General features: G+C 41.4%; 3 protein-coding genes, 2 long non-coding RNA genes and 1 other non-coding gene across 8 annotated transcripts; 2 read left to right on the top strand and 4 right to left on the bottom strand.

The window, feature by feature from the left end:
* Nucleotides 1-14,940: 14,940 nt before the first annotated feature.
* On the bottom strand, nucleotides 14,941-19,812 carry NPSR1 (neuropeptide S receptor 1). The gene is made up of 4 exons (XM_090142127.1): nucleotides 19,794-19,812; nucleotides 18,629-18,718; nucleotides 16,484-16,664; nucleotides 14,941-16,364 (listed from the first exon to the last, which is right to left on the bottom strand). The coding sequence occupies exons 1-4, from the start codon at nucleotides 19,810-19,812 to the stop codon at nucleotides 16,271-16,273; spliced, it is 384 nt and encodes a 127-aa protein (XP_089998253.1). The 3' UTR covers nucleotides 14,941-16,270.
* A 33,548-nt stretch (nucleotides 19,813-53,360) lies between these two features.
* Nucleotides 53,361-58,627, top strand: LOC149917398 (uncharacterized). Its single transcript, XM_090142288.1, has 5 exons — nucleotides 53,361-53,457; nucleotides 53,549-57,194; nucleotides 57,591-57,685; nucleotides 58,017-58,093; nucleotides 58,181-58,627. Exons 1-5 carry the CDS (start codon nucleotides 53,361-53,363, stop codon nucleotides 58,286-58,288), a joined length of 4,023 nt encoding a protein of 1,340 aa, XP_089998414.1. The 3' UTR covers nucleotides 58,289-58,627.
* Nucleotides 58,628-65,298: 6,671 nt separating this feature from the next.
* LOC149917397 (uncharacterized) lies at nucleotides 65,299-71,756 on the top strand. The gene is given in 7 exon segments (XM_090142126.1): nucleotides 65,299-65,395; nucleotides 65,490-68,796; nucleotides 69,193-69,287; nucleotides 69,619-69,695; nucleotides 70,279-70,365; nucleotides 70,839-70,923; nucleotides 71,057-71,756. Coding segments are annotated over 7 exon segments (4,335 nt in total). The 3' UTR covers nucleotides 71,644-71,756.
* Nucleotides 71,757-77,722: 5,966 nt separating this feature from the next.
* LOC149917396 (uncharacterized) lies at nucleotides 77,723-104,090 on the bottom strand. 2 transcript variants are annotated; one of them, XR_016467429.1, is made up of 5 exons: nucleotides 103,551-104,090; nucleotides 103,024-103,092; nucleotides 93,908-94,026; nucleotides 91,846-92,133; nucleotides 77,723-78,367 (listed from the first exon to the last, which is right to left on the bottom strand). It is a non-coding gene; the product is annotated as an uncharacterized LOC149917396 (long non-coding RNA). The 2 variants fall into 2 exon arrangements; XR_016467430.1 differs by having other exon boundaries at nucleotides 103,705-104,090.
* TRNAM-CAU (transfer RNA methionine (anticodon CAU)) lies at nucleotides 84,974-85,045 on the bottom strand. Its single transcript has one exon. It is a non-coding gene; the product is annotated as a tRNA-Met (tRNA).
* Nucleotides 104,091-112,738: 8,648 nt separating the features above from the next.
* LOC149917395 (uncharacterized) lies at nucleotides 112,739-141,398 on the bottom strand. 2 transcript variants are annotated; one of them, XR_016467428.1, is made up of 3 exons: nucleotides 141,313-141,398; nucleotides 116,170-116,392; nucleotides 112,739-116,053 (listed from the first exon to the last, which is right to left on the bottom strand). It is a non-coding gene; the product is annotated as an uncharacterized LOC149917395 (long non-coding RNA). The 2 variants fall into 2 exon arrangements; XR_016467427.1 differs by having other exon boundaries at nucleotides 112,739-115,672.
* Between the last annotated feature and the right edge of the window lie 2,781 nt (nucleotides 141,399-144,179).

Raw genomic sequence — 144,179 nt, 5'->3', positions numbered from 1 at the left:
ATAAAAGTGCTTTCTTACGTCAAAGTACTGCCATTTGTATGCTGTATAACTAAATGAAATGCTAACATATGAACCTGAATTGAATTCTGACTCTAAGCAGAAAGGTAAAGATAATGGAATATTGCATTTCCAAAAATAGTCCATTTTTGTTTTTTCTTTGGATTTGGATTGATCTTAATTCTCCTTTCTCCCTGGTTTTTAAATGCTCAAAGTAAACTAACTGAAAACAACTTTCTGCTGTCTGTAGATGTGACTAAGCAGCTCTTCCTGTATTCACTCTGCTGCACATATTGTTGAGCTTGTGTACCAACAGTGAGTCACTGCCTCAGCTGGAGGAATGCTGGTGTATAAGCAAGACACCAAACAGGGGCTCTCCCTAGGAAAACAAACAAAGAAAACAAATAATTTCCACAGTGTTTTGAATGCAAAACTGGCATGCCTACAGTTTTTGCCCATAGTCTAGAAAAGCCACTCTTTTCTCCAGTGCTTCTAAGGACAACTGCAGCTGTGTGGTTCTCCTTGGTGTGATGCTGTTACCTGGGTACAAAGAAGGATGAGTTGGTTCGGGGTTAAGCACACACTGATTCTGCAGGCTGGGAGTTACAGATCATAGCTGACATAAAAGCAAAGGAGCAAAGCTTTAATCCCAGCTGCTCCAATGGCAAAAGCAGTAACTGCAGGTAACTGCAGCAGCATTGCTCCTGAATATTCATGCAGTTATGCCTCTGAGTGGTGGTGAGTTTGAGATCCTTCTCTGTCAGATGAAAAGACACCTTGCATGTGTGGGCACAGCCATGCCTGCACCCCTACTGCAAGCTGGGGATGTTATGAGAGAGTGTCAAGAAGCCATCTTGGAGCTTCCCAGTAAAATCAATGCAGTGTGAAGCCTTGAAGTGATGTAATTTAAGAGGAATTCAAAGTGTAGGCAAAGGTTACGCACTTCTCTTTCAGCAGTACAGTAAAGGAGAATTAAAAAGAAGCATATGAATAAAAAATGTGAGTGCCTGGATGAATAGAATGGCATTTTACAAAAGGACAAAGAATTGCTCTGAATAATATTTGAAGTTTAGTATTGCAAGTTGCTTGAATTAATAACAACGACATTTTTAAAAGGTCAGAAATTGGTTCAGAAAGGTATCTAGTATTTAAAGCTGACTGAAGGAATCCTTTTCCTTCTGCTGTGCCACCTGGGATCCGCTGCCAGTTGATGCTGGGGCAGTGGGACCTGCCCTCTTGCCCTGTGGGTTAAGGTGCACCAGCCTCGGTGATGGCTTTTTTGGGATGGCCATTAGCAGAAATGATTGTGTCGGCTGCTCAGCCAAGATCAGCAAGCATCTGGGAAAATCTGTCACTGCCACAAGAAAGGGTGAGGGATAATGTCTGCACATCTTGCATAGATTGTAGCCCAGGTGGTACAGCAAAAGACTCTGCCCTGGCTAGCAGAGGAATTCTACAGGATTTTCTGTAGATACCTAATTGGCACTTTTTTTCTTCTGCCCTGCATGAAGCCTCTTAGTGAGGTGCTTTGAGTCACCCCTTCGTTGATGCTGTTGCATACATCATAGCTAATTGCATGCTGTAGCTTCACTATATACCAGCTCTTCAACCACACTCTCCTGAAGCAAATTCCTAAGTGAGAGTGTGAGGATGGGGGCTGAGAGTTTGTCGTATAACCTTTAGTAGTGTAGACAGTCAGCAGGCCAAAGTTCTTTGAAGCAGAGCCCTGCTGGCAATGGAGATACAACTACAGTGGGGCAGCACTGGGCCTGCTTTGAAGAATGCAAGAATGCCAGTAAGAAGGAGCAAACCTTCTCCAGGATTATGATTCTTCCCCTTCTCTGTCCTTGTCTTGCTGCCAAAAAGAGCAAGCAAGCAAGCACAAAAAATACCCGATCACCATCATTTGTATCAAATGGAGCATAGAGTTCCCTCCCTGCCTGAGTGTGAGCTGAGTTCTTATGGTGTGGATCCCTCTCCTTTGGAGTTCAACTTCCTGGTGATGAAGTGGAATATGTGTCTGTTGCAACAACCCTGTGCTTCATATTGTCTTTTTATCAATTTGTGAAATTACGAGGCGCAGTTACCGTAAGGGCTGAATAACCATTTTGCTGCTTTTAGTGCCTATTAAGTATAGTTATAGAGACAATATCAACCTTTGCTTCTCTAAAACTATTATACTTTTAAGGCCATTTTTGTCACCGACATATTTTTTGTTGATATGTTTGAAAAGCAGAGCAGGCATCACCTGCATGCTTGTCCTTGGGTGGCAAGTCCTCAGAGGCTGCAGGTGATGTGCATGTGGTTAGCTCTAGAGCAGGAGGCTGAGCGAACAGGAAAGCTTTTCCTGGGCTAACAAGAAAATCAGATAAAATAGTGTTTATGCAAATTTTATGTAATTGCAATGGTTGTTGCATTGTTAATGAACTGATGAGTTCACTGCTTAGTTCACTGGAATCTCCCAATCAATTCATGAGCTCTTTTGAAGATGGCAATTTTTTTTCTAGTAACTTTGAATACCCTCCTTTGGCTGCTATTTCCAAATAAAACAAAGTCATGTTAAAAGGCAAAAAAGATATTATTTAGAAATCAGCTATGGGTCAGAATCAAATTTTACCAGAAAATGTGAAGATGGATGAAACCCATTGACCAGTTTGATCAGTTTTCCTCATCTTTTTCAGGTCATATGACTTGAGTGCTTCCCTGGATGCTAACCACACGTTATGGAGGTGACTCCACTCTTCCATGGTGAAGAGGAATAAGTTAGTTCAAGGTCACTGTGAAACCCGGTAAGACCAACATTTTGTCTTGTAACAGAGATGTCCTGCTCTTCTTCAACTACCGAAGAACGCGTAGTAGTGAGCATGCTTATAGCTGAACCTGAGAGCACAAATCTCTCAAAAACCCAAATTCTCCATCCTCAGAGGCAGTGAATTTGTTCTTCAGGATTGACAGTGGGATGTTCAGGTTAGGTCAATGCAGTGAACTCATCACCAAATTTGGATGTCATGTACTCTGGTCTAGTAACATGCCATTAAAAGTAAGATAGCTTACTTTGGGGGCAGTGTGAAGAGATATTGCATTTTTTGTGGAAAGAATGAAGCTGTTGAAACCAAAGAACAACAAATTGTGTGATTTTTTTTGTGTGTGTTTGTTTGTTTGTTTTCATAACCAAGAGTTCAGCTCATGATTTAGATGCCTTTGGTTTGTGCATGCTATGGCCCTAAGAGTTGTTAAGTAAGTTTACTGGAAACAGTTTGTTGTAATGGAGGATGAAAAAGAAATTAGATAAACTTTATCATTCAGAGTTGGATGACATTTGGGAAATGCTGAATTAACCTTCAAAATGTCTCCAAACATCTTGTTTGGAGAGGGAAGCATGGCCAGACAGGAAGACAAAGATGTTCAATCTGGTTAACATCGACAGCAAATAGATGCATGCAAAAAAAATCCCTTCAGCACTCATGAATGCATTTCCTTAGTCAGTGGTGTTTCATCAAGTAATGAATAATTTCTGCATCTGTCTTACTGAACAAAAAGTTCCAGGTAGCAGTTTATTTAGAGGGAGCAATATGGATTTAGCCTAGATGTAGGTTAATGCAGAGATGTTATAAAAACAAAAACACACAAAACAAACAAACAAACAAACAAAAGAAATCACCTTGAACTCTCATAGTATTACCTTCCTGCTTGTATGGGAACTGCTAAGTTCTGGCCTGAACCACTGATTGATCACCTGAAGCAAGCACTGAGTCAGCCATGCAGCACAGGTGAAGGCAATTCAGCTATGTGACCAAAGGGGTGGAGTCTGGCTGCACCTCTCCTAGACCCCATTTAGGGCTGACTGACCCAGGGGAAGGGTCTTTTGCTGGTGGTCTCTGCTCTGTGGAGTTTTTCTTGTGAACCTACATCTTGGGATACAGGTGAGCGTTCCTTACCTGTTTGGTTTTTTTTTTTTTCTCATTTTCACTGTGATAACCTGTCCAGCTGTAACGCTGTTTCAATAAGAGGAAAAGAAAACAAACCCAATTATCTGTGTTTGTTGATAGTACAACTTTGCCATTGATTCTCGGGTTCAAATTTCAGACTTTAAAATGATGATATGAAAGTGGAATGAAAAATATTTGTAGGTCAACTGTTGTGAAGACTGGTGCCAGCCTACCTTGTGCTCACAGGTGCCACGTTGGTAACCCCATATGTGAGATACTGGTGCATCTATTTTGTCTTTCAGGGAGATGCTCTCCCTTAGGCATAGCTCAAGCATACTGAGGTCCTAGCATTTCTGGCCAATTCATGGATGGGCTTTTCTCTTCTTGCTCGAGGCAGTTGTGTGCTGAGGTCCTTCCAAGAGATATCCTGACCCATTGCTGCTTGGCTGCAGGCGTTCTGGCATTTAGACAAAGGCAGTTGTCAACTTGTTTCTGAAGCAGAACATCTCAATAACCACAATGGAACATGGGAATCCACTGAATACAGTGCCTTCAGGAGGGATTAATGCTCACTAATCCTCCATTCAGGATAGAAAAGTCTCAGGTGTTTGCCAAGAACCTATGAACAAGTTTCTTTTTCTTTTTTCTCTCTCTCTTTTTTTTTTTTTTAAATAAATAAATCTTCCTGAAATTATGAAAGCAGACCCAAGCAATCACAGTGACTCAGCTGTAGAGCTATAAGCAGTTCACGTTACAGATTAAATTTGTGGTAGGTAATATCATTTTGCTGCACAGTGAAAATGAAAAATGACTCCTTCCATATTTGCTCTGTGCAATGTGCCATATGCAAAATTTTATACCAAGCAAGAGCAGTTTCTAGAAAAGGAAAGAGAGGAAGAGACATCCTCAAATAACTTAAGAGATCATTTTCACCTATGTTTTGCTCTAACAGTACAGTGGTCTGGGCTGGGTGTATCAGCAGAGAAAAAAGAAGATATACCCAAAACAAGTAAATGACAGGACATTCATTCACAGCTGGATGTTGCAGGGAATGGGATTTTATTTCTTATCCAAATTGTGATAATTTTTGCTGGGAATAAAACAAACTATTTTTTTTAACTAACCAGAGTGACCAGAACTGCAGCTGCTGCTCCTGTGCAGTAAAGTATTGGAGAGTTCACAAAAGGTTTAAACTGATTAAGTGTTAGCACAGAGTACTGAATTCCAAATACCAGTATGTTAATTAAAATATTACATTTACTGTGATTGCTTGCAGGTTTGATTGCCTTTGTAATTGAATCCAGTGATATTTCTTCTTTGGTTATGGGACAAAATAAATAGGAGAGTCTAAACTGCTCTGTCTCTCTGTTTTATGTACCTTATTGCTCTCCTTATAAGTCATCTGTCCCAGCAGTACTAAATGGTATCACTTTGTTGTCCAGGTTCTGACTCTTTTCCCGGGGATACAAAGCAATGTCTGTGTGAATTCCTGGTTCATTTTGAAATCAAAGGTAGAATTGACAGCAGGAAAGCTGGAGCTCTTTCATAGCCTCAAAGCTTCCCCTTGCTACCCAGCTGTTGCTTTGTTTGCCCCTTCTTTTAACATGCCCTGTTTTTACTGTGCTTTCCTGGGATGAGGTCAAGAATTGGCTTTATCCACACTGGAAGTACCATCTGCTGGTTTTTCTGTGTCACCACAACATGATCTAAAAGATACCTGGACGTTTTATTCATTTTCATCAGAAAAAAAATTAGTGCTTTGAGTTTGTTTCTACCCAAAAACAAGAATACAAAAATCAGGTTTGGGGGTTTTTAGAAATTAGTCAGCTGTTTTATCTTTGGTTCTTATGCTACTCAATGCAGTTAACTATTACTGCAAGAGTTCATGCAAAGCCATGCAGAAAAAGGTAACTTCGATGTTTAAAGATTTCAAAATGTGGGAGGGCATTAATTTCTGTTCATAAAATGTAAGCAACTCGGCTTTGATTAAAAGACATTGAAGATGAGCAATCCAGTATTTCTGATGGCGATTCCTTCCACTAGTTAAACATTTTCCCTATTAAAATGAGATCCTTATGTCTGGTTTGACTTGTAGGTTTCAGCTTTATATTACTGATACATCATGCCTTGCTCCACTAAATTTAATTGTTTGGCACTTTGTTTTTCTCTCTGTGAAAGTTCTTAGATGTTGCCACTGGTAATCTTTTTCTAAGCAAAATAGATTGATCCTGAAGATTCTTACTGCAGCTGATTTTCTTCCATCCTCAGACTTTTTTTTTTTTTATGTCTCTTTGCTGAGAGACCACATAAGTTTTGTAAATGTCTTTGAAAAAAGATATTATATCCATGTCTGTTCTTCCCATTGCATATGGAAGGGTATCAAACAGCTCCTTTCTTTTCCCTGATCTCATCTGAGCCTCTAATCAATCTGAGAGCTCATGCTATGTTGCTAATTCATTGTTATACTCTCTAGTTCCTTTCTAGACTTGGGTTTTCCAGCTGCAGAGTCACTATCCCTAGATAAAGGGGGCATATTTTCCCCTTGATGCATAGGTTGGTATTTGACTTTACTGAAATGCACTTTGTCAGTGTAAGACTAAGTTATGGAATACACATCCCTTGTGAAGATTCAGCCCTCTTCTGTATGTATTTGTTTGGTGTTAGCACAATTCAGCAGAAGATATTTCATTTGTATTTCCAAATGAGTGATAAGTCTACAGAATCATTTGACAGCCATGAAACATGAAAAGACAGTGAAATACAGCACTTCTATCTGCCCTTCTTGGCCTGTCTACAGGCTTCAGGCTACATAATGTTTGATGGCAAGGTGACTGCTGGTGAAGGGACTTTTTGCTGAGGAGCAACTGCCCAGAGCCTGTGTGTCCTCTCTTAGTCCCCTTGTTCCCTCATGAGATGTCTGTCTCCTTGTCTACTTAGCAAGTGCAACAGAGGACTGAGTGGAAAGGACTATCAGGGTTCTATGCTCCAGGTGAACAACATCTTACAAGGAGGTGCTGGGAAGTTTCCGATGTGTCCTAAGGGGTTCTAAAGTCTGTAATAGAGTGGCAGAAGAAAGGCCTATATGAGAGAGAAAAAGGGGCTTAATATGTCCAAATGTCATGCTAAGACCTGTTGGTATCTGAAGTGCGCTGTAAACAAACTTTCCTTGGGGTCACACTCCATGAGGAACATCATTTTCCTCCCCCCCCTCCTGTTCTGTAATGCATTAAATGAGTTAAAAGGCTCTTTAGAGCAGAAGTGCCACCTTTGCCTCTGCTTGCAGATATCCCACCTAGAATAGTATGAGCCATAGATCATTAATAGATAGCAGCAGAAGCTTCGCAAATCCACATGATTCAAACTTCAGAGGAAGCTAATGTAGCATTTCAGAGGAGGAGGATTGCAGTCATGCATTTTCTGATGGAAAAGATTATGAACTGAATTTGGCTGATCGCGTAAGGGATGTCAGTCAATAGAGCAATGGTAATATGTTTAAAGGGATTAATGACTCTGCTCATGAATGTCCTGTAGCTTGATAATTACTTGTGCTTGAGTTAATTATCTGAGCTACATTTGCTTTGTGAAGCAGTGTTGAGAGCTGAGTGGCTTTTGTATGCCTTAGAAATACTAAAATTAGATTGCTGTATCACTAATCTCAAAAAACAATGTCTTGGCAGGGGAAGTGCTTTTATTTTGCAGCTTGACTTTTGCTTGTGTCTCTTGGACAACCAGCAAGGCAATCAGGCGTGACAGGTCTTTTATCCAAAAGCCTTCACCTTCTTAATAAGATAGACATCATCCTTGGTTTGACTGTGGCCTGAGTATAAACGTGGCGCACATGCAGAGGAAGTGTCCAAGGATGCCGCAGGGTGTGGGAGCATGCAGAGCTGTTTAGACCAGCTCTAAATCCAAAGCAGAGTTGTCAGGATACTGTGGGCCCTGTCTTCCTGTCTGTTTCCACAACCCTGTATGTGCACAAGGCTGCTATATAGATGGCTTCACAATTGATAGGCTTGGATATGGATTTTTTTACTTGTGAGTAAATCTTTCCCAGACTTTTCCCAGCCTGCTTCCCTCTCTCCCTGGGTTGGGATGTAGGCTGCAGTTTCCTCACAGTGAATGCTGTTCCCCTTGGTGCAATGAGATAATATGAAATAAGATGCAACAGTGACTCCTTGAACTCCTCATCAAGGCACTGTGGAATACTCCAAAGTCAGTTGATTTTGATCATGGCCTGAAACCAAGGTAGTGATTTTACTCTAAGACTTCCTGTCTGTTAGGACCTTTGAAACAGATCCCATGGTGTTTGTGCTGCTCAGTCCCAGCTAAGAGTGAGAAGGAGCGAAATTCACTGGAAATCTTATCTTGACTAGGAAGGCTTCCACTGTCCTTCAGGTTGCTTATAGGAATCTATAGTCCCTGTAGATGTAATTCCAAGCATACTCAGTGAAATACATTATTTCACTGCTGAGACTATAATAATACCAGGAGCACTCAGGAAGTTGATGCAGTAGTCTTGGAGTACCCTATGTCCCCATAGTGTCTCTGACTACCCTGTTTCCAGGCTGCTAGTGTTTTATGATTTCCTGCTTGTAGTGTAACTTGAATCCTCCAAATGTTTTCTTGGTATCAGGACAATCTTTCAAGGAACAGGAATAACTTGTGCTTCTAGGAAACGTGTTACTTTTTTCACTTCTCTCAATATTTAAGTGATATCTCCCAACATATTCATTAGGTTTTCTTAAATGATTCCATGTCAGCGTGCACTATTTCCTCTGTGTTTTGCTTGGCTGACCTGAAAAATCTGTGAATGTTTTTTAAATGTCAGTTTGAACTGAGATGCCAGTTCAATTAGCTCAGTACTGAAATAGTAAGTGCAAATGTGTTAAGAGGTCTTGTATTCTTGAACAAAGCCCCATCAACTCCTACTAGAAGCAGAAAAAGAATCTTCCTGACCCATGCTAAGAATGGGTTAGCCTATCACTGATATTCACTTGTCACCCAACAGGCATCCTCAAGCATGTAAACTTTGCTTTATCTAAGCAAATTAAATTGATTAAATAACTTTTAAAATATAGCAACCAATTTGCCTACAGGCTTCTGCAAATATCCAACTGGGTAGGATAATGATCTTTTACAATTATTGTTATGAATTTACAATTAAACCTGGTTTTGTATGGTTGCTCGTAGCTCAGAATGATTCTCTTGTATATTCCTTGATGCATAGATGTGGATCTCATTTAAAAAAAAACAACAAACATAGCTTCAACTGGAAGTTATAAAATTGTGCAAAGAGACAATAACTGACTCCTGGGTCAAACAATTTCCATGAATACTTTGTCTCATTTATTTTATTTTTTAAGAATTCAGTTTTCCATTCTAAATGAAAAGCCCCAAGGCATGTGAAAATCTTGTGGAAAGGAAGGTAGGCTGAGAAAGAGAGGAGCAACCAAAAAAGGATGAGAAAGCAAAGGCAGCGCCAATAGTGGGTCCACTCCCTAGAATGTGGAGTCACAAGCTGAGCCTGGAGCTCTCACTACCTCAAGGGCCATGGATTTGCTGAGATGCCTCCCCTTCTGTTTGGTCCCAGAGATGTTCTCTGCAGGGAAAAAACTTCAAACTCAAAGTTATCTCAAAAATAGTGATTTCCTGCAGGAGTTTGTTTGACAACAAATGTTCCCAGATGACTCTACATCCTACCCCATAGGAATAACCACATTAGCAGCCCATTCTCTGGGGGACAGTCAGGGGAATTGCCAAGTATTCCCAAAAGAGTGATTGCATTTCTTTCCTCTACAAATTATCCTACATTCATGCCATTTTATAAGCACTACAAAACAAAGTCACCTTTAAACTATTATTTTGGTGCCATATGAATGTGTCATTCACCTACTTGATGTCAGTGCGTATCACTAATTCCCCTATCTAGATTTTCAAAAAGTCTTGGAGTAATCCTTCTTTCCCAAATAAGGAGATTAAGCTCCAAATGGGAGTTAGTGATATTTTCCCATTTGATCACTTTAAAGCCTTTTCTCACTCTATGATAGCTTCATAATGTACCTTTTAGCTTTTAGCGTGACCAAGGGAGCCTGACTTCACTTTAATTTTCTGTGTAATGCATTTAAGGGATCCAAATCCTTTAAATTGAGGACACTTTGTTAATTTACAGCTACATGAATTTTTCCCTTTGGAATTACTCTGTACTGCCCAGGAAGTAGAGTTTTCCAGTCATGTCATGCATAACTGCATGCCAGTTTGTATGCTCTTAATTGCTTCTTTGTAGGACCATGAACACATGTGAAGTCAGTGGAATGGCAACACAGCTGCTGGGTGCTATGGAGCCAAGTAGTGTGAAAGCCTCCAGCATGGCTGTGGGAAGTCAAATTGTGCAAATCTCGATGTCTTGGGCAAAGAGGAAAGGGATTAGGTTTCCAAATTAATGCTTGCATAAGTGTGCTATCGCCAATATGAGGCTCAACCTGAAAGCCTGAGCATCGGCTAAAAGGTCAGCTGCTGCCTTGCTCTTTTCTCAAACCTGTGACGTGAGCTGGGAGGGCACGTGTCTGGAAGTCTGTAGCTTTCCCAGTTACACCAGTTTGGTTACAGACGGTATGAGGTCTCCAAGTAAGTGTCACCCACAGATAGCATTCATATTAGATCTCTGTGCTGCACCACTGCAAAGGCAGGGCCATTAACTTGATGCAAAACTGGAGGAACCAGCCACTTCCTCCCTTTCCCTTCTCTGTAAAGCACAGAGAATTGTGCCATACCTTGTTGTTAAACCTCAATAAACAGCCATAACACAAAATGGGATACATTTCTTACTCCCAAAATCTTGTTGCTGATCTATGCAATATTGCCGGGCAAGCTGATTTGTGTCTCTAAAATGCATTCAAATTTATTCACAGTAAGATTATTCCAGGGGGTGGCATTTGTTGCACAATCATTACGCATTTTAAGTAGTTGTCTCCTCTCTGTCCTTTCCCTATTCAATGTTCCTGGTGTGCTAACAGTTGGTACAAATACCCCTTTTCAAGTTCTCATTTTACTAGCCCCAAAAAGCTATAACCTCAGACTTCTTTGTTCCAGGTCTCTTTTTCTTTATGTAGAATGTTCTCAATGAAGGCTTGCGATAATGCTAGCAGAGCCTTAGGTCTTCTAAAAAATGCATCAGCAGATACACATTGGATCATATTAGCCCCTGACCCTGTGCTGTTGTCAATGGCAATGGCTAGGCATCATCTGACCTCTGGATACTCTCAGTACTTTCTCTTCCTCAGACATTTCCAGCTGATGAGCTCCCAGTTTATAGTAGAATTTCTCATGATTGAAGTAACTGATTATTAGCACACAGTATTGTACATCATCATATTTCTGCTAATATAGTTCTAAAGATAATTCAGCTCTTTATATGAGAAACCTTAGACTGTCCTTTTTTTATTGAATTCATTAAAGCTGCTGAATTTTAGTCCATTTGCATTTGTCTCACTTGAGTCTAAATTAACAGGTAGGCTTCTAATTATGTACCGCTACAAGCAACTCAGTATAAGGAACCAGCAATGCCTATTTGTAAACCATGCCTGTGTTTGTATGTCTAACCCTCTACTCAATATTTTATGCGTACTCAGAATAAGATGCCATCAAACATGACAAAAGATTATCTGATGAACCATTCAGCTCTAATGCTTATCTAAATTGAATGCTGTGTAAAATAAATTGCAGTTTGCTAAAGAAAATGAAACGCACGTTACCTTACAGTAAAAATTGCATCTACTCCCCAAATCAATCATTTTTCTGAAGGTTGATGAATAAATGGAAAACTCTGTAAGCTCTGGGCTCTTGGTTGGAAGGTGGAGTCTGATAGATTCTACTGTAGCTTATTTTTATCATGGAATTATTTCTCACTGAGGGGAAAAAAGACATGCCAACGATACATATCCCTTTTTTTTACCTGTGCTTTCTGCAATTCCTGTTGTAGTTCATCTGTTTTCATCAAGTGCTCCTCAAGAGTACATGCAGTCCTTGTGTCGGGTAAGGTGAAGTGGCAGGTAGTGTTATGCCTTCTGGGTTATTGTGTGAAACAAATCTGTACAAACAGCACAGGTAGGAATTGCTGAAGGTACTCGTAACTTGAGGCATCTTGCCAGCAAGTGTCTTCCCTGTTCAGAGAATGCCAAGAGACTATTCTCAGGAATCTCTGGTTGGTGTTGCCCCAGAGCACTCCTCCTCAGAAATTCTCTGCTGAAGTTGTGTTAAGAATGATCTCTTATTGAGCCATTTGTTCCTATGCTTTAAATAGAGGCCTTAGGTTTGAGAAAGGATTTTGCTGTTTTTCTATGATGTCTTGAAGTGTGATGAAAACATGAGGTCCTAACAACCATAAGACCTTCTTGTATTTAAGTACCAGAGTTTGAACTAAAATTAAGTACTAGTTTCACGTGTACTTCTGCTTATGTGACCTTCTTAGGGACTCCAACCCGTATGGGTCAGATGCTTGCAATATCCAGGACTATAAAACCATATTTTGTAAGCCTGTTTCTATAGCAATGCGCCTGATTTCCATTAAACAATTCATATTTAGATGTCTAGGTGACTTGTAGAGTAGGGACCTTCACTCATTTATGCTTTCCATGTGAATCTTGTAAAATTCTTGTTCTGTGGGAGACAGATCATTTTGTGTCATAGGACAAGATCTTTTTTTTCTGTGAAATATAGCTGTAAAGGGAAAAAAAAAAAAAGACAAGCATATAGAAAATACATGAATCTCAGAGGCAGAGATTTGGAGTGGAATTTTATTCCAGGAAATCATCTCTTTCCTAAAGAAATGCACTGAGCAGCTGTAGTGCACGGTACCCTGTGTGCATCTACCCCTTCCCAAAGGTGATATGTTTCAGAAAAATTAAGATTGTCTGCAGGTACTACAGAATCCATTTGCCCATATAAAAATGGAGTGCTGTAGCATTATGTTTAAAAAAAAAAAACCAACAAAAAAGGCAGAAAAGAGAAATGTTAGCCCTCCTGGGAACCCTGCAAAGCAACCGCCACCAAATGTTCTGTGTCTCCTATCCTGAAAGCAGGTGGGAATAAGGATAGGAGGTGCCTGTACTCTTTTTTCCCAAGGACATAAATTGTGGCAGAGGTGAGCGTATGCCTTCTGGTCGTGTGGTGCATGGGTTGATTCAGTGAAAGGCATGTGGGAACCTTATGTGTTCAGATCCTTGAAATCTGCACAGAGTCTGGCTCCATCAGCCACGTTTTTCTTGATTAACCACTGCCCACCATTCTTCTTGGCTGGTAACATCTGTGCCTCTAAGATCTCAGCCAGAAGCATGCAGGAGGATGTGAAATGCTTCAGGGTAGGCTTTCACTTCGTTATTCTTCCATAATTTCAGTGTGGAATATTGTATTCCATTACTAGATTATACCTACCCAGTGGTTTGGATCTTAAATTTCCTAGCTTTTTTTTTTCAAATTAAAAATAAAAATGTGAATGGAGTTTTCAAGGACTAAAACAACAATATGGACAAAATACCACTTTACACTTTTTCACAACAGATGGAAATCTGGACTGAGAATTTAATTTTAAACTGCATCAGTAAATGAATGAAAGTTGAATATCTTTCTCATTCATATTTTCTTTGTGCCTGTCGTGGGAAACACGTATTTCTTATTTGCTTGGATTACTTATTAGTTTGAAAGCTATACTAGTTTTAGGCTGTTTGATGTGACCTGTCCGAGGGTTAAATATTTTCATGATTCCTAGCAATCTTTGATCACAAAGGACTTTATAAACATGGGGTATTCTATATCCCAACAGGCATGCCTGCTGACATTTATGGTCACTGTGGGCATGTCAGAAGGATCTCTCAAATGGATCTTCAAGTGTTAGAGAAAATGCAAAACACGACTCACAGACTGTCCCAGGCAACAACCCAACTGAGTGCCACATTCTTTTGTTCCAGGCTGTCTCTTAGCACTTGGACCTTGACGTTGCCTTTTGTTACCTCTCCTGGTTAGTCTGGGATCTTTCCTAACAATTGCATCACAATTAAATCAACAGGCAAAGATAGGGTAGTGGATGTGAAATGAGAAATCCTCCAGAGTTAAATGAAACCCCCCCCAAATTATTCACTCATGAGACAAAGGACCGTGAACATATTTTGTGGACTAATGGCAAAAATCAGTTATTTTTTCAGTTTTTAAATACAATGCACACTATCTTCCAACAACAAAAAAAGAGAGAACATAAAAGCTTAGCAAACTTGCCTGTGCTACAGGCAAGGAAGGAAGCAGGAAGAAAATCAGAAAAATAATCTCTGAATACATGCTTGGAAGGGATGCAGACACAAGTGATGTGAGGGTATTTAAAGAGAAATGTCTCAATGTGAAGGAGGGAATTGTAGTTGGGTCCACAGGCAAAATGACAGGAACAACATATAAATGGCACCTGACACAGTAATGGTTGAAAGATACCATCTCTTTGAAAATTGAGTGAGTCATGACTTCATTCCAGGCTGGATTCCTACATTTATTGATGAACATGTTTAATTTTGGTGGGCTAATTCATATGCTGACCAAATATATACATTCTGGAGGGGGCGACTGAGGCATGTAAGTTTGCAAACCAAAATACTAATAAAAAAATGTATCTGATTTCCAGGTATTAAGTCTACAAATTGCATTGAATGTTCAAAAGTAGGCGACCAGTGTAATTGTATCAGATGAAAAATAGTGGGAAAAAAAACCCCAACATCATTATGAAGATTAAACCAAGCAGTCTGCTTCTGGAAATGTTATGAGATGCCTACAAAAAAAAAATTATCTGGTTCTTATAGACAGTCTATCCAAGGTAGGGGCTGCAAAGGGTGGTGTGGATTCATGGTTTTAATTAAGCTGGTTTTAACACCAAAATTTATACGCGACAGAACTTCATAATAATAAAAAGAGAAACCCTACTCATTTTCCTGAGAACATAAAGCCACGTGATTTTATATATCCTCTGCTTAGGAAAAAAGATTTTTGTAACATAGGTAATTAAATACATTTTATTCAGTTCTTGTTTCACAGGGAATAAACTCAGTGTGAAGGATCATCATCATAAAAAAAAAAAACAAAACTGTTTAAACAGACTCGTATAAGGATGCAAATTTTGCACAGGGAGAAGCGAAAACATGCCGTGCAGCTGGTTAGAGCACATTATCATGCAAACAATTTAAGCTGACTTAGGGTAAAATAAGCACTGACGTTCATATCCCTCACCCAGTTGCTAAAACAACATTGAGAACGTTTGTATTCAAACCCAAGGGTTTGAGGGAGGGAATGTCCAGCAGCTCAGGGTACTGTGCCACAAAGCTCTGCCTGGTAGCTGGTGCTCTGGCACTCTAGCTTTGAATGTCTCTAAAGATGTATATGGTTCCCTCTATGATTTAAGTGACATTAAAAAATTAGGCAGGGAGGGAAATACCTCTAGATATATCTCTTATGTAGACAGGGAGAAATACCTCTGTTATGGCAAGATTGATCTGCACTGCTGGAGTGTCCTGTATGGCAAGTGTACTTATGTGGCATGAGTGCAGAATCCCCCAAAGGCTGCTTGAGGCTTTTGTCACAGGGATGTGAGCAGCAGAGCAGTTGTGGAACGATGGGATTTGAGATGGGCTAGCTCACATCTTATTATACAGTAGCCCAGAAGAGAATTATCGCCTGTATTTGTCATGGCAAGTAAAGGTAGGGAAGCCGAGATAAAACAGCAGGGAAGTTCTGCAAGGGAATGGGAGGATGAACTACACAGATGGTGTGTATAGGGGGATGGCCATCCATCCCTACCATTCCCTCCTTTCTGTTAGGGCATTGTCAGTGGTTGCACGTGAAGCCAGGACACAAACTTAGAGTGGCAGTGGTGTATTCTCATTCGAAACGTTCCTGGGTTCATTTTAAGCAGGGCGCCCTCCTGTAACTACTTGTAAACACTTCACCAGCTCTATGAGCTGCATGGTACTGGATGGCTTCGAGAGACTCTTGAAGAACAGAGAGAAGGCTTTGACTAGATACTGTTTACATTGCTTTTTGCCATTTGGAGTACAGATATGTTACAGCTTGCTTGAAAACAGATGGCTAAAATGAGCCGTCACAAAAGTAGCATGCAAACCCTTTGTGGCTGGCTTGGTCCTGGCAGAGTGTGATAGCTGAAGGTGCAGTGCTGCTCTCAAGTGCTTGTGCTGTTCAACAGCAGCAAGGCACAGGTGTAGTCCAGTCAGTTCATGCTTGGTGTCTGTCTTGTACTTTGGGAAACCTCTGCTGTCCTCAGCATGGGTCCTGTTGTGGTTCTGAGGGGATTACCTGTGCTAGATGTATTCTGGTTTGGACAGGACCTGCATCTCCTGCCCTCCATCACTCCGGTCCCGGAAAGTCCCCTCCAACCTTCGTGTTCTTCTCTCCCTAAGGAAAATAAGCAATGGTCAGGATTAAAACAGGTGAAAATAGGGGATGAGTTCAGCACCTGTGCTTCTCTCTCCCCTCTTGTGGGGATAGTCAGGGTGAGAGTACAGGGACAGTACTCAAAGGGGGTGCAGAGGTGGTTGCTGAAGAGGCAGTAGATGAGGGGATTGATGGCACTGTTCAAGGCTGGCAGGTTCTGAATTATCACAGATGCATAGAAGCGCTCTTTGGTCTCGGGAAGGATGTTGAAGTTGTCCAGGATATCAAACAGAAAGTAGGGGCTCCAACAGAGAGCGAATGCTGCAGGAGAGACAGAAGAGTTTGACATTAGACAGTATAGTTATTTAGGGAGTTAATCACATACGCACAAATAGAGACTGTCATAACACATAAGTATTTGTTCATGCAAGAAAAATTGCTCCCTATGCAGGGTCTTATTTAAGAGGATAGTTATTAAATTGTGTTTTTATTTGTCTTCATTTTTATTTTAATGCCCATAAAATACATTGTGTGCTCCTTTAAGTGTTTAGAGTGCTCCCTCTAGATGTATTGAGGCACTTCTGTACGCTGCACACACATAAAGGGTAAATAGGTAGCCAGTTAGAGCATCATCACTTACAGAGAAGCGCTCTTTTAATGGTCCCCTGAGTGAGCAGCCAGTCTAAATGCAGACAGCACCAAAGTGCTGCTCTGTGACAGCCCTGCCTATCACAGCCACCTATTAAGAAAAGGCTCTTAGGCACCCAGAAGCAAGGAATGACACTTTCACTCTAAATTACAGCAGGCTGACATTCCACTTTGCATGCTGGTTGGAGGTGCCATGTAGTATAAGGGAATGTAGGGAGACTCTATGACTGCCCTACTGCTATTGGAGAAACAGGTCTGAGAGGGCTGCGTCATTCGTAGCTTTTGTTCAGAGGTGGTGAAAAAAACAGGCCATGGGTTTTGCTTTATTTCCAGGCATACAGGAATAATTTGTCTCACAAATGCCGATGTCAACTGCTCTCACAAAGAGTGTTGAGCATGCTGAGGCAGGCAGTTCCCTCAGCTGCATTAGAGGCACCTGGATTGCCAATATGCTGGGCACTGAGCTGGGTGCTCAGCGAATGTGCAAGGAAGAAGTAAGCTCTCCTGTTTTCTGGAGTAACCAACCCAGTAGTGTCCACACACAGGGCCCATAGTAACAACAGTGTGCCCTGTCAGGGTGTGGGTCATAGCACTGGCTGCAGATCCCCCACTATAGGTGGATTCAGGGAAATCCATGAGCATTATGTGCCTTCACTTTCTCGCACAGTGAGAGATGCTGGGAGCCTGATAGCATCAAGGTCCTCTGAAATACTGAACACCTAGGTGAGCTCTTGCCATCTGGAGGCATCGTGGTAGTGACTGTTTCTGTGTTTCTTGCACAGTCTTTCTCTGATGGCCATACAGATAAGTTCAGATGCAGAGAAGGTGTTCTTGGATTTCTGATAGCCATGAATCACAGCAGCATCTCTCATGTCCAAGGACACTACAGCTAACCAGTGAACTAAGCACCTCGAGTAGTAGCTATTATCACAGTATCAATCAATCTGAGTTTTGTGTAGGACTAGGAATAGGAGTGATCTCTCTTATAGGAGTGATCTCTCTTACAGTGCCCTGGGGAGTAAATAGCTTCTGATACCTCCCTGTCTGTCTCCGTCAGCTAATCACAAGTGCTGTGTGTGATGCTGCCTTTATTTATCGAGATTAAATGTCAGCCTCCTAATTCCATCAGGATAATGTCATCTCCCTGGGAGACGGAGGACACCTGCACTGAGTCATCTGCATCCTGGCTGGGAGAGGAGAGCTTGTCCTCCCCACCTCTGCAGGCAACGTGCTTCTGACATCAAATTCAATTGCTCTGCCTTCCTTTCCTCTCCTTCCTGTTCCTGTCCTGATGAAGCAGCTTGTATTCTCTAAACCTAAAAGACAACTCATTTGCCAGGTCTTTCAGCAGCCTGGATTAGGAGGTAGTGAGCTCCTCCTTGGTTTCTTTTAGGCAGTGTCCTCCTTTACTTCCTTTCTGTGCAGGAGGGCTGTGTATATCACTGCATACATCAGGTGCCTAAAATAGGATCCTGTCAGTCATAGGAGGGCAGAGACAAGGTCAGAAGGCAAGTCAGATGTCTGAGTAAAACTCCTCCGCTGGACCACCTCATGCATTTTATTTGCTGGTGATGAAGGGAGATCCCTAACTTCAGCATCTGCCCCAGCTGCAGGCTTTTTTTTTTTTCCATACTTACCAAGAACAATTACAATGCTGTACTTGATGGCTTTCACTTTAGCTCTGGATATGAACCCACGACTGGTGTAGCCAGCAGAGGTTCTGCCATCTGGGGACAGAAGAGTAGAAGCAGTGAAAGAGCAGGGCTGGTGTATGCATTTCCTGAAATTCACATACTAGCATTAGTATGTGAATTAGGCACTCAAAACCTGAGCCTTCTAAAATCAAAAGTGGAAATATATGCATAGGAGATCTTTCTGAAGCACTGTAGCAGCTGCATATCCCTGATTCTCCACACTTGGGATTGTAGGCAGGAGAAACATTGCAGATATGCCCAACAATATCAGCTTAGCAAAACCTGTTGACCATCACAGCTTCAAAAACACAACTGGAGTGGTGTTAGAAGAGATGTTTTCCAAAAGGATCTGGCAGCTGTAATTAAAAAAAACCAAACAACGCAGGATATAACCTGCCAAAACAGACTACCTGTTCAGTTTTTATCTGCATTTCAATTAGATGGGTTTTGAAAGCTACATATTCCATTCCTTTAACCTCTTACTCTTTTTGATTCTTTAGATACAGCTGTGCATTTTGCTCTTTGGTTGGACTCAGTAATAAAAGAAGAAATGCAGTTACAGTAGCTTTTCAGAAATGAAATGTGGCTTGAATTGAGAAGCAAAGTCTATTCAGTTTCACACTAAGGCTGGTTGATCTCATTTCCTCTGAAGTCGCACTAATGTCTCTGAGAACCGATCTCCATATTTCAATGGCAGTACCAGCATGATTGTAATAATATGCTTGATTTCATTATTCATGACAATTTGCTGTTCATGTTGCCCTGTGAGAATAATTAGGTTCATCATAGTGAACATACAAGAAGGTCATTTTTTATCAAAACATCTTTCAACTCTTGAAATCCGAGCTGAGAAATTGAATTTTAATGAATGTCATTGGAAATAACTATGTGTACATGACTTTTTGCACCTCTTAGAAAAACAACATATCCAGGCTATGTGATCTGTGAGGAAAAAATATAAATAAAATTAATGAGAGCTTGTTATCAGTGAAATATTCCATAGAGAAGCTTGAAAATAATCCATACCTAATAGTACTGAGAATTACTTGGTTTTTAGTGCAGAATCTACTTCTTGAGTGAGAAGAATGACGTTTGTTTTGAATTTTACCAAAATTCAAACTTCCCATGGGCACTGGAAAGCACTGAAATTTTTATCTAAGTGACTGCTAGAAAACAAACCATTCTAGATGTGAACAAAATTCTTGAATTAAAGATTCTGAGTTCTAGAGTAAGGATTTTTACTTTCTAATTCTTTTCCTGTAGATGTTTTCTATTCGTTTCTCAAAAGGGTACTTAATATCAAAGGAAAGAAGGAAAACAGTGTGGAACAGTTATGAAGGAGCAGTGGCAGATAACCCATTCCCACCACAGTGATGGGGTCCCAACTCAACACCACATACGTGGGCATTCCCAGATTTGATGTGGCTCCCCAGATCTGAATCCTGTGTCTGGAGACACGTGTGTGCCGACACTCACCAGTGCAGCTGGATATAATGACAGCCTGAGCTTTGCTCTTCATCCAGATGGTTCGAATCACGATTGAGTAAATGACACTGCAGAAGGGAAAGAGTCATTGATACTGTGAGGCATAGTAAATGTAACTGACATCTCAGTCATTCGTTCTCTGTGAATATACTTGTCTGTGTGTAAGAAGCCCAGGGAGATGGCAGAACTTCATAAAAATGATAGTAGTAATAATAGAAATAGTAAATTACATATGACTCTACCAAAATATTTCCAGGAGCGCCCCAAAGAATTTTCACATTGAAGTTTGTTACCACTGTCCAGGCTTCTCAGATGTCAGCTTTGAAGTTAGAAGCAGTGACATGGTTTGGCCAACCTCTCCTAGGTAAGAGCTTGTTGGGGATTTTGAGCTGTCTGAGGCCAAAACTGTCTGATTACCAGATCCTGGCAGGAGGCGCATCATCCTGCACTGGGATGTGCTTGTGAGTGCTTAATGTGGGAGCTGCAAGGAGGAAATTTGTTCTGAAATGAGGGAAGCAAGAAGAAGGAACAGTTTCAGCTGTATGTCTGGCTCTGTTTTGGTGTTACTTTGAGAATATAAAGCTGACAAATAAAATGGTAACCCAGGGAAGAGAATGGGGGCACAATCCATGAAAACATAATGTAACTCAGTGCTCACTCTCAGCTCTTGAGGTCCTGGGAATTTAATCAGAAGTGTTAGGTAGATTGGAAGAATTAGGTGACTCAAAAGCAGATTTGTTGCAGTTTGCATATTTAGAAAGGAATATGCCTATATCTTTGATGGCAAAGATGAATAGTGCACAGTAACCTTGGGTAGTTACGGCTTTTGCCTAGGTGATAACAACTGTGGGATTCTATTTATTTGACACAGAATGAGTGAAAATAATTCCTCTCAGCTGAAGAGATGTCTGAACACACATCTTGGATGAAGATGTTATCATAGAATCATAGAATGGCCTGCATTGAAAAGGACCACAGTGCTCATCCAGTTCCAACCCCCTGCTATGTGCAGGTCACCAACCAGCAGACCAGGCTGCTCAGAGCCACATCCAGCCTGGCCTTGAATGCCTGCAGGGATGGGGCATCCACAGCCTCCTTGGGCAACCTGTTCCAGTGCCTCACCACCTTCTGGGTGAAAAACTTCCTCCTAATATCCAACCTAAACCTCCCCTGTCTCAGTTTAAAACCATTCCCCCTTATCCTATCACTATCCACCCTCACAAACAGCTGTTCCCCCAGTCCCTCAACCTTTTTCATAGGAGATGTGCTCCAGCCCTCTGATCATCTTAGTGGCCCTCCTCTGATCTCATGTTTGCAGCAGCTGAAAAAAAACGAGACACAAGGCCTTGCTCTGGCTTCCTCTTCCTCCAGAGAGTGGATAACATACAGCTAAAATCAGCAAGCAACAGCATGCTTTGGACTGGTGACTTCCCCTTTTGTCTGCTGAGGGAGATAAAAATGATTTGAAAATATTTTAGCTAACGCATTTGAGCTGTTATGTTTTCCTAAAAATCAAGCATCACAGCAGGATTTGCTGTGTGCTATTTGCAAAACTACAGAGCTTTGATGATCCTGGGGCAGCTTGATCATTAGTAGTGAGCCTGTGAACATGTCTGTGAAAAAGCTGCAGCTATGAAAATTATTTCAGGGTGTGTTATGGAGACCAAAAAGGGGTCTTGTTATCATGCAGATTATTTTTGTTATCAGAAGAGACATTGTTATTACAAGAGCTTTCAGACTGATACACAAGCCTTTCCTATAGCACCTCAGCTCCTAGCCATCCTGCTTGCAAAGGCAGTATTTGTGCATCCTGTAGGTATCTTTTCTGTACAGGTTTGAGAGATTTGGTTCCCAGGATGAGAAGGTGAGAGCTGGGAATTCAACACACAGACCAGGTTGTGCAGCAGAGCAGCACTGTTCTCACCCAGCAAGGATTTTGCATGCCTCTTCTACAGATGCCAGCTTGCCCTCCTTAATCCCTTCAAAGGTCCAGCAAGGCTCCCAGCTGACTCAAACGTTTTCCTTTTATCTCCTGGCTTTTCAAGAGCCTGTTTATTTATCAGCTGGTTCATTTGAGAGTTTCTGTGTACTTTGCTCTGACAAAGGTTGAAAATTCATGCATCATTTCTCCTTTGATTGTTTCAGTGAATCAGAATGTATTATGATGATGACGTTTGTTATCATGAGAAAACTTCAGCCAGCTCCTGCAAGACCTGTCTCTATTTCATCTCCAGCCTGCTGTCTCTAGCCTGACCTTCTTTATTTGCCATTAGAACAGTACCCCCTTTGATGCAGATCTGTCTGTGTGCCCAGAAGAACACATGCAGAGTTGCTCAAGTATCACAGTGAAGGAGCTTCGAGTACTCAGTTTCCATCCTTCCATCCAAATGCCTCTGCTATTGAATTATGAACCCAGGCTCTTCACTTGCTTTCTAGTGAAGTCTTAAAGAATGGGAATAGATTCGCACTTGATGGTAAATGAAGTGGCAGATGAGCAAAGAGTTGAGAGGGACAAACAGGAGCTGGTGTACAGATGGATGGGAAGTCCAGATGCTGTTGGATTTCTTTGCCTGAATGTACTTAGTGTATTAGTCTTGCAACCCTGACTGTGACTTTTGGATGCCGTGTAAACGTGCTATAGTAGTAATGCATGCTATCATAATGAAATATTATATGAGTTGCCATGGCTCATTATTTACAAGGAGGGGACTTATTGAAAGGAAAGAAGAGATCAGATGTAGTGGAAAGTCTAGATGGAAAAAGAATAAAAACTTTTTTTCAGAAGGAGCCACTCAGGCTGTGATGAAGACCATAGGATAAAGTGGATATGCTGTTCATATGAAAATGCAATGATTCTTTTTTGTAGCCCCAAGGAGATGCATATGTGTAGAAGTGTCAGGAAATTGCAAGAACATAATTTAGTCTAGGGATGTAACTCAGCAAATTAAATTCACTGCACCTCCAAAAGCAATTTAGATTGATCCAGATTCTGAAGAACTAAGATGCACATTCATTGTACCATGTTATTAGTTAATGTGTTGGTTAATTTGACTTCATTGGTAATTTTGGCAGCCTTTGTCCTTGTGAATAACCAACTTAAGGTAGTTCCTACATCACTTTTGTTTTGGAAAATAAAATGTCTTTTGGTAAAGCTAGGTATTGGTAATAACATCCATAAGATGCCAGATCGTCAAGAATGGGAATTACTTTTTTGTTTTAAAATAAATGATTATGTTAGCATCTCACCTGGGCTCAGTATTTACTAACAAAATGACCTCCCTGTTAATTGCTTGTATTTATCCTCCAGCATTGCCTATTGTTTCTCATACTGTATTTGTGCAGAGGGGTGCAGCTGTACTATGTTTTGTGGTGGCTGATTTGCAGCATTGTTTAATCCAAAGACAAAAAGTGTATGTAACTTCATCCAGACGAATCACTGTAGGCATACATAATAAGTGAATAGACAGGCAGATAGTAGAACGTAATACAAGGTCTAGAATTTCTTCCTTTGAAATGGAAATCGCAGGCAAAAAAATGATTGTCCTGTTTGAATCAAACTCAAAATCAGATTTTTGAGATTTTTATTAATACCGTTTTTTTTTTTTTTTCATTTTATTTGGTTTAATTCTGATAATTCACCTACTCATCATTTCATTGCAGTGCTTTAATTCTAGTTCAATACATTTTCCTTTTAGCTGATTCTGGGTTGTTTTTCACTTCTGACCGTTTTTTTGTTGCTCAACAGCAAATGTTCTCTTTGGAATTCTGATTTTAAACAACAGATGGACTGTTTTTTTTCCTCTGTACCTCAAGAAGAACTTTTGCTTTTTTTTTTAACTTGTATTTGGAATTATATTAGATGAGTGTTTATGTGTTGTATTTATCAGGTTAAAACAGAGAAAATGCGTCTGACAGTCTTGAAGAACAGCTAAAAAGAACAAAACTTGATGAATTCCAAATTTCTGGATATCCAGCTGGTAGAACTCAATTATGGTGTGGCACAGAGTAACAATGCAGAACAGAAAACCAGTAGCTTTCATGTCTCCCCATCACAGGACCTGAGAGGTCAGGTGCAAATGCTTGCAGGAGGAACAGCTGTAATCTTGATCTGGCCCCTGTTTAGCCTGTGTTTGCAGTGCCCCAAAGTATCTTCACCTATCACAGGTATCATTCAGGGATTTACTTGGCTTTATTCAGTGTAGCTGAAATGGCTTTTGTTGTGGCTGTGGGCTCTTGTCCTGGAAGAATGAATCAGGCAGATTCCCTTTTCCTTTTTTCTGTGGTCTTTGGTGTTTGGTTAACAATATCAGCTGCAGAAAAAGTGGTAGTGCAGCCCAAATGAGAAGAAAGAACAGGCCAAAACCTTCAAGTGCTGCAAGGAAGAATGGGATGTGATGCAGGATACTTACATCTCCCTGACCAGCACAGGGAAAGAGGAGGGGGGAGCTTTAAAAAGAAAACAACAGATCTTCTTTCCCTTCCTCAGCTCTCAAAGATAACCAGCGCTTAGATTAAAGATCTAATCAGAGCTTTCATTCTCACTCTGATATTTTGGATTCATTTGTATTACAATTGGGTAAAAAATTCACCGTTTGTGCAAAGTGGCAGTGGAAACACACCTCATTAGTATTGAAATCTTTTGTGGTTTTGTTCATAGGTTGCCTTTTTATGTAGACGTTAACAAAATTGAAGAGTAGACTATATACATGTTTTGGCCTGGTTTCCAGAGAGTTTGCTCACCAAAGGAAGGGCTTCCCAGGCTGACTGTAAGGGTTATCAGCTGAATTACACATCATTTGTGCTGTGGTTCTATGGACGATGCATCTCGCTTGAGTTACTTGTAGGCTGTGTTGGGAACATGTGAAATCAGCTCTGAGTGCTGGAGGATGGATGACAGAAACGTAAAGACGATGGTACGTGGATTGTAGCAACTGAAAACTTTGCAGCCAGAGTGGCAGATCAGAGCAGAATTAAATTCTGCACCTGAAAAGTAAGATTTTATTCTTCGCATGAACTTTGGATGAACCGTGCCAGAAAAAGTGCTTTCCTAGGTGAAGTGCTTTGCTCTGGATGTGAGGCTTCCTGCAGATGCAGGTGGCAGAACAAATTAAGAGTTGATTCAGGCAGCATCCCACATTGCTTTGGGCACCCACCATGCAGTTAGGTTGGAGTGCTTCGGAGGAGAAAATAAAGAAGCTGCACGAGCAAAATGAGTTATTGCAGGAAAGGTCTTAGTCTTAATCTATGTGCTGCCTGCACTGTAAGGCTTGGCTTCCTTGGTGACCGTGGTATGCATCCCATCTGCTGCTTTATTCATATTAAATTTGTATTTCGTATAAGCATTCACTTCACATAAGAATTTAATACAAATAAATCTTCTTCATCGATACTACTACTTGAGTTTCCAGTTGCACATTTATGTATTGTCTCCCCATTGTGAAGTGATGGTCTTTTTTTGGAACACCTTCACCTAAAAGCCACTAAAATCAGAAACCACAGAATACCTTACCTCCTTGACTAAATAAAACCTCTCATTTTTATAATTAATCTTTCAACAGAATGTCACACACCAGTTACATCCAGACATTGCATCTCTCCTCACTCACCCTTCTGGAACAGTGTCTCACCAGTCCTACAGAATGCCCATAGGGACTTAGTGGGACATGTCTTTTGAAGGGAAATAGAATCCCTGCAGAAATTAATGGCCATTCCTGGTGCTCCTTAGCTGCAAACTGCCTATTTATATGCTGCAGCCACATGAGGTAGGTTAGATTCAACCTCCTGGACTGCCAAGAAGTGTTAAAGAAATAGGTGCTGCGCCTCGAGGCTGCGTTGACAGAGGTCTGGCAGCTGTGTCAGATGGGATGCTGCAACCTTCAGATGTGTACTTGAGAATCCAAAACTCGAAAACATGGTTCAAAAAAATAGTTGTTTTCAAAGCACGTGGTATTTGTTCAGTGTGTCTTCTGATTTTGCTCTAATGCTAATCTTTATCTGTGGCTATAGACATTCCTCTCTGCTATAAAGAAAATAGAATCATAGAGTGGCTCTGGTTGGAAGGGACCTTAAACATCACTGAGCTCCAACTCCCCTGCCATGGGTAGGGCTGCCAGCTGATAAATGGCCATAAACTAACAAATGGTCCTTACTCACCCTTCCACGATCCACCCACCTCCCTCCTCCATGTGCCTGCCACCACTTTGCACCTGTCCAAAATCTGTCTTCCTGCTGAAGAGGAGGTGGGAGCACTTGCACGAGGTACCCTGAGATGAGAAACTGGCCACGGTTTTAAGTTCCTGGCCTGGCATAAACTTTTCCTGTGAAAGTCACTTAAGGTTAAAGCCACGGAAATTTGAGGATGTTTTATTCATCTCTCAGCTGTCAGGGCAATCTCATGAAATGCTGCCTTCACCGCCTTTCCCTATTCCCTCCTGTTTTCACTGCCTTCTTGCTTCTGGGGATTTGCTGTAAGTCAAGTCACATAGTTTTGACAGGGAGGAGGGGAAACATAATGTCAGAAAACTGGAAAAGACTTTGTGTGTTTTTTTTTTCTGTTGTTTGTAAACCTATACATATTCCATGCGAAAAGGAGTGGCTGATCTGTCCTAGAAAGTGTGCAGATGTGTAAATTTGAGTGTGAAGGGGAGGTTTTACACACCTGTGTGATCGATAAGTTGACAGGATAAGGCCTCTCCCCAGTTAAGGTGCTGGATAGAATTTCCTAATTGCTAACTATTCAAAAAATTCAAAACAAATCTCCCCCAGAAACAGTAGCCAGGCTCAGTATTCTCTGAGATAATCTCTATTGCAAAGTGAATTATTTCTGACTATTTATGTTTATTCTTTCTGCTGAGCTCCATTTAATAGCAGATTTTATTGTGGACCAGCTTTGTGATCTCAAGCAAATCAACCTGAAATCCTTGCAGTACAAATTTTCCTTTGCAGTGTGGGTTTTTTTTTTTTTTTCTTCATATTTTGGAAGTGCTTGACAGCTTCAAACAATTGGGAATTTCTTTTTGACCCTGATGAAGAAGCACTCCTCAAATACTGTGAAGCTTGAGAGCACTTAAAATTAATTTTAGTTTAATTAGCGCTAAGTGTATTGTCTGTTCTTTTATTAAATTCACGTTTTATCATATAAGCTAAACATTCGTATTGCATTTATAAAGGTCTATTTAAAGCCTGAGGCTGCAGAGATAAGTGGACACACTTAGAGATGCACTCCTTGTTCAGAAATAATGTTCCTGCCTATTACTGCATGGAGAGCACTGCAAGGCAAGCACAGCGACCCGTGTGCTGTGCAATATGAATCAAAGCCACTGTGAGACAGGTGTGGAAATGAAACCATAATGAGTGACTGAAATTAAAGCATTGAGCTGATTGCAGGCTTGACAGCTTTCCCCATGCACTTCCAATGGCAGGCTTACCTGATAATGATCAGAGGAATGAAGTACACAAGGAAAGCAACCACCGTCATGTAGGGGATCCAGTAGGAATCATCCGGCCACAGAGCCCAGCACTGCACTTCCCCGTTGGAGAGCTGTCGTTTCCCAAAAATTATCAGAGTCGGTATGGAAAACAGGAAAGAGAGGCTCCAGGCCACTCCAATAAGAACTTTCGCCTGTCTTTCTGTTCAACAGATTCAAACAGACATTGTTAGCAAAGTGGGCAGTGGGATTGGCCCTTTGTAGAAGTACTGAGAGAGGGGTGAGGACGGTCTGTGAAGAGTAAGTGCTGAGAAGATTGCAGAAGAGTGTAGGAATTTCATCTCTTTCTCACAGTAAAAAGTCATATTGTCTTGTATTTTAAGTGTTATATTTAAAAATGAAAAGGGTCCATCAAATCTGAAATGCTGGGGGAAAGGCATAGGTCAGGGTCAGCAAGATAGAAACTTGAAATGTAAAGGATTCCTCTTGGGAACCAAGAGAATTTCATGAAAGAATGCAAGGGACAACAGATCTGTCCTGCTGCACATTCGTACCTGAGCACAGCAATAGATCAGCTGGTATGGGAACAGGTGGAAAAGAAGGAGCCCTTGTGCTTCAGATAGCAGAGAAAGGTTGAGACCAGGAAGGGTTACTTAAAACATAACTGGGTTGGAGGCGCTGAAAAGGAGAAACGACCTCCTTAGATGTTCAACATTTTGATGAGTTTTGTAGTGAGAAGACTTACAAAAGACTTAGGAAAAACTCATCAGCTCAGTGTTGAGTCAAAACTGCACATTCATCTGCCTTTAGCCCTGTCTGCACTCCTCAGCATCCCATGCAGCCCTTTGTGATCCCAGAACACTCAGACATCTCTGCCAATTCCCAATGATGCAGTGGGGACCAACCTCATCTCCAGCTGATGGGCACATGCCCGATGATGCTGGTGGTGAGCAGGAAACACTGTGGTGGGCTTGTGCTCAAGTGCTGAGCAGTTTTAATTGCTGCAGCAGCTAGGAGTTTCTGCCAGGCTGCATGGTGAAGAATGGCAGCTCAAGGATCAAGAATAGGAGCTCAAGCAAATTTGTGTTACTGCTTACACCTGGCTTATGGCCTCCTCGACAGATAAGGAGAGCTGGTAGATAACCAAATGATGCCATGTGGCACCTATGGGATTCTATAAAAATCAACTGGTTGGAGCAAACAGCCCTGAAGCTTTAGTTTTCGTATATATATATATCTTTTGATTAAAATCCATGTAGCTCTTGCTAAAAAGTGTGGGGAGAGCAGCTGATCTGTGTTATACTAGTGATCCTCAGCAATAGTTATTCCTCCGGAGTCAGATTGCTAGAGGAGCAGATGAGGACAGATTTTTGATCTGAGAAGATTGAGTGTTGAAACACTTTACTGTCCAGCCTGCCTACAAAATACCTGGAAATATGTGAATACCTGGAATATGTGAAATAGAAAATCACTTTAAATTATGGATATGAAAAAGTATGACTTTCTTCTTTGAAGCTCAAAGAGCAATATGAAAGCATGTGGGAGAAGCATTTTAAAAGTAATTTTATGCTTTATAAAACATCGGTTGCAAATATTCATTTATCCTGCTCATCTTTAAATGCTGCCCACATTCAGCAAAATATAGTCCTTCTAATCTTGGGCTTAGGAGAACTCTGATGACAACCACATAAGTGAGAGGGTTAGATTAAGTCTATAAATATTGCACTGGAAGAGGAGAACCATGAAGTTTCCCAAAGCATAACAGAATAAACTTAGCAAAAGGAATATTAAGAGTTTCACAAAATATTTCCTGACAGAAAGGGCTTTAGCTACCCAAATGGCATGCACACAAGCCTCAATGGGACCCACAAGTCTGTTTCTAAGGTGGAAAGGTCACAGTTGGATAACATATCTTACATTTTGTACACCCTTAATTTGACAAGAAGTAGGCAGCTTGGGTTTGGCAATAGAGTTGTTTTATTTTTGTGTTTTATAAAATATTATCTACAATGTTCCCTGATTTTTGTTTTTAAATGTTCCGTGTGTTTGATAAAACATGGCCTTGCTAGTCTTAAAAGCTTTGCAGAGTAATGGTAGCATCTGGGAAAATTTGTATTTTATTGGATTAATGTTAATTGGCTGCCTCATAAGCAGTTTATTTATTTATTGTAAATGCTCTAAATGCTGGCAAATGATATAACTAGACCATCTGAGTTATAAATGGAATCAAATAAGTAACACATTTCTAATACTCCGTATAACATTCTGTATAATGTTCTATTTGCCCTGTGTTTTCCTTTCAAAATGATATTGAACTTTAAATTGGGAGTTTTCCATACTCGAACGTTCAAAACCAACACCCAGCATTAGCAGGAATCTGCCATAAGCTCTGCTTACTGGCTCTCACAACTGTCCTTTTCACAGAACCATAAAATCACAGGATAGCTTGGGTTGGAGGGGACCTTAAAGCTCACCCAGGTCCAACTCCCTGCCATAGGCAGGGCTGCCACCCACCAGCTCAGGCTGCCCAGGACCCCATCCAACCTGGCCTTTAATGCCCCCAGGGATGGGGCACCACAGCTTTTCTGGGCAGACTGTGCCAGTGCTTCACTACCCTCTGCGTAAAGAATTTCTTCCTAACATCTAAGCTAGACTTCCCCTCTTTTAGTTCAGAATTTTCACCCTTGTCTTATCTCTAGCAGACCATGTGAAAAGTCAGCCCCTCTCCTTTTTATAAGCTCCCCTCGAGGTGCTGCTGTGCTACAATGGGATTTCCCAAGGGCCTTCTCCAGGCTGAACAAGCCCAGCTCTGTCTGCCCATCTTCCTAGGAGAAGAAAGGAGGGAGACAGCCACTTCCCTTGCCCTGCTGGCCATCCTCTTTGGATGCAGTCTCGGTCTCTTTTGTTTCTCTTCCTTCATCCACACTGGCTTTGTGTACCTCTGCCTGCCCCTAGCCACATCTGGTGGGGAGGCACCTCCTGGTCAGAGTTTTGCTCCCTGCTACTGTGAATGGCGATGCTGTGCAATCCTTCCTCCAAGAAAGTGCCTTTTTAAATCTGAAGAGAACTGTTCCAGGATCTCAGGGATCTAATGGACCTCAGTCTTTGCATCCCAACACCACAAATGGGACAGTTTCGATCTGCTTACATTTTGCCTTTTATTTAAGCAGTTCTGTTGACTGCTGTTGGTCAGTTGGCACACTGGTCATACACATCTTCTCAAAATGGTGAAATATTTTTGTAATGTGTTCTGATGTAACTTCTCAGTTTCTTCTCTTTGAGCCTGCAAACTTCACATTTTTTAATGATTTGGTTGGTTGGTGCCTCATAGAGCAGAATAGAGCAGTGCTGGGATTAAAAAGTATATATAGTATAGAAAGTTGTTCTCCATCTTGCAATTTCTGTGGTCAATTATGTATTTGCAAAGTGAGTATGAAATATTTAACTGTCCAAATCTATCTTTTTAGAAGCCTTTAAGAACTCAGCTTTTTTCAATGTTTTTTTTTTTTTTTTTTTTTTTAACATAACTCATGGTTAGGAATTAAACATATAATTAAAAAAATAAAGTACAAATTGTTTGACATTTTCTAAAGAAAATGTTTGACCTTATTTTTTTTCCCAAAATAATATTTTCAAGGCTATAGGTGAATGTAATATCTGAAACTTGAGACTCACCAGGGGAGATTTAGGCTGGACATTAGGAAATACTACTTTTCTGACAGAGTGGTCAGGTGCTGGAATGGGCTGCCCAGGGAGGTGGTGGAGTCACCAACCCTGGAGGTTTGGATTTTGTGTTGAGGGACATGTTTTAGTGAGAACTATTGGTGATGGGTGGATGGTTGGACTAGCTGATCCTGTGGGTCTTTTCCAACCTTGGTGATTGTGTGATTCTGTGAAAAGGGTAAACAACTCATTTGTTTCTTGACTGAAGGGTTTTGGAGGATGAGCATTTCACTCTGAAAAGAAACAACACGTGCTAGTGGCCACTGATTGACTCAGAGCTGTTTTGACAGCATCTGGGTCATCACCAGTGACAAAGTTTTGTAAATCATTTTGTTCTTCTACAAGACTCCTATGAGCTGCACACAGGAAAGCTCTGCCTGGAGCAGCTAAGTGCAAAAGGTTAATGTGTGCATGTATGTATTCCAGGAAGTTTCTGTGATGAACATGCCTTCTTAGGCATTCTTATGAATTTACCACTGCCTCCTTTTTCACACTGAACATACACAGCTGGTTACATGATTTTGGCTCCATGAAAGACATCTGTCCATGGCACCAGCCCTGCTGGAAGCAGGTGGTGTTCATCAGGGTGCTCATCAAGATGAGCATGCCAGTCTTAGAAAAGCATCCTGAACCACTTGGGCTTCAGTAAATGTGATGAGGGGAAACAGATGCACTCCTCCAGCCATCCCAGACCCGTTATCCCTGTGTTATATAATGAACTGCATCTCAGTCTCTGGCCATCCTGTGTTGAGTGGTGGAGGAATGCTGTGCTTCTGCATGCTGTAGGACAGATGAGGGGTAACATGCATTGTGGTGGAGAAGAATGAGTACTGAGATCTCTTAGGACTGAGATATTCTGCACCCCACCAAGTGTAGGAAGAGTTTAATGGAGCCTGCATCACATAAAAGAAAGCACTCTTCCCGTGAGAATAAAAAAAATATATTGCATGCAATTTGTTCTTAAACTAGCAAATTTTCCATGGCAACAAAAAAAGAAAAGCACTTATAGAGTTTTTGTTGTTGTTGTTACAACCTCTTTGCTAAGCCCAGGAGGTGCTGTAAAGAAGAAATGCCATTGGGCTGCTTGGCTCCAGGTGGTTTGGGAACCCTAGGCTGGGGGGAGCTACAGCATGCACTGCACACCCAAAAGCCTCTCATAAAGGCTTGCTAGCAATCCTCCCACTCTGAAAAAGCCAGCCTGGGGGCTGGGGGATGTTAAGCTGAACTTCACACAATCATTTGAAGCTTTCAGGCTTTAACATCTGCCAAAGGTGCAACACGCCTGGGTTGTGATGGATTTACAGCTTTGTAAGGCCAAAGATGACCACTATTCTGATCCCCCAAATAGAGCAGGCTGTCATAAGTCGTCATTTGTCCAAAGTAAGAATGGTATTTCTCCCTGACTGAAGTGCATTTTTCAGCCATCTCTTTTGTAACCGATCCCCTTCCCCCCTGCTGCTATTGCTATTTATTCCCCCTGTGCAACATACATAACTTCAGACTTTAAGCTGCGTAGGAAAGAAATCGTGTTCTTTAAATTGTGTCGCTAAGCATACAAGGTGTATTTGAGTGCTGCAAAAATGACAAATTGAAGAAATTTTAAGATAGAATCAATGTCCAAACTTAGTTGCTATCGTTTTTGAAGTTCACATCAAACTGTCATATCAATTCTCAATACTGCATTCTATCCAAATTATTTTTTCATGTGAATATACAGGTAATAAAGCCGTTGCTGCTCCTACAGTCAGTATGGCTGTAAGGGATACCTTTTGCCCATAATAATTTTCTCAAAATGCTGGAAGATAATGAAAACCTTGTGCTTCTAAAATGTCATTTCATTCTTTGCAAACACAATGCTTATAAAAACTGCTGAGGGCTAAGTGCAGTTTAATAAATCTGGAAATCACAGCTCCTTTGCCATTCAGAGAATGGTAACAGAGTCCAGCAGGAATTAATAATTCACGGGAACAGGGTTAATAATTTTGAAACTTTTCTCAGCAAAATGAAGCTAGTCAATACTATCCATGGCAGTAGCAAGGTATGCAGATGCTCCTACCTCCTTGCATGAACTTCATGGGGTAAACTATGGCATGATACCGGTCTATGCTCAGTGACACGAGGACATAGGTTGAAGCATAGAGGAGGACCACCTAGAGCAGAAGATACAGAAGAAAGTAGTTGAGGCATGTTTACTGTAGAAATCAGTGCCAGATAAAACACAGCTCTAGGAATATATGAAAACTTATACTACTTAAAATGGACAAAAAAAGACTTACAGTTAGACTTATATTTTCACCCAGACCTTTTTGTGGTCTGTAAGAGGTAAAGGACTTACTATGTTTGAAATAAAATGCGTTTAAACGTTAAATGACTACTGGTAGCATTTAGCAGTTCTGGTGGAAGCAAAGCATCTGTGCAGCATTTGGTTAGGCTGAGCTCAGGCATGCTGGAGAGCACGTGGTCCTGTACCTGTAAGTAGCGGACGACTCTGCAGACGATGTCAGGAGCCATGAAATCTCCTGTGTAGCGCCAGATGATGTCAGTCATTATGTTTATGAGTCCCGTGAATGAATCTGCAAAGGAATGCCACCGAAAATACATGAAAAGAAGTGCAGTTATGCTGCAGAAGCAGGCAGGGCCCTGGGGATGTACCGCTCCCATCACCTGCAAGGCAGCCTCTGTTGCTGGTAGCATAGGATGCTGAAGGAGCTGGGAAAGTCTCAGAGAGTGCTGGATAGCTGGACCTTTTTTGATCTTGTTTGTTTGGAGAGACAAGGTGAGACGAATACTTATTGTACACCTGTGTACACCTTCAGGCCTCCCCTTAGAGATGAGATCTGGTCCTTCAGCACTTCTGCACCTTCTCCTCCAACTCCTTGCCTCCTGTTAAGGCCTCCAGCTTTTCCACCAGGAGTGGATAAATGATAATCCTGGAGAAGAAGTAGGTGAGGGCCCAAGTGCATCTGCTTCAAAAACTGAGAAACCTAATGTCTAGTTTTTGTTGCCTTTTGTTTCACTGCAAAAAGAAATGCGTATCCTTTGAAAGCACCTGGGGTGAAATCCAGATGCTGCTGAAGTTAGCAGGAATTTTGTCAGGATTTTACTCACATACTTAATTATTTAATAAGCAAACTCACCCTGTCAGCTTGAAGTTAACCTACTTATGCCTGGTCAGTCCTGTACACCAAAGTGAACACACCTCGGGCCATCTTTTATTCTTTGAGGAGATGAGAGGAGATATTCCAGTCTCCATTCTGCTACTTATTGGACAAACGAGCACTCACAGCAATGCAGGTTCTAGAAAGAGACTGCAAAAGCTGTTATTGCTCCTGTGCATGTGGGCAATATTAATTCATGTACCTAAAATCAAAATATTAAGAAAGCTCTTCCCCGTAGGATAGGAGAATTATTTTGAGTGCTGATGTCCATCAGTGTTTTGCTGCTGAGAATAGCAGAGCACATTGCTCTTCTTGTACAGGTTACCACAAGGGAAGGGAGCATGCTGGGAAAATATTTTGTGCAATTTATGAGGACAAAAGCAAAATAACTTCAATTTAAAAAAAAAATAAAAATTTAGAGCAGTGAGATAAAATGCTTCATTCTGATACCACCACTTTACACATTTTAAATTTGTTTGTAATATTTTCTGCGATAAAGGCATTACAACTCCCGTATCAGAAAGTGTTGGTTTGAAAATGTGTGCTTTTGGAAAAAAGGCATTTGAACAATTTGAAAACTATTTTTTTTTTTTTTTTCAAGTAATAAATGATTGTAACCAGTGCTTTCATGCAAATAACTGTGATTTGGGCAGCATTCGTTTATTTTACTCTCTTTCACATTACAGACATTCCAGGTACTTCCAGATGGAATTTTATGCTTTGGAAGCATCAACCAGTTTTGTTTCATTAGAAAAATAGGCTTGTTTTTTTTCTGTATCACTAATCCTTTATCTCCTTTTTTCATCAAGGTTCAGTTAAAAATGAAATTAGAACAGGAATGTTATTCCTGCTACAAGTACACCCCATGCTTCCCTACTTGCGTCTTTATCTCATGGCAATTATTTCAATTATTTCAGTATCTTTTAATTATTGCCAGTTTGCACTTTCCTCTCCCAGTATTTCCTAACACAATTTTCTCTCTCTTCTCTCTTCCTCTGAGCAGCATTTTGGTGTTTTCTATTCTCACAGCCACTCAAGGCAACAGAAAATCCTGGTTTGAAGCCATATGTTAAATTTTGCTTGTTGATTAGATTAATGGGCACAAAGGATGGTTTTAATACTCTGATGAGTATTAGTGGCTTTAGGACTTCATTGAAGAGACTGTAGGTGCCTGTAATTAAGGTGGTTTTTGAAGAAACCACAGAGTTTAAGTGCTTTAAAGTGAAATGTATCCTCTAGCAGTGACTCAAACCCAGCTCTTTCCTTTTCCTTACTCCTGAATTATTGATTCAGATTCTCTCTCTCCAGTAATGAAATATTCATTGATTCAAAGTAATACACATCAATAGAGCTGCACTTCGGGATATCCTCCAGCTTTTGACAATCTTAGCATCCTCCAAGCAGGCAGTAAATGGGGGCTCATTCCCCCCTGGGGAAGAGGAGGATGCACAGTCTGCTCTTCCACCCACCCATCTCAGCGCACTCCAGGGAGAAGGGAGGCAGAAAGTAATGCCATCTTCTCATCTTCCTCTTCACACCAGCATTTTGTCATCCCTTCCTGATGCCCTTGGGAAATTCCTTGGACACATGTGAATGGTCAGTAGTCTCTGGGATGCTGACTGTGCACCCAAAACCTCCCTTCCAGCCTGTGCCCATCTCAGCATTTTTGGTTTGTGTTCCAAATGCGTTTTTAAACTGCAGTTGGTCTCCATTTCTCTGATTCATGCCACGAAGCCAAGTGAATGAGCCTTCATTTCAAATGATGCTCGTCCCAGAACTGCTCTCCACTTCATGTGCCTTGCAGCTGTCAGCCAGTGCTGAGACACCATGGGGCAGTCACTCATCTAATGCAGCCCCCTCAAATGCATGGTGTGAATGCCAGCTCCATTTCCCTTGCTCTTCACTCCACTCTGCTCCAGCTGCACTATGGCACCTGCCAAGATAGCCGTAGCTTTAGGTACTTTTAGTCGGCTCAAAGCTCTCCTTCCCTTTGAAGCCCTTCAGTGAAGTTTTTGGGTGAGTGCAGAGGCTTTTTATACAAGTTTTAAACTTTGCAGCTGCATTGTGCTGGCAGATGGAGCTCCTCGCTCCTGTCTGGCGGTGTATATTTGGGTTTCTGAGTCTCTGGAAGCACTGGGCAGACACTCAGCACAGTGTGTCCCTAGGCACAGCACAGCTCCGTGTGCCAAAGCAGATAAAGACAAATTAGATTCCTCAATTCCCTTTCATTATGGAAACACTCCTCCACACAACGATGTCACGTCCTCTGCACTATCATGTACTAGTCAGTTTTTTCCCTTTTCTTTTGCACACTGCACAGTTTCACTGCCACACATCTGAGACACATCACTGGAATATATCGTTGATGTCTCATATGATAAAAGTTGGTATTGAGGATCAGCTTAGCTGATATATTACCCTAAACCCCAGCATCCTGATTAATGCTAGTGTCTTCAGTTCTCCCCACTGAGCTGGCGGGTTGCATGTTAGGTACCAGTGTTCTTTCACTGGTGCTTTGTTTCCAGGCCAAATGACACCAACCTCTTTCCTGAAAACACCACTTATCAACCTTTGTTCATAACTACATGCTAGCTTGTCATTGCCATTGATTTTTTAATACTTTTTAAACCAGGATGTATTCTGTGTGCTGCGTTTCTTTGTCTGTATTGCTAGGCAACTGTGCGACTACAGGTTCATTTAGTTCTTCAGAAAGAATAGTAGAAAAATCAATTAATGACTTACATTCATTTTTGATAGAAAATTTTTAAAAATAAATACAATCCTGTGATAGCATGATCCAAAAGTGCGCTCAAAAAATGATACCAAAAATGATTCTTGGTTAAGGAGAAGACAGAAGCACTAATATGATAGGAGAAGTAACAGTTTGCTTTTGAGAGGAGGTGGAGTTTCTAAAAATGTAATTTAAAAGAAGAAATCCGCGAGACTTCAATAATAAGAAAAGGGAAGCAGGGAGCAAAGGTGGGTTTGCCTGGGATGCGGGGGGGAGAAAAAACAAGTGATGGAGTCTGCATGAGCCAGGCAGCTCCACAGCCCCTCTGCTCCCTTCTCCTCATCCCCATCATGGCAACAACAGGTCTTCCAGGGCACAGCAAGTTCCTGCCCTTATGAATCCGCCACTGTTTCAAAATCACACATGCAGCTTTTTTAAACCAGCAGTTATTGAAAAGAGTGAGAAAAGGACTGAGAACCAGCCTGCTCTGTAAGGAGTCTGAACCACACAGAATATAGCACTGCAACATCTGGGTAATTTGGCAGGTGCTGAAAGCAGCTGTGAAAATCTTAAAAAAAAAAAACACCCAGTGCTTACCCAAGTCTCCACTGTGCTCATTAAAATCCCCTTGGACTTTTCGGGGTATAAATGAGTGCAAGACTGATTCGTTTTGTTTGAGTACAGGATCCACTTGGTTCCAGGAGTGATTGCATGAGCTGGTGTGGTAGACACTGCCTCACAGGCCTGAGGGCTGGAAAAATGGGAAAAAGACAGCATTGCCCTTGGAGGGACAAATGTGAATGTGGGTTTGCAATTGCTGCAAGTGAGAAAAATGTTCGTGGCAAAAAAACCTCCACTGAGATTGAAGTCCATTATGGAAAACAAATGGAGGTAATTAGTGATCTAGCATGGGAATACAGACATGTTACAACTGTCCCAGTTAATCTTTTTATAGAAATTCATTGACTTGATGGCATTGCCCAAGGGATGTATCTTGTGCAGACTTCAGGATATTTCTTTCATTATGGCCAATGAGGTTAAAACAAAATTCTGTGCTAGTGATGCTGTGAAAAAAGCCCTTCATCATTTGATTATTAGTGCTGACACTGATGTTCCCTTAAGTCATTTCCCCTAAAGATGCTGAAGGTTTTTCCTGTCGGAAGCAAGGAGCAGATTGCTGATAAGCTGCCACGGGTTAAAAAGCTCCACATGTCATCTCAGCCCCAGGTTGATCTTTTTTCCCTTGATGAGAACAGCCCTATTAAGCTGGACGTAGTGATCCATGACTCTTAGACAAAGCTGGTAGCTGGGGCCTCTTACTGAAATTTCATGCCTCTGTTCATGTAATTTACTCAGCATTCTCACTGTAAAGTGGGATGCCTTGTCTTGTTTTGTTGACTGCACCAGACTACATGAGGCATTGTAAGGCAAGCTCTTCCTCAGGGCTGAGCACCAGCTCACATTCTGGGGACATCACCACGTGCTCCCAGGCCCTGGATGTGTGCAAAGAGCACCAGAAACAGCATCAAAGGCAAAACACCTGTGACGTACCTAACAATGCCATTTAAAGTGCCAACATTTTAGCTCTCGGAACAGTGTAGTGCCAAAGATGAGGGTGGGAGCTGGGCACAGCCCCTTCTCCCAGTGTTGTGGCTGCTCACAGCCCCTCTCACAGTCCCGCAGATCATCTGGGTGCAGGGCTGGAGTTGTTTTAGCAGGCAATCAGCTGCAGTTCTGCAAAGTGCACTGATGGCACACTGTGCCCTGCAGCTGTGTGTTTGCTGCTTAAGGCCTGGAGCAGAACGCAAAATGTAAGAGATGAAACAAAACCCACATTTAGAGGGAACCTGTTCAGTTCTCTGTTGCGGCTATCCAGATTTTTTTAAGACAGAAGCTATGCTTTTCCTTTTTTATTTTTCTTTTTTTTTCCCCCTCTTTCTTCTTCTGGTTAATATGAAGAGAGAGGTCTTGTTATGGTGGGTGAGCATTCTATATTTTTATTGAATTTCTTACAGTTCTGTGCTCAGGTCCCCCACCCCTGAGATGCTATCAGAATGGACTGAGTGAGGCTCCAGCTTCACCTCTAGCTTAAGTAATGAAGGGCTGAGACAACCTCATGCCACACAGCATCAACCTCTAAAGATGCAGCACTTACCAGGGAGCAAGAGATCAGATCCTTGACAGTTCAAATGCAACGTGTTGCAGCTGCAAGGGGTATTAGGCCTTTGTGTAACTTGCCTTTGTTAATAAATCTCTTCCTAAGCATTCTTCCCTACCCCCACACTACCCCATACTCACAGAGAGCTGGACTAAGGGCTGCAAGGGGTTTGTGTGGAGTGGGGCACCTGCTAAAACACTGGAGAGCATACAGGAAGGAGAACTTGGCTTATAGAATGTGCTCATCCATGTCAGCAGTGGTCTCAGGCTCCCAGAAAACCCTGTTCCTCCCACAAGGGCGAGGAGCTGAATGGAGAAGTGAGTGGAGGACAAATGCTGTGGAGAGATGAGTTGATGGCAGTTCTGGGTGTTCCTGCTTCCCTTCTTGTTTTACTTGCACACAGAAGAGAGCTATGCATTTTTTTGTTCAGTGGGAAGTTCTGCTCCAAGGAGAAATCTTTTGTGGCATGTAGCTCCACTCAGAGATTTGACACAGTGGACAATGTTTCAGCAGCTGTTTAAGCAACAGATAAAGGCAAACACTGCAAACACTGCCCATAAGTTGTATTGGATGCTTTGGAGGTGGCTGTGGGTTTTGAAATAGGAATCAAGCAAATCTAGGTATATGAACCTAAGTCTTACACATGCCTAAATATCTAAGTCAAAACTAAGAAAGAACAATAATCACTATTATTTGGCTGCTGGGAAAGTATATCTCAAATGCACCTCATTAATTAACTCCCCTTTTCTCCTTCAAGCAAAGCAGAACAGGTAGAAAGAATGAAAGCAGTAAGAGGGAAAATTCCAGCACATAGGAAATTGGCCTCATTTAGTGTAAATGCAGCTCCTATAAATCAACAAAGACATGCCTCCTCAAAGGACAAAGAAATTACTGTAATTCATTGTTTCTTGATTTATATAAAGTGATACCTATGTCTCTAATATTTTTTCAGAAGAAATATACTTTGTAGGATATCAACTACTAAGGAAGTCCACTGTAATTCTGTCCTTCCCCAGTGTTTTCTCCATAGATCCTTTTGTTATTTCCTTTGGGTCCCTCTTACTGATCCTTTTTGGCAACACTTTATCTCAAGTATTTTAAGGTATTCTTATCCATATATTGGTCACAACAGCAGCTGCATGAATTTTCTCATATAAAAATTGTGCACTATCCATGTCAAAAAGTTTCTATTGTAATTCAGACATTTTGGTCATTATTACTGTCACTGAGCACCAGCATTTATAATCGTTTCCTACTGTTTCAGATATTGTTGATGTAGCTACTTTACTCTAAGTTGATAGGCAAGAGTATAGTCTTTTTTTCTTCCTCACCTCAAACTGTAAAGAAAGCAGATTGCCATGGTGTTCAAGCCATGATATTGCAAGCTGCAGCTCAATTTTTGTCTAACTGTAGGCTGGCAATTACTTAGCAGTAGGACAACATCCATTCTCATTTTCATACCTGCTTTGTCTCCCCTGATATTTGCAGATGACACAAATAAAATATAGTGGTAAGAATCCCTGGAGGATTGCCTTGTAAAATCATCACGTGGGAAATACGGTATGTGAAAATACATGCTGAACTTCTTTCCATGAAGTACACAGCAATGCCAGAATGCACTGAACATTATTTAGCATCTGGACCTCGCCTAAAACTAGCCATAACAGATTTCTGAGCTATTGATCTTATCAGATCAACTAAGTCTCCATGATACCACATTGTATCATCCATAACAAGTTGTGCCTTTGGTTGGAAGGGACCCTAAAGCCTATCCAGTTCAAACACCACTGCATAAGATGCAGCTGCCCAGGGCCCCATCCAACCTGGCTTTGAAGGGATGGGGCACCCAAAGCTTCTCTGGGTAGCCTGTCCCAATGCCTCACCACCCTTCAAGTAAAAAATTGTCTCCTACCACCTAACCTGTAGTACTGCAGATGGGACCTCATGAACATATAGACACAGTCACGTTCATATCTTTCATGCGAAATCCAAAGTCCTTTAAAACCTTTGCAAACATTTGATAGGCAATGAATTTGAAGGAAGTAACTCTGCAGAAGAAAAACTTTAACACTTGTGATTGCGAGTAGCATGAATCAGCAGGTGAGGAAGCATGAAACATGAAAATGCTGGGTGCTTTGTGTGCAGCAAGATGGAGAAAAGTCTGTCTAAAGACAGATTCAGAATAATAAATGTCACTGCTTTAGTATGCAAGAGGGGAATGGTAAAAATCCCTACTTTCTTAATGTAGCTTTATGTGCTACGTGCTTTTTAGTGCATGCAAAGGTTCTTTCCATTATCATTTTTTTAGACTGCAGTTAGAAATGCTGCTGTGGAGATGTTGGACTAAAAGGTGTTAATAATATATTTGTACATCTAATGGCAAAAGTTGAAAGTCATGTCTTTTAACAAGAGCTAATGAGAACCTAAATGACGATTCTTAGGAAAGCATACTCATTAGAGCCACACTGCTGGCAGCACCATGAAATGCATCCTGTGCTCTGCAGTCATCTCTCTTAATGTCTGCTGCTGGCATATAAAGAGGCCAGGTAGAGAAAATCTGCACACACATCTTCCTTTAGCAACAGAAGCCAAACCTTCACGTAGAGTAACTGCAAAATTAGCATCCCCTCTGTCAGGTGACAATCCTGCTTGTTATTTCTGCAGGGAATCAAACAGGAATCTGTATAATTTAGAGGCAACCTTTCCCAGGCAATTCAGAAAAAAATCCACTTTATTCCTTAATGCTGAAACGTAGGACCCAAAGGATTACACACCTTGGCTGCGAGCACCTTTATTGCAAACAAAAACAAATGCAGCACATCTGTCATTAGGATTTGAATGTCTAAAACAGGCTGAATGTAGGAAAACCATAATCAGTCCTTCTGGACCACAAAACAATTTTGTAGCTGTCAAAACCAGAATTAAGTCTTCCGATAAACCAACAGAAATTGACACAGCGAAAGCAGATTGCTGCCAATGTAAAAAATACATCGTTCAGTCTGCTGGCAGCTGAGTGTATCTATAAAGCATACTCAGAACTGCCAATGGGATATATGAAAGACTGTCAAAATATCAGCCATCCTAATGCCTGGTTTTGCTCTGGAGACCCAAAGAAAGCCCCAAGCCCACCTCTTGCCCTTCAGGTTTCCAAACTGCGTGCACTGCATGTGACAGGAATATAAAAACAGCCCTTCTCCTTGTACTCTGCCTTGTCCAAAAACTGGGCTGTTCTGGAGAATGTCATTTATGAAAAGATGTACTAAACAGGACCAACATTTTCCTATAGAGAATGACTGATGCTACTGGTCCCTTTTCCCAAACTTGTAACTAATTGAATGCCTCTGCGATGAGTTCAGAAATAAGCTGAAACAGAATCAAAATTTCCCACCAGCACTGCGATGCTTTGGATGAGATGTGATTTGTTGTTTGAGGGCTAGGCCCACCAGCAGCAAGATGAATTCAAAATCTCAGCCCAAAGAGACCCCCTAGCATCCTAAAAACATACAGGTAATAGTCTTTTCCAAATGTCCTGCTTCTCTTCCTGACCAAAGTGGTCTGAGTGTGATGGAGATGAATATCCAGAAAGTTGGGTTCTCCCTGAAGGTCATTCAATGAGACTGATGAGCACAAGGAGTGTAAACCAACAACACGATTAAAAAAGCAAAATCAGTTTACTTGTACTTCTTCCACATCTTCTTAGTGCCATCTTGGAAAAGTTCCACTGGAATTTGAATGATTTCTGAAGTAGTGAATATAATTTGAACTTTCATATTTAGCTACAATTCACAGAAGAAATGTAACAGTGGGAAAAGCTCGGTACAGATCAGAGTGGCTTTCTGTGGAGCAAAGACTGGTCAACCAAGGAGAGATGTGAACATTTTTAGGCGCCTACTAAGAGTAAAAAGACATAACATAAGCAACAGACCATATAAATTCAGCAAGCCAGTGAATTTATAAAGTCACTCTCTTTTTGAAAAACTTTTCTGCAAAGTATAAAAAGGGTTGTGGATGCATTGTCTGCTGAAAGTGACATTAACCTGAGAAAGTACTTATTTGAAAATGCAATGGTGTATTAATGAGTGAGTGTTTAAGAATTTGGAAATATGATTGAAAATACACAATGCTATCTTGCAAGAGCAGGCAGTCCATTTGTTTGTGACATTTCAGGATGATCAACTTAGTCCTGAGCAAGAGGAAAATAATTTGTTTTTAATGTTGCTCGCACATAATGAGGTCCAATAAAAGAACTCATAAACATTTCCTTTTGCAGATCCTTTCACATTTATGGTGACATTATAAACCAAATAAGAGTTATTTATTAGCATACCTTCAAGGGGTATTGTTTTGGAAGCATTGCTTTGGGGCGAGGCTTTTTTTGTTTTATTTGTGTTTTGATGGATCCTGTTGAATCGATTTTTTCCAGCCTATTTGTATTGGCTGTGCAGATTGTTCACAGAAATGCAATTGTGTATTGTAATTTCACTTTGATCACAGTCATTTTCTCCCTTGCGTTATCCAAGCAGTCTTCTAAGAAATACAGCAGTAATGATATGCAGCAGTGGATATTGAACTGCTTGCAAATCACTCAGGCAGCTCATAAAAACATTATTAAAAGGCAAATGCCCTTTGTGCTCCTAAACTACGCACACTGAGGTGCTCTCATACATCTGACGCACTGTAATATATTGAGACGTGCTCTGCTGGAGTCAGCATCACTGCTTTCCAGCTGACAGCTTGTCTGCACCTGTCAGTCACCAGCTTGATCTGATTCTCACTCCGGTTCACAGTCAGATGTCTGAGCATGGTTTGCTGGGGACTTTGGTGCCAGGCAGGTGGCACACAGAGTCTTACCCACCAACTGAGCACATCGCTTTAATACATGGATGTGTTGAAGAGCCGTTCTCCCACCTCCCACGGTTACTGTTTGTTCAGCAGTGCCCATAAACACGATGTTCAAACCTTGTGTGAGTTTAATCCTTTAGCTGAAGAACTGGGAGTAGGTCTGAGGACTCGCATTCTCCCCAGTCCAGACCCTGTGCAGGTGGCGTGTAGCTTTCCCCACGTAAAGGAGAGCAGCAATAATTTATTGCCGTAGCTTGTTGTCTGAATGAGCTTTGCCAGACATCATAGCATGCTGGAGACTCTTTCCATCTGCCATGGCTTCAGTGTAGTTGTTTCCTTTTTTGTGCTTGTAGGGAGTGAGGAAGCTTCTCCTTGTCAGAAGGACTTCATATTTCTTTCCCTAAAGATCCTGCTTGCTGGGCATATGGTGTTTCTTCAGAATATGAAGTTGACATCATTTTTCAGGCTGATGTTGATATCCAAGGGGGCTGTCAATACCTATGTGAAAGAGCTGAGCTCATTTCTTAAACCACACAGCTTTCCAAAGCAAGCAGCTTTTTATCTGGAAGGTCACAGCGTTGAAGGAAAGGATGCTGGAAATTTCAGTAACAACCCTAATTCCCAACCCTAATTTCATCTTTTTTCTATCTTGCCTACTTCTGTTCCAAGCTAAGAAAAAGATTTATACTGTCTATAGGGTGCAGGTTTTGTAGCCTAAGAAGTTTGCATTTGTAAAGGTTGCAGAAGACATCCTAGTTTAGGCTGGATATCAGGATAAGCTTCTTTACACAAAGGGTTGTTAAGCACTGGAATAGGCTCCCCAGGGAGGTGGTTGAGTCAGCATCCCTGGATGTGTTTACAAACCATTTGTGGTGCTCAGGGGCATGATTTAGCAGTGGGTTGTTAGAGTTAGGGTAGGATGGTTAGCTTATGGTTGGACTTGATGATCTTTTCCAATCTGAGCAATTCTATGACTCTTTGATTCAGATTATGGTGAAGATCTAAGACTGTAAGGACTAATCTAGCTAGTATCACATTGTCAACATTTTTTTTTTTTTCTTTTCATTTAGCCTCAAGAACTTCATCCAAATAATAATTTCTGGAATTACATATGATTTCTCCTTATTTTTTTTTCTTTTCCTTTTTTTTTTTTTTTTTTTTTAATGGAAAACACTTTCCCTTTTGTAATGAGTAAATTGTATGTGCCTTTAGATATGGTATATGCACTTACAGAAAACTAGTCCCTGAGAGCAATACGTGTTTGTAATGCTGGTGCTGGCAGAAAATCCATACTTGAAGTAGCACGCTCTTACACTGCACCCTAGACACAGTGCAGAACACTTTCATGTTGATTACTGTCAACCACCCGTGTATTCCAAGGCCTCAGAAGATGACTGGTGACACTGTCCCACCCACCCCACATCCAGATCCTTGGTACATAACGTGCTACGTACCCACACTACTCAAAACTTCTGTTCTAACAAGCGTTCACTGCAGAATAGATATTAAAAAAAAAAAAAAAGAAGAAAAGAAAAGCACTTTGGGAAATACCTGAGTGTAAAAGATGCCACTTTTTAAACAGAAATTTTCTGTTAATTTAGTGCCTTGAAAGAAAATGGGTATTTGGGAGGTACTTGATGAAAACCATGGGTGTGAGCAGATGCTATTCCAGTTAACTTCCAGTGGTGCAGGACTTACCATTGTTTCATTCGTTTTAGCAACTTTTGTGTTTGAGGGCTATGCTTGTGTAGCATAATATTAAGAGAGGACCCTTCAGGGTAACTAGTCTGATGTGCAACTGATGCAGTTGGTTCTTAAGTATTAATATTAGATTAGATATTTTGCTTTGCAAAGGTTTCGAGTGGGTAGCTTTCTTGGCCGTGTTGCCTGTGGTGCATTAACATTTCATGAGAATTTCTGACACAGAGCAATGAGATTTGTCACTAAAAACGCTTTGATAAAAAGAAACACATTTGATGTGTTGAGTTTTAGTACTGCAGAGCTGTAAAAATTCATCAGAAGATCAGCATGAAAATGCATGTGCTGCATACGAGTGGATCAGTGCTGCTGTACAGACTTGAGGGGTCTCACTCTTGATGCAGTCAGCACTGTGAGGCTTACTTCAAATGGGTGCCATCGTGCAAGCCCAGTATTTTTATGTGTCAGACTTGTTGTCTGCCTGTGTGTACTTCTGACAGGGAAATCCACATATTCAAATGTAAATTGATTGTGAAAATGAAAGATGGAAGAGGGGACATGCTATACTCCTTTTTGTAAGAGGAGCGAATCAGAACACCAGGGAAGTCTCATGCTTTCAAGGTTATGCACAAAGCTGGCCTCTGAATTGGTGATGCTCTTTAGATTCCAGGCTGGGGCTGAAAGAAAATGCTTCTTCTGCTTTTCATGTTTTGGGGGGGACCTGAAACTGATTTCCATGGGTAAAGTTCCATGGCCTTGCACTTCATTACATATTGAGCATTGTCATTTAAACAACAGAGAATGACTCCTTGATTTTTAAATGCTTTGAGTGTTTCACCAAACAAAAAAGACTGGGCAGGAACTGACATTTCTTTTTTTGGATTTGACTTAGTATACATCACCGGAGAGGTAAGTTCTTAAGGAGCAGTATGAAACAACAGCATTTAAGACACTGTAACCTGTTTTGTGGGCTTAGCAGTAACATAGCAGTAACTCCACAATGCTTTAGAAAAACAGGGTTTATTTGATCACTGTCCTCTGTAGCATGGGAAAGACATATTCTAGGATCTCCAGCTCACTCACACAGCACCAGTTCCTGTTTTTATTTCTGCAGCTGTGAGCTAAGTGTGGAAGTGGATAGAAATCAGCCCCTTCACTCAAGTCTAGAACATAACCTTTCATAGAACAACATCATCCTAAAATGTAGAGATGTGCTATTAGTCTCCTTAGTTAAGGTTTCATTAAAAATCCAGAGGATAATATGCTGTCCTAGCACATCCAGTGTGTGGCTTCTAATTTTTGCTTTTATTTCCTAATTCATTAATGGCAATTAATTCAAAAATGGCTTTGTAAAAGTACTTTCACACACTTGCAATATAATGATTTTAAATATATAAGTATATATTTATACTTCTGTCTTTGTCATGTTACTTCAGGTTCATAGAGCTACAAAGCAATTCCCATGTGTTGATCCCATTCTTGTCTACAGGCTTTGGTCATGTTTGGATAATAGTTTGTCCATTGTTCTCTTTTGCTAATTTCCAAAAATGTATAGTTATATTTGAAGGAAATCCTGTATCATTATCAGTAACCTCCTCAGCTAAGAAATCAGTATGATCAACCAATCACTTCTGCCTCTTAGTATTGTTAGCCTAGTTTCTTAAGAAGCAACAAAAGTTCTGTTGTGGAAGTGAAAACTTGGGGTTTGTCCAGGTGTAATTTCCATCCAGTTCTGAACATCCCTGTTCCTGTTAAGCAGATCTTCACCCTTTTCTCTCTCTAGCTACCACCTGCCTAGTTATGCCCTCATACTGAAGAAGTCAAGTAGATGTGGATAAATACACGACCTACTTGCAAGTTTCTTCTACATTTTGAATTTTGTACTGTGAACCTCAGTTTAACACTGTCAAGTTTGTTTGTTTGTTTTCCTCTTGGTGTGCATTAATGTGTGCAGAAATAGGGTGAGCTGCTAAAATATGTCCATATCCACATCACAGCCTTTAGTAATTTCATGCTGTTCTTGCTGCTTAGTGCACCAGAGCACAGCAGCTATTTTCTGCATCTATCTGTCTGCAGAGGTTCTACGCAGGTTAGTTGTGCAGCCACAACATCACTGCACAGGTTTGGAATAACATTTAACATTTAAGATACGCTATTTTTTTCCTGATTCTCCTTGAATAAATTGCTTTTTGGTAAGAGGCCAGAAAAGTCTGGAGAAATTCCAGGTGGCTATTTAGAAATATAGATCGGCAGAAAATGATGTGTTTTCCTTCAGGTAACATGTTGATATGCATTACTGTGCATTAAAAAAAAAAAAGGATGACAAAAATACTTTCTCATGAAAGCATTATATTTGCTGATGGGGTTTGATTCAGAGCCTTTGGAGGCCTTATTCTTGCAGTAGAGGATTAGGTTTTTAGTTGTCAGAGAGGAACATTAATCTTGACATATTTGATGATGTATGAATGTCAGAGGGATTTATATAGTCAACTTCAAGGGTCTAAATTAGGAACTGAATCCTTCTGTACAGCCAGAGAAACCTAAAGGCAGCTCAGAGAGCTTTCCTCTATTGGCTACGGATGGATCATAGGAAAAGCAACTTCCTCTCTTACGTACCTACAGTGAGGAGCCTAAAATAGATGGCATGAATAATCCCTAATATGAAAATCAGCATGAAAGAGTGCAGTAATGAAATTTAATCCAGCTATCTCTAGGATGGTTACAGCCCATTGTGTTTCTCAGGACTGAAGTTGAGCCTCGTGCTTTTCTTCGGTCCTAGTTTGCAATATGTGAAAAGAAGCTAAGAGATCATTTTATTTCCCTTCCTCCTCATGATAATGATGCCTAACAAAGCTGAAGATGTGATGTCCCCAGTAACAGTAACTCCCTCAGGTGAAAAAGGTCACAGACTAAACTCTCTTTGGCTCATAGACTTGCAAACATGTATTGTCACCAAAATATTACAATGCCCAATTATAAGAGAAAGAATGATATTACACTGCCCAATTATGAGAGAAAGATTGCATCTGGAGATACTTGCTTAAGTCACATTTCACTTGACTAAATAAAAAAGCTCCTATGATCAGAAATTCTTTGCTCTTCTTGCTATCCCTTTCAAATATGGTGTGGCTGCTCCAGCATAAACACCCAGCCCACTTTTTGCTCCGTAGCCCCCAGAAGTGCTGTAGTTGGCCAGGCAAACCTTTATGATCTCCCTGCAATCTTACTGTATCAGCAGAGCTGTGATGGCACAGCAATTTAGATGCATAGTGCAGGTCTCAGCACAAGGTGAGAGAAATCATGTTGATGGTGAAAGAGAAAAAAATGCCACCAGCAAAAGCTGGCTGGAAGGAGATGCTTTCATTTTAGTCACACAAGCACATGGCCAGGAACTGCATTTGTATGCAAGGTTCTGAATAAATGACAGCTCAGTTTAAATAATATAAATGGTAAACGTGGCTCTCCTGCATGGAAATCTGTAGGTGGGAAGTGGAATCAAGTTTCAGCTTTGTGTATCTGTCAAAATGAGAAGACAATGCCTTTGAATAAAGATAGGGCATCTGAGGTTCATTCCTCATTTTTTAATCCTTTCTGAAATGACTTATTACTCAGGCAAAGCAAAGGAAGTGACCAGTTGCACCACAGATTAAACACGTATGATCTGAGGTGAATTTGGGGAAACTGGAACATCACCAGGTGTTCCAGTGATTTTATCTTTTCCATTGTGGCAGTGTCCAAGGGCCCAAGCCTTTGGGATGATATTTAAAGGCAATACTGGGCGACTTAGAAAGAGAAATCTGGTGCCTGCTATGATTTAAGCATACATATACAAAGGAACAGTCACTGTGTATGGCACTGAATATCTGCAGGCATACTGGTGTCTGTTTTTCTCTGTGCTTTAGAGGCAGGAGGATTTGTGGACTAAGGACTATTAAGCAGGAAAAGTTTATTTATGGAAAGGCTTAAATTCCCTATAAAGGAATCCCAGCCTAAACTGAAAATGTGCTATGGCTCCACTAAGTAGAAATTAAAAACGTTTTCTCTGACTTGAGAGTGTTACAGTGACTGATACACAGATGAGACAAAGACCCCTCCTTGTCACTGCCAAATTCTCAGGCTTCCAACTAGTCCTGTGTGATAGGAAAAAAACCACCTTGCCATACTTAATCCTGAACTGGATGCAGGCTATATCAGTGGGCACTATGAGAATACCACTCTGGGCACCTGTGGGTGACAGGAACTACCCCCTGCCAGAGCAGTTTAGCATAGGATGTAGATACATTGAGCAAATGGGGAAGAAGTGGCTTTGTTCATGGCTGATCCTCGTCTGCGGGGCACTATGCCTCATACAGGCTATGCTGCAGGGTGGTTTTTGCTACCTGTAATGGATCTGAGGATCACTGCTCAGGCACAATAACCTGAAAAATGCTGGTTTGAGGATGCCTGCTTAGTGGGCTGTGATTGCATTAATTACAAACCATGAATCACGGACATTTTGTTCCTGCATTTGTAAGATTAAAGTAGGCTATATAAATAACAATCATTACAGAGTTTTTAAGTGGATGACCATTCTTGCTTCTGGTAGCAAATTTGGAGAGCTCATTATCTTTATATTTCCACTAATGGGAGGAACATTTCTTTCTACTGCTAGAAATACAACACCTCAGTTATTTTTGCTTCTGTGCCAGTGTTACTTTTTCCTGCTGCAGTGGGCTACAACAGATGAAGCAATAGCAAATGGGCATATTGTTTCCAGACCTGAACTCTCCAGTGAGCCTTTAAGAAGGTATCTGAAAATGAGCATTAGCATTAGCAGTGAGCATTAGGCAAAATTTAAAGTCTAAAAGCCTGGGTCCAGGGTGGTTAAAAACACTTTGTATTTGGTTCAGGACTGGAAGCTGAAACTGAATGAATTTTCCCTATCTGTATCCATATCTATCTTTCCCTGCATAATTATTTCTTTTTTTTCTTTTTTCTTTTTCTTTTTTTTCTTTTTTCTTTTTTCTTTTTTTTTTTTTGTCCATTTTCTGTAGAAGGCAAATGCAATTCAACTGTTTTGCACAGCAGGATTACTGTCAGTTCTCCAAGACTACAGCCAGTCCACCAAGATTAACGCCAGCTCTCCAAAGCCACATTTTCTCCTACAGCCCCAGCCTTGTGGGAGCACAGCTTTACCTTTCCAGGGGGAAAAGTTTTCATTCTGCATCAAAGGCAGTTTCTTTACAGCTGCAAGGAAGCTGTGTAACGAGTCTGTTCATGTGCATTTCTCCATTTCATTGTTTTTCTGATACTAGATTAGTGCCACAAGTTTTCAGGATGCCAGGCTCTCTCCGTTACATCTCTAGTGGCACAATTTCACCTGTGAAACGTGAAATCATCTTGATTTTCCTTGACCATTTTCCTTTGGCTGTGTGACCAAGCACTGTGGAATGGAGGAGGTCCATATCCCCCCTGAGAGACAATGTTTCTCCTTCACACAAAGCTGCTTTCTGTCTCTCAGCATTGGTGTTAAAGATCACTCTTGGTTTCCTCTCCCAGCTTCTACGTGTATTCCACTTTTTACCTCATCTAAATCAGGTTTGGAGACATCAGAATAGATGCACCTCAGAAACGTTGCTGGCTGTCCACGCAAGATCTGATAGTATAGTAAAACTGGAATTATATCACATCAGTGCCTGAGTGATTTATGATGATCTCGGGTACTGTGACTCATCTTGGATGTGAGTAAGAGTTCAAAGGAGAATTTTGGTTTTTACAAGGTGGCATTAAATGGCCAGGAATGGCAATGGGTATCAAATCTGGCTTGCCATGTGCTACCATGAGGTAATGCAGATGGTGACATCACCACATTTATCTTCTCCTGACTTATGTCTCAGTCTGGGAGAGTTACTCTAAGTCAGTCTCTCGTAGCTTTCCACTTACTGAATTAGTCCTCTTGGCAGCATCAGGATGGAAAACGATTGCTTCTACTCCAGGCATCTACTGCAACCATGCAATGAATTTTCTTATTCACTCCCAGTCCAGAAAAGTCAACACGGTTCCACAGAATGCACTGAATAAATAATATTAATATTGCTGTTCTTATTCCCTGAGATCATTTTGCTCTTGGTTAATTGATTCTCATTTGCTCTGTGAATACAACACGAGCAGTTTTGTTAAACCTCGTAGTTGCTCTAATCTGCAGAGAAAAGGTTGGTGTAACCCATTTCTTTCCCTGTTTTTCGAGGCGCACACAGATGATTTGCAGAGTCACTGGACTTCAAACTAGGTGTCTGATAAACAATCTGCTTCTGAACTGGTGGAATTCAGCTGCTTTTGCATACTCCAGCAAATCTCAATGTCAGTGCCCGTGGCAATATTTACAGATGCTCTTCTTCCTTCCTGATTTTGACATACACTTTTCAGTAGTCACAGGAACTTGGAGTGTAGAGCACAGACACTGCTTTACCAGAAAGTGTTTCATTACCATATGTTAATTACAGAAGTTTTAGGAAATAATGAACATAAAAAATGTAGACACATTCCCTTCAATTTATCAGAGAACTGTGCAATACAACTGCAACTTCTCCCAAGTCTTTACTGCAGGAAGGATTCTTAAAAGAAAACAAGGAAAAAAAAAGCATTTCCCTTTTCCTTAGGTTTTTTTTTTTTTTTTTTTTTTTTTTTTTTTTTTTAATAAAAAGCAAATAGTAGTGTAAAAAGAAGAGAAAGTCAAGGATTTCTGGGGATTGCTGGAATAAACTCTACCTAAGTTCAGCATTCTACATTACGTTTCTGTGTCTTAGGAGTAGATCAGTGGCAAGTTCCAGGCAAGACCCAGCTGGCAAAGTGCAAGTTTTCAAGTATGGCTAGGAACTGCTTTGGCTCTTTGGCTGCCAACAGTCCACCTCCAGTAAGGTGACTTACTGAATTAGAAGGTAATTGACTATGCAATTAACTTCCAATGCTCATTATCACTTTGATATTTGAGGTACTTTTAAATCTGGTGAATTTGTACTTATGATTTCTCGGAAGTGAGAAAAGAAAACAACTTCAATTTTCCAGATGAGTAGCTGGATGATAATTATCTGTTAATATTGTTCTACGTGTTAATTTTGGTAATGGTTTTATTATATTAAGGACTAACAAGTCATCTTCAGTCCTTCAAGTCAAAGTGGCAAGGAAAAAAGCAGTGAAGGACATACACGACCCACTAAAGCAGCCAGTAACACAGTGCTTTGGGTGCAGTTCTGTTACCCAAAGCCTCCTGAGAAGATGAATCAGGAGATGAGGTGAGTGATGTCTGCGGAGCAAGATCCGCTCGGAAAAATTGACAAGTCCAGAAATACAAGGACCGAGCACTTTGCTCCCGCAGGCATTTGGAACACTGAGGGGATGATGTCACTGAGGGGGTTGACGTCACCTGGCGGCTGTCAGTTGCAGGTGGTGGTTGATGCCGGCAGGCAGTGCAGCCATGCCCGCTTCGCAGCCCGCCCTTCGGGGTCGCTGCCACTTCGCCGACAGGTGCCAGAACGTGCGTGCCAGCGGCCGCTGGGGGCGCCCCTACCCAAGTATGTTTTGTTCCCACTTCTTGCTGCCTCGGGCGGCGCTGTGCGAATCGCGTGCCGTCTGCAATGCTTAGCGTCCCTTCCTCTTCGTTAGCAGGTCCCATCAGAGGAGCCGCAGCACGACGGCGTGCCGCTACCCAGAGATACGCAAACGCTGCCCGGGCATCCGTGCTCCAGCGCTTGAGACGACATGGAGGAAGACAGGGTAACAGCACCCAGACAAACACAGTCAGTAGCCAGCCCCCCACGATCCAGCAGATGGGAGGAGCTGTAGGAGGATGGGTTGCTACTACCCAAACAACCACAATTGCTAGCCAGCCCCCCATGATCCAGCAAATGGGAGGAGCTGTAGGAGGATGGGTTGCTACTACCCAGACAACCACAATTGCTAGCCAGCCCCCCATGATCCAGCAAATGGGAGGAGCTGTAGGAAGATGGGTTGCCACTACCCAGACAACCACAATTGCTAGCCAGCCCCCCATGATCCAGCAGATGGGAGGAGCTGTAGGAGGATGGGTTGCTACTACCCAGACAACCACAATTGCTAGCCAGCCCCCCATGATCCAGCAGATGGGAGGAGCTGTAGGAAGATGGGTTGCCACTACCCAAACAACCACAATTGCTAGCCAGCCCCCCACGATCCAGCAGATGGGAGGAGCTGTAGGAAGATGGGTTGCCACTACCCAGACAACCACAATTGCAAGCCAGCCCCCCATGATCCAGCAGATGGGAGGAGCTGTAGGAAGATGGGTTGCCACTACCCAAACAACCACAATTGCTAGCCAGCCCCCCACGATCCAGCAGATGGGAGGAGCTGTAGGAAGATGGGTTGCCACTACCCAGACAACCACAATTGCAAGCCAGCCCCCCATGATCCAGCAGATGGGAGGAGCTGTAGGAAGATGGGTTGCCACTACCCAAACAACCACAATTGCTAGCCAGCCCCCCACGATCCAGCAGATGGGAGGAGCTGTAGCAGGATGGGTTCCCACTACCCAGAGAACCACATTCCCTAGCCAGTCCCCCATGATCCAGCAGATGGGAGGAGCTGTAGGAGGATGGGTTCCCACTACCCAGACAACCACAATTGCTAGCCAGCCCCCCATGATCCAGCAGATGGGAGGAGCTGTAGGAGGATGGGGTGCTGCTTCCGCGAGAAACACATACGTTATCCGGCGATCCTTGTTAAAAAACAAGAGAGGAACCATGTCCAACTACAAGAGCGGAGCTGTAGGGGGATGGGTTGCCCCTACTCAGACAACCACAATTGCTAACCAGCCCCCCATGATCCAGCAGATGGGAGGAGCTGTAGGAGGATGGGGTACCAGCACCCAGACAAACACAATCCCTAGCCAGCCCTCCATGATCCAGCACACAGGAGGAGCTGTAGGAGGATGGGGAAACACTACTCAGACAACCACAATCCCTAGCCAGCCCTCCATGATCCAGCAGATGGGAGGAGCTGTAGGAGGATGGGGTACCACTACTCAGACAACCACAAACCCTAGCCAACCCACCATGATCCAGCACACGGGAGGAGCTGTAGGAGGATCAGGAGACACTGCTCGGACAAACACATATCTTAGCCAGCCAGCTGTGCTTCAGCAGACGGGAGGAGCTGTAGGAGGATGGGTTGCTGCTACTTGGAGAAAGACACACATTATGCGGCCAGCCCTGTTAAAGTACAAGAGAAGAGCCATGTTCAAGTACAAGAGAGGGGCGATAGGAGGATGGGGAGACACTAATCGGACAAACACAATCGTTATTCATCCACCTGTGCTCCAGCACATGGGAGGAGCTTTAGCAGGATCAGGAGCCACAAGTCAGACAAATAAAAACCTTAGCTGGACACCCATGGTTCAGCAGACGGGAGGAGCTGTAGGACGAATGGATACCACTACCCAGACAAAGAAAATCCCAAGCCAGCTCCCGATGATCAAGCACATGGGAGGAGCTGTAGGAGGATCAGGAGACACTTCTCAGACAAATACAAATCTTAGCCAGCCCCCCATGATCATGCACATGGGAGGAGCTGTAGGAGGATGGGGAGACACCACTCAGAAAAACACAATCCCTAGCCAGCCGTCCATGATCCAACACACAGGAGGAGCTGTAGGAGGACAGGGAGACACTACCCAGACCAATACAAAAATTATCCATCCAGCTGTGCTCAAGCAGATGGGAGGAGCTGTAGGAGGATGGGGAGACACCACCCAGACAAACACAATCCCTAGCCAGCCCCCCATTATCCAGCACAGGGGAGGAGCTTTAGGAGGATCAGGAGACACTACTCAGACAAATACAGACCTTATCCATCCACCTGTGCTCCAGCACACAGGAGGAGCTGTAGCAGGATGGGGAGACATTATTCAGATAAGTACTAGACTTAGCCAGCTAGTGATCCATGACAAGACAGGAACTGCAGCAGAACTGGGTGCTGGTACCCCAAGGAACAGAAATCTTATCCAGCCAGCCGTGTTCCAGTACAAGGGAGGAGCTGTAGGAAGATCAAATGCTGCTACCCAGACAGACACAAATCTTAGCCAGCCTCCAGTGATCCAGCACACGGGAGGGGCTGTAGGAAGATCAGATGCTGCTACCCAGACAGACACAAATCTTGGCCAGCCTCCAGTGATCCAGCAGACAAAAGGAGCTGTGGAAAGATCAAATGCTGCTACCCAGACAGACACAGATCTTAGCCAGCCTCCGGTGATGCAGCACACGGAAGGGGCTGTAGAAGGATCAAATGCTCCTACACAGATAGACACAAATCTTGGCCAGCCTCTGATGATCCAGCACAAGGAAGGGGCTGTGGAAGGATCCAATGCTCCTACCCAGATAGACAGAAATCTTAGCCAGCCTCCAGTGATCAAGCACATGGAAGGGGCTGTAGAAGGATCAAATGCTGCTACCCAGATAGACACAAATCTTGGCCAGCTTCCGGTGATCCAGCACAAGGAAGAGGCTGTAGAAGGATCCAATGCTGCTACCCAGATAGACACAAATCTTAGCCAGCCTCCAGTGATCAAGCACATGGAAGGGGCTGTAGAAGGATCCAATGCTGCTACCCAGATAGACACAAATCTTAGCCAGCCTCCGGTGATCAAGCACATGGAAGGGGCTGTAGAAGGATCAAATGCTCCTACACAGATAGACACAAATCTTAGCCAGCCTTTGGTGATCAAGCACAAGGAAGGGGCTGTGGAAGGATCAAATGCTCCTACCCAGATAGACACAAATCTTGGCCAGTCTCTGATGATTCAGCACACGGAAGAGACTGTAGAAGGATTAAATGCTGCTACCCAGATAGACACAAATCTTAGCCAGCCTCTGGTGATCCAGCACACGGAAGAGGCTGTAGAGGGATCAAATGCTGCTACTCAGGGAAATGTAAACCTTAGCCAGCCACCTGTGATCCAGCACATGGGAGGAGATGGAGGAAGACGTCTTGCTCCTGCCCGGAGAAACATAAACCTTATCCTGCCAGCTGTACCCCAGTGCAAGGGAGAGGGTACAGAAGGACGGGGCACTCCCGCAGCCGTTATCCAGCCTCCTGTGCTTACAAAGAGCACATCAGGTGGCAGCCGTGATGGAGCAGGACCCTCTGGTGCCTCTGGTTTCGGAGCATCAGGCAAGAGAAGCGCGGTCTCTATGCAGAAACAGAAGGCGCGCTCTGCGTTAAGCAGTGCAGACCCGGGTGATGGCCACAGAGATGGACAGCGTGGACAGCAGAGAGTTTCGTAAGTGATGACCCTGCCCCTTGGGAAGTGCTCACAATGAGCAGATTAGGGGCTTACTGGCTTCCTCTGGATAATGGAGAGGACGCATTCCAGGGGATGGAAGCTGGGATGTGTGGGGGGAACCATAGAAAGCACTGGGGTTTTGTTTCTCTTACAGACCTGAAGTGATTTACTTGCGGTTCGATGATACGGTAAAACGCTTTGTCGGGATGTCTGTGTGTCCGGCAGAGTGACTGTTGTGTCTTTCACAGATAATTGTAGTATTCTTCAGTTGTTCCCTCTGAGCAGCGTCCTATGGATTTAATTGGGATGGCTTTGGCTATTTGAGTTTGACTTTGCTTTTTGCCGTTTGGCTTCTGACTGTGTAATTTCTTCTTTTGCTGTTCTGTTTTCTAGTGACTGTATAGTGAAAGACATGGCAACCTGGGAATCTTCTGGACAGTGGAGGTTTTCGTGTTACTCTATTGTGAAGGGCAAGCCTAACATTTCAGGTCGGTACTGTTTTTAGCCAGCCTTGCTGAGTGCAGTGCTGCTACTGTTTAGATTGCATTTTATACTTGTCCACACTGCTATGCCTCAGTGGAAGCACTTGCAAGGTGAAGACTTGCCTTGCAATGCAACAGGTTGGGATATTGGATTACAGTATTTCCTTGGTGGTTTTGCACCCCCGAAGTTGCACCAGGAGTCCTTTTTGTGTCTCCAAGTAGACCTGGCTTGTCCCAGATGGTGTAGCAAGGGCAGTTTCTTGTGTAACTCTAGAGGGCAATTTTGTATTTTTGTTGTATTTCTTTTGGAGCATGCTGATTGGTTGCCTCCCTGCAGGCTTTCCAGAGTTCTCCCCTGAGGAGGTGCGCCTGGGGTATTACAACTGCAGTGCACAGGACAACACTGGACACTATGTAAGTATTGTGGACGCTTCAGGGTAGGAGTGGGTACTGCTCTTCAGGTGGCCACATAAAAGCATGTTTGTGTCTTCCCACATTTAGATAAATGCTTTCAATCAGTACATGCAACAATGGAGAAGCAGGCTGCAGGAGCTGAAGGCTTCAAATGCCTCGAAAAAAGCGTCAAAGGTAAGCGTTAAGGAAAGGTAAAATATTTCTGTTCCTGATATTGCTTTTCTCTTATATCTTGAGAGAAGGTTTTTCTTAGGATTCACATTTAGACAGAGCTCAGGGTTCAGACTTCAGCACAGGCAATGATTGTTCCTCGCTCAGAGAGCAGACTGAGCCATAGCACTGATACAGATAGAGTCATGCAACAAACCAGAACAAGTGAGAGGAGAATGAGAGCTCCAAGAGGTTTTGGTGATTGCAATTACTTTTTGCCCATCAGTCAACAGATTTCTGCTTCTAGGGTGCTTGCAGACAGTAGCCTGGGAGCGTTTTGTTTAAAGCTGCAACTGCTTGTGGCCAGCATTTGATTAAGTTCCTCAGAGTTACGCTCAGCTGGGTGGCACACACAGGCTTTTGCTTTAAGCGTGGATTGAAAGATCCTTGCCTGTGTTGGGATGTAGTTCTCATGGATGTATTTGGAACTTTTTCAGCCGTCTCAGAACAAGAATGCGGTCACTCAGCCGTTGCCTTCTCTTGGATCGGGAGGACAGCAAGCCCCAAGCACTGGGTCCCCAAGTAAGTTTCCACATAAAGAACCAGCCATTAAACAGGCGTTGATAAGTGTTCTTCTGCAGTACTGAAATGCAGCAGTGTTTCAGTATGGCAGGTGTACCCATTCTGAGCGTTCTGACCCATTTCCTCACTGCAGGCTTTCCAGAGAGCAGCAGCAGCGGTGCTGCTGGTTTGTCCTCGAATGCAAATCCCAGCATCCCATCTGGAAGCGCTGCAGCTGTGGGGAGCTCTGCTGCTGCCTCCAGTCCTCCTGCATGCAGGATGACGTCCTCCCACAGCGTTCTCCATCCCGTTCGGACTCGTGCTTCTTCAGCTCCATCTGCAGCCCCCTTCTCACTTAACGCTTCTGCAACGACCAGTGGCTGTGGAACTTCTGGGCTTCCTGTCCCTGGAAGTTCTGCTGCTGCAAACTTTTCCAGCATTGCTCCGCTGACAGCTGCTGGAACTCCCCAGGCAGCGACAGGAACTTCTCACTTGGGTGCAAGCAGTGCTTCGGCTGTACAGACTGCCGGTGCCTCTGGACACAACATCACGTCCGCGCCTTCTGCATTCCCAAATGGTATCAGAGCAAGCCAGTTAAATACACCAAGGAGTGAATTAAGAGCCAAAGGGCTGAAGAAGATTAAAGTCAAAAAGTTCAAGCTATGAAGGGTCCCTCTGAAACCACCACCTGCAGGCCGTTTAAGGATTCAAGTTAATAAGTTAAGGATTCAAGTTAGTTAAGGATTCAAGTTAAGGATTCAAGTTAATAAGTTAAGGATTCAAGTTAGTTAAGGATTCAAGTTAGTTAAGGATTCAAGTTAAGGATTCAAGTTAATAAGTTAAGGATTCAAGTTAGTTAAGGATTCAAGTTAAGGATTCAAGTTCATAAGTTAAGGATTCAAGTTAGTTAAGGATTCAAGTTAGTTAAGGATTCAAGTTAAGGATTCAAGTTAATAAGTTAAGGATTCAAGTTAGTTAAGGATTCAAGTTAAGGATTCAAGTTAATAAGTTAAGGATTCAAGTTAGTTAAGGATTCAAGTTAGTTAAGGATTCAAGTTAAGGATTCAAGTTAATAAGTTAAGGATTCAAGTTCGTTAAGGATTCAAGTTAAGGATTCAAGTTAATAAGTTAAGGATTCAAGTTAGTTAAGGATTCAAGTTAAGGATTCAAGTTAATTCTGAAGTTATATGTCTTATTTGCTGTTCTGTGACTCTTCCAATAAACAAAGTTGTGATGGAGCAATGAGTTGGAATGCTTTCCTCTGACTTACGTTTTTGTTTAATCTCTTTAGTCTTCCCAATAAGATATCTTGTGGTATCAGCATTTCCACTACAATGATCTCGTTTCATAGATCCTGGAGTACTGGCCAACCAGATGGTTTCTGCCAAATGCTTCTCCCACTGCTTAAATATTCAGCCCCCCATTGCCTTCCACATAGTTTTCAACAACACACTGTACTGTTTGATTTTACCAGAAGCTGGTGCATGCAAGGGAATATGATAAGTCCACTCAATTGCAAGGGATTTTTCAAAATGTGTCCATCTGACACATCTGAGTCACCATCTGACTCAGTGCTTTCTGGAGTGCCATGTCGCCACAGGACTTGTTTCTCCAGACCCAATATGGTGTTTTGGGCGGTAGCATGGGGTACTGCTTATGTTTCAAGGCACCCAGTGGTTGCCTCCAGCATGGTGAGCACATAATGCTTACCATCGTGAGTTCGTGGCAAGGTGATTTAATCAACCTGTCACGCCTACCCATATTTGTACTTTCGCCATTGCCCATAGTTAAGTCCACTCCTCGTCTCTAGCCCACCTACATGTTGCATTTCTTCCTTCACGGCCCGAGGTTTCACTGAGACAGAAATAATTCACCCTTGTTTTGCCAGTCCAAGTCCATCTGAACCACCTCACTTGTGGCAGCTTGATGTCCTCAGTGGTTATTTTGTTGTTCTTCAGCAGCCCTACTCTTGGGCACATGAGCATCTACATCTTTACACCTTTACAACCCTTTGTCTGAGCAGCAATGTCTTTCCACAGCTCAGCAGCCCAAATAGGTTTACCCCTTCTTTGCCACCTACTTTGTTGCCACTGCTGTAACCAGCCTCAGAAGGCAGTTGCCACCATCCATGAGTCTGTTACTGTAGGCAGATGAACTACTTAGTAAAAGAAGCAGCAGAAAGAATGGGAGCTTCTAATGTGTTTGCTTGTGTTTAGCCATTGTAGTTGTTGAGTCAGATGCAGCAGTTTTACACAGGGAAACTCTCAGACTCTGCCTTTAGTCATTACGGCCAAATGCATCTCAGAAGTCTGAGGTGAAGTAGCACAGCAATGAAAGAATTCCTGCATCAGCACAGCCTGTCTCCACCTATTTGTTCACATAACACTCCTATGGCTTGCTCTTTGCCTGCTGCTATTTTACTAAGCACTAAACAAAATGAGCACACTTGCTTGTGGACCAAAGTCACTTTCCATGGTGCAGTTTCCTGGGGGCAAGTGAGAAAGCTGGAAGTGATGCACAGAAACACTTGAAAAAATACATCCTTGTCTTTCCAGTGTAAATTTCTCATCATTACTTAGATTTTGGTATTTCTTTCACAAGTTAGAGTGTAGCTGAATATTTTTTCACATCTTTCTCTTTTGCTTTTCTTTTTGTATGTATTCTACCATAGAAGTTGGCTGGCATTCTTGTTGTTTTTTTTCTTCACTACAACCTCAGCAATACCTAAATAAGCGTGTATTCCTTTCAAGTCTGTTGGCCTAAAGCTTATAATTAGGCATGTGGTGAAGTTGCCACTTTATATCTAACCCCAATATCAAACAGAATCCAACATTCTTCAGATTCTGATTTCTGCTTAATGTTAGGACAGAAAGAGAAATCTCAGAGTTTTCTGTGAGAAATATCTGCAGGCATACTGGTGTCTGTTTTTCTCTGTGCTTTAGAGGCAGGAGGATTTGTGGACTAAGGACTATTAAGCAGGAAAAGTTTATTTATGGAAAGACTTAAATTCCTTATAAAGGAATCCCAGCCTAAACTGAAAATGTGCTATGGCTCCACTAAGTAGAAATTAAAAACGTTTTCTCTGACTTGAGAGTGTTACAGCGACTGATACACAGATGAGACAAAGACCCCTCCTTGTCACTGCCAAATTCTCAGGCTTCCAACTAGTCCTGTGTGATAGGAAAAAAACCACCTTGCCATACTTAATCCTGAACTGGATGCAGGCTATATCAGTGGGCACTGTGAAAATACCACTCTGGGCACCTGTGGGTGACAGGAACTACCCCCTGCCAGAGCAGTTTAGCATAGGATGTAGATACATTGAGCAAATGGGGAAGAAGTGGCTTTGTTCATGGCTGATCCTCGTCTGCGGGGCACTATGCCTCATACAGGCTATGCTGCAGGGTGGTTTTTGCTACCTGTAATGGATCTGAGGATCACTGCTCAGGCACAATAACCTGAAAAATGCTGGTTTGAGGATGCCTGCTTAGTGGGCTGTGATTGCATTAATTACAAACCATGAATCACGGACATTTTGTTCCTGCATTTGTAAGATTAAAGTAGGCTATATAAATAACAATCATTACAGAGTTTTTAAGTGGATGACCATTCTTGCTTCTGGTAGCAAATTTGGAGAGCTCATTATCTTTATATTTCCACTAATGGGAGGAACATTTCTTTCTACTGCTAGAAATACAACACCTCAGTTATTTTTGCTTCTGTGCCAGTGTTACTTTTTCCTGCTGCAGTGGGCTACAACAGATGAAGCAATAGCAAATGGGCATATTGTTTCCAGACCTGAACTCTCCAGTGAGCCTTTAAGAAGGTATCTGAAAATGAGCATTAGCATTAGCAGTGAGCATTAGGCAAAATTTAAAGTCTAAAAGCCTGGGTCCAGGGTGGTTAAAAACACTTTGTATTTGGTTCAGGACTGGAAGCTGAAACTGAATGAATTTTCCCTATCTGTATCCATATCTATCTTTCCCTGCATAATTATTTCTTTTTTTTCTTTTTTCTTTTTCTTTTTTTTCTTTTTTCTTTTTTCTTTTTTTTTTTTTTGTCCATTTTCTGTAGAAGGCAAATGCAATTCAACTGTTTTGCACAGCAGGATTACTGTCAGTTCTCCAAGACTACAGCCAGTCCACCAAGATTAACGCCAGCTCTCCAAAGCCACATTTTCTCCTACAGCCCCAGCCTTGTGGGAGCACAGCTTTACCTTTCCAGGGGGAAAAGTTTTCATTCTGCATCAAAGGCAGTTTCTTTACAGCTGCAAGGAAGCTGTGTAACTAGCCTTTCATGTGCATTTCTCCATTTCATTGTTTTTCTGATACTAGATTAGTGCCACAAGTTTTCAGGATGCCAGGCTCTCTCCGTTACATCTCTAGTGGCACAATTTCACCTGTGAAACGTGAAATCATCTTGATTTTCCTTGACCATTTTCCTTTGGCTGTGTGACCAAGCACTGTGGAATGGAGGAGGTCCATATCCCCCCTAAGAGACAATGTTTCTCCTTCACACAAAGCTGCTTTCTGTCTCTCAGCATTGGTGTTAAAGATCACTCTTGGTTTCCTCTCCCAGCTTCTACGTGTATTCCACTTTTTACCTCATCTAAATCAGGTTTGGAGACATCAGAATAGATGCACCTCAGAAACGTTGCTGGCTGTCCACGCAAGATCTGATAGTATAGTAAAACTGGAATTATATCACATCAGTGCCTGAGTGATTTATGATGATCTCGGGTACTGTGACTCATCTTGGATGTGAGTAAGAGTTCAAAGGAGAATTTTGGTTTTTACAAGGTGGCATTAAATGGCCAGGAATGGCAATGGGTATCAAATCTGGCTTGCCATGTGCTACCATGAGGTAATGCAGATGGTGACATCACCACATTTATCTTCTCCTGACTTATGTCTCAGTCTGGGAGAGTTACTCTAAGTCAGTCTCTCGTAGCTTTCCACTTACTGAATTAGTCCTCTTGGCAGCATCAGGATGGAAAACAATTGCTTCTTCTCCAGGCATCTACTGCAACCATGCAATGAATTTTCTTATTCACTCCCAGTCCAGAAAAGTCAACACGGTTCCACAGAATGCACTGAATAAATAATATTAATATTGCTGTTCTTATTCCCTGAGATCATTTTGCTCTTGGTTAATTGATTCTCATTTGCTCTGTGAATACAACACGAGCAGTTTTGTTAAACCTCGTAGTTGCTCTAATCTGCAGAGAAAAGGTTGGTGTAACCCATTTCTTTCCCTGTTTTTCGAGGCGCACACAGATGATTTGCAGAGTCACTGGACTTCAAACTAGGTGTCTGATAAACAATCTGCTTCTGAACTGGTGGAATTCAGCTGCTTTTGCATACTCCAGCAAATCTCAATGTCAGTGCCCGTGGCAATATTTACAGATGCTCTTCTTCCTTCCTGATTTTGACATACACTTTTCAGTAGTCACAGGAACTTGGAGTGTAGAGCACAGACACTGCTTTACCAGAAAGTATTTCATTACCATATGTTAATTACAGAAGTTTTAGGAAATAATGAACATAAAAAATGTAGACACATTCCCTTCAATTTATTAGAGAACTGTGCAGTACAACTGCAACTTCTCCCAAGTCTTTACTGCAGGAAGGATTCTTAAAAGAAAACAAGGGAAAAAAAAGCATTTCCCTTTTCCTTAGGCTTTTTTTTTTTTTTTTTTTTTTTTTTTTTTTTTTTAATAAAAAGCAAATAGTAGTGTAAAAAGAAGAGAAAGTCAAGGATTTCTGGGGATTGCTGGAATAAACTCTACCTAAGTTCAGCATTCTACATTACGTTTCTGTGTCTTAGGAGTAAATCAGTGGCAAGTTCCAGGCAAGACCCAGCTGGCAAAGTGCAAGTTTTCAAGTATGGCTAGGAACTGCTTTGGCTCTTTGGCTGCCAACAGTCCACCTCCAGTAAGGTGACTTACTGAATTAGAAGGTAATTGACTATGCAATTAACTTCCAATGCTCATTATCACTTTGATATTTGAGGTACTTTTAAATCTGGTGAATTTGTACTTATGATTTCTCGGAAGTGAGAAAAGAAAACAAGTTCAATTTTCCAGATGAGTAGCTGGATGATAATTATCTGTTAATATTGTTCTACATGTTAATTTTGGTAATGGTTTTATTATATTAAGGACTAACAAGTCATCTTCAGTCCTTCAAGTCAAAGTGGCAAGGAAAAAAGCAGTGAAGGACATACACGACCCACTAAAGCAGCCAGTAACACAGTGCTTTGGGTGCAGTTCTGTTACCCAAAGCCTCCTGAGAAGATGAATCAGGAGATGAGGTGAGTGATGTCTGCGGAGCAAGATCCGCTCGGAAAAATTGACAAGTCCAGAAATACAAGGACCGAGCACTTTGCTCCCGCAGGCATTTGGAACACTGAGGGGATGATGTCACTGAGGGGGTTGACGTCACCTGGCGGCTGTCAGTTGCAGGTGGTGGTTGATGCCGGCAGGCAGTGCAGCCATGCCCGCTTCGCAGCCCGCCCTTCGGGGTCGCTGCCACTTCGCCGATAGGTGCCAGAACGTGCGTGCCAGCGGCCGCTGGGGGCGCCCCTACCCAAGTATGTTTTGTTCCCACTTCTTGCTGCCTCGGGCGGCGCTGTGCGAATCGCGTGCCGTCTGCAATGCTTAGCGTCCCTTCCTCTTCGTTAGCAGGTCCCATCAGAGGAGCCGCAGCACGACGGCGTGCCGCTACCCAGAGATACGCAAACGCTGCCCGGGCATCCGTGCTCCAGCGCTTGAGACGACATGGAGGAAGACAGGGTAACAGCACCCAGACAAACACAGTCAGTAGCCAGCCCCCCATGATCCAGCAGATGGGAGGAGCTGTAGGAGGATGGGTTGCTACTACCCAGACAACCACAATTGCAAGCCAGCCCCCCATGATCCAGCAAATGGGAGGAGCTGTAGGAGGATGGGTTGCTACTACCCAAACAACCACAATTGCTAGCCAGCCCCCCATGATCCAGCAAATGGGAGGAGCTGTAGGAGGATGGGTTGCCACTACCCAGACAACCACAATTGCTAGCCAGCCCCCCATGATCCAGCAGATGGGAGGAGCTGTAGGAGGATGGGTTGCCACTACCCAGACAACCACAATTGCTAGCCAGCCCCCCATGATCCAGCAGATGGGAGGAGCTGTAGGAGGATGGGTTGCTACTACCCAGACAACCACAATTGCTAGCCAGCCCCCCATGATCCAGCAGATGGGAGGAGCTGTAGGAAGATGGGTTGCCACTACCCAAACAACCACAATTGCTAGCCAGCCCCCCATGATCCAGCAGATGGGAGGAGCTGTAGGAAGATGGGTTGCCACTACCCAGACAACCACAATTGCTAGCCAGCCCCCCATGATCCAGCAGATGGGAGGAGCTGTAGGAAGATGGGTTGCCACTACCCAGACAACCACAATTGCTAGCCAGCCCCCCATGATCCAGCAGATGGGAGGAGCTGTAGGAAGATGGGTTGCCACTACCCAGACAACCACAATTGCTAGCCAGCCCCCCATGATCCAGCAGATGGGAGGAGCTGTAGGAAGATGGGTTGCCACTACCCAAACAACCACAATTGCTAGCCAGCCCCCCACGATCCAGCAGATGGGAGGAGCTGTAACAGGATGGGTTCCCACTACCCAGAGAACCACAAGTGCTAGCCAGCCCCCCATGATCCAGCAGATGGGAGGAGCTGTAGGAGGATGGGTTCCCACTACCCAGACAACCACAATTGCTAGCCAGCCCCCCATGATCCAGCAGATGGGAGGAGCTGTAGGAGGATGGGGTGCTGCTTCCACGAGAAACACATACGTTATCCGGCGATCCTTGTTAAAAAACAAGAGAGGAACCATGTCCAACTACAAGAGCGGAGCTGTAGGGGGATGGGTTGCCCCTACTCAGACAACCACAATTGCTAGCCAGCCCCCCATGATCAAGCAGATGGGAGGAGCTGTAGGAGGATGGGGTACCAGCACCCAGACAAACACAATCCCTAGCCAGCCCTCCATGATCCAGCACACAGGAGGAGCTGTAGGAGGATGGGGAAACACTACTCAGACAACCACAATCCCTAGCCAGCCCCCCATTATCCAGCACAGGGGAGGAGCTTTAGGAGGATCAGGAGACACTACTCAGACAAATACAGACCTTATCCATCCACCTGTGCTCCAGCACACAGGAGGAGCTGTAGCAGGATGGGGAGACATTATTCAGATAAGTACTAGACTTAGCCAGCTAGTGATCCATGACAAGACAGGAACTGCAGCAGAACTGGGTGCTGGTACCCCAAGGAACAGAAATCTTATCCAGCCAGCCGTGTTCCAGTACAAGGGAGGAGCTGTAGGAGGATCGAATGCTTCTACCCAGATAGACAGAAACCTTAGCCAGACACCCATGATCCAGCACAAGGGAGGAGCTGTAGGGAGATTGGGGTCAGCTACCCCGAGAAACACAAACCTTATCCAGCCAGCCGTGTTCCAGTACAAGGGAGGAGCTGTAGGAAGATCAAATGCTGCTACCCAGACAGACACAAATCTTAGCCAGCCTCCAGTGATCCAGCACACGGGAGGGGCTGTAGGAAGATCAGATGCTGCTACCCAGACAGACACAAATCTTGGCCAGCCTCCAGTGATCCAGCAGACAAAAGGAGCTGTGGAAAGATCAAATGCTGCTACCCAGACAGACACAGATCTTAGCCAGCCTCCGGTGATGCAGCACACGGAAGGGGCTGTAGAAGGATCAAATGCTCCTACACAGATAGACACAAATCTTGGCCAGCCTCTGATGATCCAGCACAAGGAAGGGGCTGTGGAAGGATCCAATGCTCCTACCCAGATAGACAGAAATCTTAGCCAGCCTCCAGTGATCAAGCACATGGAAGGGGCTGTAGAAGGATCAAATGCTGCTACCCAGATAGACACAAATCTTGGCCAGCTTCCGGTGATCCAGCACAAGGAAGAGGCTGTAGAAGGATCCAATGCTGCTACCCAGATAGACACAAATCTTGGCCAGCCTCCAGTGATCCAGCACACGGAAGAGGCTGTAGAAGGATCCAATGCTGCTACCCAGATAGACACAAATCTTAGCCAGCCTCCGGTGATCAAGCACATGGAAGGGGCTGTAGAAGGATCAAATGCTCCTACACAGATAGACACAAATCTTGGCCAGCCTCTGATGATCCAGCACAAGGAAGGGGCTGTGGAAGGATCCAATGCTCCTACCCAGATAGACACAAATCTTAGCCAGCCTCCAGTGATCAAGCACATGGAAGGGGCTGTAGAAGGATCAAATGCTGCTACCCAGATAGACACAAATCTTGGCCAGCTTCCGGTGATCCAGCACAAGGAAGAGGCTGTAGAAGGATCCAATGCTGCTACCCAGATAGACACAAATCTTGGCCAGCCTCCAGTGATCCAGCACACGGAAGGGGCTGTGGAAGGATCAAATGCTCCTATCCAGATAGACACAAATCTTGGCCAGTCTCTGATGATCCAGCACACGGAAGAGACTGTAGAAGGATTAAATGCTGCTACCCAGATAGACACAAATCTTAGCCAGCCTCTGGTGATCCAGCACACGGAAGAGGCTGTAGAGGGATCAAATGCTGCTACTCAGGGAAATGTAAACCTTAGCCAGCCACCTGTGATCCAGCACATGGGAGGAGATGGAGGAAGACGTCTTGCTCCTGCCCGGAGAAACATAAACCTTATCCTGCCAGCTGTACCCCAGTGCAAGGGAGAGGGTACAGAAGGACGGGGCACTCCCGCAGCCGTTATCCAGCCTCCTGTGCTTACAAAGAGCACATCAGGTGGCAGCCGTGATGGAGCAGGACCCTCTGGTGCCTCTGGTTTCGGAGCATCAGGCAAGAGAAGCGCGGTCTCTATGCAGAAACAGAAGGCGCGCTCTGCGTTAAGCAGTGCAGACCCGGGTGATGGCCACAGAGATGGACAGCGTGGACAGCAGAGAGTTTCGTAAGTGATGACCCTGCCCCTTGGGAAGTGCTCACAATGAGCAGATTAGGGGCTTACTGGCTTCCTCTGGATAATGGAGAGGACGCATTCCAGGGGATGGAAGCTGGGATGTGTGGGGGGAACCATAGAAAGCACTGGGGTTTTGTTTCTCTTACAGACCTGAAGTGATTTACTTGCGGTTCGATGATACGGTAAAACGCTTTGTCGGGATGTCTGTGTGTCCGGCAGAGTGACTGTTGTGTCTTTCACAGATAATTGTAGTATTCTTCAGTTGTTCCCTCTGAGCAGCGTCCTATGGATTTAATTGGGATGGCTTTGGGTATTTGAGTTTGACTTTGCTTTTTGCCGTTTGGCTTCTGACTGTGTAATTTCTTCTTTTGCTGTTCTGTTTTCTAGTGACTGTATAGTGAAAGACATGGCAACCTGGGAATCTTCTGGACAGTGGAGGTTTTCGTGTTACTCTATTGTGAAGGGCAAGCCTAACATTTCAGGTCGGTACTGTTTTTAGCCAGCCTTGCTGAGTGCAGTGCTGCTACTGTTTAGATTGCATTTTATACTTGTCCACACTGCTATGCCTCAGTGGAAGCACTTGCAAGGTGAAGACTTGCCTTGCAATGCAACAGGTTGGGATATTGGATTACAGTATTTCCTTGGTGGTTTTGCACCCCCGAAGTTGCACCAGGAGTCCTTTTTGTGTCTCCAAGTAGACCTGGCTTGTCCCAGATGGTGTAGCAAGGGCAGTTTCTTGTGTAACTCTAGAGGGCAATTTTGTATTTTTGTTGTATTTCTTTTGGAGCATGCTGATTGGTTGCCTCCCTGCAGGCTTTCCAGAGTTCTCCCCTGAGGAGGTGCGCCTGGGGTATTACAACGGCAGTGCACAGGACAACACTGGACACTATGTAAGTATTTAAACAGCTGACCTTTGGTGTGGACGCTTCAGGGTAGGAGTGGGTACTGCTCTTCAGGTGGCCACTCTTGACTCAGCGAATACCAAACTCGAGGGGAACGTAAGAATGCCCTCATACGTTCAGTTTTCTGTGCACTGAGTAGAAAACAACAGGAGCTGCTGGCCTGAAGGTTTTGCCGTAACTGAGCAACCTGACCTGGCTGTAGGTGTCCCTGTTCATTGCGGGGCAGTTGGGTCAGATGGCTTTACAGTGCCTTCTGACTCAAACAGGTCTATGATTCTTCCTTCTTCTTTCTGATAACTGCATGACACAGGCCTCACCAATTATGCAGGTACAAAGCATATTATCCAAAGCATGAGTTTCTGTTCATAAAGTGGGCAAAACCTGAATCGTCCGGTCTGAAATTTCTTTTCTGTAGGTCAGATCACTTTTGTTCCCTCTTTTAAACAAAACAAAATAAACAAAACAAAAACAAAAACAAAAACAAAAAAGAAAAGAAAGAAAAAAAAAAACCAAAAAGAAAAACCCAAAAGCCATGCCTCATAAAAGCATGTTTGTGTCTTCCCACATTTAGATAAATGCTTTCAATCAGTACATGCAACAATGGAGAAGCAGGCTGCAGGAGCTGAAGGCTTCAAATGCCTCGAAAAAAGCGTCAAAGGTAAGCGTTAAGGAAAGGTAAAATATTTCTGTTCCTGATATTGCTTTTCTCTTATATCTTGAGAGATGTTTTTTCTTAGGATTCACATTTAGACAGAGCTCAGGGTTCAGACTTCAGCACAGGCAATGATTGTTCCTCGCTCAGAGAGCAGACTGAGCCATAGCACTGATACAGATAGAGTCATGCAACAAACTAGAACAAGTGAGAGGAGAATGAGAGCTCCAAGAGGTTTTGGTGATTGCAATTACTTTTTGCCCGTCACTCAGCAGATTTCTGCTTCTAGGGTGCTTGCAGACAGTAGCCTGGGAGCGTTTTGTTTAAAGCTGCAACTGCTTGTGGCCAGCATTTGATTAAGTTCCTCAGTGTTACGTTCAGCTGGGTGGCACACACAGGCTTTTGCTTTAAGCGTGGATTGAAAGATCCTTGCCTGTGTTGGGATGTAGTTCTCATGGATGTATTTGGAACTTTTTCAGCCGTCTCAGAACAAGAATGCGGTCACTCAGCCGTTGCCTTCTCTTGGATCGGGAGGACAGCAAGCCCCAAGCACTGGGTCCCCAAGTAAGTTTCCGCATAAAGAACCAGCCATTAAACAGGCGTTGATAAGTGTTCTTCTGCAGTACTGAAATGCAGCAGTGTTTCAGTATGGCAGGTGTACCCATTCTGAGCGTTCTGACCCATTTCCTCACTGCAGGCTTTCCAGAGAGCAGCAGCAGCGGTGCTGCTGGTTTGTCCTCGAATGCAAATCCCAGCATCCCATCTGGAAGCGCTGCAGCTGTGGGGAGCTCTGCTGCTGCCTCCAGTCCTCCTGCACGCAGGATGACGTCCTCCCACAGCGTTCTCCATCCCGTTCGGACTCGTGCTTCTTCAGCTCCATCTGCAGCCCCCTTCTCACTTAACGCTTCTGCAACGACCAGTGGCTGTGGAACTTCTGGGCTTCCTGTCCCTGGAAGTTCTGCTGCTGCAAACTTTTCCAGCATTGCTCCGCTGACAGCTGCTGGAACTCCCCAGGCAGCGACAGGAACTTCTCACTTGGGTGCAAGCAGTGCTTCGGCTGTACAGACTGCCGGTGCCTCTGGACACAACATCACGTCCGCGCCTTCTGCATTCCCAAATGGTATCAGAGCAAGCCAGTTAAATACACCAAGGAGTGAATTAAGAGCCAAAGGGCTGAAGAAGATTAAAGTCAAAAAGTTCAAGCTATGAAGGGTCCCTCTGAAACCACCACCTGCAGGCCGTTTAAGGATTCAAGTTAATAAGTTAAGGATTCAAGTTAGTTAAGGATTCAAGTTAAGGATTCAAGTTAATAAGTTAAGGATTCAAGTTAGTTAAGGATTCAAGTTAGTTAAGGATTCAAGTTAAGGATTCAAGTTAATAAGTTAAGGATTCAAGTTAGTTAAGGATTCAAGTTAAGGATTCAAGTTCATAAGTTAAGGATTCAAGTTAGTTAAGGATTCAAGTTAGTTAAGGATTCAAGTTAATAAGTTAAGGATTCAAGTTAATAAGTTAAGGATTCAAGTTAGTTAAGGATTCAAGTTAAGGATTCAAGTTAATAAGTTAAGGATTCAAGTTAGTTAAGGATTCAAGTTAAGGATTCAAGTTAATAAGTTAAGGATTCAAGTTCGTTAAGGATTCAAGTTAAGGATTCAAGTTAATAAGTTAAGGATTCAAGTTAAGGATTCAAGTTAAGGATTCAAGTTAATAAGTTAAGGATTCAAGTTAGTTAAGGATTCAAGTTAGTTAAGGATTCAAGTTAAGGATTCAAGTTAATAAGTTAAGGATTCAAGTTAGTTAAGGATTCAAGTTAAGGATTCAAGTTAATAAGTTAAGGATTCAAGTTAGTTAAAGATTCAAGTTAAGGATTCAAGTTAATAAGTTAAGGATTCAAGTTAGTTAAGGATTCAAGTTAAGGATTCAAGTTAATTCTGAAGTTATATGTCTTATTTGCTGTTCTGTGACTCTTCCAATAAACAAAGTTGTGATGGAGCAATGAGTTGGAATGCTTTCCTCTGACTTACGTTTTTGTTTAATCTCTTTAGTCTTCCCAATAAGATATCTTGTGGTATCAGCATTTCCACTACAATGATCTCGTTTCATAGATCCTGGAGTACTGGCCAACCAGATGGTTTCTGCCAAATGCTTCTCCCACTGCTTAAATATTCAGCCCCCCATTGCCTTCCACATAGTTTTCAACAACACACTGTACTGTTTGATTTTACCAGAAGCTGGTGCATGCAAGGGAATATGATAAGTCCACTCAATTGCAAGGGATTTTTCAAAATGTGTCCATCTGACACATCTGAGTCACCATCTGACTCAGTGCTTTCTGGAGTGCCATGTCGCCACAGGACTTGTTTCTCCAGACCCAATATGGTGTTTTGGGTGGTAGCATGGGGTACTGCGTATGTTTCAAGGCACCCAGTGGTTGCCTCCAGCATGGTGAGCACATAATGCTTACCATCGTGAGTTCGTGGCAAGGTGATTTAATCAACCTGTCACGCCTACCCATATTTGTACTTTCGCCATTGCCCATAGTTAAGTCCACTCCTCGTCTCTAGCCCACCTACATGTTGCATTTCTTCCTTCACGGCCCGAGGTTTCACTGAGACAGAAATAATTCACCCTTGTTTTGCCAGTCCAAGTCCATCTGAACCACCTCACTTGTGGCAGCTTGATGTCCTCAGTGGTTATTTTGTTGTTCTTCAGCAGCCCTACTCTTGGGCACATGAGCATCTACATCTTTACACCTTTACAACCCTTTGTCTGAGCAGCAATGTCTTTCCACAGCTCAGCAGCCCAAATAGGTTTACCCCTTCTTTGCCACCTACTTTGTTGCCACTGCTGTAACCAGCCTCAGAAGGCAGTTGCCACCATCCATGAGACTGTTACTGTAGGCAGATGAACTACTTAGTAAAAGAAGCAGCAGAAAGAATGGGAGCTTCTAATGTGTTTGCTTGTGTTTAGCCATTGTAGTTGTTGAGTCAGATGCAGCAGTTTTACACAGGGAAACTCTCAGACTCTGCCTTTAGTCATTACGGCCAAATGCATCTCAGAAGTCTGAGGTGAAGTAGCACAGCAATGAAAGAATTCCTGCATCAGCACAGCCTGTCTCCACCTATTTGTTCACATAACACTCCTATGGCTTGCTCTTTGCCTGCTGCTATTTTACTAAGCACTAAACAAAATGAGCACACTTGCTTGTGGACCTTTCCATGGTGCAGTTTCCTGGGGGCAAGTGAGAAAGCTGGAAGTGATGCACAGAAACACTTGAAAAAATACATCCTTGTCTTTCCAGTGTAAATTTCTCATCATTACTTAGATTTTGGTATTTCTTTCACAAGTTAGAGTGTAGCTGAATATTTTTTCACATCTTTCTCTTTTGCTTTTCTTTTTGTATGTATTCTACCATAGAAGTTGGCTGGCATTCTTGTTGGTTTTTTTCTTCACTACAACCTCAGCAATACCTAAATAAGCGTGTATTCCTTTCAAGTCTGTTGGCCTAAAGCTTATAATTAGGCATGTGGTGAAGTTGCCACTTTATATCTAACCCCAATATCAAACAGAATCCAACATTCTTCAGATTCTGATTTCTGCTTAATGTTAGGACAGAAAGAGAAATCTCAGAGTTTTCTGTGAGAAATCATCTTAACATTTTCAAATCCCACTTTCTAGATATTTATTTGGGAAGGAAGCAGAAAGAAACAAACCAAAAATAACCTCAAACCAACAAATGTAGAACACAAAAACATTTATATACACACGTCTGTAGTCATTAAATCATAAAAAGGAACTTAAATATGTTCTCCAGACAGGCTTGAAGTTGAGTGAAGGATACGGTTTGCCAGAATTCAGCTTGTGTTGCTTGATCACTTTTGAATTGGTCAAATAACAATAATTTTTGTTGAATGGACTGTTTAGGCAATATACAACGCTTTTTATGCAATGATACTCAATGTCTGAGACTGGTAAGGAATATCTCAAATGAACACGAGGCAATCACCAACACTTTGTGGACACTTATGCAGTTGAAAGCATTTCTTTGGAATTGTTTGCCATCGAATGGAAGGGCCCAACAGTGTTTCCTGTCTGAAGACTTGCCCGAGAACAGGTGTTTCCAGCTTAATAAAGGAGACTGGGAAATGACACCACTGTATCCTGGGAAGGCATATACAAGCTGGAGTATCCCTGTGTCCTCCTACCTGCTGATTTAAATTCACAAGGCCTGGAAGATGGGAACAAAGGAGTTCCTGCTGAGAGCTCCAAAGTCAGAAACTGTCACTCCAAAAGAGCAGGCTTGACCCCTCTGGACTGTAAGAGTAAATACTGTCATTGTAAGCTGTCAACTGACCACCACAACACTGCATGACCCACCACTGTCAAAGGTCAGCACCTGACACCAAGACATTGCTAGGTCGAGGAGTGGTGAACCTCTTTGCTTTGCTGTGTCTGTATATCTGTATATCTGTATATCTGTATATCTGTATATCTGTATATCTGTATACCTATATATCTGTTTCTCCCCATCTTCTATATTTTCTCATTTTCTTCTTTTATTCTTTTACTCTCTGTAGTAGCCATTGCCTGATATTGTCTTACCAGTAATGCTTTTTAACCATAATTAGCCAATTAGCCAATTTTACCTTCAAGTAGAGCATTAATTGCTGTTAAGAAAGCTCTCAGTAAATTGATCTGTATTATTCCTCTGAGCCTTGGATGACTCCATCACTGCAGCAACCCCTGCTAACTGGGGGAGGTGGAGCTCAGGAGACAGGAAAAGATTCACCTCCCTTGAAACCCATGGAGTGGGATGAGACATTCAAATACCTGAGATATTAATAGAAAAAAATTATGCTCGTCAGCTGCTTTTACAAAGTAGGGTTAAGGAGGCCTTTCTTTGATAGAGCTGGGTAAAGTGTCTGAATAAATAGAAATATTTTCTGAGTGCAACCATATTTCACTTGAAGATTTCCAGCATGATCAGAGTGTCTGTGAACTTACCAGTCTGTCAGACCCCACTCTTTGTTCTTGAACCACTTGGGGAATTCAGACAGAGGCAAAAATGTTAAAGACTCTAAGGCTCTGCAAGGTATGTGAAATGGCATCAGATAGAGGGAGATGTGAGAGGTTTCCTGCCAGTAGAGATAGCTATGCCACAAGTATAAGTTGTGTTCAACTCAGAAGAAATCTATTTGGGAAAGAGTGTTTAGAAATACTCCCCCCACAGAGTAATCTTCAAAGCTTACACTTTCTGAGAAACTAAATTGCCTTGGAGATAGAAATCTGTAGGAAACCTAGCTTAAGTTTCAGTCTTCACAGAAGAGCTTGTTTCTTGTTGGGGTTGAAAAAAAAGCATATGCCCAAAAGCGAAGTGAGCACTAGACAAACTTAGCAATATTACTCTTTGTTAAATTAGCTGATGAGTGATTAGTACTATTGTTCAACTCAGCTGTTAACTCTTAGCTGATTTCCTAGTGCTTAATTCCTAGCTAATTTCAAAGCAATTTATGCATGAGCTGAGAGTTAAACATAGGCATAAATGCAGTACAGATACAGACATTCTATAGGCACATACTTAGTAAGAAATACTCTCTGAATTAGCAAGATCTTTACGTAACTACAGATTCTTGCATCCTCCAGCACCAAGACAAATTATGGTGTAGTGAAGGATACATATGAGCCTTATCTGTGAATCTGCCAAGTGAGTAATACCACTGAATTTTAGTCATGTTGAAAGAAGTTTCAACCAGTTTGTTACTTCTCTTCTCCATCTGGCTTGGCAGTGAGTCAAGGAGAATAACAGTGCTCATTTCCTATTCATGTATTATGCACAATTTGCTTTGAATGCCTTTTCTATTGTAACACAAAAACTAGACTTTCATTTTATATTAGTACTATGTTAGTAGGAGGATATGAGAATTGAGGATGCTACTCAACTGGTGAAACACATATCTATAAAGAAGAAATTTTAGAATGGCTTAGAAATGACTGCTTAGAAATGCCTGCATTGATGAAACTGTATTCATTATTCTTCTTTCTTGCTCCTTGGCAGAAATAATTAATATTTTAAGAATTCAAAAATAGATGGAAGTAGTAAGATTGAGTAAGCAGAAACTGATTGTCAGGAGATGAGGCTGTAGTTAGTAGGATTTAAATATGCCTGGCATGTCAAAGCAGTGTGACAAGCCAGTGTTTTCATAATGTTCTGTGTCTACCTCATAACTTGTTGTGAAAGACTGATGACTGTTGCCAGCTTGCTTTGTTCTTATTAATATTTTTGAAGATAAGGAAGTGAAATGGCTCCATTTCAGGAATTAAGTCATTTCTTTGTGCCAAAATGCTGACAGGAACTCTTGGTGAGGGAAGATAAATTAGAGGTCTGATTCCTGCATCACAGGAAAGAAATCCACACTGCTTGAAAGGAGCCTTGCTGTTCAAAGTGGTGTTAACTCTTCTAATATTGCAGATGTGGGTGCCAGGTGAGCTGTCTGTGTGAATTCATTTTAATATGAAATGGAACACACTGTTGAACTGAGGCACTTTCAAGGTCTGATTTTGAAAGTTGGGGATGATTTTAGGAAAGAGATCAGAAGAGCTAACAAGTTTAAGACATTGGCCTTAGTCAGTATGTTAATATCAGCTGCAGAACATTATGTGCTGCCCACATCTAAATGGGATCTCCTTGTTTTTGTCACTGACCATTGCAGCTTCTTCAAAACTGTGTTTGCACTCCCTTCTCTCATCATAAAGACTGTGTTCAAATCCCCAGCAAATAGCTCTCCATCCAACTCTATTTTAGTCCAGTAAAATAGCCTTTCCTATGGGTGCAAAAATGACAGAACTCCTACCCAGCACAACACCAACCAGTAGTTTCCTCCTGGTGTACCTCACATGGACCAGATGTCTCTCAACTAGTTCTGACCAATACTAGCCTGCTATTTCTTTTGATTTTCCAGCTTAAACAGATACAACAGACATCAAAGGAGGACTCAAAATTGCTGGGAAAACATGTATTAAATAGCTGTTCCATAGAAAATTCATGTAATTCCTACTGTTTCTTACAAAAAAAGGGGGAAAAAAAGCAACAGAAAAAGAATCAATGCATCCTATATACACAAGCAATACAACACGTATGTCTTGTAAGCAGGGATTAGTAGCAGGACATTGTTATAGAAACTGTACACTTCTTCCCTTGGGAAACTGTTAAAACTCCATAAATTCAGGCAATTCAAGGCCACAGAGAAACAAAGTACTGACTATGCTCTTGTTCCCATTCCTTGCCATCTTACAAGCCAAGTTTCTGTACATTCTCCCATATAATTCTTATCCCTCCCCCTCCCCCCCCAAAAAAACCACCCAAATATATTCCTCTCTACATTTACATCTTTATATCTCCCTTACTTGGTTAAACCAGACCACAGGAAGTTATTTTCACTCTTCAATGGAAGCATGTAATTGATGAAGCAACACTGTAATGAAGTACTTTAGAAAGGATTTTAGCAGAAAAACACTAGAGATTCATCTTGAACTATTTTAATCTAAACAGTTCTATGACAACAGCTGGGAACATAACTTTTGGGAAATGTGGATGCTAATTCAGACTGGGAGATAAGATTCAGTGAAAACAATGAGTTGCAGCTGCTGCAACTGACACAGACACTACTACATCTAGCAACATCTTTTGAGATCAAAGGCAGACTGAGCCCTAAGATAAGCACCCATCCATCTGTCTTATGACAAGCTGCAGCTGCAAGTTGGGTGGCAACTGAATTCTTCACCATTCAACTTGCATTTCCTTGTTTATGCAAAAAACTTCTTGTCATTTTCATACTGATTCCTGTAAGCTTAAATGCCCCTTTCCCTCCCAAACACTACCTGTGATTGCCAGCTGTGTAACAAAGAAGGTCATTCGAGATTTCCTCTTCCTTCTCCATGTAGAGAAGAGCACGATGGCATTTCCAGCAATAGTAACAATAAAGAGGATCCAAAGAGTCACCAGCTGCTCTGTCTGCATTGGAAAGACAAAAAAAAGAAGATGTAGGCAGGTGAATGGATAGTGACTGGGGTTAAGTCAGTCAGTTAACATAGGACAAACGAGATGAGAATGCAACAAGGAGTGGAATGTGAGTTTTGACAATTGATTTTTAATTATATAGACTAAAAGATATTCTTGTTCTTTCAGAAAATGCCTCACATGCATCATCACCAGTGATGTCCCTTACAGTTTGATTTGCAGTGCCTGTATATTACTGCTATATTCACAAAACTGCTATCAATGCCTGTGTTCAGCACTAGACACTAAAATGAGAGGCAGCCATCAGCTTTCTCTTGTTGCTCCAACAAGCTGTGAAATAACCAACTGCCACGCTTTGCAAGGAATACTGATAGACACGCTCCTTTGGAGAAATGGGGGAAATAAATACTTCTCTCCTTCCCAGGCCCATTGAGTATAGGTCATCCACAAGCCCTATGAAATTCAGACACCCACTCTAGATGCGTAGCAAGATTGAAAAGTAAGCGTGACCCACTGTAAGGAAAAGTAAAATTGTGCCTCATGCAATACGTGATGACAAAACGTCCCCTAGTGGTAGTGTGTACAAAGAAAAGAAAAATAAGAAAAGCACTCTGGAAGCATTATGATCCTCTGCTGCAAGAATAAGGGCATACCTACATGCATTTGTTTGCTTCCTGTGAGTGCACACACAATTTGTTCCCTCCTTTATGGCCTACCGAAACGTTGTTGGTCTTCTCTAAATGCAGGTTAGTTATTTTTCAGTGCTATTCTGTAGGTTTCCCCTAGCCACGTGGGACTGCAAAATTCAATTCCTCTACATCAGCCAACCAGCTATGATGCCTGAGAAGCACTGAGTCTGCAGAGCATGGGGTCAGCGTGGAGAAAATATTCAGCATTTCTGCAAACTTAGAAAACTTAGCTTGCATAACGCACGTATAGCAAGGAGGAAAAACAATTCTGCTGCTCTTCTGCAAAGACAAGCAGAACAGTCAGCATTTTTCACAGCAAGACGTTGAAGGGCATAGGACAGAGAAACACAGAAATGCAGAATTAAGAAGTGCGGAAGTATCCAGTAGTGATAATACACATGTTGTTATTACAGCATGTTATTACACATGTTATAACACACCTTGTTATTACAAGGGGAAAACAAAAATACACACGTGGCTCAGCAGAATCGACAGTCAGGATGCATAGTTTCTTTTCTACTGAAGAGTAGAACCAGCTTTGCTTCAGTCTGGTAGCAATGGGGCTTCATGACCTATGTGGCTGTGCAGAAGAGGCAGGAGCCACTCACTGTATGAGCAATTCCAGGCTGTGCTCCATGCCTGAGCCCAGGGATTAGTTTAAGCACACAATGAATGCTGTGTTTAGATGGTTTCATTTTTCCCAGCACGATAACTTCTGTTAGTTTAATCTGTCGTTTGGGTCACCGCATCTAACTTTAAAGCTCTAAAGAGAAACAGCTACTCTAAATGGTCTTTGTAGTCTAGATAATGGTAGTATCTCAGGCATGAGTCATCATTCATCTCACCCACCCTGGGATGGCTGTCTCCACTGATTATAGAATCACCTACACAACCAGTGTGGGCTGGGTGCTTAAATTTTAGGCAAAAAACAAGCAAACAAAAACAAAACAAAACAAGCAAAAAAACAACAAACAAATATGTTTTAAAATCTAAGAATCTCTTGGAAGCAAATTCCCTTCGCAACATTTGGCAGAATGTAAAACATGGTAAAACTGTGCTTATGGGGACACTTTTTTTGTACAGGGATTGGAAGGAGGCGTTTTTTTGGAAGATAAATGAAACAGGGGGGAAAAAAAGGTAAGATTTCATATCACGTTTGTCCTTGAAATCAATTGGTTCTCCTAAGGGATTTGCTTGTCTTTTCCATTTCAGAAAAGATCTTTCATATGTTAAAAAAATAAGGGACAAGACTTGCTCCCATTTTCTGATATAAAATTGGGAGAGCATTTTTTAAAAAGAAATTCTGCATTCCTGTATTGTAATGATAAGGCTAACAACAGAACAAGGCTCTGACACAAATCTTTTTGCAATTCCTCCATAAGAAAAACCTCAGTCACAGCCTGTGTTAGAGGGGTGCTTCCTCCCCACACAGGGGTAAGCACATATTGTCAGTCCTCTTGCCAACTTAAAATGAGTGCTTTAAGCTCTACAGAAATGTACAATTAAACCAATCGACAAAAATGACCAAAGAGGTGCAAAAGCTGAGTAAGGAGAGCTAAATTTGAAAGACTGTAGACAAAAGCATACAGACAAAGTTTCTATTCATCTATTTGTGGTAGCTGCTGTTCTGAGAGCAGAGAAAAAGATCTCATTCTTGGGGATTAAGGAACTACATTAATAGGCAGCTTAAATCACTGCAGCCTCTATCAGTCTGAATTAGCTTGCAGACTGAAAACTTCTGTAGGTATTAATGGGATGCTCATCATGATAAAGGCCTTCATAGAAGCTATGACTGGAATTCAAAACATTCTTGATGAACTGGAAACACACACTTTAAAAACAGGATTTCATTAAATAAAGGAGCAGCACACAACTTTACAGTGCAGTAGCTGTAATGACACCAGGCTGGGTGAGCCTTCAAAACATCACCCCCAACACACAGCAGGTGATGGTTCCCTCACCTCCAGCACTTGGCTTCACCTCCAGCACTGCGTGCATGTTTGGACTCTGCAATCTAAGGGGGCCTACAAAGATGGGGAAGGATATACAGGGCAAGAAGCACAGGGACAACACTCCCAGACATAAGGTTTGAATTTTGGGTGGTTCTCTGTGGAGTCAAGGGTTAGGCTTGATGATTCTTATGGATCCCTTCTAACTTGGGGTATTCTCTAGTTCTGCGTTGAAAACCACAACTGCCATGAGACCAACACATGTTGCATGTCTCTCCTCCATTGAACCCCGCTGCTATACTATGTCCACTTTGGGACACTGCACTTCAAGGCATAGGGTAAGGAGTTGGCAGCAGAGCAAAAAGAGTGAATTATTTAAATTGCTCAATCTAGCAAACAACAGGCTCCAGGAATAAATGAGAATATCTTTGAAGACATGATGAGGCTGTAGGAATAACAAAAAAAAAAAGGGGGAATAAAATATTCTTCTGATCCACTGCAGATTTGCCCAAAATCAGTGAACCAAAATTACAGCATAGAAATCAGGATGGTTATTTAAAAATTTTCATTTACAAAATACCTCTACAGATTGATTGAGTCAATGAAATCTCCATCTATGAAAATAAGTCTTAGATTTGAGATATAGCTGATTGATCCCTGAACTTCACTTCAGCTGCATTGTCCAGCATTCTGTTTTATACATCACAGTGAGGTTGTTTAAAAATGGATGTGTTTCATTTCATGTCATGTTCATCAGGTAGAAATCGTCTTTTTGTAGCAACCTTCAGCAAGGTGATTTACAAGAAGAAAAGAGAACCACTATTTGATAACATCTTACACAGACAACTGGATAAAAAGATAGTAACATCTCCTTGTGTAGAAGCTTTCTTCAAGGGCTGCTTTTGCAATGGGTATATTAACTACATTACAGAAGAACATCATGAGCGAGACTAGTGTCATACAGCAGTTCTTTTAGATTAGAAAAATTAAAAATGCTAGTGACCTAAATAAGGTTACAGGACAAATCAAAGTCAAGAGGATTTCCTTGGCTTGATGATTACCATTGCTTATGATTCTATTCCACAAGACTGCTGTTTGAAGCATGGAAGTGCTTGACATCTGGAGCACATATTCATGTTTTACTAATTTGCTTTAAGATTAAATCCAGCTTCAGCCAATGAAGCAAGTCTCTTCGTGGGTGAAATGTAAGTCAAGAAACCTGTCTGAAAAGTGCATACATTTTCCTTTGCTTGCATAAGTGGTTTGTTATTTTGTCTCTCTAACAAAATTTCTTAATTCACAGGCTGCAATATGTCTAGCATGAGGTGTACTGTGCTTTATATTTGAAACAAAGTGCATCCCTGTAAGCCTGGTGTACCACTCACTCACCATCAAATCAAAGGCAGAAGGGATCCTTATGGATTCTAGGCATTTGTGCTATTCCAGTGTGATTTGTATTTATCTTGTATCAATGACAAAATCCATCCCTGAGTTCTTCCAGGCTCTCAAGTTCTGTATCTATGAGTTACTGTAGTGTGGAGAATAGTAGTGGAAAAAGTTTAATATCTTTCCTAATGTTGCTGGCTGGTATCTTAACGTGACATTAGGAGGCTTATAGTGAATTCAAGTTGTCACTGACCTCGTGTTTTCCTGCTTCATGCCCTTGGTCTGTTGAGTGATGAAGACACTACTATCTATCCCTACAGGTTGGCAGTGATGTAAGTCTCTGAGCAGCTTCTTCTTACTAGGTGATTAAGTTCTGGGAATATGTGTTTTATCTGGAGATAATCTGACTGCTTGCGTTTTGTTCATTTTAAAAATGATGTTAGAATTTTAACCTATTGTAGTGACTGAGATGTACTCATGGAGTAAAGTAAGCAAATTCACGAGTAAGTTCCTCTTAACATGTAAAAAGAACATATAAATTTTCTTGCTAAATTGGGAAACTGACATATTGAAGATCATATTCACCACTAGTAAATTGTATTGCTCTATTCTAAAGGAAGTTTTAAAGAAAAAAAATAGAGAGTGAGAAAACTTTTTCTCATCTCCTGAAATAAACACTTCAGCTGCAGACTGTGCAAGCAAATGAAGGACCCCAGGTTTTGCGTTATTTTGACCCTGTTATAGAAGACATGGAGTCTTCAATTTTGACTACTGAAAATACATAAGAGAGATACATTATTTTAGCTGGCCCCATCTAGGGTGGAACAGAAGAGGAAAGGGAAAGGAAAGAGGGAAGAGAAAGACAAGGGTTAATTCTTCTAAGGCAGATGAGTGCCATGCAACTTCACTGATTCCAGCTGGGGATTTATACTCAGTTTGCTTCTACTGGACTACAATATTTAAAGAAATATTAAGAAGACACCAGTTGGAGCAATTTACTTAAGAAGCTGCATCAGAAGAGGATCAGGTTGAGTATTAGGAAAAGATTCTTCACCAGAGCGTGTTCAGGCACTGGAACAGGCTCCCCAAGGCAGTAGTCACAGCCCCAAGCTACCAGAGTTCAAGAAGCATTTGGAAAATGTTTTCAAACATAGGGTTTGGTGGTACTGCGTGGAGCCAGGAGTTGGACTCAATGATCTTTGTGTGTGCCTTCCAGTTTGGGATATTCTGTGATTCTATAATGCAGTTCAAAATGAAAGGATGAGAAGTACCAAATGGAAGTTGCAACACAGGTCATTTTGATTATATACTAGGAAAAAAAATCACTATGAGGATAGTCAAACACTGGAACTGGAGTGCAGAGAAGATGTGGGATCTCTGCCTCTGAAGACGTTCAGAACTTGGTTGGGCACTGCATTGACAACTCAGATCTTTCGGGGAATTACTATTTACATCATCCTGCAAATCAGGTGTAAATGCGGATGGGAATGACACAAAAAAGTCATAGATGGTGTTTAGCTAAAGCGTGTGCAGAAGTTTGGGATGAAGTATTTCTGCCAGGGTGTGACTAGGTTAAGCAACCAGCTATCAGAAGTAATGTGCAATGGATATGAAAGATTTATGTCTATTGTGATTACTTACATATGGTATAAAGTATCTCCATTCTTGGATGCATTTGAGGCCAGGTTGGATGGGGCCTTGGGCAGACCAATCTAGTGGGTGGCAACTTTGCCTATGGCGAGGGTTTGGAACTACATGATCTTCATAGTCCTTTCCAATCAAAGGCATTCTTTGATTCTCTGAGTTTGTGATGTAATGTATTAAAAAAACCAAACTTGGTTGAAGTGCCAATAGGAAACATCCATACATCTTCCACCACAATTTGGAGTGAGAAAAAAACCACCACAGAAATCTGTTTGATGATAAGCTATAGGTGCATTATACATATTTTAGTATTAGCTAGCAGGTCTCACTGTCAGAGGACAAAATAAAAGGTGCCAATAATTTTACCAAACGAGAGATAACGGTGGGAATTTTTAGGCTAGAAGTAAGCTTCACACATTAGATGTTAAGCATCTGAATGTGAAAGTTCAGGTGATTAATACAAACTACCTCCTGCTCCAAATGAATATGTGGGGAGAGGAAAAGCCACAGAAATATGGTTGGATCACTCTTGACTCGTTTGCAGATGAAGTATGTCTCAGAAGAAAGAAGCACATGAAAGAACTGAAAGATCACTGATATATTTTATGACCTAGTTGTCACAACTAGCAGAAATTATACTGGCCATTCATATAATAAAATTATGCCTTGGAATCATAGAATCATAGAATTGCTCAGGTTAGAAAAGACCTTGAAGATCATCAAGTCCAACCCTAACCTAACCATCCTACCCTAACTAACAACCCTCTGCTAAATCACGTCCCTGAGCACCACATCCAGAAGGTTTTTAAACACATCCAGGGATGGTGACTCAACCACCTCCCTGGGGAGACGATTCCAATGCTTAATAACACTTTCATGAAAGAAGTGTTTCCTGATACGCAGCCTAAGCCTCACATGCGAAAAAAGGCTACTAGCAGAGGATGGTTTCGATCCATCGACCTCTGGGTTATGGGCCCAGCACGCTTCCGCTGCGCCACTCTGCTTCTTAAAGGCTTTCCAACTAGCAAGGCAAAAATGAAAAGCTGTTATAATATGCAAGACATTCCTAAAAGTTTTTGGAATGCAATTTGATTGACATCAGAAAACTCTAAGAAAACTTGTGATGAGGTAGCAAGGACTGAGAAAAGAATTATTTCAAAGCTAAGTTTTATATTTTTTTTATTTAAAGCTTCTTCCATTGCAGTTGAATTTGAGAAGGCGGCAGCAAAGCCCTTTAGGAGTTGAATTTTTTGGTGGAATTGAGCCTGGAATTGAGCCCAATTCACACTGCATGAATACTAGCTCAGCCTCAGGTCTCTCTTGAACCACTGATTTCCCATTTAAGCCCTGGGGCTAAAACACAGCTCTGACTGCTATGGACCTTGACTATTAATTAAGTGGTTACTCTTCAAACACCAATATCCCCAAGCAAGTTTAACAAAGAAAGCATCTCACACCTCTCTGAGTCAAGCATGAGCTTTGAATTCAGCAGATGCATTTGTCATGCCCGATAGTTTTCCCATCTCCTGCACAGTGACTGCTTTACTGCAATGATTTCTCACAGGATGACTGTGTTAGCCCTCCAGCACATGGCTGTGGGATATTCTGGCATCAATTGTCACATGAGGCCTTCACCACACGTCAGAGATTCTGGCAACAGTCACATCTCCACGCATCTTCATTCCAGCATGGCTGGAAGGGGACGTAAGACAATTTATATTCTGCCAAACTTGGGAAGAAGTTTTGCATGAGTTTCTATCTGGATGGTATTGTACTTATAGTCTGTGAATGCTAATGTGTTCTACAGAGGAAAATCTAAAGTATTTTCTACATTTCTGGTGCAAGGAAAACTATTCACTAGATAGAAAGGAGTAATTATGTTACTAACATTATTTTCACTTCTTCTGAAAATATAGTCATGCTCTATTGACCATTTTTTTTTGTGAATCCTCAGTTTTTAAAAATATATGTCTTAGCTCTCACTTTACCATCATGGCTGAGGCAGGGTCACTTCAATGGGCAGCATTTAATGAATGTAGATGTGACTGGGGTAGATGGGGAAGATTTAAAGTTAATAACAAATGGTAAGAATTCAGTTTTACTAGCAGCTAGTTCACATTCACCGTTTTGTTGTCTTTTGGTAAATGGATTATAAAAAGGGACAGTTTTATTCAAATAGTGACCAACTGGGGCATATAGGACAGACAGTGATAGGACAAGGGCAAATGCTTTTAAATCAAAGGAGGAAAAGTTTAGATCAGATGTCATGGGGAAGCAATTCACAGAGAGAGTGGTGAGGTGCTGAAAAAGGGTTGCCCAGAAAAGTTGCGTATGCCCTGTTTCTGGAGGTGATCAAGACCAGGTTGGATGGGGCTGTGGGCAACCTGATCCAGTTTTTGACCTAGCAGTTGGCAACCCTGCCTGCAGCAGGAGGGCTGGAACCTGGTGATCCTTGAGGTCCCTTTCAACCCAAGCCATTCTATAATTCTGTGATTCTATTGAGTTATTTCAGGGTTTTTTTTTTTCAATAGATGTATCATAGAAGCTTCCAAGGAAGGAGTTAAACAGATTTCTCTAATTTTGATGTCATCAAGAATGATGTATTTTTCATTATGTATCTATTTTTCCTAGAATAATTTAAACAGGAAGAGATAATATTAGGTCACTCAATAGCCCATCCATAATTGTATGATTTTGAAAGGCCTATTAAAAACTGTGAAACTGTTCCTTCTTAATCACAGAAAAGGGTAAGATGATTAAATGTGCCTAATCTGTGAAATTAAAACAGTTCATAGACTAGAGACATTTTAAGCATATTTATACAGGAGATGCTTTCAGACACAAACCCTACCTATGGGTCACACGGACAACAGTCAGAGGTGTGAGGAACGCTGGTGTAAAACTGCCTGAATTGGTTGGCTCACAGCTTCCACATGCTGGGCTGTTACCAAGCCAGCTCCCTTCTGTGCTGTATTTAAGCTAGTAGATGAAGCCAGCCCACCCAAGAACACTGCATCTTCGTTTCACAAGGTGAGCAGCTATTGCCTCCTCAGCACAGCTGCTCAGCTCTAGCAGCACTCCTTACAGCATTCTGCAATGCCTGCGTTCAGGAGTTCATGACACTGTATTTGTGTAGACTTAATTTTCTTCCTCTCACTCCAATGAAAGATAGCGAAGTCACTTATGAATTATTTGGTTTGCTCATTTTCCTAAAACATATGATTGCATTTGCGGAGATTACTCCAGAAATTTGACAGCACCCATTAATATTTTTCTGTTATGTATTCAGGGATGGGATGCTCTGTGCGGTCTGCCTGAAAATCAGAATGAGCAATAGTAAAGGCAAATGCTTTTCATGAGATAAAGAGACTCCTGCATTTGGCTGAAATGATAGGGACACAGATACTGACTTAAACAGGCTTCGAGGACACCTGGAGGCAAATACTTGTTACCTAATAGTTCTGCAAAGCTCGCCTGTGGAAACCTGCTCTCCTTGCACTGATCTTCTCAGTACTCTGGTGGAAGTGATAGGCCCTGACCTTTGCAATGAAGGTTATACTCCATGGATAAGAAGCACGTGGTTTTGTATTTGTGCTTACACTAGCACTAGGCTCTACAGTCCTGTTTAATATCTGAACTAGCTAAGCTACAGCATGCAGGTACTGGCAATGCTATGGTGTTGGAGAACACCATAGCCACAAGCACACAGTCCTTCCTGGAAAAAAAAACCAAACACAACAAACTGGGGAATCTTAACTATTGATGAATTATCATTTGTAGTGGATTTAATGTTCACAGCTCTTATCCTTCACTACCACTGCTGGGGTGACACTGCACAGCACAGGACCAGGACTGGTGGAGCTGGAGTAAGGAAGACATCAACATACAATTGGTGTTTCCACCTTGCAGCATGGGACAGGGTGTTCCCAAAAACACTTGGGGGAGATCAACAAAATTCTGTGCTGCTGCACAGATGAAGGCTCAGAAAACAAAATGAGAAAGTGCAAGTAGATGGTGGAAGGGAGGTGGTTGAGTCACCATCCCTGGATGTGTTTAAAACCGTTTGGATGCGGTGCTCAGGGACATGATTTAGCAGAGGGTTGTTAGAGTTAGAGTAGTATGGTTAGGTTGTGTTTAGACTCAATGATCTTTAAGGTCTTTTCCAACCTGAGCAATTCTATGATTCCATGATTCTAAGGTGGGGAACACCACCTGTCATTCCTGCCAAAGAAGGAAGGATGGCTTGGACTTCTCAGTATTTGAGTGCTCTTACCTTTACACTACTGCATCAAAGTAGAGCATCCCACTGTCCAACAGCCATGTCGTATACAAGAATTGAGCCCTACTGGAGTCTTTCTAAGCTCTGGAGCTGCTGGGGCTGCACAAAGGGAGGTGCGTCTTCCAGCCTTCACAAAGATTCCAGCCTTGTTGACCACGGGGACTCCTTTCTCAGCTTGATGAACCTATTCTGAGATTTTGGCTTCTCCCCAGGCTCTCTAGGAAGGCTTCTGAATAGCACCTTATGTCTCAGGTCCCCATGAGTCAGATAGGCAGAGCTGAGGGACTCTGAAAGTAGAGGAAAGCCACAGGCACTCTGATAATCTCTGTCTTCTACAGCTCACTGTATTCAGCAAAGGGCATTTGACACACAGAGAGTCTTCTTACACAGAGACTAAGTGCATGTGGAGGAGATTGTAAAGGGATGTAATGAGCTTCCTGTTGGCCTGGGAGGTTGGAGCTGTGATTAATACCGATTTGGACATCTGTTATGAATTTGATGCCAGCACAGACAATAGAATTCCTTGCATTTGTGGTTCCAGGCGGTGAGCTACCAGCATGCCTCATGCAAAGACCTCAGGCAGAGACACGGGCTCAGCTTTCAGCAATACTTTGCCATGTAGAGGTTAGAACTAGAAGATCTTTAGCATGACCTTCAATGCAAGTCATTCTGTGATCACAGAACCTGCAGGTGGGGAAGAGCTACTGTCTTTACCACAGAAAGCTCTGGCTCATCTCATAAAGCTGCATGACACACCTGGTCCTACCAAAAAGATGCAACAACAGCTTTGAGCCCATTGCACATGGAAGCAGCTTTACAGCAGACCTGGGGGTAAAGGCTCACCTAGCAGCTGGCCAGGCAGCTATCAAAATGTCTAACAGAAGGGAAGAGCATGTTCCTCCAAGTGGATGAAATGCTCCTTTTCCCAGCCCCCCCCCCAAAAAAAAAAATAAAAGGAGGGGAAAAAAAATCTAACTGAACTGGCAAAATGCTTTTTAATCTGACTCAGCATGGGATTTAGTTATTATGTTCTGAAGAGGAATGGAAAGAAATTCAGATTGTTCTGAAAGGGGGAGCAGGGAAGCATTCACAACTCAACCCATAATAGGACCTTTTTTTGGGCACTGAAATGCTCTGAGTGGCATTATTTTACTTTCGTCGCATTGCCACCACAATATAACCCAGATATTACCTATGGGTGGGTACAGGTAGTACTTCTGAAGCATGGGAGGAAAAGAAGAATACAGTATTCTCCTTTCATCCCACAGTTTGAACAGTGTTTGAGACACTCTACAGAGCTGCCAGCGGATAAAACTGTTAGAAGTCATTTGTGTAGGAACTGTTCCATTTACTGCATGAGCATCACTCCCTGGCCCCCATTTATTGGTTTAGATCATGTTTTCCTATTATCTCTTAAGGTAGATAACACAACTCTGTATTTCCCAAAGAGAAATAGGAACACTTGCTTGTTTTGTGTTGGATGTACAACAAGGTGGCAATCCCCCCATGCCACAGCCACAGGCACAGCCCACATCCATCCTGAGACTTCTGCTTCGTGGCAACACAGGGGTCAACCTGCACCTGCATGGTGGCCATTTGTCGATCTTCTTTACAGCCAGCAACAGCTACAGCATGTTTGAAAATCCCAATTAATGGCCAAAGCCCATTTGTAGCTGTATTTTGAGCACCAATTTCAAATGACGTGGGTTTTTAATCCACTCAGCCTGTTCCAAGCTGCCCTTCTATTTCTCTAGCTGCCAAACCAGAGCCTTGTGTAAAGAAAAGAGATCCTGGGCACCTTGCTGGAACATGGGCATGGCCACCACACAGAGTGTGGATGGTGAAGTACAGGCTGCTTTGTCAGCACCTTCCACACATGAAGCTCTCATTGAGAGCTGAAACGGCTGGCAGAGAGCCCTTCCTTGCATAGTAGATGTCAGCAGGTGTGTTATTCCTCCTTCCCTACAGCAGCAACACCAGCTGTCACTTGTCTCCCGGGTCAAAATATTTCCATGCCTATCAGCAGCCAGTAATTGATGTGAAACCAGTGAACCTCCTTGCAAAGTTCATCTTATATTTGCCAAAGCTAGACATCAGGCAGCAGAGTGCAAGTCTAATGAGAAGCTCTCAGCTAATAGAATCAAGTTTCTTTCAGCAATGGACGAGCACGCATGACTATCCATAGTATCCTAATTATTGTAATTTACTCAATCTGCCCTATTAAGAAGCATTTTTCTGCCTGGGGACTTTCTAATCATGGAATTAATTTGTCACTTTTACCATTATAAAATATTGCTCCCATGACATTGTTCAGATTTACAGCCCTAAGTGTGGAGAGAAGAGAGGAGATAAGAAGAAAATTGTGAAAAAAGGTTTTGCTCCTCACTTCTCTGCTTTCTGAAGAGCCTTTTAAGAGTCTAACATGGAGAGAGAAAAAAAAAAGAAGAAGAAGAAGAAGAAGAAGAAAGGAGTATTGTGTTAAAAGAAACTCCAGTTAATGAATTGTAGGACTACAGATCAACTTTTCCCTAGAAGAGGTGAATCCCTGTTATAATTCCACTGATTCCAGGAGCAATGTATCAGAGTACTAGCAACCTCCTGGAAGTCAAAACTGCATCTGAATACATCCCCTGATTTCCAACAGATTGCCATACGATGCGAGTGCCTGCATCTTTCCATCTGGAAGTGATCTGCTTGGTTCTGAGCTCTGGAGGGAAGGCGGGGTACTTCTTGTAGTAACTCCTTTTAGTAACTTGAGCACAACTTGTACAACGTGCCACTACAGCACCATAACACATGGCATGCAGCATGAAACTGAGCAATAACAACAGACACGGAGAGCTGAAGCAAAGATGTAACTCAGCACCTCTTTCATCTGTTCTCTACAATCACATCTTGTGAGGGTGATGTTTGTTTCGGGGAGATGAATGAATACACTTCTCACATCATTCAGCAGCTTTCAATCCTGAATCGTTTGTCTGCTACATTCTAACAGTGATCATGCATCCTCCTCACAAGTTTAAAAGAAAACCAAGCCAATTAACCAATTAGAGCTAATCCCTGTTGTTGTTGTTGTTTAAGCACACACGCACACGCACACGCACACGCACGCACGCGCGCACACACACACAAAACCCTGTTGCTTGTGTGCAATGTTTGTTGCAGCTGGGAAATTGAAAAGAAATTCCTTGTGTCAAGGCAATGGCTAATAAGAAATCACACAAAAGATGTGTTAAACTACAACACACTTTTGATTAAAGATGCACATAAAACTACAATGCCACTTCAGAAAAAACATTACCATCCTCTCTTGTAAGAGGATATGATTGCTAAGATCTGCAAGTCTGAACTCCAAAACCTGCAACTCTTTTGTTTTCCAGTAAATGCCTCACATATACTGCCAGATGTCTTCGCAGGGCAAATTCCACCTATATCTGGGATAAAACATCAATAATCCCAGCTGCCTGCTTGCAGAGGCACTGAGAAGCACCAAAGCTTGTGAGAAAAGCAATGCACCGGCTGTACCTTAAAGGAGTAGTAAAAGGATTTCCACTCCTCTTCCTCCAGCACTTCGGTGAAAGTCACGGTGTCAGTACAGGTGACAAGAGTGACATCCAGCCAGCCGGTGCCAGCCGGGGAGCTGCTGCTGGCTGCTGTGGGGCCAACTTCCATTGCCAGGCTCTGCTCCAGCTGCCTGGGCTCTTGTTTTCCTAGGAGTTAATGCAGCCAAGCCTCTCCTGTAAAAGCACAGCAGCAGTACCAGCTTCTCACTGCTCCACCACTGGCTACCAGAGGCATCAGGCTTCAGTGCAGCTGAGTGAGAAGAAAAAAAGCAAAGTGAATGGAAAAAAAAAAAAAAAAAAACCAACCAAAAACCAACAAGCTGGCGTCGTCCCTTTGAGCTCTCTTTCAGTACAGCTCTGACAACAGCCATCCACATGCTCTTTCAGCAGCATGACCAGCAGCTGGTAAGAAGTGAGCACATGCGGAGGCGTCCATGTGCATTTCAGCCTGCCAGGCATCCACAGCTGCCACGGCTGTAAAAGCATAGACCTGGAGAGCAAGCATGCATTTAGCACATCCAGAACTTGTCCAGCCTCATGGGCTGCTCTGCTTCAAGAGCAATACACTCCTAAGCAGAACTCGATCTGTTTTCACAGCTATGCCCTGTGCTGCTATGCTACCTGAACCACAGGTAGCTTTAACCAAGAAGAGCCAAGTTCCCTGATCTGAAACAGAAGCCCAGTAAATGTGCATTCCTATAAAATATTGAGGCAGTCAGCATCACCTTCAGGTATGGAGCCTGTGGGGATTGGAGAGACCTTTGGGTGTCACAGCAATGTCCAGGCCTTGGCCTGGGCCAGCCAGGGGAAGGTTCTGGTTCTGGCCCATATAGGTGACTGGTACCATTCACGATGAGAAAGAACCAGTGCTAACTCATATGCATCAGTAATAGATATTTAAACAACAGAAAATTGTGCATCCATTGGAATATGATCAGATAAATCATAGTTTTTCAGAACAACCATGTTGAGCTGAAATCAACAGGGAAAGCAGTAACTTATATATTAATTATCTGAAAGAGAGAGGAGGACATCTCCTTGAAGTCCATCCTGAATGACAGCTCAGGTTTGCTCAGATCCTCTGCTCTGAGGCATTCAGGCAGCAACCAAGCTTCCTGAAAGCATCCCACCTCACTGTCTCTTTTCTCCTCTCACCTTGCTTTCTCCTATTTATGGAATAAGCTAAAACTTCTTGCATTGGCTGGTTGGGGTTTTTTTTTCTTTTTTTCCCCACAAGCATATCACAAGTGCTAAAAGGCTTCTCAGTAGTTCTTACACTCCTGCCTCTGAGTATTTCTTTGTCGCTGTCACTGCCTTGCTTTGCTGTTGGCTGCTTTGCTATGAATGTTTTTTGTTATTGTTGTTTGTTTGTCTTGTATTTATTCTCAGAATCTTAGGCTAAGGGTTGTCTGTGATACCATGTCTGTAATTAAATGAATTATTTAGGAAAAAATACTTATTTTTTAATCCTCTACAAAGTCATGCTTGCTCTCTGAAATTTCATGCTTTGGGTTTTCTCCCTCTCCCCTTGCCAGTATTAAGAAAGCTATTTGAATACCTCTGAAGTGAATGGTGAAACAGCAGACTTTTCTGATTGCATCTCAAAAGCCTGTAGCAGGCAAGATCAAATCCCAGCAATTCCTCTGTGCAGAATTGATTCCTACAACTGACTTTGTTTTCCCCTGCCAGGACTTTCAGAAATCTCTAAGAATTTCAGCTTGAAGAGATTTAGGTAGCTTTACAAGGGGAGAAATTGAGTTTTCCCACTGTTTTAACATAAAATACTCTCAAATTATTATTCTAACACATATTTTTTCTAATGCATAACAAAACACGATAGCGCTTTCTTAACCTAAGCTGTTTCTCTTTTAAGTCTCACTTTGGCAGCACACCACAGCATAAGCATGCTTCCCAAATAGGAAAGATCAAACAACTTTGAGATAATCCTTAAGCAAAGAAAATGGATTATATGTAAGAAGAACAGGGAGGGCTTCTTTAAGAAGCTTCTTTGCCATTCTCTTTACCTTGGTCTCAGAAGCCACGCAGAATTATGTTTCTCAAATCTTGCTTTGCATCAGAGGACCAGAGAACTTGAGAGCACACAGTGGGGAAACCTGCAGCACATCTTGACCCTACAGCTGCACTGTGAGACAGAAAGCAAAATTATTTTACCGCTGTGCGCCATGCTGATAATTTTCCCAGATTTGGCTGATTTGAATCTTCTGATTTTTTATCTTGTTTAAAAGAAACAGGTACATTTGAAAAAAAATGAAAGCACACACATCTGCTTAAGGCTATATATATATATATATATATATTAATTATTATTATTATTTTTAACTTAGAATTTACTTTGGAATTGACTTTTCTGCTTTTATTCAGCATCAAGAGGGAAAGTGTTTTTATTACCCAAATCTGTATCTAGTGTCCTTGGAAGAGGACATCATGTTTATCTGTTGTGTAACTGCTTCCCCAGCATTTGCAGCCATCTTTTTTAGCCACTCCACATAGAGACAACATCAAATTTCTAAATCTTTTAAGACATGAAGTGGAAATGATCTTTTAGGATTTAACTGGTAAGTTCTGAAGTCAGTTGAGGCTGGCAGCTGGAATAGAAGAGACTTTCTTTTATACAGAGAAATTTCTGTTTGACTTTCCTTCAGAATCTGCGCAGACTCGATTTTGATACATTCAAAGACTTCATGGAATGAGATGCCAGATCTCTGCCTGGGCCCAGCCTGATCTCTGACCGGTCAGCAGCTTTTGAACTTTGGATTAAATCTCCAGACTGTCAGCAAGTGGGTTCTTTCTACCAATTGCACTTTTGGATGGAATCTTTTGCAAAAATCTGAACTTCACCCTCAGTAAAGAAGTAAGGGCACAGAAATCACAATGATGAAATCACAGAAATCACAATGATGAGCACTTTACTCCTCTTCCATAGATAAATGGAATAAAAGATGGACTTTTTTCTCAATCTCCATTGCTGTTTGAGGTCTAAATTCAAGGTAGTCCATTTTACAAAAAAAGATATTTGGCCATTTATCTGTATTTGCAAATACACTCTTGCAGAAGAATAAGCAATTCCTAAGGAAATGTCTTTGAGAAGAAGCAAGTGGAAGAAGAAAGTGCATAGAAAAATGCCATGAAATCTGCAGACTATGTTAGTAGAACTGTCAGGCACCATGGAATTTAAAATCTCTTCATTCTCTTCCCCTCAACATAACCACCAAGAAAATCATGCATTTTGCGAGGTTTTGATTCTCCATTCTCTCCTTCTGCTGTAGATTAGGATTGCTGTTCAGGAACAGAACCACAGGCAGCTTTAACCAAGAAAAGCCAAGTTCCCTGATCTGAAACAGAAGCCCAATAAATGTGCATTCCTATAAAATATTGAGGCAGTCAGCATCCTATTATTCACTGTACAGCAGAGGAGCACTCCTGCATTTTAGGAGCTGAGTGGGTACCTGTCATTAAATCCTGCCCTGATTTAAGAGCTGCTCCTCCATTGGAAGGCAGAGGCTGCCTGGAGCTGGTGAATCTCTCTCTTCCTCTGCAGGGGATGGAGAATAATCTAATGGCTAAGCCACAGGCTTGCAGTTCAGAGAAGATATTATGCTCCTTGCTCCTCTGCAAGTTCCCACCTGCCTTTGACTAAGCAATCCCTTCCCCATAGCTATGGGCTCTGTCTGTGGAATGCAGGTGGTGGGACATACTCACACAAGGCAATTGAAGAATACAGCTATGTGCTTAACTATTGTTTCTGATAGAGCCTCTAGAAATGGGGAGCTAACACTCTGCTAAAGAGGACTGAGCCCTTGCACCATCACAGTCCTTGAGCGCCCAATCTGAACCAATGAAATCAGAACCAAACTCAAACTCCAAAGCAGGAGCAGGCAAACCCATCACTGTATCTGAGTTGTTCATTTCAGAGCAAACTGCGAATCTGCACTGAATTTCTGCTGGATAGAAGACTTAAAGAAATACAGTTCTAGATGAAGTTTAAAACAAAAGTTTAAAACTTGGCAAAAAGCAATAAAAAAAAAAATAACATTAGAACAAACTTTCAGACTACATCACCAACATAATTCTAAGTTCAAATGGTACTACAGAGGCTACAAAGAGAGGAATGGAACATCAAGGAAAATCAGACTAATCTATCAATGCTGCAAGCTTGGGAAAAGTCTGGCAAAAATCTCAATGGAGGGCAAAAAACTGGGGAACCTCTGTGCCCAGGAGGAAGTGGGAGAATAAAAGAATTTAAAATGCCTGTATTCCAGCTCTCATTTCTGTGGTAGAAGTTGTGTCTGAAGTAATGAATACACTCTGTCTTCTGGCGATGAGCAGCAGCCTGAAAGTGCAGATTTACAATGGAGGTGGAAAGCTGTTAGAAGCATTGCAGGACATTTTATTGCCAATTACAATTTCATGGCAGGGTTATTATTTATTAAATATAGAAGCAGTCAGCTGAATTCTAACTGCTCCTAAGCTTATTTCCACTTATAAAACAGCTGAAGAAATTATGTAGAGCTAGAGAAAAAATCCTTTGCCATAGCAAGCATGTTTCTCATGGCCTTCAAGTCTGCACACATGAACACACATGGAGAGAAATAAAGCAAAACACTTCAGAGAGGGAATGAGCTACGTTCTATTTCCCTTTAATAATGCCTGAGGTGCAGTAAACTAAACATATTGCTGGCACTAACAGGCTTGTGGGAGACAAGTTGAGCTGCAAAGGTTCCTTGATCACCAAAGCTCAAAGTTCAAGGCTCTCCTGAGAAGTACCTCACCCATGGCTCTCCAATCCAAAAGCAGCATGCAGACAGAATGAAATCTGATCACAGATGGAATCTGTCCCACAGCAGACCTGCATGGTCACAATATACAACACACTGAACAAATAAATCCATTTGAATATCCTAGAATCATAAAGGCTGGAAAAAGACCACTAAGATCATCTAGTCCAACCATCAGCCCATTACTGGCATATGCACTAAATGTGCCTCTCAGTGCCATGCATACCTACGCATTTCTTGAACACCTCCAGGGATGGTGACTCTACCACCTACACAGGAAGATTGTTCTAATTTCTCAAAACTATGAGAAGAAATTGTTCCCAATAGCCAACCTCCTGATTCTGACCCAATGAAGAAAGAGAAGCAAAACAAAATAGCTCACCACAGTGATTTGAAGACAGAAAGGATGTTCAAAGAAGCCAAGCTAACTAAAGAAACATACAAAATTCAGCAACTGTCAGAAGATGTTGGAAATACTTGATGTAAGTTCTCATACTCCCTAGTGACTGGACATTCAGCAAGTTGTAACAGGGTCAATCAACTCAGCCCAGTATCTTTGTCCCTACATTTGAAGAGACTGTCGTAGCTTATTAACCTTACTGGCATTTCAATAAGATGCACACAGTCTTGTATATTTTATGCTAGCGACTCTTTGTTCACCATTGTAAGTATATCACAACACAAATGTTCAATAAATGTCAGAATGGGGACAATCACCCATCTAACCACATTGGTCTAGCTGCAGTGAGTCATGGGTAGGCTGTGCCAGGTCCTTGTGGAAATAAATGGGGTCAACACTCTTCAACTCACAGATTGTGCACAAGTGTGAGAGCTGCTGATCTGCCTTTCCGGTGCTGCCTGGGAGCAGGCTATTGATTTCTTCATATGTTCATGATGAAATTCTTATCTGTATAAGCAGAGCTGATTTTCTGTTTATATAGTTAGATAAAAAATTTCAAGTCTGTGTCCAAACATACCACTGAATAAGGTTGCATTGTTCTTATAATAAAGCTAGATAGAGCAGAATGCTAGGAATCCACATGGAAACAGGAGTGCAAAAAGTTTTCAGCGTTTAATAGTGGAATGAGCAATATGGCACATACAAAACATAATCTGTTTGTCATCAGAAAGAAACCTGGAATCATCATGAGATGTGTTGCTTCCTGCTGCCCAAAGCCATGTTTTCAGCATTTCTAAAAGGACTAAAACTGTTGAAGAATTCTTTGGTTTATCTCTTTGGAACAGCAAGAAATTCTGAAAAAGAATTTTCATTGCTATGCATCCACATACATACCAAATTAGGGAGAGATTAAATGAAGGAAAAGCAAACCATCTCCGCACTTGAAGCATTCATCATTCTTTGTAGCACAATTTGCTTTAGGAGAATATGATGTTTTCTGTGGTTATGAAGATGCAAAATGATTCTAGTCTTTATAGGAACTGCTGCTTGGGGATTAGAGGAGGATTTAATATCTTTCTCAAAGAAAGGATTAATTAAAGTGTCTCCTCTTTGGGAAGGTGATGAGCAAAACAATACATAGAGCTTTTGATTTATTTCTCTACAGAAATAAAATGTGTATGATGATTTTTCATTTCATTTTCTTTAAAAAAGGAATCATTTCAGAAATTTATCTGGCATAGGAGTTGCTTAAGGGATTTTAACATGCTTTCAAAATGTCAGCTACAACTGAACCATTGGGTCTCCTTTAGAAAACTCTGACAATCTGTTGTTACAAGCTAAGGAAATACTGCTTAAGCTTCACTAGGGATCTGTCCTTTTGTTTCATTTTTCCCATCCTTAAGTGGAATTGATTGGGAAGCCTATTAGTTTGTTGACAGCCCTCCCTGTATTTTGCAGTACTATGATCATCTCATGAAAAATTTTGCTATTCTTTTCATAAAAGACCTCCATTTTAATCAAAAGCTGAAGGGTGAAAAAAAAGAAACAATCATTTTTATGCTGGCAAAGATTTCTAGTTTTCAACTTTTATGATGTATTTTATTTCCTAACAGAAATGTCAAGGCAACATCAACCACGAAAAATATATTAAAAAAAGTTTCATCTACTTCTACATAATTTTCAGCATTTCTTCCTCCCTTCCCTCCCCCCCCCCCACTGTATCTTGCTAGATATAGGAATTTGCCCCTGGGTTCTTTAAAACTCTGGTACAACTTGGACTCCTACATCACTAATGCAGAACTGCCTATTATCAGCTCAGAATATTTGCTGGATCTGATAAGAATAATGATGAAAAAGTGATACACAGTGCTTAGGGACATGGCTGTGATTTCATTTAACCTGAAACTACCAGTGGGATTAATGATCCCCTATATTCAATATACTATGGAAGAACAGTGGTGCCTAACGGTCTATAACTCATTTGTGTGCCCTGCTCCTGCATTGTCCTGTCAGCAAATTGAAGACAACAGAAACTTGCAATATTTGGTCTGGAACATTTGCCAAAAAATAATGAAACTTTCATTCAAATGCAACTACACTATTCGTGCCTGGATTAAAGCACGGCTCATAGGATAATTAATGACTCCCTTCTTGGATAACTCAAGTTTTTGCATTTTCTTATTAAACAAAGATAGTGGAAGGATCATCAAAAGTCAGATACTGTAGACAGGAGGAGTTTATTTTCTAGAGCTCGGATTTGATCTGTACATAGATATTTAAGCACGAGGACAATGCATTCCCCATCAGCCAAAGCCCTGAGCAATTACAAGAATGGTATCTAACCTCCCATTCTCACGTTAGGATTTGTGTTAGCAAAGTACTGTTTACACACTCTCTGTAGCCAAGTCACTACTTGCAGGTTAATTGGAAATCCTTTATAGGTGTCACTAATGAGAAGAATTGCCGTGGCTGCACTGAACACATAATTTGGTGTGGAAGTGTCTAACATATTTCACTCAGTTAACCAACAGCAGGTGGAAAGGATGCTTATCCTGAAATACATAAAATTCAAGGGAATGAAAAAAAAAAAAAAGGAAGAATGGACAGTGATAGGCTGCTGAGAGGAGCAGCACTCATGAAAGGAAAAAGCAAGGCTTTCTGTGCTGACTTACTGTCAATCTGCAGTTCCAGCAGTCCATGTTGCTGCTGTTTAAATATGTAAATAACCCCCATCATGATCAATGCTTTTATTAAAATTAAAGAAATACTAAGGAAAACCTTCTCTTTACTCTGAGTTTTCCATTCCAAAGATCTTTATCCAAGGTTTTCTAAGATGCACTTTCCATTACCAGACATATTGCTACCTAACACAGCTAGAAGCCCACACTATCAATCCCACATGAACTTCAGGCAGAACTTCAGGCCTTTTGCCAACCTCTCTCCAGCTTACAAGAAAATGTCAGCATGAGACATTACACTAACTCACAGGAAAGTAAGAAAATATATTTGTAGGCCTTAAAATTGTTGATTTAAGGAATTCAAATGAAAATGCAATTAATCTGGCCCTACCTCGGGCTCTGAAAATCTGGAATGACTTTCACTACCTTGTGCCATTAGAGCATCTCAGAGGAAATCTGTAGGTGTCCAGGCCCCTTCTTCTATCTCTCTCTACAAAACAGCAACTTAAGGCAGTTGTAGTGAAAAAAATAGATCAGTAAAAATTAAAGAGACCAAAATTTCTTATTCATAACTTTGTTTTTTGTCAAAATGATTTGCCTCCAAACTAATTAATTTTATTCAATCCTGACAAGCATTTTTGCAAAAGTTATTTCATAAGGATAACTTTTAATATCCTGATATGAGGAGTTCAACACCTGCAATTATTAAAATATACCTGTCTGGTAGCTTTTTTTCTGACAATATATCTGGCAATTTTTATACATAATTTTGTGTTAAATATAAATACGTTAGATAGACCACTCTTCTGTGAGACTAAATTTCAGAGCTTTCTGCATATTCTTATAAAGCAAGAAATTTCACAAAAAATGTGAAAGCTAAGTTAATTTACCAAAACCAGAAGGACACCTGTGCCATCAATGCATATCCCGTATGGGATATGGGGAAGAGGCGATGAATGGCAAAAAGAGAGTAGGCTCTAAACTATATTTGAGAATACAGGCTCAAACAAATAACTTCACAACCTTTCACATACTGCTGCTCTCCTGTAAAAGCCCAGGACCGTATATGGATTTTCATGCCCCAGATGCAAGCTGGTCAAAGCTTGTAGACCTTGATGATGAGCATCAGAGGAAGCACTGCTGTCCCTCACCCTGGCAGGCACAATCTCTCTCCCACAGCACAGCACAGGTAAGAAGAGAAAAGGAGGATGTTTTCATGCAGATGAACAGCATTACTGTGTTGTTTGCATTCCAGGGAATGTCTCACCATTGAACTGCAAGAAACATCGGCCTGAACTTTATAAGCAATCCAATCCCATCATTTTATCACAGATATTTCCCAGTGCTGAAGAAAGGATCGATGGCCAGGAGTTTTACAGTCTCTGTCATGGTCTCGTAAGGTAAATATTGATTAACTGTCCTAGATTCAATATTCAATGCAATTAAATCATTTTTTACAGGTATGGAAGTGTGACTTTGCCATGCATTTTAATTATGCTTCAAAAAATGTCATGTCAGCATCTAATTTGTTCTGTTCAAATCCTAACATGCTCTGAAGATAAATGTCTTCTGTTTGAAGAAGGTTAAGATAGTAAAGGGAGCAGATCAAATAATTAGGCCTAGGTGAATTTAAAATCACTGTTCCAGACTGTCAAACAGATAAGAGTTCAAAGACTGATCAGTAAATTATACATACATAAAATATACACGTACAATTTCTCATTCCATTTTTGTAATTGAATAAAATTATATATGTTATATTAATTCATTTGAGACTTTCATGATATTCAGTCATAGGTCAGCAACTACATCAAATCAGCGGTAACGAAGCCTTTGGGGTGTCTGTACAGAATTAAATTGAGATTGGAGGTGCTGGTCGACAACTAGCTGAATGTGAGCCAGCAGTACGTCCAGGTGGCCAAGAGCAACCTGGCCTGTATTGCAAATAGAATGACCAAAAAAAACAGGGAAGATTTTGTCTCTCTGTACTCAGCTTCAGTGAGGCTGCACCTTGAGCACAGTTTTGGCCCCTCACTGCAAGAAGAGTTTGAATTGCTTAAGTATGTGCAGAGAGAAGTCAATGATCAGGAAAACAAGACCTATGAGGAGAGGCTGGAGGAATGGGGGGACTATTCAATCTGGAGCAGAGCAGGCTCAGGGGAGACCTCATAGCTCTCTGTAGCTATCTGACAGGAGGCTGTGGTGAGGTGGGTGACAAGTGATAGAACAGAATAGCCTCAAGTTGCACCAGAGGAGGTTTAGATTGGCTGTCATGAGGAATTTTCTTCATGGTGGTCATGCATTAGAACAGCCTGCCCAGGGAAGTGAAGACCCCATCCCTGGAGGTGTTCAAGGGATGTGTGGATGTGGCACAAGGAGACATGATCTAGAGGTGGGTTTGTAGTATTAGGTGGATGGTTGGACTTGGTGATCTTGAAGATCTTTTCCAACCTCAACGATTCTATCATAGCATATCTGTAGCTCAGCATAGCTGACATGCTGTATGCACATAGCCTTCTACATTAGTTTTTGGAGCTATGATATGTAATGATGAGGTGAGGAGGCGTCAGCTAACCAGTACAGCTAAATGAAAACAAAAATTCAGCTTTCTTGCTTCAGGACAGGTAATCATTTTTTAAATTGAATTAGGCATAGATAAATCTATAGTATTTCAAGATTTCCAAAATGAAGAAAATCTAATATTCCACAGAAACAGTGCTGAAGTTCTAACTTATCTAACCTTTTATTTTAGCTAAAACTTTGCTAAGATGCTGAACGCGACTTGCGAAGCCAAGAGGCCATAAGGCTTTACGGCACTGGCCTCTTACTGGTTCTTACTGCACTGCCTACAGTCAGGCCGAGGTCTGTGCTGTGTGGCATCATTAAAAAGCACGAACCTGTTGCTCAAAAAAGAAGAATCATAGAATGGTTTAAATTGGAAAGGACCTTTAAGAACACCTGTTTCCAAACCTCCTGCTACAGGAAGGAACACCTCCCACTAGGCCAGGCTGCTCAAATCCAGTCTGCGTGGGGACATTCACTGCCCCACTGGGCAACCTGTTACAGTGTCTCACCACCCTCACAGTAAATAATTTCTTATCTGGGCCTGACTCCTTAGCTGTTGTTATAGAGATGTTTACCAGTGGCACAGTGACTCAGAATCGTAGAATCATCAAGATAGGAAAATACCACTAAGATCAGCTAGTCCAACCATCAGCTTATCACCACCGTGCCCACTAAACCATGTCACTGTGTGTGAGATTCACCTTTTCCTTCGCAGAGCACCAGTGATGGCAGAGATGGCCTTGAGGAAGACTGCTTCTCCATTACTTTCACTGCAGGAACAAGTGAAAAATAAGTGATAATTAACAACATTGATGTTCAAAATCAGCAACAGCACCCATCTATCCAAACCCGCGGCCTCTGTGCAACCTTTCAGATTTCACATTCTGAGGGATTCGGCCTGTGGGGAAATCCGTTGCTAGTTTTTGAGAACTGCCACACGAAGGACATCATAAAGCATTTCTTGCCCTTCAATCCTGCTGTTCTAGTCTTCATCTACACACCATCCTGTCTCTATGACACTGGTCTGGAGCAATGAGCTCTGGGCTTTTTCAAAGGATTTGGGCCCTTGAGAGCCAGGGCTGGTACGGCCCAACCGAAAGGTAAGAGGAGTCTGCTGAGCATGATCTTAGGATTTAACTAAAATGAATTTTTTCTGTCATCATCTCTCTCCTTCCCTTTCTCTATTAACTACTTACTCTATTAACTACTTACTCTATTAACTACTTACTCTATTAACGTCACTCAGAAGGCCTGGGGTATTTCCCATACACTTAAGAAAACCAAGCTGCCCTCCTCTCACATCACGTTACCACAGGAGAAAATGCAGACCTTTGGTGTGCAACACAACTCCTCCACTGCCATCACCTTGTATTTTTACTGACCTGCCTGCCCTTTCACACCCTGCTCCTCATCACTGAACCACATCATCGCCTGCCTTCTTTAACACATCCACTTGTAGTCTCCACAGGCTCAGTATTCCACAGAAAATATGGCCGGTTGTCCCAGGTTTAGGCTGGCTGCCAGTCATTCTTCAGCCAAAAAATGGTAACTGTCTTTTACAGTGAAATGCAACAGAACTTTTTATTGATGCTCACATATGAGGGATCTCCTACATTATTTAATGTTATTCATCTTTAAAAGCCATCTTCAAATAAAAGCTTTAAAAGCGTCTGTCACTACTGCATTTGGGTTCTTCTCTAAGCATATTCAGCTTGTAAGCCCCTTCTATCCTGTATAAATAGCAAGACTGGCTTTGCTGGCATTTCTCACAGAACAGTGAAGCTTATCAAAGCCCTCTGGGGCCAAGAGCTCCATGTGTTACCCACAGGAATGAGAAGGAAATCCCCCGCAGAGGTCAGAGGCTGCAGGAAGGGTCTCTTGAGGTGATTACAGGTGTCTCACATACCAGTCCTGCCCTTATCATTTCAGTAAATCTTGGAGGAAGGATAAAACCAACAACAAATCACATAAAGCTCAACATGGTATTAGTCACACTACTGCATGGTTCATCTGTATCACTGAATTTTCTGCTGTCTCTTATCCAGGAACATAGTGGCACCTTCAGGTATTCCCAGCTGCTACACAGACATATTTCAGTATCCTAACTTAATTTGGAGAAAGTTAAGAAGCGGGGCTTCTAGCTCATGGAGACTTATTTCTCCTTACTCCCACAATCCCCTGTCTTCCAATTTGCCTTTCCAAACTTCTGCACAAATTGATAAATAGCCCAAAGAGAGCAACTGTCTGTCAAGGACCAAAAATTCATGAACCTTTGGCTTACTAAATTCAGAGACTCTGTGAGCTCTGGTGTGTTTCTGCAGGAACTGCTTGGGATTCAGAAGAAACACACTGAGCCTGAGGTGTATTAGATCCAGTACTTCAAATAAATCCCTGTCTTTTGATAAAAAAGAATCCTGCCTTCTACTTCACTAGCAACTGTTTTTTCAAGTTCTGTGTCTCAGTCACTAATGATCCTTTTTACTGCCTATAATTTGTCCACACCATAAATTGCAGTGTCTCCTAAATGAGGGGTTTTACCGGGAGCATTTGGTCATTTATATATTGTACCCAGCACAGTAATAAAAGCAACCTTACTGGGGCAATTATGAATTCACCAGGACTTAGCTTTTGCATCTCTGTCCTCTGTCACCAGAATGGCAGCAGTTAATGCAGCGGATGGCACTGATTCAGCAGGTAGCTTCCACATGCACTGTGCTGGAAGACTTAGGTGCTTACAGCACAGATCCTGCAATTCAACAGGAAGAATGAGAGAACACGAGCTAATGAAGAGCAATTGCAATGCTGCTTAAAGCCCAGTTACGTTTACAAGAATGCTGTTTTCAGCTGCCAGAAGCCTGAAAGTCACAGTCCCTCCTGCAATTGTAGGTGAGCATCACAGCAATTCCACATACCCACTTGAGTTCTCCACCCAGAGGGACTTTGCAATAGGCAGGAGCAAAGCAAGACAAGAGCATTGCCTCTGTTCAGGAAACAGTCACAGCTTTAAAAGCCTGAAGCCTTTGCAGCTCTAAAGCAAAAACCCTCTTCTGTGTTTCCAAATAGCTGATGCAGTTACTCCTTCAATAACACATTTTCCCTTAGCAAAAGCAAAAATAACGCAAGTGAATGGAAGACATATTACATATAATGTGAACATTAGTTAGTACCTCATTTAATTATTAATCTTTAACCTTCACAAATGCACTGACAGCACACAATGGTATTTGCTACAGGCAACTGTTCTTTAAAACTCACACAGCAGCATTATTTATAGCACCAGTACACATCTGGTACTATATCTGTACTGTACACAACAACAAAGGAACATGAAGGTAGTTATGAAAGATGTGTTGTATGACAAGCTATAAATTAGACAGCACTGAACTGTCAAACACTAAAGAAAAGGAAGCCAGTTGAAAGCAACATTAGCAAAAACCCTTTAAAAAGTTCTTAATACAAAGCACATACTTGTTTCTTCCTGAAGTCTGTGCAATTTAAACTTTTATTCAGAATTAGATGTGTTCTAACTGATTTGCTGAATCGGGAAGTAAGGGAGAAGATTTCCATCCAAGATTACATGATAGACAATGTTTTCAAGCACATCTCAGTTGATAACAATGAATATCACCAACAGAATAAATCCTATTAGCATTCATTCTAGATTGAATCAGTAGCATTCCTGTAAACATTCATTTTTCAATTCTCACTGAAGTGCTTTGGCTCATGAAAATCTGCTTTAGGAGGCTCCAGTGTCTGTTACAGCTAAACTTCCCCCCTTACCCATTATTCTCATGCAGCATTGGGGCAGAAATTCAAGAAAGTCAGGAATTAAACATCGAATTCATATCTTTGGTCTCTATCTTTGAGGACTTGCTATGATTTTCATACATGTGGGATGCTTTAATTTGTATAGGCCACTCCAAAAGTAATGCCTCTCGTTTATTTCCATGGAAACCACAACAGATACAAAGAACGCAATAGCACCATTTGATAGAACAAATTCTCAGTTACAAAAACATTTTCAGCCCAGTCATCACCAGTAGCTGTGCATTTTGGCCACAGTGAACAAGAGCCTGCATGCTGCACTCATCAAAATCTGCACAAATGGAGGTGACCCACTTTTGCTGCTATCATTGCTGAAAGCACCACCCACCAGCTCACTGAGCTCACATCCACTGCTTGGTCTCCATAAACGATCAGGAAGTGTTGATGATTGTCAGTGGGTGCAGTTTTTCCTGCATGGAGAAATTCATTGACACATCTTCGCTTCAGATGCACTTCCATGTCAGACGCCATTTGGTGAGACTGCCTCTCTGCTGCCATCTGTCACATGGCAAGAAAACATAATGGAATATTAGCAGGAAGGTTCAAACTCTACTGCAATACCACCAACATGCATCTAAGATCTTTCGGGCTGACAAAATTAAATAGGAGGCATTATTTTCAGAGCACCCTTCGGAGATATGTGTGTGCTAATTATCTTAAATAATGGCAATATAAACATTTACTAAAGACATCTCCATATTTCTCTCTCTCCTTACAGAAGGATTGTTCTTTAAGCCATTAAGATTTGGTTTTTTTCTGTATTTAGCATAATTATTTTATTCAAATAATTAATTTTTAGCTGATTTAAAATAGATTTTAAAACCTTTATAGTAAAAATGATCAAAAGCTCAGGGCATATAGTCTATGCAGAGGCACAGAAAGCTGTTTAATCGTGAAAGAAAGTGAACAAAGAAAGACATAGTCTTCATCAACATAAGATGGGCAAGACATAAAGGACATACATTGCAGCAGGGATTTTAACACATACATTAGGAACTAAAAAAATTATAATTACAAGGCAAAAGAAAGCTCTGAGATCGATTGCCTGCGGAGGTAATGGAAGCCCATCCCAGGGGTTCTTATTTGGTTAAAAAAAACATCCACCAAAAAAGGTTTAGGAATAAAATTGTCTTGTCACAGGAATAGGAGACAGGTCTCTTGAAATGTCATTCACATGTGCTTCTTTTGATTGCAGGGTAAAAGCTAAGTATTTGAGAAAAGAGGAATGCAGAAGAAATCACAGTAGTTTCCTTACAACAGAATGAAGAGTCAGACACAGTGCTGTTCTTGTACAGCTGTGGTAGCCCATTACAACTCTTCCATGCACAGACTTCTATTCCAATATGTCTTTGACTGGTCCCACACCACATCCCAAACATGTATACAAACCGGGTGAACTCCTTGAGAGCAGCCCTGCAGAGAAAAACTTGGAGGTCCTGGCAGACAAAAAGCTGGACATGAGTTAGCAGGGTACCCTTGCAGCCCTGGAGACCAACTATACCCTAGGCTGCATCAGAAGAGGGGTGGCCAGCAAGGTGAGGGAGATGATTGCTCCCATCCACTCTGCGCTGTGAAGTTCCATCTGGAGTACTGCATCCAGCTCTGAGGTCCGCAGCACAAGAAAGGCATGAAGCTGTTAAGGGTGGGTTCAAATGAGGGCCACGAAGATGATCAGAGAGCTGGAACACCTCTTGTATGAAGACAGGCTGAAGGAGCTGGAATTGTTCAACCTGGTGTACAGAGAGCTATTGGGAGGCCTCATTGTGGCCTTCCAGTACTTGAAAGGAGCTTACAAGCAAGAGGAGGACCGACTTTTTATACCATCTGATGCAATGGAGAATGGTTTTAAACTAAAAGAGGGGAGATTTAGGTTAGATATTAGAAATTTTTTAACTCAGAGAGTGGTGAGGCACAGGCACAGGCTGTCCAGTGAGATTGTGGATGCTCTAGGCAGCCTGATCTAGTGGTTGACAGCCCTGCCCCTGGCAGGACATTGAAGCTAGATGGACTTCAAGGTCCCTTCCATCCTAAGCCATTCTGTGATTCTGACTCTATCACCTCAGCAGTAAGAAACAACTGCCTACATGCCCTAAAGTCTACAAAATACCCCATGGGGCTGACATAGGTTGAGGCAGTTTTCACACTGATTATACTAGAATGGAATTCTAATAGCACCAGGTAATTCCATCTATTAAGACAAACGCAAACGCACCTGCTCTCTCTCAGTGCAATTTTGTTTTTTGTAAAAGGGGATCATTGGCTTCATTTTCATGTACATACATGCTCAACATGCAGAACTAGCCAGTGTTATTGGTGTTTGACAATGCAAAGTAATGTACTTGACTGTGAGAAGCAATCTTTGGTACAGAGAACATCCTCAATCACTAAATTAGTTGCAGCTTCAGTTTGTTATAATATGGCAGTGTTTTTGGAATGAAAAGCATTTGACTCATACTCTCCTTAAATAAAGAGAATCCGAGCGGCCACAAAGGTCGTCATCAAAGCAATGAGTCATAAAGTGAGTTTCAAACTCTGTTATGTAATGAATGCAAGCATATATTCTCCTTTGCTCAGAAATAAAGCAGAACCTTATGAAAGGAATGAAAAATGCCCAGAAGGTGAAAACAGTTTTCTATCCTTTGATATAAGTCACTGGTCTTTTTCAGTTTGAAGACCCCATAAAAGTTTTCCATTGAAGCTTTATATCCTCTTCAGTGAATTTAAGCCTTTGCTGATAGCTTTCCCTTGCTCAGTACTCCTACTGATCCCTTAGATGTTGAAGAATACAGACATGTGAACTCCCTGAATCCACTGAAATTTACAAGGGAAGAAAAATGATGTTCTTTGCAAGCATGCCTGAAAACATTCATAATTACCCAGCTGTTCTGGTTGCAGTTAAGGAAAGTCCAATCTGCTTTCTGTAAATAACCTAAAATGAACAAATTTCTGCCCTGAAAGTGTTTCAAAATATGTATCTCACAGCAGATATAGGCATCAAATAAGATGTCTGCTGATCCCTTTTCCAATGTTTTCACCCTAAATTAATTTCAGAAGATTTTTAGGCTACTGTTCCAACACCCACTGAAATCAATAACATTGTAATTAATGAGGAACAATTAATGAGGAACAAAAGCCTCGTGCATTGCAGTTCCAGCATGTTTCCAGTTTTCTGTGAACAAGTAACTAATGACAAAACATACTGGACAATTTTGCACATTTGCTCTATGCATGGTACTTACCTAGATATTATTCCAGCTGCAGCAAGACCTAGCCCGATCTTAAAATTATTTCTTTTAGCTTTACTCAATTCTGCATAGAAACACATAAGATTTTGTCTGTCAATACCTGGAATATTGTATGCAACTTTGGAACTAATCCAGTACAGTATTACAGAAGGCCTTCTGCAATGAACAGAAACCCACCTCTTTGAGCATCAGCCGTTATCCTTCCACCACTTGGAGCTTTGTTCAGGCCATTACAGAAGCAACGTGAAACACAGCAAGGACTACATGATAGCTATTTTTACATGCTTTGAACAGCTGCACAAAACAACGCTCTGCAAAGAGAAGACAATGAGATTTGCCTTGCCTTCATCTGAAGCTTTTAACCACTCATTTATTATTTATACCAATATGTAAAAGTGAGCTGTTCTCGGCAGGCCTAACAGCACTGAAATCATCTAGATGAAGTGACACTGTGCTCAGCAGTTGACCTTCCTGCAAGTGGAGCTGCATCTTTAGATACATTTTATATGTGGTTCCATCCTATTTAAGTGTCACAGCCTATATACATACTTGAGATTTTTCACCCAGAAGCAGCACAGAAATATTAGAGATAATTACAGAAGTGCTACATTTTTAGTAGGAATGTTGTTGATAGCAACATGCTAGGATACTGATCCTTCTACATCACATTTCTGTCTTGAACTGAAGATGATGTGATCCTCACTTTAGGGATTCACTTCAAATGTACTTAATTTAGAGCTTTTCCATTCACTTTCTAGGTCAGGTCTAAGTGGAACAAACTTCCAGCTTCACATCCAAGATAAATTCTACTCTTAAATTCTCCATCTTTCCATATGTCTTTTATCCTCCAGCAAATAACTTTAACAACCACTTCCTTTCCTCCAGGTCAAAAAAAAGCTAATTTAATCCATGCCACCAGTTAGATCCTTTATTTTTAAACAAACTCCCCACTTTTCTGACTCTTTTCATGTGTAAGGTTTGGGGATTGTTTTGACATGCTCTTCATTATCAATATTTTCTGGACGACCTAGAAACACAAAATTCTCTTCTAATACCAAACAAAATGTAGAGGCTGTATTGGAATTTATAGAAAATCTCTTGTCAGTTTCAGTACAATGACAATGTCATTTTTGAGGAGAACAGCAGTTGTATTACTAGTGATTTGTATCCATGAACACTCACAGCTTTTATACGTCCATATACTTTTTCATGCCTCCATGCAGATATTATTTTAATTTATAACATTAACAAGCACTGGGCAATAAGTATTAATTTTCCATGTTAAGAACCAAACAAAATTAAACACTGAAATTTTTGCAATCACTATTTAATGCTGGTTAACATATTGCTATAGCAGTGACCATTTTTCATCTCTTTATGAGCATTCCCAAAACTGCATGCCATGGCTTCTATCACCTACTTGGTACTGCTGGTACGTTCACTGCACACTAACAAGATACTGCGTTCTCTGATGGCACAAAGAATCCCTTCTTCATGCACTTAGATGTAAAAGGCATTTTTATTGAATGACCCACTGCCTCACTCTGTCTGGTAAGAGTGATCACCCTTAAAGACCTTTACATGCATCTACTGCTGCACTGGCACTCAATATCCTTTGTGTGTGCATATCCCACACCAAACATCTTGGCATAAACATCAGAAAGTTCTAACTTCTAACCTCATTCTTCCCAGTTTGTCATTATCATCACTGTATACTATGACATACATCTATACACTAGCTAGGGGCCAGAAAGAGTTTTCCACGAGAGTCATACAAGCAGGCAGGTGCAGGTTTTTGACTGGGGAAGACAGCTCAGGTAGCATTTTGATTTTCCCAGAACTTACACTGATTGCAAGAGCTGCAGTGCTCTTCATCAGAGACCTTTCATTTGCCATGAAACACAGCGATCCTGTTCTGTGCAGATTTCTGCCTGTGCAAGCTGCCATTGGAATAAGAAATCACCCATACACAAAGTATCACTTGCCAGCAAAAGATATATATTTGAGTATTTCTATGGCACTTCTTGAATTGTTTTGATTTTGCAACACGTTTTTGCACATTCCTGACAACCATTCTCAGCTGATCTTCGAAGACAGAATACAGCTTCCCACACATACCTTTCTCAAAGAAGATATACTGTTATTTACCTTCCATTTTCCTATTTTGTCCTCCTTTCCTTTCTGAAAAGTCAGAAAGACGGTGAAAGAGCAGAGCAAAAACAGACTGACAGAAAGGCATCTTATTTTTAAAGTAAATTGCATTTCTGCCGCTAATTTAAAACCTACCTCATCATAATTTCAAAACTTAATCTAAATCTTAGCTCTTCAGGTATCATATTTTTAGTCATTTTCTCAACCAGTTCCTTTCAATATGATTCTTCAGTAGCTTAGAAGTGGAAGGAAATTTTAAGTTAAGTGCAATGCCCTCCTGCAACAACGTATACAGGCACGTTGTGTTAAGAACACATTCAAGAAGGTTTTTATTTCCATGTTTTCCATGTTTTGCATCAGGTTTGGAGGCATTTGCTTTTCCATTCTCTTACCACTGTACTCCTGATTCAGTTAGGAAGAAATAAAAGAAAACAAACCACACTGTTTCAAACTAGAGCTTTGCAAATCTTGTCATATATTTACTAAAAATCTTCAAAAACTCAAGCAGCCAATAGTTATTTATTCTTTGTAAAAGCAAAAACCGTTCAATTTCTAAGTTAAACTTGACATGCCCAATTCACCTTGGGGTAAACAAAACCAAACTCAGGAATCTCTAAAATCAGCCCTTCAGAGCCACCAGATTTCTGATCTGATTCGCTCAGTCCTGCTTCTAATGAGAGGCAATGGGAATGACATTCAATCTTCAGCTGAAGTGCCTTGGCCTGGGAACTATGACTCGGTGTAACTGCAGAGTTTCAGACCGTGGTGCCTCAAAATTAATCTTCTTGTGATGTATTTAAGGTAAATGCAGAGCATTCTAGTTGTGCTGTATTGTCATGCAAATTTATCTGAGGTTGATTATGACTGAAACGATCTTTAGTAAGCTGTTTTTCTTTTTGCAACCAAAATCAAAATAACTGTTTCATCATTCCTGTCTACTTTTCTTTTTTATTTTCTCAAAATTCACAAATAAGAGTTAATCAGTCAGTAGGTAATTCGTGACGGCATGAGAGCAAGGGATGTAGACGACTCTGCACTCCTTATTATGTTTCAACAGAGCTGTTCTCTTTCAGCTCACAACACTATCAAATAGATTTTAGAAAATACAGTTTTCAAAAGTTTTCATATGAACACTGTTTGTCTCAGGGTGGAAGTTCTTGGGGCATTTAATTCCTCTGACATGGACACCATCAGCTTCTAGAACTGCCACCACATAAAGCTCTCGAGTTTAATGGCCTCTTTTTTTCAAGGGTACGTGTTTCTAATCTGTCTCTAAGTGCCACACTGAACCATTCTGCAGTGGCACATGTAACACATTTGTCCTTTCAAACAGCACATTCCCCCCAGCAGGAAAGTAACAGAAGTGCACAACTTTCCAACATCTCCCATAGACTGTTTCTAATACTCTGTTCAGATGGAGAAGCATGTGAACGTGATTAAATGGGTGTGTTCTCCAGGACTGAGCTACATTCAGCTCTGCAGCAACTCCCTCATCCCCTCCAGCCCCCCAAAACTTGGTCAGGGATGATCATTACACAAATCCTTCCTTCACCACACCATGGAGAGTAGAGCGAGGGATGCAGGGATTATGATTTACATGAAGATGTCTCTGAGAAGTCTGGAGCTGCTTTGATTATCTTTGTTCTGAGCAGTCCCCTGTAAAACTGCAAATGTCATGTTGGGTCTTTGGTTGCTTGCTGTTCATTTAATTAGGTTTCTTATAGTTAAAAAAGATACAACCTAAGCAAGTTGGCCTGACAGAAAGACATGCAAGTTAATGGGGAAAAGCTTTCGAACAAATTGGTGAAGATCAGCCCTAGATAACACTGTTCTTTACTCTTAGATAACCCTAGATAACACTGTTCTTTATTTGTGATTTTTTTTCTGTACATATGCCCCTTTAACACTATGAGAAACACTTGTCCCCCACCTATGATGATGGAAAGGAGAAATTCCTGGGATGCAGCAAAAGCACTTCACTTCCATTCTGGCATAGTGTGCATAACACAGTGCCTCGGACCCTGCAGGGAGGTATAATAACACCAGATGTGCTAAGCCTTTCACGGCCCTGAAGGAGAAGCAAGGGTCCTTCCTGAGTTATGACGAGTATTTCTGAAAAGAAATATGGTTAAAATAGCCTTTAACTTTGTGAGAAGCAGCTGCACTGAAATTTTACAAGGAATTTAATAGAGGCCTCAGATATAAGCTCTGCCTGGCACATCAGTATGCTTGATTGAAGGGACATAGGCTGGACCAGCCAGGAGGCATGCTGCTCTGTTAATGCATGTTACCGTTGCCAAGTAACATAAATTCAGTGCAATATTCAAATACTGCCATAAGTCATCAGCTCTCCTCCAGCTAGTCATCAATCTTGGAATAAGCTCTTAAGATGCAAACATAACTGTTTCATCATTTCTTTACAAAGGAATATTGCTTTTTCCCACCTTGCTTTCTCCATTTCTTTCTCCTCCCAGCCCACTATGGACTAAAAACTGACAAAAATGTACACTGGTCTGTGACCAGCATTTCATTAATACCCATTACAAAGTCGACAGCTACTGCTCTCAGTTCAGAGTTTTGCTCCTAATAAGCCCAACAAACCCAAAGTCAGGACTTTCAAGAGTTTAATTCTCACTCCTGCCATGGTCTACCAAACCACTCTTGCTTACGTGACCCAGAGGTTGTGCAAGTTTTGTTCACAAGGAAGTCGTGATGCTCCATGATGTACAATGAAGTTGGAAGAAGAAGAAAAGATGCTTTCCAGGACTGCAGAGCTCTTTCCAAACTATCTGTTGCTGTAATATACACTGCGAGTATCATTTCATGAATTAATCAGAGACAGGAAGAAATGCCTGCTTACATAGTTCCAGAAATGGGAGAATTTTTGGAAAATATAGGAGGTCTGAAATGCTACTCAGTGGTCTCGAGACACTAGTGATCCATGCATGGTCATTATACTTTGAATTCCAATGCTTATACAAGATTTCTGCTATCTTTGCATGGCCAAGGAGGAGGACTGAGTGAAAAATTTTTCCCTTCCCAAAATGGCAAACGGTGGCCATGGTTTTTCCATATTTCCCCCATTCCATCTGTCATTCCTAAAATAGCTGTATAAGGCACTCATCTTTACTGGTTGCTTTTAGAAGAAAGATACACTTTCAAGCATAAGATCTAAGTAGGTTGCTCCAAAAGTAATGCCTCCTATTTATTTAAATGGAAACTGCAACTGATCCAAAGAACACAACAACACCACTTGATAGAACAAAATATCAGCTACAAAATTATATTTTTCAACATAGCTGTCACCAATAGCTATATATTTTCACCGGCAATGAACAAGAGCCTGAATGCTGTGTTCATTAAAAATCCGTACCAGTGGAGGTGACGCACTGTTTCACAGCTGCTATGGTGGCATTGTTGCTAGGAAAATATTGCCCATGCAGTCCATCTTTCATTGGTCCAAGCAGATGGAAGTCAGAAGGTGCCGAATCCAGACTACATGGTGGATATGCTAGAACGGTCCAGACAAGATGGACAAAGTGACCTGTGGTCTTCAAACAGATGTGGGGCCTGGCATTGTCATACTGCAAGGGAAAGATTGTCTTCTTCTCTGGACTGACTCTGAAAGTTCAAGTTTTCAGTTTAGTGAGCATCACAATGTAGCAATCAGACTTGGTGGTGTTGGTCTGAGTTCTAGGAAATCCAGAAGGATCACCCCTTCCCTATCCCAAAAGGCAGTGCACATCACTGAGAGCTGTGTCTTGAACTTGTTCTTCAATGAGGAATTCACATTTCACCACTCCATGCCTTGCAGCTTGCAGAAGCCTTACTCAGTTAACGCACTTGGCAGCTCTGTTGTAGTGTTCCTTCTGCCTCAGCAGCTCTTGGCACAGCCCTGCCTTTTCATCATCTGGATTATTGTCCAGCTGCTTCCTCCACTCTCCAACTCCTCCAGCAGCTTTCTGGTAACACGGTCTCTCAAGTTCCCTGTCCCAGGAAACATCCTCCAGATGGAAGATCACTGCCATAAAATATTGATATTGTCAAAATCTAACAGCTGCACTGGGCCTATTGGGACACTGCCACCACGTTCAAACTTCCATCTCTTGAGATCCAGTACAGTGATTGTCTGAAACCAATACAGGACAGAAGTTTTGTGTCATTTGCTTTTTATAAGCTGTGTTAAAATTTCCACATGACCACCCTACTAAGATATTTTAATCAGGGGTGCTTTCATTAACATGTTTACTGGATTGGTTTACATTGTTCTCAAATTGCTAAGGTCTTATCCATGAGGAATGTAACATGCTAGAGAGTATTTCCTTTAGTGTCAGAGGTAACAGTTATTATCCTGCTTCAAATTGGTATTTTTGAACTCCTTCCATGGTACATTATGAAAGATCTCTTCAATGTGGATCAGCATCGTACAACCCGCCCTGCACTGCACGTGTTTCAACTTATTCTTCCCTCGAGACACTAAGAGTTGATAGAAGACTCTGAGAACATATGACTGGAAGAGAATGCAAGAAATATTTTTATAGTGCTGATGAACACCCAAGATGCACTTAGAAGCTATGCAGGATCCTAAGCCCCACCTTTTTCCATGGGTGCAAGGATCCCACCTACCTTTCCTATGCTAGGCTGTGCTGTTCTCTTCATCTGCATGCTCAGCAGCAGTATGGATGTACAGATTTCAGTCCCCAGTGTAGCAGGTGTGGACAATGTGTTTTTTGATTCCAGTTTCTGGTTCCAGCTGCTTGGAAACAACATTGGGTAAGTACTGTTCAACCAGCTCTTCTTTTCTCACTCTCAAGTCAGTAGACTATTTCTCCTTCTGAAGAAACACTTCCTGGTAAAGACAACCACAGGTTACCTCAAAATAACATGCAAGCAAGAATCCTCTCATTTCATTATATAATACACAGCTTGTTAACATGGCTTGCCACAGTGTGCTAACCTGTGCTATGAAATTTAGCAAATCTTTCCAAAAGTAGAGTGAGTATTTGTGCTCTTTGATTCAGCTTAATTCCTTTCTGCTGCAGGCTAATGCAAGATCCCACAGGCATCTCAGGAGACAGGACAGGAAAAGCCATCTTTTAGTGCAATTTGCTCTTAATAAACTGAATCCGTGTTATCAAATGATTACCAATTTTTAAACAATACCTTATTAAATTCTCCTTTTTAGTGTAAATCTTTCCCACAACGTCTCTTGGTGCTCTGGAGTCCTTCAAGCCACAAAAGCTGTGTAACAGAGGCTGTCTACCCACCCACAATTATCTACACTCTAGCCACTATTATTAAACTAATTATCTGCCTTTTCCACTGACAACAGATCCCATACTCTTAGTCTGCTTTAGGCACAGTCTTCCCTCAAGACCATCTACACTGCCCTGTTTCCTATATCCAGTCATTGTGGCAAACAGTGAAAGCCCTTGTCTGGACAACATCTAGCGTGTTCTGTTGATCAAAGAGCATCTAGCTGGATCCAGTTGTAGCTATCCAAGAGAAAAGAATTCAGATTATAGCTCTTGCTTGCAAATATTTAATCAAGTTTTCAATAAATGCACATCCCGTACTTTCCCTTTCATTAGAATATTTAATTACTTTAACATGCAGTCGAGCCTCGGTCATTACTAGCAGCATGTATCCAACTTAAACCTTGTGTCTCATATTGCTATACTTGGACATTTCCAGCTTCCACATCCCTGGCACAAAATATAGCAAGCAACTAGCATTTTCTTGGATTTCTATTTAGCTACAAAATCCTGGTTGTTAATTTCACTCCTTCATTACCTCATCCACACTGCTATAATATTTAGACCTCCTGCTTGCAGGCACAGATAACATTGCTACAAGATGTATATACTTCAAGCAAAATTCCAGGCAAGTGGAAATGAATGAAATATATCTCGATCTAAAGCACATGCAAGAATATAATCATTATTTGGCCTCTATATTGGAAAATGTACTTCTATAATAAAGAATACAACACTGCCTTTATGCTTTATGGTGATGACATTTTTACAACATCATCCTGAGGAATAAACCAAAGTTATTCATTTATAAAAATATCCACTTTTACACAAGTTGCAATTTTACTTTTTTTTTTTATTATTATTAAATATGTTCCAGCAGCTCAGTGTCAGAGCACAGAAATTGAAGGGACATCTTGAAGTGTAATTAATTCCTGTCCACTCCTCTTTCAGGCAGAATATCATACTATTCCTAATGAAATATTATATACTTATGCTTTAGACATGCTTTTTTGCACCCCCACTGCCATCAGAAGGCTGGTCCAAGACCTCACAGCTCTGATAGCTAGGAATCCAATTTCTGGGAAATATTTCCTCTTGGTTTATTAACTTTTTTTTTTCTTCATGTGTCACTCCTGTAATTCCACTTTTAAGTGGATTTGCCCTTCTGACTGAGAAGGGAGTATTTCCAGCCATAAAATTCCATCAAATTAGTACTTCATTTGAGTAACCAAACCATGCTCTTTAGGCTCCCTGTTACTCCCATCATACTTCTATGACAGTCTGAGTTCATCTTTCAAGAGATAAGACTGGAAGTTTGCACAGTTGTCCTGATAAGCCCTAACAATGTCTTGTTCAATGACCCAAGCTACAGCCCTGTCTTTATTGAAAAGAAGCACAGGAAACTAGATTAATTTCCTCTGTTGCTTTTTTCCCCTGGCTAAGTTCACCTCTTTAAGTCATTACAGTTTGGGTAATGATACCACATGATACCACAGCTTTAGGGATGAAATTTCCAAAACCCTACTGAACTGCCAATCGGGAAAGAATTTCACATTCTTAATTCCCAGACCTTGCCTTCAGCTTCCTTCCTTAACTTAGGCTACAGCACACAAGAAACACAACTTCTGCAATCATGTTCAAAATTCTGGCAAGCTCATCTCTTACATGTTCAAGAGGCCATACTTCATACTTGCTCACTTTCAGCTGGAAAAAAATACCAAAATAAGAAGAAAAAGCACAACAAAAAACAGATGAACACCAGTAAAAAATGCTAGTAAGTGTTTGAACTTGTGCACCTGCTCTACGGGTAAGCCCAATTAAATCTGATCCATTTACTTCTGGATCAGTGTCACATACCCTCTCAGTAACCTCACTGCAGAAACAGCATTATTGAAACCATAAGCCATATTTTTTTCCTCAAGCAAATTGCATTCAATGCAAATGATCTTCCCTGGATATCTTGAGATATTCCTTCTATTTTCACATGCCTATAATGATACTCCAAAAAAAAAAAAAGAAAAGAAAAGAAAAGAAAAGCAAGTTTGCTTTCAAGCAACTTTTCGGTGTGGGCTGCTAGAGTGCATTAAAACAGCCTTTTCACAAACCCTAGCATATGCAGTGGGGTTTTATCACCACTTAAATCATAGAATCACAGAATGGTTTAGGTTGGAAGGGACCTTTCAGACCACATAGTTCCAAACCCCCTGCTATAGGCAAGGACGCCTTTGCTCAGAGCCCCACTAACCTGGCCTTGAATGCTTTTGGGGAGGAGGCATCCACAACCTCACTGGAAAACTTGTTCCAGTGCCTCGCCACCCTCACTGTAAAGAATTTCTTCCTAATATCTAGTCTAGATCTACCCTCTTCCAGTTTAAAGCCATTTCCCCTCATCCTGTCACTACATGCCCTAACAAGAAAATAAACTATTTGAACCAGGGCTGCACATTTAGATTAGGAAAAAGTCACCTTTGCCAGAGCTGTGATAAGAACTAAACATGAGATCTCTGTATTGCTTTCAGGTTTATGGAGAAGCCCACTAATCTACTTACTACAAGTCCAGGATGAACTGGATGGATTACAGGCACCTCTACGTTAGCATTTTAGTTCAAAACAAGAGTGTCCTTTTGAAGTCAACCTCCCAGTCATACCCCCTTACCTGCTTTTGGTTCATATGGCTCAGCAGTCTCAGAGAACACAAAGTGAATGCCTTTCAGATAGAACTTATCTGGAAGAAGCTTCCCACAAGTGCCCTTATGACACTTCAGTCACTGACAAACATGAACTCCACAGGACCAGACAAAACTAATACAAAGAAAATCGTCCTGAAATATGCATACCATGAATGTAAGGTCTTGAGGATCAACTGTTTTGCTGTACAAATCCACTCCCACTGGCCCACTGCACTGACAGCTGAGATCAACTAAAACATCTTGCTTCTCAGGCACCTCCTCCTCTTGCTTCATTTCATCACTGTGAAATTTCAGGAGTTTCAGAGTTGGAATTCAGCTATGTCTCAAATAATTTGGATATTTCTTCAAACATCTGTGCTTCTTAAGGCAGAAAAAATGGTCTAAAAATACTGTACACATTTACTCACTTGCCAGAAGTGAGGTGTTTCTGTTGGAGGTAACATAATGCAGGCTTTTCTGCAGTTTGAGCAATTCTTCTTCCATGCCTGGCTGCAAACCAGTGCGAAAAGGAATAAACAAAAAGTCAAAAGAAGAAATAATCAGCTAACATCCCCCACTCAACTAAAATGTGACTCTTGGTCTGAATCATAATACGCAAAGAAACTACAGAGCCATATGCATGTTCTGGCCCTAAATGAGAAATAAACTATTCTCAGTGTAGCCTGTTCCTGTGCTTTACCACCCTTTGAGTAAAAAGTTTCTTCCCAATATTTAACCTAAATCTCCCCTCTTTTAGTTTAAAACCATTCCCCCTAGTCCCATCACTACCAGACTGTGTAAAAAGTCAGCTGCCCTCCTGTTTCAAATCTCCCCTTAAATACTGGAAGGCCTTTAAGTTCCAGCTCAGCAACTAACCAGCCACTTCCTTCAGGACCCTGGGATGCATGTCATCCTTCCCCACAGACTTGTAGACTTGTACACATTCAGGCTCATTAAGTGTTCTCAAAATTGCACTTTTCTTATGGGGGGGGGAAGAATTTTGCTCCCCAAGCCCCTGTCTAGAGATTCAAGGATACAAGAAACATTGGAATCCTGACTGCCAGTGAAGACTGAGGCAAAGAATTTTTTGAGTACCCTTGCCTTTTCCATGTCTTGTTTTGTTTATCAGTGGGGGTAGAGTCTATTATTACACTATTATTTCATCCTGTCCTGTCTCACACACACAAGCTATGGCTACATGCATCTATTCCTGCCAAGAGCAGTCTCCAAGGAGAGATTATCATGTGCTATCATCCTACAATGCATTAATTAGATCCGGGGAAGTTATAAATAGTACCCAACTTCTCTATCAATTTTCAGCTTGGTATACTTCCTGTATCTTACCCACATACACCCATAAATACCAAACTATTCACTGCTATGGGAGAGCTGCTAATATTAGAGATGCTGCTAGGCCTCCAAGGGCAAGAGTAGCCCTTTCTGCCCCTGGCGACCTCACCTGGGGACATTTCTGTCCCTGCCCACAGTTCAGATGGCTTCAGGTCTTTGGCACAGCGCTCAGGCTCTTCCATGAATACTGCTGCCATAAATGCATTTGCTAGGACATCTTTGCAAGATGATTTACACAGCAGGGCCACGTATTCCTCTAAGGAGCATATGACAAACTTTCTTAAAATAGCTATGTTTAAAACAAATGCACGGGTTTATTTGCAAAACACTGAAAATGCAAACACAAACAGAAGTCATATTTAAGGCTCTAGGTCCAACAAAATATAATAAATATTGGAAGGACTGAAAAAAAGAAAAGCAACTCTTTCACATCTCAAAAGCTACTGTACAACGACAAGGGAGAGAGGAAAGCTTTCCACAGATGAAATTTGGATGCCAGTTCAAGGAACCTGGAAGAAAATGAATACTTCTGTTTCCTCTTCTCAGCCTGAGCTACCTGGAAGCACTCTGTAGTAGAGTAAGTATTTTCTTTGAAGTAAGCGATATGATTTTGTGATTTATGTTGTTGCAGAATGAGCTGTTGCAGAAGTTTCCAGTTCTGTCCCCCTGTATAGCCCCTTCCACGACTGGTTAAAACCCAGTCAAGCTAATCACTAGAAAGACAGATAAACAAATTATAAAGAATTAACTTTTTCAGGTGTGCTTACATAAGAAGTAAACTTAGTTTAGAAGGATTGGGTTAGTTAAGAAATTGCTTATTCTGTGAAGTAATTTGTTTGGGACTTGATAAATGACAAGAACTCCATGGAAACTTCTGTAAATGCTAAGTCCTATGTAATCAGAAGGGTAATGCTATGTTAGTGATCACAAAGCATGAGGTAGTTGTCATTCACTGAGATGGTGATCCAACTCTGAGTTGTCTTGAATAAAAAAGCAAACCTAGTGTGATCAAGTCTGCTATAGTTTCTCCCTTTTATGGTCTAATTCTCCAAGAAGTTCTATGGGATTGGGTTTTCCTAAAAAATGTCACCCTAAACACAACAGTGCTGTAGTTACAGCACTTGTTCCAGCACTTGTTGACCCTACCTGTGTTTCAACAAGAATGGCAACTCCATAAAGGTTGTCCATCTGCATATAATATGAATAAAAGGAAGTATTCCTGTCAGAATGCTGCACATGAGTTTTTCCACAAAGAGAAGCTTTCTACAAAGTCTGCAGGATGATACTCTCCTAGAAAACAGATACCCTTGGCATTAAATAATCATGCTGGGTAAGTGGTGAAATGATGAATGCATTAAAAGGCTTGTGAGGAATCAAAGACCAGTTAACTTGGATTTGATTTCCTCTCAAAAATTTAAACTTGTCCAATGATCTCCATTGTTCTGGTGTCATAATTAGTTGTTCTAATTAGAAAATATGTCACAAGTAGATCCTTATGAGAAGTCTCAACAACCACATATCAAAGCAACTGTGGCTGGGTGAAAGAGTGGATTTTTCTTACTCAAGGTCCGTTTTTGACATGATCTTTCCTCCCACCTGACTCCTGCTTCCTGCTTTTTTTCAGGGAATTCCTAGCAGAGGAAATATCTATCAGCACATTCTGCAGGCAAGAAAATAAGCTGTCCTTCAAACTGTCTCTGACATGATAATAGTAGCTGAAAAAGTCTTTAAACAGAATAAAAGAGAAACTTCTCATGGACTTGTTTCCAAATTAATAATGCCTGCACCAAAAAACATACAGGAAAGAAAGTTAGTTTAAACCAGAACTGCATATTGGGAAAAGTGTGCTGGTGAAGCTATTCCCAACCAGATAAGAATCAAACAAAAGGTAAATAACTTCGCAGCAACAGGAGGAAAATCTGTCTGGCCTCCATGAAATCTGAGAGAGTGAAGAGATGACTCCACAACATGCACAATATCTCCTTTTCACTTTGTCCTCCCCTCAGCAGTGAGTGCTGATGTTCTGCATGCCTGGTAGCTGACTGGGTGAGATCCTTCCAAAGCGCCATGCCAACAGCACTGCCCTTGCTGTGCAGTTATGTTTGACAGTGTGACTGAGAAGCGCTTTGGCAGACCTGAGCACGCCAACCAGAAGGAAAAGCAACAACCTGAAGGTAGTCCATGGGAAGGCACGTAACTTCTCTAGTAAATCCACATCCAACAAGGCTGCAAAGTCAAGTCAGAGTTTAAGTCTCTCACCTTTTTCTCCAGTATGCACAGTCCCACTGATGTGCACGAAATCAAGCAGCAAAACACCAGCCAAAGAAGAATACTGTCTGCATGGCATTTGGTCCATTCACATTCATGTTCAGAAACACTTCAGGATTTACAGAAGGTGAAGTCATTCACCCAAGACAGGATATCACTGACAGCAATCCTAAGCTTCATATAATTCATCTGTGGAATGAAGTAGTTTCTCAGGGATTACTGATTAAACTCCCTCAGTGTTAGAGTTATTTTTTTAAGCTTCACTTTGAGGAGACCACTTTAAAAATTTACTGTAAGCCCCATTATGAACATGGGAAGAAAATGAGATTTCATCCTCCTATACAGCATCCTTAACACTGTAAAGCCTGCTAAGATTCAACATGCCAAACACAACATAGTCTGATAACAGAACTGTATACATCTAAAAGTTATCTGTGAAGTTACCCTGGGCAATAATAACAACCAGGATACTTTTCAGGCAGCTATAAGATTATCCAGCATGTAATTCATTCTTGCGTGAAGAGAATACATTTGCAGGAGTTACATGAAAAGAGATACATGGAGGTATTTAGCTTCCTTGCTCATATTCTCTGTAACCACTCATTCTCTTCTCATAATCAAGTCCATGAATTTAATAAAAGGAAACAAAGAAGGATTGGGTTAGCAGTCAGCTAACAATGTCCTGTATTTGGGACTCATTTTCTTTGGAAGTGATGGGCTTCATTCAGTAATGAAGCTAGATTGAGCAAAATATAATTCGCTATTGCTTCAGGCTTGTACATACTGTTGTATTAACACCAGAAACAATACTGCCATTACTACTACAGTAAGTCCAACTGCTGTTCATGAATCAAGATCTCAGATCCGCACGTATATTCGGCCTCAGAAATCACAAAATGACAGAGTCATTGAGGTTAGAAGGTGCCTCTGGACATCCCCAAGGAACACAACCCAGAGCTGCTTGCCCATGATTGTGCCCAAGCAGCCTTTGAACATCTTCAAGGAGGAGATTCCAGAGCCTCTGGGCAGCCTGTGTCAGTGTTCACAGCACAGAGGTGATTCCTTGTGTTGAAACAAAACCAGGGTTTCTATCTATGCCCTTTGCTTCTTGTCCTGACACCACCAGAAACAGTACAGCTCACTTTCTTCATGCCTTCCTGCTAGGTATTTACACTGGTAAGATGCCCCACTAATTTTCTCCAGACTGAACAGTCCCAGCTCTCTCAGCTTCTCCTGTTCCTGGATCGTCCTGGTGGCCCTCCATCAGACTTTTTCCAGTATGTGCACATCTCTTTTGTACTAAGTAGCCTAGAACTGGAACCAACACTTCAGGTGCAATCTTGGCAGTCCTTGCAACTCTCACAGAATGGCCAGGGTTGGAAGGGACCTCAAGGATCATGAATCTCCAACATCCCTGCCACATGCAGGGCCACCAACCTCCCCGTTTAATACTAGACCAGGCTGCCCAGGGCCCCATCCAATCTGGCCTTGAAAACCTCCAGGGATGGGGCATCCACAGCCTCTCTGGGCAGCTGTTCCAGCACCTCACCACTCTCATAGTAAAGCATTACTCTATGTCCATTGCAGCACAGGATACCAGATCCAACAGGAAAAGCAAGCTGATAAACACACAGTGCTAAAGGCACAGGCCACAGCTTCCATTAGTCTAATTCATACACTGCTAGTGATGATCTAATAGATAATCTCTCTCTCAAATACCCTTTCAGAATGTAGCCCTTCCTTCTTAAGTCAGAATACCTCAAGTACGTGAATCTAAAGCAATAGCTTGAACAGTCATCTTTGTCAACCTCTGATTGTGTCTCTTCCCACCAGGTCTAGTACTGAATATCACAGATGAGCCTCGTTCTATACTTTTTCAAGCAAAAGGAATTACAACCAAAATTTACTCTGAATAAGATGAGTTATCATAAAAAAGTTTATTCATTCCTACTCCAGGCTCTAGTAGCTATATCTAAATAAAGGCTGATAACCAGTTTGCATGGGAATCTTTATGCTAAAAGAGAGCATTTATAGGTTAATAAGCAAGATTTAAAAGCAGAAATCTTTGGGCACCAAGAAAATAAAAGTCAATATGTGGAAATACCGGGTCTAAATCTGTCATATTAACTCATCTTTAAATGCTAATCTACCTATCTCCACATAGACTTTCCTAATACAATAGTCCTTTTTTATATGCAGATTGGTGTGAGTCAGGAGGTAACCAAGGGATACCACTCAAATGAATCTGTCTGAAGGAGGTAAATGCACTGCTGATTCCTAATCTTGACTACCAGTGAGGTGCCTCTGTGAGACCACATTCATACACAGGAGGAACAGACTGCTCTTCCCTGGGTAGATTTTTCTGTTTTTCTAGATGTAAGATAAACACTCTGTATAAGAGCAAATGTGACCAGTGGGTGCAAAGGTACTGTAAGGACAAAGGAGAGCTTCATGTCCATAATAGCAAACCATGTATACTAACATGCAACTACTTTCCAGCAGAACACAGGAGCAGACCTGCAGGATGAAACACTTTGTGCTGAGGACCCAGTTTCCAGACCGTGCGGTGTTTGTTTTTTTATTTTCAGACTAAATATACTCCAGCCTCCCAGCCTGGATGGCCATTAGTGGCTGACGTGCTGCACTAGAGCACATCTTCCAACCTCATTTTCCTCTTAAAACAGCGTGGTTCATGAACTCTGAGACCACTCCACAGTACAAAAGAAATCACAATAGATGCGGGTAACCAGGATGTTCACTTCAGAACTGCACTCTAACCCAAACAAAAACATTAATGTATGTGCATCTTCAGTGATTAATTGATGCTACCAAAAATGCAGTTTTAGTCCCTGATGCACACTGCTGCTGGGGGAGTGATAATAGAGGGGACAGACAGAGGAAAAGAGGAATCCACTCAGAAGTGTGGCCAAATTCAAAGTCTTTTTGCCAGGAACTGAAGAAGTAATCAGCTAGGTCATAATGGTACCATATATCTTTTCTTGTACTGAGCTGTCCAATATTTTTGTTCTTGTCATTTATTACATTGCCTATTGGCTGTGCTTTATGTAGAAAATCACACCTGATTTCAAGCAGTTGAAGGTTGTCAGGCACATCTGTGAGGGAATGAGATTACTTTCAGTCATCTCACTGGAGGAAAGACATACATAACTCTCCACCAGAAAGAAGAAATTTTAAATGAAAAATGAAATAGGAATAAGAGCAAAAAGATACAAAATGGTAGTAAGTAAACGGAACATGGAGAATTATAACCATCAAGATGTTTGGACGGTGCAACTACTTTCCAGCAGAACACAAGAGACAGATTTTCAGATGGTGCTTAATCATTTTCTAGAGGAAATTGCTAGAAATATCTGCCTACAATGGTGGACTACAGCCAAAAGTCCCTCCCTGTTCCATAAGGACCGCATCAAATCTCAACACTGAGGATGGCAATAAGCATCATTCACCCCAGTGGCACTGAAGTTAGCCTCCTGCTCTCATAGCAGAAGGATGAATGCTAGGGATAGTCAGAGCAGCAGCATTAGACAGGAGTCAGCCTCCACCTTTCAAAAGCCACTGCCAGACCCTGTCTTTAGCATATAGATAGATGATCATGGGCTCAACTCTAATTTTAAACACCACAGATCTTTTACCTACACAGCATTGTTCTCCAACTTGCCAAGCAGAAGAGATTACTGTCTTTGGGAAGGATGCATTTCTGTAAACATGTAAATGCCTGTCCTTACAAACTGTGCACTCTAACATACCTACTGCTGGGTTTTGGACTAGTAATGTGAGTGCATACCAGAGCAGTGACCTCCAGTACTACCTGCATTCACAGTGCCTTCAAGCAATATTGCCTGAAGATATTTCATTTCCAATATATTATTTGGCTTTCAAATGTTGAGATACTCCGTTTTTAACTATATGGAAAACTACAAATTATTGCATAGAGTGGGTTTGTGTGAGCACATACAGAGAGATATAAACAATCTTTCATCAATGATTTGTTCTAAAGTGCCTTGGAAATGAAAGGAGATCTACTTCGTTGCATCAAAAATATGCACTGGACTGTTGTTATGGAAATGTTTTACCCTTGTAAATGCCAGTTATATGAAAACCAAAAGGAAGCTGAAAGAGTAGAAAATGATTTTCTGCATTATAATACATCAAAGGGTTACACTGACAGTCCCTGTGAGATAACAGAGAGCAAACCAGGAGCAGCTAATTGCTAAGGTGAGCCCACAGTAAGTGTCAGAAAGGAACCAAAACACAAAAGTTATCAGTGAAACCATCAGGAGCATCTACTCTTGCTACCTTCCATTTCAAAACTGCTGCCTTTTATCACCACCTTGCTTTAATTCACCTATTGCATACGTATGTTTAGAGCACATACAGACTTTCATGTTCTGGCCAAGCCAAAAAAATTTGAAATAAATTAATATTACTCATTTTCCTTCATACAAAAATTCTTAATAATAATGAGAGATGTCTGTTAGTGTTTTAAGGTGCACATTCAGTGCAGAAGAATGCTGTTTTGAGATGAAGTATTGCAATGTTTTGATTTAAAAAGATTCACATTTCTTTTGATTCAATTTTTTTTTTTTTAATCTGTGCAGCTAATACTAATCATTGGCTTCTTCAGAAATTCTTTCAGGCAGACTGAAAATAGACTTCTTAAAAAAATGAATAAAGGTATTTGTACCAAAATAAAATCCTCAAACTCGACATGGACATGTCCATGTCCAGTGCTTCTCACTAACATTATTATTATTATTATTATTATTTTTTTTTTTTTACAGATTTTACCATTCCTTTGAGAGCACATCTTGCATCCTTGGCAACCTGTAGCAAATAATTACCTATGGTGATATTTCAGTCTCTTTCCTTCTCTCTGTTCTGGGGAAAAAAAAAGATTTTTGAGGTTGAAAACCTGGCAGATGGCTTCAGTCACATCAGAACAATGTAATTCATTGGATAAATAATTATCATCATAACTATGATTTCGCTCATTAACTTCATCAACACCCTGTGTCCATTTGTGTTATTATTTAGCTGAATTGTGATAACTTTGCTTGTTATCTGCAAACAGATCAGTTAGACAGCAGATATGCAATATATATGCAATATATTCAGATATGCTCACACTTATCTACTTACAGTACAGTTTGCTTTTAAGTACCTTTTCTCCCCACTTCCACAACTGCTTATCATCTATCACTTGTAAAACCACTTATGCTTTTGAGAAGCAATAGAGTTTACTGGCATCGTTAACAGCACAGCTTTCTGTCTAGCATTTACATTTGTATTTACAGCCCAACATTTGTTCCACTCCCTGTGGTAGCAGAAATACCATATGCAAGACAGCTCATGGGGGAGAGAAGAGGATGAGTGCACCTGTGTGTATGCACGAGCATTAAAAGATATGGGTCAGCACAGGCAAGCTTCTCACAGTCCTCTGCCCAGGGTACATGCAGAACTTTCTGCCCACTCTGGTTCTTGACCTGCCTATTCCCATTGACTACACATTGATATTTGTCATGATATACACACAGCTTACGAGGCTGGGCACATACATTACTTGCATATGGCTGGCCTTGCTAAGACAACTCTTATTCTAGCCTCCTGTAGTGGGAGGTCTCCAAATACCTTCCAGGGGAGATGCTGTGCCAACAAGGAGGAGTAGGGTACCTGTGGTCTCTGCCAAGTGCTAGGGTAAAACCTTGGTTCTCCTGGTGCCCACTTCCATGCCCCAAGTGCTGGGTCATGTCACTCACTGTTAGCTTCAGACCGCTGGGAGAATCTTCAAACCTGAGGCTCACAGCTCCTCTGACAGTGGCATTTAACCAGAGGTACTCTTCATTCTGTTCTCAAAACAAATCCAGGCATTTTCCTGCAAATGATACAACATGCATTTCCCTTCCTCATCCCTCACACATCTACAGTCACATAACTCCAATCAATCTCTGTAACATGTAATTATCCTTCTGATCAACCAGAAAGTAATTTTTTTTTCTCCAGATTGACTACTCAAAATGAATGCTATATGACCACCTGAAGGTCAACACCACTCATACTATCCACAGATCATTTTAATGTCAAAGCAGTCTTGTAATGTTTAAATAATGAAGTCTCATTTTCAGCAGTGACATCATATCAGATTTGTCCTTCCGTGCTTAAAACCTCACATATGTTCCTATCAGTCTTCTTTGAAATAAGGTACATGTCTTGTTAAAAATAATTGGAGTTGAGCATACTGCTACACTGAAAATATCTTCTAAGTACTTGCCTGTATCTTTAAGTACCTAAACACTTATAAAATATGGGTTATAGTGAACATAATTTGTCCACATTTTCTGTCAATCACTGTTTTTATTCTGAATTAAAGTGACAATGAAACGCTATCTTTGTTGACCCCTCCAGTCATTTTGGTGATCAAACACCAAAAAATAGTAGGTTCTGAATTAGGGCTGTGAAGGTTGGATGGAGCATCACCAAAAACTTTCCTAATGACAGCCTGTCCTGGCTCAATGCCATCAGGGCATGCAGCAAACATAAAAGAAGGCAGAGAGGCCCCTGCTTTGTTACCCTACCTGCTGCAGCCCTGCAATGTGCTGGGGTATCACATGAACCTTCACCCACAGCATTCTAGCCTGCTGGTGTCAGAAGGAGGGCAGATGGCCTGGTTTCCACTGGTAGTCACATCAATTGTGCCCATGTATCTTATTAATGGCACTGATGCATACCTTCAAGGTTTTTGGATCGCATTACAGAAGGACCATTTGAGAAAGATGGTTTACTTCTAATTTGCTTATGCTCAATTACACCAGCATACAACCTTGACAAAGTATGACTGAGATCTTTTTCAGAAGGCAGAATTGCATTTATTTCTAATGAACAATAAACATCTTGATGCAAGAAGGTTTCAGTGAAGTTTGTAACAGCTGTGTTGGCAGCACACCTTGCTCTGAGACTATACTAAAATCTAAAGGTCCATCCTTCCAGGCTGATCCAGAGTAATGTAAATAGGGCACAGTACTTACATTAGCTTATTTTAAAAGATCTTAAATACAAATAATCTAAGATAATTAGATTGCATTATGCTAATATGCTAATCTTATAGTTTAGAATAGAAAAAGGTTAACCTATCTTTAAGAAGGAAGCAAAAGTTCACTTCACAGATGCTGTACAGAAGCAGTACAGCACGCTCTGTCAGAGGCAATAGCATCTCCAGCTATGCCATAATAATCTATAGGCACTGGCTTTTTTTTTTTTTTGAGAGTTAGTCTTGGAAAAACATCAGATTGCCTTTTTGAGTTCTTGGCAAAATCCTGTCGCACTCCTCCCTGTTCCCAACATCAAGAAAGATACTACATTTTTTTTTCATAAGCAAAGTATTCAACACCAAACAATTCCACGTGCTTCAAAACCTTGGCAGATGCAAGAAGAGCGCATACAAATTACCACAGTTTTGTTATTTCAGAAGTTACAAACAATATATTGATGAGGTGGTTAGATGCATTTATCCCAGTTAAAACTTGCTTTCTCACTGCACAGCTTTTCATAATAGTCTTGCTGACAAAAAACTAGCTCTGTCAGTTCTGCCTAGAAGCAGTGTGTCTCCAACATTTGTACATCTCTATTACCTACCAAAGGTCTTTTAGACTGGACTCTTAAGAAACATCCATTTCAGCCTATAAAAGTGGATTTGCTGAGAACTGGGTTCATATTTGTTCTTCGAATTTCCCAATCGTATTAATACTCTAGTAGTGAGACAGATACATTTTAAACTAAGCTGATATCAATGCCAGTCCTCTTACCTGCATTTCAGATATCCTTCCCTGGCTACTTAATGAATTCTGGACGCTCTACTTCCTATGATCAGTAAAGCATATGCCACAGTGTAAGAAGAAATGCAAAACAAAACATTAATTCTCCATATTCTGAAAAACAAGTACATAAAATGAGCATATGTTTCTGTTCAGAGACCTCGTGGCTCACTTCATTACCTCTGCATCTATTCTGGGTTTTCAAAAACATCCACCCAAGACATTCCAGTGCACAGAACTCACAGCCTGTAGTGTATCCAAATTCCCACTTCTTGGAGGGCTGAATAAACTACCCCTGTTTTGCCAGGAGCAGACCAACATACAGAGACAGTAGACATTCTTCTGCTGCAAACAAGAAATCAGCTATGTGCTAGGGTACCAAATGCAGATCTTAAAAAAAAAAAAAAATCACACAGCTACTCACTATACAATGGCACGCCTGATCTCTTGCTCATCACAGAATCACCAAGGTTAGAAAAGACCTCCAAGATCATCCAGTCCAACCATCCACCCACAACCAATACCCACTGAACCACATCCCTCAGTACAACATCCAAGCATTCCTTGAACACCTCTAGGAACAGCAATTTCATCGCATCTGTGGGCAGTCTATTCCAGTACCCAACCACCTTATCAAAGAATTTTTTTTCCTAACTTCCACCCTGAACCTCCTCTGGTGCAACTTGAAACCATTCCCTCTTACCCTATCGCTGTTACCTGGGAGAAGATGCTGACCCCCACCTCACCACAACCTCCCTTCGAGGCAGTTGTAGAATGCAATGAGGTCTCTGAGCCTCTTCTTCTCCAGTATAAACAATCCCAGTTCCTTAGCCACTCCTCATAAGGCCTGTGCTCCAGTTCCCCTACAACCTTGTTGCCCTTCTCTGGGCACACTCCAGGGCCTCTTTGTCTTTCTTGTACCAAGGGGCCCAAAGCTCTATGCTTAAAAATTATTTTTCTCTTCCTATAATGCCATATGCCTCAAGATTTCCCCTCTTCCACTGCTAACACTCCTGCTTCATTGGTGCCAGGTATGCACACAGCTCTCCTGCCATAAGTAAATTATTCTCAAAGCAATTTCTGCTGTAGTGATTTATCTTGAAATGTGTGGCTTTGAAAGAGAAACAAGGACTTGTGTGCCCTGAAGTCCTTTCTGCTTTTATTTCTCTTCATCTGTTCAATTATAAACCAGTAGAAAAAAAACCAAACCTTTCTCAGGACCTTCATGACTACAACAGAACTACTAATCCCTACCGTGTCCTCTATCCTCTACTAGGAGAAAAAGGTTGAGCTGAAACTAAACGTTGAGATTCATACAGCAGACTGCAGGAAGAAGTTCGAGGCTCCCTCAGCTCTGAGGCAGCCTGGGACCAAACCTCCATCATGACAGTTTATGTATGACAGACTAACACATAGCTGCCAGAGAGATGAGAAATGAATAAGCATCCCATACACCAGGTTTTTATTTTAAATGCATGCCTGTTTTTCTCTCTCACAGCCCTGTATCATCTGATAGAAGACTGCTGAATTGACTGAATTTTTTTTTTTTTTTTAGCATATTCTCTGCTAAAGTGCCTGCTTTTCACTATGAAGTTATCTCTACAGTTGTGAAACAGCCTATCAGATTTCCTATTGTCATCTCTCATATGGTTTTGCAGTATTTTCTCAGCTTCAAAATTATCTACTTGCATGAATACCAGACAGGAAATCCAGTTCTTACTCTATATTAATGTAGCATTTTAACACAGCAGTAACATCTGAAATTGTTGTTAATATACAGTGCAGAAAGTTTTGAAAAAGAACAAAATATTGCCCAATGGATTCCTCAACTCCAATAGTTTGTTTTTGGGAGTGCAGGAACTGATACAACTGAAAAATACAGTGGTAATATTTGATCACTAAAAGCTGCTTTTGCACAAGGAGAGAGCAAGGGTAAGAGTGCTGTGCTGAGGGGACTTTTGTGATATGCTTGCTGATGAGTTTAAATAAAGTCCTATTTCAATTGCACTGATGAAAGTTATGGTGCAAGCTCAAGAGAAACTTGAATTGAAAATCATAAAGACTCCCTTGCTTTATTGTTCTTTATGTGATGTTTATTCTTCCACTGATGAGATCAACACCTTTGGTTTCAGCTAGGACAAATCTCACACAAAAAGCTGCATTCCCTGGGATTCACTGAAGGAACCAAATAGGGTTACACATCCATCTCCAGGAGGTATTGTCCGTGAGCAGGACATTGATTCTGTCTCATTCTGTAGATTAAGACAGTCATGGCTTTCAGTAACAAAAGAAAACTTCACAGCAAACCTCTCTATCTCTTTGAGGATGCATTGGATCATCTTCAAAATTGCCCTTCTCTCAAGTCAAAGGAAAGAACCTTAATGACAATTCGAAGCGGATGCATAACTAACACAAGGAAGGCTTTTCCTTGGAATCACAGCAACTCATTTTTGTCAGGACAGCGGAGGAAAGCAATAACTGGACATCTCTCACAGCTGAAAGGCTGGTGTATAATCAATGAAAATTATATAAAGGAATATTATATAATTGAATAATATTAAGATGTTATAATAATGAAATAAGCAAGAGAGTTAGGCACAGCGAGACAAAGAGAATAAATAGGAGGCTTACCCGTGTCGTGGGCTCGCTCAGGAAACTCCAGTGGAGTAGATCTTCCGAAAAGAGAGAGAGAGATCCTTCCCCACTGGTAGTCAGCTCTTAAATGGGTCTAGGAGAGGTGCAGCCAGGCTCCACCCCTTCCTGCAGCACAGGTGAATTGCTTTCACCTGTGCTCCCAGGGCTGACTCAGTGCTCACCTCAGGTGATTAATCAAAGGTTCAGGCTGTGACTCAGCAGTTCCCATACAGCTGGGAAAAACAGAAGTGAAGTTAACTGCTGGAAGGAAAGACTCTTACCAGCTTGGCTACTTTCTTGTTTCCCGTCTATTCCATGGCAATATTGATGGAAAGACAAAAGAAAAATACTGAGGTCTGCTATAAGAGAGAAGGAGCAGATACTTCACCATTGTTGAAAAGAGAGTGCTGAAGTCAATAAAGAATGAAAGGCTATAGGATTCATATAAAAATACAAGTTTTTCTTAAAATTTTCAAATTAAGTCTGTCTAAATACAAAATAAGTGCACATTTCTGTTAATCTTTGCTTTGTCCTGCAGTGATGCAGCTGTTTTTACCAAAACAAACCATCTGCCAAAGGAAATGGACTGTGTAATTTCCTTCCCAAAAGACAGGTTTAGAATCAGAAGAAAATGGCTGATATCCAACTGAAATCTCTAATTAGGGGTCTGCTTCTTTAGCCTGGAAAGGCCATGGAGATGCAAGTGCAAAACACAGGAACGCTATGAGAGCATGGCTCCTTTCCCCCTGCAACAACTGCAAGAACATCAGAGATGAGTTCTACCAGAAAAACACGAAGATAACTGGCTTTTACCTACTGCATCATTGAATTTAATATCACACTTTAGCAAATTAAGCATAATCCCCTCAATTTAAGCAGGTAGCAGATGAACCCCATTCAAGAGAATAGCATCTGAATCTTGAACATCTGTGTTTCCCAGGTTACCTTGGTAAAACATAAGAGTGTACGGGCCATTTATTCAAGTTAAGAAGTGTTTCCTTGGTGAGAGACATCGCAGCTGCCTCGAGACTACCTAGAAATTAACTGTTCAAAATTTGGATGACATTAATTAGCCCTTCAGAAAGGAAATGTGTAATCTACCGCCACAGCCATGAATGGGAGACTTCAAGAAACAGCAATTTACTCAGGGCTGCAGCTGTAAACATAAAAGCACCAGCGTATGCACAACACATGCTTTCTCCTACAACAAACAAACACTTGGGTTTCCTATTTTAAGCCTTTGAACCTCATCAAGACACGCAAGCAGCAGAGGCATCGTAACACTTTCAATAGCTCAAATTGTTACAGCTACTTAAACTGATTTCAAGAACCTGTTCAATTTGCTTTGAAATTACCTAACAATGTGTTGCATACTTAAAAATCACAGCTGAAGGTGGGTCACTTCTCCTGGTGTACATGGAACACGTGAGGGCATTGCACTGTTTTTAAAAGCCTCCATGGGATTTTGGAAGAGCTTTGTGGGTAGCAAGGGCAAAGAAGAGCATGAGAGAACTCAGCTGGGCAATGAAAGGCTTGTCTCATGGTTTTGCTCCTTTGCGGATGGGTGATGTGTCTGAGCTTTTTGTTATGGGGACATTTAATGTGCCATGATAATCGGGGCGGCGGTAAGGTTTGGACAAAAATTCTGCACACTGTGATCTGGGTGAGATAAAATCAGAAGCACTGCTAAACTCTCCTAATTATTTTTCAAGAGTCATGAAGCAATTTTTTTCTGACTTTTCAGAGTTTTGGAAAGAGGGAATATCTGGAAATGGTATAAATTGAGGAAAGGAGTTCAGCCTTATGGTTCAGGTGATGATTTTAAGTTCTTATCCCATTTCTGAACTTCAAGTATAATTATAATTTGAAAAATAAAATTGCAATTTTAATTCATCTGTAATTATGATTTTAATGTTGCAGCATGAATTCACCTGCTAGAACATTACAAACAACAAATACTACACCTGACACCAGAAGACTGAAGGTCCCAAGTCTGTTCAGAGTTATTCTGGTCAGGCTGTAGCCATAGCACTGTATGCTGTCAGGAGATCCCTCTGCTCCACAGTTCTCATCTCTGAGGAAGTCCCTTAGTAAGAACGTGCCAGACAAAAGTTCCTCTTCAAAAGAGATGCCTGTGCTGAATATCTGCAACTTTTTCCACGACTGATCCACCAGGAAAATGTTTAATTAAGCTCCCGTGCCAAACTCTGAACTGCTATCTAGTCCAGGAAGAAAATTATTACAATAAGATGTCACAGAATCTTTTTTCCTGAACTCAGAAGAACCTGGCAGTTCTAGATTATAAATCTAATTTTACAGAAGAGCTTCAGAACGTCCATATTTGAGTTAGACAGTTCGAAGAAAATCTGCTACTGCCCATGCAAATGAATTACATATAAAAATTAATGAAACGTGGCACTTTTATCTTGTCATACAGAAACCAAGCCAAAGAAGGTATGTCAATCAGCATGAATACAAATCTACTTAGGACCATTATTTCCCATTACATTATTTTCACACCCATGCAGACAGTTGGAGTTCAACAGATTTAAATTAGCCAATGACATAACACAAGGAAGAATCAAATTCCCTTGCAGAAGCTGCAAATATAAAGAGACTGCCTCCACATCTGTGCAGGTCTGAGTCGCTCCTTATCAGAGATTGTTGCCACAAATTGCTTTACTGCCAGGATTCAAGGTCCAAAGCAATAATGCTGAATGGAGGCAGATATTTAAAGCAGGCAAAACCCACTGGGGAGCTGAACCTTAAGCTCTCACCTCATCATGCATTCAGGGCTGTGTTTCCTCCTTTCCAGAGTACAAGCAGAAGTGAATTTGGTAAGAAGTGAAGGCATGAGATGAGAGTGCCTACCTGCTAGAAGCTAGAGGAGTGCCAGGCTGTGCTGGCCTTCACAGGGGCCACCTGGAGCAGCAGGAAGCTGGCTGAGGTCACTAAGAGCCCGCCACAGATGTCCCATCACATGGAATGCATGTGATAACATTGTGGTCACTGAGTGATCCTCAGATGACTATGGCTCATGCAGCTGCTAGAGCATCCAATGCCACATCTTCAAGTTGAGTCAAGAAGAAATGGTCTCATTCCTGCAGTGTATTTCCCTGTGAGGTAGCAAAGGCTGTTTCCTCTTTCACACCATCTGGAAAAGGCTTTTGGAGACTGAGCGTGACCTTGTGAATTAATGGTGGTTTATCAGAACACTGAACTATGAAGTGCAAAAACACCCACATGCACGCAATACCATGCCTTGCACTTCAGTCATTAAGAAGATGGAACACTTAATGATTAAAAGGAAACTTCTAAGATTAAACTAGGTTTCTTTAAAGAATTCCAAAAAGAAGGAAATAACATAATAAACAAATGTTTCCAACTGTCTCACTCCAGCATCCTCTCCTTGCCCAACGTTGTACAACCTGATATTTGTAAGCACTTCCAAACACACGAAGCTGCACTTACCAGAATAGCAAACCTGGAAACACTGTTTAACTGAAAGCCTTCCCCTTAGTTCATTCCACTCATTTCTCTGAGTGCCAAGTCCCCTTTTACTGGAGTTTTGATGCATTTTGCATGCACAGAAAGTCCTCCTGGAATTGGAAGGATGTTCATTCAATTGAATCTGCCTGACAGATGTGATACAGTGAGATAATCAATACACAGTTGATAGATGTCTGTGCTATGTGTATACACATATTAGGAATCAGGGACATATATTCCTCATATGGAAGACAGAGAATGACTTCAAAACTCACTGGAGCTGAGCTCAGAGTCATTGCAGATCTACTTTATTTAAGCTAATTATACACTTTGAGATATGGTGAATTCATGAAAGTTCCAGGCCATTGGCTGAATGAATGAATGCCCTCAGAGACCCACCACTGCTGTAAATACCATCCACTTCCCTCCTCGGCCCTCCTATAGCAGTGGCTCAAGCTCTGAAGCCCCTTCCTACACACCTACAAACACTAAGAACTGGCTGACATACTGCAGACTTTGGAACACATAAACAGCAGGAATCACCGTGCCACTCTTACTTTGTGCCAGTGAGACTGATGGGGTGTCCTGTGGTTAACAATGGAGGCAACAGCTCAACACAAAGAGGGACTGACTGGGATTGTCCTTAAATGTGATGGTGGCACTGTGATCATGCCTGACGAAATAACGTAAACCAATTATTTCAACCCCATGCATCTTTGTGCAAACTCTGATGCTATAGGAACTAGGCTCAGGGAAGGACTGCAGATGAAGGGTCTATTTTAAGACATTGTTAACAACAGAGTAGGGTCCCCACAAATTCCATCCAAATTTAAATGCTCAGATGCAAACCACCAGGGTGAGTATGATTATCACAGTCCCTAGTAATAACATCACTGCTTTACTTCTAAGCAGTAGTGTTTTGACTCATGCTGTACAAAAATCTATGCCCACATACTGTGAGTCTATTCCTCCTTTGGCAGTGCATCAGCCTGAAATTTCCTCCAGAACACTTCACAGGACTCAATTCCTAAGCCAACTTATTGTGCCAGTGTCAAAGGCATGAGAAACTTGGACCTTCTCCTAAAGTGCTCATTGTTCAATTGAAATTGAAAATTGGAAAGAAATTAAAAGTGGGGGAAAAAAAAGCCACCTCATTCAGGTCTGCATCTGCAGCAATTAAAGCTGGGGATTATGTGAACAGAGCCTGTGGTGGGCTGGCATCCTTTCTGTATGCTTCATGAAGAGGATCTGACTCAATGTTGCTCATGTCCCCATGTTCCCAGTGCCCATCAGCCTCACAGAAGCATGGCAATGAACTGCCAGAGGATTGCACAGCCCCTGTCTGAGGAGATGCTGGAGATAACAGGTTGCCTGTTTCCTTTCATCCCAGACAGAGCGTTTGCCACAGGCCTTGCAGAAGCCACATTAAAAAGCATGGAAGATTCTGGGGCCGTTGTCATGTGTTTGAATGTTCCATTTCCAAGCAGTGAGATATAATGCAGTCATGGAACAGCAAAGTCCTGGACAGGGATTTCTGAGTCATACTGCTCAACTAGATGCAGGGAGGTAGTTGAGTATTTCTCAGATAATAAACAAGCACATCTTTCTGAAAGGAATTTATAAATCCCCTTAAAACAAGGGCATAAAAGAACAGAAGCTAGAGAAGAACACAACCTCATCTTCCAAAAGGGAAAATAAAAGGTACCAGGCTTTTTTGAGTTCAAAACCAAGCCTATATCACAGCCTCCTCCATAGGCCAATCCTTCCTCACAGATGTCTTCGCTTCCTCCCTCTCCATCTGTGGGTAGAGGGAGACATTGCCTTGTGGGTTTACTCTTAGAAGAGTCCTCTCTGTGGAACAGTCCAGTGGGACAGCATGCTATCTGGAGCTAAAATGGTGCTGGGCCCATGCTAGCTAGGCACAGAGAAGTATGCATTTATTTCATGCCACCACAGTAGAAACACAAGACTGACTTAACATCAAGAGAAGGTACTGAGACATCTGCATGTGTGCTTATAGTTATATACACACAAACATGTATAGATATGCATAGATAGCCATATTTACACTTCAAAACTGATTAAACCCTAGATGTCTGAAAATTAAAACCAAATCCCAGTTGAACTGTATCATGAGTTAACAGTTATTCGGTTATTAACACTTCAATCTGCAAGCATTTGTCCATGGTTTCCTAGCTGAGGAAAACGTAAAAAGTTAATACAAAAGACTGATTGAAGTTTGATTATATTTGATCAAAAATAATTCTGTGTTAAATTCAAGCTTTGTCAAACCTACGGATCCAACAAACATCCAGCATGTTGTACTAGGCCATTAGAACAATTAAAATGTACAGCTACACAAAACAGAAGCTCAAGCAAACTGGCACACTCTGTTCAAATTACAGAAATGCTGAATAACGTCATTCCAGATCTACTTATTAAACTGCTACACAGCATCACTTCGTGCTGCTTAACAGAAGCATCTCAGGGTTATTTCATGAAAGTCAAAGAGTTTCCTCATCCATCTCCCAAAATCCAACTGTTCCCCATGTCAGGCACTTTAACATAGCAAATACAAGTGAGGTATTAATGATGCAAAGTGCACAGAACATGGCTGCAGTCTCTAAAATGTTTTGGATGTGTTTTGAAATCAGTAGAATGGAAAAAATCTAAAGCACTCCACATAATTGCTTTCAAGGCTTGGCAGCATCCAGAATTAATATTATGCAAAACTCCATTTTATTAACAGTTTCTTAAGTTAGAAATTGATAGTAAAACAACACTCTATGATAAAATTTATATACCCATAGTAAAACCTACGCAGGACTTTTCCATTGCATTTCCAGAAGGGACTTCAATAATGCTGCTATGCATAGTAGGTTGTGATTTTTTTAAATATATTTGCAAGGATCTTTTTATAAACAAAGCATTTGCACAAAACAGTTCTAACTACGTGCTTGGTGAACGCGTGCAGTGTTGAATATTCACTGAGCATTAAAAGCTTTATTATGAGGATTTGGCAAGTGATGAGCAGAGATGCCTTTGGGCTTTCTAGAAAAGTCAGATGATAACAAAATATAGATAGATGACTTTTTCTCTCAGAACTGTCCCATTCTGTCAAGAACCTGAGCCTTAAAAAGGGTGAGCCTAACTCAACTCCTGAATGAATTTGACAGGCATCAGGCAATCAAGACACCACCACAGAGAAGAAAAAAGTGAAAATGGCAGTAGCCAGATTTCCAAACAGAGAGATACCACCCAGATGATGTCTGTGGTGGCTAGTAGCATACAATGAGTGGGCTCAGAGGCACTCACTTCTAAAAACACATCTCCATCTGTTTCTGCACTTGAGCACTGTAACACAGGTACCTTCCAGCTGTCATTTTGGCAACCATTCCGCTTGTCAACTGGAGGTTGTGCACCTGGTGCTGAGAGATCAATTAAAAACGCCTGCATGCTGTCAACTGCCAAAATTTTCTTGTCAGTTGTGAAAAATGCAACCAACATCATTGGATTTTTCTCCCTATTTCAAAGTCTACATTTTTTTTTATTAAATAAAAGCTACAGTAGTAGTGGATAGGATAGAAGGAAAAGCTGTAGTTTGAAGCTACAGTATCCTTCCTCCTTTCCCAGTGCCCACCTCTCCAGTGGGGGAAGACTTCCCACACTTTGGGGTTTCTCCTATTTCAGATGAAATATCCAAATACAAAAATCACAGATCTATGAAAGCAATAATTATTGTTACAGTTTTTACTCAGAGTACACATTTATATGTGCTGATCACTCACTTCATGTATGATAATATAAAATACTCAAATAACTGATTGAAGGATACTAGTTCTAGATGAGCTAGATAACACTGGGCTTGCTGCTCCTGCTGTTAAGGAGATGCCTGGAGGCAGCTGCCCACATGGTCTATGCAGAATGATTAAAGTATTTGCAAAAAACACAATGACATGACCTGGCTTATCATCTCCATCATAGAAACCTCTCATTAGCCTGAGCAAGTCCTTTGGCATGGTTTTACAGATATGACAGAAGTTTCCTTTCTAAATTCCAGGACTAACAGAGAAAAGCGTAAGACTTCAGTGGAAACCATAGATGAGAGGAAAATACAAAAAGGAATTATTATTATTATTATTTTTTACAAAACTCTGAGAAGAAGAACAGTGGGGTTACAATCAGAAGGATTAATGCAGTGGAAGGGTGATACAGGAGTGTAACAGCAAGGGGACCAGTGGGGATGGAGCAGTGTTTCAAAGAAAAAGTGCTCACCCATCTCTGAAGATCTAGGCTTGCAGAAAAGAGTCCACAAGGGAGGGAACTCCAGAAAGCCTTTCCCAGTAGCAGTCAGCCCTTAAATGAGGTTTAAGAGAGGGGCAGCCAGGCTTCACCCCTTGGATCACACAGCTGAATTGCCTTCACCTGTGTTCCCAGGGCTGACAGGTCCTTTCCCCAGGTGCTCAATCAGTGGTTCAGGCTGTGGCTCAACACTTACCATACAAGTGGGCAGAAACGGTCTTGCTGTAAAAAATATTATTAGCTCTGCTAAGTAGTATTTTCTTACCTAAAATTATCATATTATCTATTAATTCAGCGTGTGTGTCCTTCTTGCCTGGATATTATTATTGTTTCTGCTTTTCAACTAACGTCCAAGTTGTGCAAAACAAAAAGATATGGAAAAGATGCTTTCACTTAATGTGTCGCACCAAGGAACATCAGTTAGGCACGCACATCTAGCTACAAAATTATCATCACCTGAACTCCCAGTTAAAAATCATCTGCATGATGCTTCCATTGTGAAGGCAGGCTCCAATCTATCTGATACTCACAAACATCAGAGAAGAAAGAAACACACCAGAAAATGCTTGGTTAAAGACTAAGGAAATTGCAAGAAGAACAAAGAATTAATTCAAAAGTCAGGCAGAAATCTACGCAGCGTTGATGTCAAAACTCAGAGTCCCCTAAAAGTAGCCTCTGTTATATTGATTTCTGTATATACAGTGCTGGTGCATTACAGTTAGGCTACTGAAAGTCCAGCAGTTCATACATAAACTGTTAATAGCTGCAAGATACCTAAACTGATTGAAATTTCCAAACATTTAGAAATCCTCTTCCAAAACCTCTTTTTATCTGATGAATGAAAAACAGGGGAGAAAAAGCATGTGCTACAGCAATCTACAAGAGCACTTGATTTACATCTCTTTTCTGCAGAGGCATCAAACAATGCTTTGCCACTGAAAGCAATGAAAAAAAAAAAATAGTGGAAAAGATTGAGGGCAAAAGCAGTCAAAGTCTTCACTTTTCTTAAGAATTTTTGTGTGTTAAGTCACGTGCATAACTGCTGTAACAAACAAAAAAAATCAATATTGTTCATGCTGAGATGCTAATCTTTAATCCTGTCAAACCAGCTGTCAGTAAATTGGACAACTAGCCTCTGCAACATTCTGGTAGGAAAATTATTTTCTGATAAACTGCAATTTACCCAATTACTGCAGTGTTTGGGAAGTTACAATGTACTATTTCAATAAAAAAGTGCTTTAGAAGAGGAATCAATTCCCCAAAGGCTGCAGTACAGGTGTAAGGATAAAACAAATAAATAAGGAACAGTTCTGTAGTTACAAATACCATTTGAAGCATTTCTCAAGTGTAAGAGAAGAACTTTAATGAATTATAGTTTAATGAGAATGTATACTATTGCCTATTTATGTTACTTAATGATAGCAATAACAAAAATGTTCTCTGAGATCAGTCAATACGTATTTCATTGCTGCAGCACTTTCTCAGAAGAGACACTTATCTCTTTCAAATCAACAAAGACTCAGAAGTCCATAGTGGATCTCCATAAGAATTTAATAATATCACAGTGCTTTTACAGTGTCTAGGGATAATCACTGCCACCACATAATGGTAACCATCCTCCTGCCTGCATAATCAGTACCTGAACTGCTCACCCAGCTCATGGGAGAGATACTAGAAGAACACCAGTCTTAGAAGTATTAGTATAGACTTTACAAGAGCTTTAACAAAAGAACTCTTTAAATCAATTAATGTATCCAAAATTCATGTCCATTGTATCTTTGAATACAAGATAAAAAATCTTTTGCAGGAATTTTAACAGTATTTCATAAAATAGACTTTACCTTACTTTTTCAGTAAGACTTGATAATACAGATGAAGTTTTCAACTCTCATTAGAGCAAGTTTTCCAGAACTCTTCTGTTAATAAGGAACTAAGTTGAAAGAAAGTTCGTATCTTAATGGAAATCTCAGATGTCAGCATCTATAGAGCCTTGAGACAGTAGATGGCTCTTACACCAAGAAGTCACCTTCCATGCCCAACAGGTCTCATCCTTCTTCTCTGTTCCCGATCCAATCTTCTAAGGAAACAAACAACTGTTCCTCTTCCAAATGACATTTAACAGACATGTAACAGGAGCCTCAATGTCAGCTCAGAGCAGAGAGGGGAATAAGTCTGTGGCACATCTTCACTTTCTATGAAAGGAGATATACCACTCCCTTAATTGCCAAAGGTCCATACTAAAATAAATCATGTAATGACCTACTTAACTGTTAACATCTTCCCCACTTCTTCAGATGAATTTAATAGAAAACAGGAAATGCAGCAACGTAATATTGTTTTTTTTTTTCCTTTTTTAATAGTGCTATTTCCTATTCAAGTCTCTATTAGTGGAAGTTGACAACAATAGAAGACTTCAGGAAACACAGACAAGATGTTTATGCTTCTAATCAGTATATGGCAATATTTCTGTTTTACTGTAGGTGGCTTAGTCTCTGTTAAGACATTTCATCTTCCAGACAATCCTCAGAGTTTATCTTCACTTAATATCCAAAGCTGCAAACTCAGAAATTTTCACTTCCAAACCCTCCCAATCTGAACTCACTAATGACCTTTTAGTATTGAGCTATCTCCCCTCCAACAGTACAGTCCTAACAAAATGATAAACTGGGAGCACTCCGGATTTGGCATAACTTGATCCAGACATGAGCACAGACAGTAAACTCCTCCTGGATAACTGAATTTGTTTTTGCAGCCAAGTTATCAATCATAAACTATACGTGTGAGCTGGGGGTGGCTGTGCAGCAAAATTCAGCTGTGCTTTCTTATGCTATCAGTCTTAA

The sequence above is a fragment of the Phasianus colchicus genome, chromosome 6 (genome assembly GCF_987193195.1).
Source record: "Phasianus colchicus chromosome 6, bPhaCol1.hap1.1, whole genome shotgun sequence".
Lineage (NCBI taxonomy): Eukaryota > Metazoa > Chordata > Aves > Galliformes > Phasianidae > Phasianus > Phasianus colchicus.
Note: the sequence above shows the minus strand (reverse complement) of the source record. Positions and strands in the feature narration are given on the sequence as shown.

Bases quoted from the DNA above. Each gene is read 5' to 3' on its own strand.
- NPSR1 (XM_090142127.1), bottom strand. The intron at 16,665-18,628 runs GTAAGTATGGAA...TCTCTCCTGCAG, and splicing joins CAGCATTGTAATTGTTCTTG to CATTCGCTCTCTGTTGGAGC. The intron at 16,365-16,483 runs GTACTGTCCCTG...TATTTTCCTTAG, and splicing joins CACCTCTGCACCCCCTTTGA to GGAGAGAAGAACACGAAGGT.
- LOC149917398 (XM_090142288.1), top strand. From the start codon at position 53,361: ATGCCCGCTTCGCAGCCCGCCCTTCGGGGTCGCTGCCACTTCGCCGAC. The intron at 57,195-57,590 runs GTAAGTGATGAC...TCTGTTTTCTAG, and splicing joins CGTGGACAGCAGAGAGTTTC to TGACTGTATAGTGAAAGACA. The intron at 57,686-58,016 runs GTCGGTACTGTT...GCCTCCCTGCAG, and splicing joins GGGCAAGCCTAACATTTCAG to GCTTTCCAGAGTTCTCCCCT.